The sequence below is a fragment of the Narcine bancroftii genome, chromosome 1 (assembly GCF_036971445.1).
Source record: "Narcine bancroftii isolate sNarBan1 chromosome 1, sNarBan1.hap1, whole genome shotgun sequence".
NCBI classification, from domain to species: Eukaryota; Metazoa; Chordata; class Chondrichthyes; order Torpediniformes; family Narcinidae; genus Narcine; species Narcine bancroftii.
In genome coordinates this window covers 160,109,439-160,253,617 of record NC_091469.1, presented here as the reverse complement: position 1 = coordinate 160,253,617, position 144,179 = coordinate 160,109,439, and the positions used below count along the sequence as shown (strand labels likewise).

Genomic DNA, 144,179 nt, shown 5'->3' with positions numbered 1-144,179 from the left:
TAGTGAAAATATCCAGTTGGGGGAGATTTTAATTGTGTTTTGGACCCATTGATGGATAAATCCCCAAAATGTATTAGAAAATCAAAGATGGTGATACAAATTGGGGCTTTAATTAAAGACTTAAATTGGTAGGTATTTGGAGAAGGATTAACCCTACAGAGAAAGATTTTTCTTTTTATTCTTCTAGGCATGATTCTTTTTCTAGAATAGACATTTTTTTATATCGGCCCATTTACAGAGAAAGGTATTGCAGGCAGACTATAAGAGTAATATCCGATCATTCTTTATTATTTTTTTCTTATGAAAGTTCGGAGGTGATACGTCCATCTTATAGATGGAGCTTTAATACAATGTTGTTGAAAAAACCCGAGTTTGTTGCTTTTGTTAAGAAACAGATTGATTTTTTTCGTTACGGAAAATGTTAACTCTGCTCAAAGTAGATTTGTAGTATGGGATGCGTTAAAGGCTTATTTAAGAGGACAAATAATTAGTTACGCTACTAAAGTTAAGACAGGGTATATGGCTGAAAGTATTAAATTAGAAAAGCAGATTGATGAACTGGAGAAGGAATTTCAGAAGGGAGTGACAGAAGATCAGAAGATAGCTTTGACGAGATTGAAATTACGATATAATACGTTACAGACTTATCAATTTGAATGTTTACTTAATTGAACCAAACAACAATATTATGAGTGGGGTGAGAAGGCACATAAAGTATTTGTGTGGCAGTTAAAGAAGGAGCAGACTTCAAGCATTATTAATGCTGTTAAAAAGAATTCAACAGTTACTTATAAACCTCAGGAAATCAATGAACAGTTTTATTCATTTTATAAAAAAATATATACTTCTGAGGGGAAACAGGATAATGGATCTATTGATTCTTTTTTATCTACATTAAAGTTATCAGCATTAGATGAAGAGGATATTATAGATTTGGAAGCTCTGTTCACAGACCTAGAAATTAAGACTGGTATGATGGAAATGCCTAATGGTAAGTCACCAGGTGATGACGGGCTTTCGGTGGAATTTTATAAAGTTTTTTATGAAGATTTATCCTTGGTGTTTAGGGAGGTATTACAACAAGAGACTATGAATTACCAGAATCTTGTTCTAGTGCTTTAATTACTGTAATTCTAAAGAAAGATGGAGATCCATTAAAAGTGTCTTCTTAAAGACCTATTTCTTTATTGAATGTGGACTATAAAATAATAGCTAATTTTTTAGCAAATCGGCTTGCTAAATATTTACCTAAATTGACACATGTAGATCAAACAGGTTTTATTAAAAATAGACATGCTTCAGATAACATTCTTCGATTGATTAGTTTGACCAATGCATACCGACTGCAGCCCAACCAGCCCAAGTGGTTGCACTTGATGCGGAAAAAGCTTTTGATAGGGTCGAATAGAATTTTTTATTTAAGGTCTTGGAAAACTTTAAATTTGGCCCCTTTTTTATTGGCTGGGTTAAAGCTTTATATACAAACCTGACGCTAAGCTGATGACAAATGGACAGGTTTAGTCATCATTTAAATTAACACGTTCTACTCAACAGGGTTGTCCATTGTCACCACTCTGTTTGCATTGGTCATTGAACCGTTAGCTCAATTAATACGGCAAAATGAGCAGATACAAAAGATGAGAGTTCTGGATGAAGGATACAAGATTGATTTATTTGAAGATGATGTTTTTATATATGTAACAAATCTGGAACAATCTTTGCCGCATTTACGGGAATGTTTATTACAGTATGGATCATTATCTTGGTATAAAGTTAATTGGGATAAAAGTGAAATTTTACTGGTAGGTGAAGGAGATTATTCATTTTATAAAAATGTTATTAATTTGAAATGGATGGATAAAATTAAAAATATTTAGGAATAATTGTGAATACTGAATATTAATCTTTATATAAATTAAATTATGTATCATTGTTGAAAAAGATAAAAGCAGACTTAATTAAGTGGAAAGACCTTCTGTTAACTTTAATTGGCCGGGTTAATTGTATTAAAATGAATATTTTTCCACATATCCAGTATTTGTTTCAATCAATACCATGTTTTCTTACAAGGAATTTTTTCCAGGATTTAAATAAAGTCACTAGGGAATTTCTATGGAAAGGTAAATTACCAAGGGTAGCATTAAATAAGCTTACTTGGAAGTATGCATTAGGTGGATTGCAATTACTTAATTTTCAGAATTATTATGAAGCAGCCCAACTTAAATTTATTAGTGGTTTGATGGATTAGGATCGACCTCCAAGTTGGGCTAAAGTTGAGATGGCATGAATTTCTAAAACTGCAATACATCAATTTATATTTTGGTGGAATATAGATTCATTACGGGAGTATAATGTGCCAATATTAAAACATCTATTGATGTTATGGACAAAAATAGAATAAGATTATAGGATCAAAAGGTAAATTATCTATTTTAACGTCATTATATAATAATAAGCTTATTCCATTTTCATTATTTAATAGTCATTTAAAGAATTGGGACTTTAAGGGTATAAAAATATTGCAGGATTGTTTTGTAGAAGGTCATTTTCTTTCTTTTACTCAATTGAAAGAGTGTTTTGATATTGGTGAAGCTTCTTTATTTGTTTACTATCAACTTCGGTCGCTGGTAAAAAAAAAATGTATGGTAGAGAGATGATTTTACCCGTATTGTCGGAGTTTTGAGTTTTTGATTTCTTCCCTGCCTAAAAAGGGTTATATTTCTGTTATGTATCAAATATTACAAGATAATGTGGACAAGTCAGAATGGGAGAAATCTAAGCTTAAATGGGAAAATGATTTAACTTTTGTTTGTCCTGAAGACTACTGGATGGATATGTGTCATGAAAGTGTTACTAGATGCACGATACAGAATGGTTAATTATAATTTTTTGCATCAGTTGTATTTAACTCCTGAGAAATTGAAAAAAAATATGGCTTTAGTAATTCAGATTCCTGTTTTAGATGTGGTACATGTGTTGGAACTTTTTTACATGCTGTTTGGTCCTGTATGTATGTAGAACCATTTTGGGAAGAAATTAAGTCAATTTTGGAAAAATTGTATAAGTTTAAGTTACCATTAGATCTCACTGTTACCATTAGATCCATCTGTTTTTTTTTAATTGGGTTATGTGATTCCTTTAAAGGGATTGGGGTTGGATAAATTTCAAAGTGCAGTTGTATATTTAGCATTGTCCATAGCTCGAAAATGTATAGCAAGTACATGGAAGGATAATACAGTGATTAATATAATGAGATCGCATAATGAAATGAAAGCTTGTGTTGTTATGGATAAAATTACCTATGTTTTGCATGATAATTATTCTTTTTTTGTTAATAAGTGGTCATTATATTTGGAACATATGCATTTAGATGTACTTTTATTTATTTTTTAAAGTTTTTTTATATATTTCTTTGGCTCTCCTTAAGTGAGCTGGCTGAAGGGGTGGGAGGGGGGTGGGGTTTCTTTCCTTTTTATATTTTTATTTTTTTCCTTTATTTTCAATTTATATATATAAGAAATCTTGTTGTGGAGTTTATTCTGTATGTTTTATGTTTACCAATCATTTTTCAAATAAATAAAGTTTAAAAAAAAAGGATCTGCCGAGAAGACCATTCCTGTTACGCGACTCTGTTCTTGCTGGATGCGTCCAGCAAGGATCCGCATCATGGAAGGACGTGCTGCAGGTCAACCCCGAGGCCGTAAAGCAGCTGGAAGCTCCCCTGCCTGACTGGCACCCTCCGCTGGCTACAGAGAGGTAAGTTTCCAGGGACTGGATGGGCTGATGAATGAATTCCTCACCGCTTTCTGGGACATCCTGGGTGTTTACTTTTCCAGGGTCCCGGAGGATAACCTGGCAGTGGGGAGATGCCCCTCTCTTGGCGCAGGGCAGTCGTAGTCCTTTTGCCGAAGAAGGGAGATTCCTGATGCCTGAGGAAATGGGTGTCCAATTTCTCTCTCTCCTCAGCACCCAGTATAAGATCTTTACCTAGGAGATGGCCAATCACCTGCACTGGCCCAAGGGATCTGCCCCAACCCATCCTACACAATCCCTGGCCAGTCCATTCAGGACAACATCCCTCTGGTCTGGGACCTGGTCCAAATTTCCCGGGGCTGGTCCGTCTTGACCAGGAGAAGGCGTTCGACAGGGTGGAGTGCGTTACCTTCTTGGGACCCTACTCGTGTTCCTACTGGGGTTGTGCTTCATGGCCCACGTCCGCCTGTTGTGCACCACGGCAGAGTGCCTCAGCGAAGTTAACGGGTCCTTAATGGTGCTGTACTTCGTCTATGTAGAGCCGTTCCTGTGCCTTCTCAGGAAGAGGCTGACGGGTCTGTTTCTACGTGAGGCAGTGATGTAAATTGTCCTCTTGGCCTGTGCTAATGACGTCCTCCTCTTCATGGAGAGGTGTCACTTTGTGTGTAGCACCATGCATATCCTGTACTCAAGGGTCTACCTGAGTGCCACTGGAGAGTTCTAGGTGGAGAACTGGTGGGACCTGGAGGCGAAGGCCTCTGAGCGTTTGGGCTGCTGGTCGGTCTCCTCTGTGTCACCTTGTACTGGGGTGGGGTGTTGGTCATCAACCAGCTGGTGGCCTTGACTCTGTGGTACCAGCTGGTCACCATGTTCCCACCCATGGCTTTTATTGCCAAGACCCAGTGGGAGCTGGTGGACTTCTTTTGGGGTAACAGGAAGCACTGGGTCCCTGCCGTGGTATTGAGTCTATCAAGCACAGAGAGCAGTCTGCATCTAGACGCAGCTGACAGTCCACTACCTCTGGGCCCTGCAGAGACATATGCACGCCGGGCAGCCTCCATGGTGGCACACACTGGCCACCTACTTCCTTCACCAGGGACGCTGCCTAAAGGAGGGTTCATGCCTCCCAGTGGTGAAAGTCGGGTGTGCTGCTGTGGTGAAGCCGCCTGTGTTCTATCGGGAGCTCATGCGGGTCTGGGGGAAAGGCCTCTGCCAGAGAGATTGGACCCCGTTCTGTGGTGATGGGTAACAGAATGGGGGGGGTGGGTCGGATCAGGGAGGAATTGAGCAATCCCGGCTGTGCTGACACCCAATCAGCGGGGGGTGCTGGTTGGGCCCAAAGCACGATGAGTTTTTGCAGGAGCCAGTCCTGTATACTTTCTATTTCCTCGCCCTTGTCAGCCATCTGGACACACCATTTTACCGCCCGGTGGTGAGGGGCACCTGCAGTGAAGGTTTCCATATGGGGGAGTCCGCCCCCTTTTACTTTGGGGACCAGAGGTGGAGCGTGCTGCACAGAGCAGCGCTGAGTACCTGCTTCTTGAGTCAATTCACTGACACCCTGGCTGCTGGTCACATCAGCGGCCGGGAGGGGACGGTGTCCCGCATCATTTTGGAATCTGTAAGGTTGCAGCCCCCCTTCGCCTACCTTCAGTCCCACGCTCCTGATCCACGGTTACCCAATGTGGAGGGGTGCCGAGATCTCGTAGGACCTCCTTGTGGGGTTGTTGTTGGGCCTGGCCAAGCTGGCTATTCAAAACCAGGATCAGAAATTATTGTCATGAACAAGTCATGAAATTTGTTTTGTGGCAGCTTCACAGGGCAAACATTCATATAAACCACCTTACAGCAATAAATAAAAATAGTGCATGAAAAGGCCATGTCTGTGGTTCATCGATCATTTAGAAATCTAATGGTGGAGGGGAAGAAGCTGTCCTTGTGCCACTGAGCACTCATCTTTAGGCTCCTGTACCTTTTTCCCGATGGTAGCAGAGTGATGGCCTGGGTGGTGGGGGTCTTTGAGGATAGAGGTTGCTTTTTTAATACACCGCCTCATGTCGATGTCCTCGTTGGAGTGAAGACTGGGGCCCGTGATTGCATAGGCCGAGTTAACAACCCTCTGGAGTTTATTCTTGTCCTGAGCATTGGCACCTCCACACCAGGCAGTGATGCAACCAGTCTGAATGCTCTCCACGGAACACCTGTAGAAGTTTTCAAGAGTCTTCGGTGACGTACTGAACAAAGTGCAGCTGCTGGCGGGCCTTCTTCATGATTGCATCAACATGGAGGCTCCAGGACAGATCTTCGGAGATGCTGGCATGTAGGAATTCAGAGTTCTCAACCTTCTCCATGGCTGGGCCCCCGATGAGATCTGGGTCGTGTTCCCCTGACTTCCTCCTGAGGTCCACAATCTTCTCTTTGGCTTTGTTAAAGTTCAGTGTAAGGTTGCTCACGGTTCGAGGCGGTGAGCAGTCGAGGGTTCTGGGCTGGCTGACTGCCTGCCTCTCTGACGGGGTTACGTCCAGGCCCATGAGTCATTAGAGGAGGAGCATGTGATATCCGGGAGGAATGGTATCCAAGTTCCAGGAACGGTGGGCCCCACAGGGTCATAAATAAGAATAATGGGATTTTAATTTGAAATGTAAAGTGCGTGTATTAGATGGGTGATATTGATTTCCCACCTATCACAAATATTTTTTTTGCAGTAATCTAAGAGGTTTATTAGATATAGTTCTGTGCATTGTTTATGTGTTTAAATTTAAATTTAGACAGTATCAGGCCATTTTAGCCCACCAACATGTACTGCCCAATTTACACCCCATTAATCTACGCCCCTGGTACATTTCGAATGGTGGGAGGAAACCGGAGCCCTCCCGAGGAAAACCCACACAGTCACGGAGAGAACATCTAAACTCCTCACAGACAGCATGGGATTCGAACCCTGGTCTCGATCGCTGGCGCCGTAAAGGCGTCACACTAACTGCTACGCCAATCGGGCCACCATCATGTTGTTGTAGCAATACATGATTTGCTAAGCAAAAAGGGGGCAGAACTGAGGGAGTGGTTCAGCGAGCACGCGACCACCTGAGCTGGAACCTGTCCTCCAATCCCATGAACTTTTGCTTGTGGCATCTTGGGGTGCATTAGTCGGCTTTGTGTTTGGTCAAGAGAAAGAAGTGGGCATCCAAGAAGGGGATTAATGCTGGTTCAGGAGGGATTGTGGAGTGAACCTCAGAAACATAAGCAGGGTTCATCCGTCCGGCCCATCGAGCTTGCTCCGCCGTTCAATAAGATCTCGGCGGATCCAGCTCTTTAACTTTGCCTTAAATGAGGCAGGTTCCACCACTTCTCTGGGCAGTGAATTCCACGGGCTCCACTCTCTGGGAGACACGCTTCCTCCATATCCCAGTCCTAAATCTGCTCCCCCCCCCCCGAATCTTGAGATTCTGGCCCCGTTCCAGTTTCCCCACCACTAGAAACAAGTAAAACATGAAATTCTGCAGACACCGCAGTTGAAGTAAAAACACACAACGCTGGAAAAACTCAGGTGTCCTTTATGTGGCGAAGGTAAAAGTACATCGCTGACTTTTTGGGCTTGAGCCCCTTCATTAAGGTGCGTTGCAAAATCACAAGATTAAGGAACAGAAGCAGGCCACTTGGTCCATTGTTCTGCGACTCTCCCCTAAGCTGATCTATTCTCACACCTAGTTCCAATTGCCAGCCTTTTCCGCATATCCCTTGATGCCTCGACAAATAAGATACTTTTCCATCTCCTGCTTAAATTCTCCCAGTGATCTGGCCTGCACCGCTGTATGCGACAGTGAGTTCCACAGATCCATGACCTTCTGACTAAAGAAGTTCTTCCTCCTCTCATTTCTAATCGGATAACTTCTGATTTTAAGACTATGACCCCTTGTTCTCGATTCACCCATCAATGGAAACAACTTATCCGCATTCACTCTGTCAAAACCCTTCAATATTTAAAATCCCTCTACAAGATTCCCCCCTCATTCTCCTATGCTCCAATGAATACAACCCAAGAGCTGCCAAATGCTCCTCGTACGTTAGCCCCTGCATTCCAGGAATCATCCTAGTAAATCTCCTCTGCACCCTCTCCAACAACATCACATCCTTTCTAAGATAGGGGGCCCAAAACTGCACACAGTTCTCCAAATGAGGTCTCATCAGTGCCCCATGGAGCCTCATCAACACCTCTTTACTCTTGTACACTATTCTTCTTGAAATGAAGGCCAACATAGCATTCGCCTTCTTCACTACCAATCCCACCTGGTCATTAACGCTTTATGTTTCCCTGCATAAGTATGCCCAGGTCCCTTTGCCACGAGAGCGAGAGGTCGGTCACAGGGAAAACTATCAGTAGTGAAGAGAATCTTTATTTTATCTAGCCTACAGAGAAAGATTGAGTAGACTGGGTCTTTATTCATTGGAGCGTAGAAGGTTAAGGGGGATTTGATATTTAAAATTATGAGGGGGATGGATAGAGTAGATATGAATAGGCTCTTCCCCTTGAGGGTAGGGGAGATTGGAATGAGGGGTCATAAGTTAAGGGTCAGGGGGCAAAAGTTTAAAAGTGACATGAGAGGGAGCTTCTTCACTCAGAGTGTGGTGGCTGAGTGGAATGACCTTCCGGAAGAGGTGGTTGCGGCAGGGTCACTTTTGTCATTTAAGGGAAGGTTGGATGAGTGCATGGATGTGGAGGGTTATGGGCGGGGAATGGGTAGGTGAGACTAGAGGAGATCACTTAAATCGGTGTGGACTAGAAGTTTCTGTACTGTAATTGTTATATGGTTATATAAGTTGTAAAGGCTAAGGTCAGGTAGGGGAACTACTGCACAGGCGTATGATGTATATGATCAAGGAACTGTGTTTTCGTCTTTGGGAACAACCTCACCGCTTCTCTCTGATCTGCTCCTTTCATAATTTGATGAGATGTCCCCTCCTCCTGCGGAGTTCTGTACCACCTCTTCTCCTGGCAACCTTCGGGCAGAAGGTACAGAAGCCTGAAGTCTGGTATGATCAAGAACCTGGGTACATCAGCCCCAAAGAGAAGCTACTGCACGTCTGACTACATCACTGAAATGTTATTTTCTTTTCTTGCACTAACCGCAAATGGGTCTCTTTTTACCAAGACGAGGGTACAAGTTATTCTCTTGTAGACGGTGTATCTTATGTACATGTGTGGTTGCAGCAAGTAAGATTTTCAATTGTATGTACAGTATTCTTACTTATAGGACAATATATTCAATATATTGATCATTCAACTCCAGTGAGGCCACTCAATCTCTCCTCAGACACACAGGAGCAGAAACAGGCCATTCAGCCCATCGAGCCCCACCATTTGATCATGAGCCGATCCATTTTCCCCACTCTGCCCCATTGCCCAGCCCTCTCCCCATAACCTCTGATGCTCTGACTAGTAAAGATCCTATCAGTCACTGCCTTAAATACACCCAATGACCCAGCCTCCACAACTACCTGTGATTCGTCACCCTCTGGCTGAAGAAATTCCTCCGCGTCTCTGTTCTCAGTGCACACCCTTCAATCCTGAAGTTGTGCCCTCTTGTCCTAGACTCTCCTACCATAGGAAACAACCTTTCTACATCTACTCTGTCCACGACTTTCAACATTCAAAACATTTGAATGAGATCCCCACCCCCCCCCCCCCCCCCCCCCGCATTCTCCTAAATTCAAACAAATACAGACCAAGAACAGTCAAATCCTCCTCATGTGATAACCCTTTCATTTCCGGAATAATCCTTGTGAACCTCCATTGAATCCTCTCCTCGTCAGCACATCCTTTCTCAATGAGGAGCCCAAAACTGCTCACAATACTCCAAGTGAGGCCTCACCAGGGCCTTATGAAGCCTCAACATCACATCCCTGCTCTTGTATTCGATTCCTCTTGAAATGAACGCAGCACCACCGCCTCAACCTGCAAGTTCACCTTCAAGCTATCCTGCACGAGGGAGTTTCAATTTTCTCCCCATTGAAAAAACAGTCTTCGCATTTATTTTTTTTCTCTACTAAATAACACCTTCATTTCCGGAATCAACCTGGTGAACCTGCTCCAAAGCCAGTGAATCCTTTCTCAAGCACGGAGGCCGGAGCAGCCTGGAGTTCAGGATTGAAACCAACACACAGCAGGAGAATCAAACACCATCTTACTGAATGACAGAAGTGACTTGATAGGCCGAAGGGCCTCCGCTCGCTGCTGATGCCCTGCCACCTCGTGTTCGCAAATGATGCCCTGAGCATTTCCAAAAAGATGTCTCCCGAAAATCTTCACCGAGTCCCACTTTAAGGCCCGAGGGGTGCGTTCCCTGACCAGGCTCAGCCGTACCCCAGCACCAGGTCACTGACCTGAATCATGAACTGCTTCTCTCTCCCCACCTGCTGCCTGGCTTGCTGCGAATTTTCAGGAATTTCTGCATTTGCATCTGGTCTGTTATTCCAAGTTAGTGCATTAAGATCTATCCATTTATCTCTAACCTATATTGCTCAGACGGCAAAGTCCTCCTCAGCGACAAGATCTCCATCCTCAACTCCTCACAGACAGCATGGTCAGAACACTTCCAATCTCTTTTCAGTGCCAACCGCTCAGTCCAAGATTCCGCCCTGCTCCAGCTCCCTCAACAGCTCCTAAGGCTAGAGCTGGATGAGGTCCTCACCCAGGATGAGACATATAAGGCAATCGAACAACTGAAAAGTGGCAAAACAGCAGGTATGGATGGAATCCCCCCCAGAGGTCTGGAAGTCTGGTGGCAAAACTCTGCATGTCAAACTGCATGAGTTTTTCAAGCTTTGTTGGGACCAAGGAAAACTGCCTCAGGACCTTCGTGATGCCACCATCATCACCCTGTATAAAAACAAAGGCGAGAAATCAGACTGCTCAAACTACAGGGGAATCACGCTGCTCTCCATTGCAGGCAAAATCTTTGCTAGGATTCTCCTAAATAGAATAATACCTAGTGTCGCCGAGAATATTCTCCCAGAATCACAGTGCGGCTTTCGCGCAAACAGAGGAACTACTGACATGGTCTTTGCCCTCAGACAGCTCCAAGAAAAGTGCAGAGAACAAAACAAAGGACTCTACATCACCTTTGTTGACCTCACCAAAGCCTTCGACACCGTGAGCAGGAAAGGGCTTTGGCAAATACTAGAGCGCATCGGATGCCCCCCAAAGTTCCTCAACATGATTATCCAACTTCACGAAAACCAACAAGGTCGGGTCAGATACAGCAATGAGCTCTCTGAACCCTTCTCCATTAACAATGGCGTGAAGCAAGGCTGTGTTCTCGCACCAACCCTCTTTTCAATCTTCTTCAGCATGATGCTGAACCAAGCCATGAAAGACCTCAACAATGAAGACGCTGTTTACATCCGGTACCGCACGGATGGCAGTCTCTTCAATCTGAGGCGCCTGCAAGCTCACACTAAGACACAAGAGAAACTTGTCCGTGAACTACTCTTTGCAGACGATGCTGCTTTAGTTGCCCATTCAGAGCCAGCTCTTCAGCACTTGACGTCCTGTTTTGCGGAAACTGCCAAAATGTTTGGCATGGAAGTCAGCCTGAAGAAAACTGAGGTCCTCCATCAGCCAGCTCCCCACCATGACTACCAGCACCCCCACAACGCCATCGGGCACACAAAACTCAAAATGGTCATCCAGTTTACCTATCTCGGCTGCACCATTTCATCAGATGCAAGGATCGACAATGAGATAGACAACAGACTTGCCAAGGCAAATAGCACCTTTGGAAGACTACACAAAAGAGTCTGGAGAAACAATCAACTGAAATACCTCACAAAGATAAGCGTATACAGAGTCATTGTCATACCCATGCTCCTGTTCGGCTCCGAATCATGGGTCCTCTACCGGCATCACCTACGGCTCCTAGAACGCTTCCACCAGCGTTGTCTCCGCTCCATCCTCAACATTCATTGGAGCGCTTTCATCCCTAACGTCGAAGTACTCGAGATGGCAGAGGTCGACAGCATCGAGTCCACGCTGCTGAAGATCCAGCTGCGCTGGGTGGGTCACGTCTCCAGAATGGAGGACCATCGCCTTCCCAAGATCATGTTATATGGCGAGCTCTCCACTGGCCACCGTGTCAGAGGTGCACCAAAGAAAAGGTACAAGGACTGCCTAAAGAAATCTCTTGGTGCCTGCCCCATTGACCACCGCCAGTGGGCTGATATCGCCTCAAACCGTGCATCTTGGTGCCTCACAGTTTGGCGGGCAGCAACCTCCTTTGAAGAAGACCACAGAGCCCACCTCACTGACAAAAGGCAAAGGAGGAAAAACCCAACACCCAACCCCAACCAACCAATTTTCCCCTGCAACCGCTGCAACCGTGTCTGCCTGTCCCGCATCGGACTTGTCAGCCACAAAAGAGCCTGCAGCTGACGTGGACTTTTTACCCCCTCCATAAATCTTCGTCCGCGAAGCCAAGCCAAAGATATTGCTATTGATCTGTTTCTGTCTGTCTCTTAATCAATTTTCCCAGATCTCTAGCCACCCCTTTCCACATTCACCTCTATTCACTTTGTTCTTCCGCCTGCCAATCAAGGCACCTGTCAGTCCATACCTAACGACCGTCGATGAGGAAATTAAATTGCACTCGCTATAATGAACCAGATCAGAAGCCCAGGTCCTGCAATTAGACTTTGCTGTTTGTCCTTTGAAACTACTCCAGAATCGAACTGTTTCCCAGTGAAATGCATCCCAGAATGCAGAGCGAAATGGCGGAACTTGTAGTGGATGCATTTGTGATAATAAGACAATAGTCATTTCAGTCCATCGTGTCTGCCCCGGCCTTGGTCGAGACACTTCCTCCCACAACAACACAAATGACCATTCCATAGAATCACAGAGCATTACAGCACAGAAACAGGCTCTTTGGCCCTTCTCCTGAATGCTCATCCAGTTATCTGTCTCGTCTCACTGACCTGCACCCCTCCATACCCCTCCCCTCCATGTACCTAAATGTTAATGTTGAGCCCACATTCACTACCTCAGCTGGCCGCTCATTCCACACCCCCACCACTCTGTGTGAAGAAATTTCCTCTAAACTTTTCCCCTTTCACCCTTAACCCATGTCCTCTGGTTTGTATCTCACCGACCCTCAGTGGGAAAAGCCCATCTACATTTACTCTGTCTGTCCCCCTCATAATTTTAAACACCTCTATCAAATCTCCCCTCATTCTTCTACACTCCAGGAAATAAAGTCCTAACCTGTTTAACCTTTCCCTGGAACTCAGTTCCTGAAGTCCAGGCAACATCCTAGTAAATTTTCTCGGCCCTCTTTCTATCTTATTGAGATCTTTCCTGTAGTTTGGTGACCAAAACTGCACACAATCCTCCAAATTTGGCCTCAACAATGTTTTATACAACTTTATCATAACATCCCAACTCTTGTACTCAATACTTTGATTTATGAAGGCCATTATGCCAAAAGCTCTCTACAACCCTACCCACCTGTGACACCATGTTCAGGGAATTATGTATCTGTGTTCCTAGATCCCTCTGTTCTACTGCACTCCTCAGTACCCGACCATTTACCGTGTACGTCCTTTCTTGGTTTGTCCTTCCAAAATACAACACCTTGCACTTGTCTGAATTAAATTCCACCCGGGATTTTTCCATCTGTCCAAATCCCTCTGCAAACTTTGAAAACCTTCTTCGCTGTCCAATCTTAGTGTCAGAAAGACACACTCAGATCACATTGAGGCCACGTCGCCTCCGCTTAATGTTAAACATCAAGGGGGCAAGCTGTTTGTAAAACATGGAGAGGTTCGGAGTTACTCAGTGACTCAAATCCTGACCAAGAATGGGCATTCCTCCTTCATCAAATGAACAGATGCGATTTGTCAGTTCTCACAGTCAATTAGCATTAATGGATGCAGGTCATTGATTCAAGCAACGACCAAGACTGAGGTTCTTCCGCAGAGGTGCTTCGAGGAAACTCCTCAGATCGCTCATAGAACACAGAACGTTACAGCACAGTCCGGGCCCTTCAGCCCACAATGTTGTGCTGACCCATGTAATCCTACTCCACAACAATCTAATCCTTCCTGGAGTGAGCTTTCTAAATGTCTCCATTACACCAGCCTCCGCCGCCACCCCTGACAATGCATTCCAGGCACCCACTACTCTGTGCGTAAAGAACCTACCTCTGGTGTCTTCCCTAGACTTTCCTCCAATCACCTTGTTGCAGATGTCCTCTGGTATTAGACTATAGACCACAAGGTATAGGAGCAGGGGCATTCCAAGGGGCAGTGAGAACATGGAACTGCTCACTCTAACCCTTCGAGACAAGAAACAATATTTATTTATTTGTATAGATTAAATACCTGTCCTGCATATGTATTGTTTGTTTGTATGTGTGTTATGTCTGGTTGTGCGTCTGTGTGTTTTGCACCGAGGACCGTAAAATGCATTTTCATCAGGTATTAGATGACAGTAAAACTAGATGACTTGACAATACCAGCATATCCTTCCTTAAATGCTCTTTCTTCTATTGTTGCCCTGGGGAAAAGGTTGGTGGAGAAACCCTCAGAAAGTATGGAGTGTGGCACCATACTCCTGAGGTGCCCTGTCGATGTGGGGGAGAGAGCTGAGGGTCACTTCCCTTGGACTTTCACCCTCTCGCCCGCTTGTGTACCCACCACCCATATGTGTCTGATCTGGTTGAAACCGAATTCAGGACCCTTTATTGGTGAAACCAAATCTGCAGGTGTCATTCATTGGGGGGGTGAATTCATTTGGAGCCAGCCATTTGGTCAGCCAAGAATCTTGTTCCCAGGCACTCCCCAGCACCAGCAAGGCTGCTGTCTGCTCAGCTCCACAGACAGGGGCAATGTGTGTCTGCATCAACCAATCACAGCCATTTCATCATGAGCCTGCCTCAATTATGATTGGGCACCCTTACTGGGCAACTCATAGAACAGATACCCAATCATACTCCAGTGTTTATATTGGGCAGTTTATCAGGCCTTATCCCAATCCCATTGGAAGGTCTGCATGACCATCCCCAATTCTCACTGGTCAGTCTGCGTGGCCTTCTCCCCATTCCCATTGGACAATCTGCATGGCCTTCTCCCCATTCCCATTGGTCAGTTTTACATGACCATCCCCCATTCCTATTGGACAGTCTGCATGGCCTTCCCCATTACCATTGGACAGTATTACATGACTTTCCCCCATTCCCATTGGACATTTTACATGACCTTCCCCCATTCCCATTGGACAGTCTGCATGGCCTTCCCCCATTCCCATTGGTCAGTTTTACATGGCCTTCCCCCATTCCCATTAGAAAGTTTTACATGACCTTCCCCCATTCCCATTGGACTGTATGCATGGCCTTCCCCCATTCCCATTGGACAGTTTTACATGACCTTCCCCCATTCCCATTGGACAGTCTGCATGGCCTTCCCCCATTCCCATTGGACAGTTTTACATGACCTTCCCCCATTCCCATTGGACAGTGTGCATGACCTTCCTCATTCTCATGGGACAGTTTTACGTGGTATTCCCCTATTCCCACTCTCCAACACTCCCACTGGCACTTTTCCCTTCTTGCCCCAGGACCCTGTTCCTTTCCCTCCCCATTCAGATCCAACATTCCTCCAAACTGGTCCTTTGCCCACTGTGCATGGCATTTGAGAGGACGATCCCCTCTCCTACACACACCTGTTCTGCAGCAAGCGAATGGTCTTAAGGCTCTCTCTGCTTTGAAGTAAACTGCTCAGTAGGTGCACGGTACTGCAGCGCTGAATCTTGCAGAGCTTCCTAAATTCACCCTCAGCATCTCGCTGAAATCAAGTGCATGTGATATGTGTTTACCATCTGGTCTTCACGTCTGCAATGAATTAATGGATAAATTATTAAGAGCCTGCAGGATAGAAGTTGTCCCTTTCTACATATTGGCTTTAGAAATATTGATGCAGCTTCAAGCCGGATCTAAGGGAAGACTTATGTTGAGAGATGCTCCAAAATCTTGTCACAATTTAGTTGTGCATTCAAAATCGACCCTGATCATCTCCTCCACTGGCAGAGAATTGTGTCTAGAACTATAAAACCTCTTTGCTCTTGAAGCAAACACTTGTCAACAGCAGGTCCAGAGAGAAATTCCAGTTGTGTTGCTCTGTTCACCACCCACTCGAGTGAACGAGCAGTTGAATGTAATCACTACAGCGAGAACTCAATCAATACTAGGGCTGGTGCATTTACTACAGAAAGGCAAATATTACGCTGATGAGACATTGTGGAGAGATCCACTTTGGGGGGGGGGGGGTTAAAGACTGAACGAGCACCAATATTACAGGAATAAATCCACTCCATTATCAAGGACACACTCATGGTTGCAATATGGAGAAGTTAACACAGATTACAATAATAAATGCTCAACAACAATGATTCATAGTGTGCTGGGATATTGAACCAACCTCAGCAGGATTACAGATGAAAATCAACAATTATAATTAGATGTTTAAATTTAATACAAGAGTTAAAAAAAAATCTACTCCAGGAAATGTAGAAATGCATACTGCCCCAAGAGTGTGTGATGGAGAGGAGTGGAGGGAGCTTCACTCGTGTCTGACCCCAGGAGTGTGCGATGGGACAATGCGGAGGGAGCTTCACTCTGTGTCTGACCCCGGGAGTGTGTGATGGGACAATGCGGAGGGAGCTTCACTCTGTGTCTGACCCCAGGAGACTGTGATGGGATGGTGTGGAGGGAGCTTCACTCTGTGTCTGACCCTGGGACTGTGTGATGGGACAGTGTGGAGGGAGATTCACTCTGTGTCTGACCCCGGGAGAGTGTGATGGGACGGTGTGGAGGGAGCTTCACTCTGTGTCTGACTCCGGGAGTGTGTGATGGGACGGTGTGGAGGGAGCTTCACTCTTTGTCTGACTCCGGGAGTGTGTGATGGGACGGTGTGGAGGGAGCTTCACTCTGTGCCTGACCCCGGGAGAGTGTGATGGGACGGTGTGGAGGGAGCTTCACTCAGTGCCTGACCCCGGGAGAGTGTGATGGGACGGCGTGGAGGGAGATTCACTCTGTGTCTGACCCCGGGAGAGTGTGATGGGACGGTGTGGAGGGAGCTTCACTCTGTGTCTGACTCCGTGAGTGTGTGATGGGACGGTGTGGAGGGAGCTCCACTCTTTGTCTGACTCCGGGAGTGTGTGATGGGACGGTGTGGAGGGAGCTTCACTCTGTGCCTGACCCTGGGAGAGTGTGATGGGACAGTGTGGAGGGAGCTTCACTCTGTGTCTGACCCCGGGAGACTGTGATGGGATGGTGTGGAGGGAGCTTCACTCTGTGTCTGACCCTGGGACTGTGTGATGGGACAGTGTGGAGGGAGATTCACTCTGTGTCTGACCCCGGGAGAGTGTGATGGGACGGTGTGGAGGGAGCTTCACTCTGTGTCTGACTCCGGGAGTGTGTGATGGGACGGTGTGGAGGGAGCTTCACTCTTTGTCTGACTCCGGGAGTGTGTGATGGGACGGTGTGGAGGGAGCTTCACTCTGTGCCTGACCCCGGGAGAGTGTGATGGGACGGTGTGGAGGGAGTTTCACTCTGTGTCTGACCCCGGGAGAGTGTGATGGGACGGTGTGGAGGGAGCTTCACTCTGTGTCTGACTCCGGGAGAGTGTGTTGGGACGGTGTGGAGGGAGATTCACTCTGTGTCGGACCCCGGGAGAGTGTGATGGGACAGTGTGGAGGGAGCTTTACTCAGTGCCTGACCCCGGGAGAGTGTGATGGGGCGGTGTGGAGGGAGATTCACTCTGTGTCTGACCCTGGGAATGTGTGATGGGATGGTGTGGAGTGAGATTCACTCTGTGTCTGACCCCGGGAGAGTGTGATGGGACGGTGTGGAGGCAGCTTCACTCTGTGTCTGACCCTGGGAGAGTGTGATGGGACGGTGTGGAGGGAGCTTCACTCAGTGCTTGACCCCGGGAGAGTGTGATGGGACGGCGTGGAGGGAGATTCACTCTGTGTCTGACCCCGTGAGAGTGTGATGGGACGGTGTGGAGGGAGCTTCACTCTTTGTCTGACTCCGGGAGTGTGTGATGGGACGGTGAGGAGGGAGATTCACTCTGTGTCTGACCCCGGGAGAGTGTGTTGGGACGGTGTGGAGGGAGATTCACTCTGTGTCTGACCCTGGGAGTGTGTGATGGGACGGTGTGGAGGGAGATTCACTCTGTGTCTGACCCCGGGAAAGTGTGATGGGACGGTGTGGAGGGAGCTTCACTCTGTGTCGGACCTCGGGAGAGTGTGATGGGACAATGTGGAGGGAGCTTTACTCAGTGCCTGACCCCGGGAGAGTGTGATGGGGCAGTGTGGAGGGAGATTCACTCTGTGTCTGACCCTGGGAATGTGTGATGGGACGGTGTGGAGGGAGCTTCACTCTGTGTCGGACCCCGGGAGAGTGTGATGGGACAGTGTGGAGGGAGCTTTACTCAGTGCCTGACCCCGGGAGAGTGTGATGGGGCGGTGTGGAGGGAGATTCACTCTGTGTCTGACCCTGGGAATGTGTGATGGGATGGTGTGGAGCGAGATTCACTCTGTGTCTGACCCCGGGAGAGTGTGATGGGACGGTGTGGAGGGAGATTCACTCTGTGTCTGACCCCGGGAGAGTGTGATGGGACGGTGTGGAGGCAGCTTCACTCTGTTTCTGACCCTGGGAGAGTGTGATGGGACGGTGTGGAGGGAGCTTCACTCAGTGCTTGACCCCGGGAGAGTGTGATGAGACGGCGTGGAGGGAGATTCACTCTGTGTCTGACCCCGGGAGAGTGTGATTTGACGGTGTGGAGGGAGATTCACTCTGTGTCTGACCCCGGGAGAGTGTGATGGGACGGTGTGGAGGGAGCTTCACTCTGTGTCTGACTCCGGGAGTGTGTGATGGGACGGTGTGGAGAGAGCTTCACTCTGTGCCTGACCCCGGGAGAGTGTGATGGGACGGCGTGGAGGGAGATTCACTCTGTGTCTGACCCCGGGAGAGTGTGATGGGACGGTGTGGTGGGAGCTTCACTCTGTGTCTGACTCCGGGAGTGTGTGATGGGACGGTGTGGAGAGAGCTTCACTCTGTGCCTGACCCCGGGAGAGTGTGATGGGACGGCGTGGAGGGAGATTCACTCTGTGTCTGACCCCGGGAGAGTGTGATGGGACGGTGTGGAGGGAGCTTCACTCTGTGTCTGACTCCGGGAGTGTGTGATGGGACGGTGTGGAGAGAGCTTCACTCTGTGCCTGACCCCGGGAGACTGTGATGGGACGGTGTGGAGGGAGCTTCACTCTGTGCCTTACTCCTTTTTTTAAAAGAAAGTTTTTATTCATCAAAACCAAAAAGTACAGTTTCAACTACATTTCTAGTCCAACTATGCACATTACATCTATGTCCACAATACCATCAAGCCCATCTTTCACAGAAACCCTCCAAGGTGCCTGTAAGCACTGAGTGCTCCTTCTCCAAGGACAATTGAGCATGCAGGTATCCTCGGAAGAGGGGCAAGCAGTCAGCCTGTGCTGAACCCTCGATTGCCCATTGCCTGGACCAATGGAAGGGCATCTTGGCCAGGCCCAGAACCGGACTGATCCCTCAGCTGACCATTCCCTTCCATACTGGGTGCCCAAATATCAAGTACGTGTACAGGGGCTGCAACCTTACATGGTCCATATATATGTGAAACACAGTCTCATTTAAGCCTAGGAAAGAACAGGCGGCTGGTGAGTCTGTGAATCAAAAACTGATTACAAACTACAGCTTCATGTAACACCCTCCACCCTAAGTCCCTAATGTAAAGTGGGAGGACTCCCATATATAAAGACTTCCAGTGGGGACCCTCCTCACTACCAAGGGGTAGGACAGACCACCATAGTGTATCTGGCTAGCAGACAAGGGCGAGGGAGTGGCTGGTGTTTAGGAGAAGTCAATATATAACCACCTCCCCGCATCCCGGAACAACACAAAGGGAATCTCCTCGAGACAACTCATGCAGTGTGGGATTGATTACCAAGAGGTAACTCGGGGCCTGGGCCCGATCAGTAATTCCAGCTGTGCAGGGGTTAGCAGGGTCAGGACAACTCCACGAGCATCTCCAACACCGAGAGGGGCAGGTTGGACATCAGCCTCTTCCATGACCAGAATATTGTCCTCCTGCCACACAGGAGGATTTGGAGCGGAGGCCACTGTTCTCCACACTCGGAACAGGTCTTGATAAAACACAGGCAGCTCCACACAGAGCCATACCTCTGATGTTTGTTGCCAGGAGCAACACTTCCTCCTGGAGGCAACGTGCTTGGTGCAGAAAATACTTCACCAGCACGTGCCATCATAGAGGCTGCTCGGCGTACAGGTGTCTCCGCAGGGTCCAAAGACAGAATGTCGCCAACTTGATACGCACACACACACCAGGGACTGACCACCTTCCCCAATGGGAAGACTCAGGATAGCAGTGAATTCCCAAGGTCTCCTGTTATCCCAGAAGGCGTCTATCAGCTTCCTCTGGATCCTTGTAGCAAAGATAGGGTGTGGGATCACCGTGACCAACTGGTACAACAACATGGAGGTGACCAGTTGGTCGATAACCAGGACCCTGCCCCGATAGGAAAGTGCTCTGAGCAGAACCAGACAAAATTAAAAATGACAAAATTGCTCGGTGGAGGATCGAACTCTCCACCTACAACTATGACACAGTCTACCGACCTGGTTCCCTCAATGAGCCTCCAGATGCCCTGTCTAGAGGAAGCTGTGCCTCTGCGCACACTGGCCAGTTGCGGTCACTACACAATCACCCACGCCCCGAGGCCTCGGAACCACAGCAGAGTCAGGAAGCCCAGGGCCAGCGACACTGCCCCGCACCTCCAGACAGGCTGAACTTGTAAGTATTGTTAAATATTTGTTTGACTACTGTTGTTCTCTGTTCTCACTCATAGGCTTCATTCAAAAGGAAGGGGTGAATGTAGTGAAGTGGGAATTCACTACTGGTGCGACACTCTAAGGACTGGCTCCTCCCCCAACTCTGCTGCCCCCCTTCCCCCCAGCATAGTCTGATATAAACCCTGGCTCCCTGCCAAAACCCCAGTTTAGTCCACAGACCATGTGTGCTATTCTTACTGAATAAAAGCGTGTTGTCCTCTCTCTGGTCTTGAGTACTCTCAGTCGCGCTAGAGGGGACATGCACGTATCGTGATCTTGAAGGGCAGCTGAGATGAAGGGAGCAGGATCTGTGTTGAACAATATCACTGGGCTCCGAGAGACTTGGGACCAAGATGAAACATGCCAGCACACATAATGAAAGCCCAGGCAGGCAGCACTTCCACTCCAGAAGGAGTGAAACAGATATGTTGAACATGGAGGCTGTTGGGGCGGACAAGGGGAATCCTGTCCACTGAGCCCCTCGGCTCCGTCTGCCACAATAGCGTGGACCTCTCAGTGGCTGTCCATTTCAAATCTCCATCCCAGTCTGCTCGGCCAGACTGAGACCACCCGCAAATTGGAGGAACAACACCTCATCTTCCAACCAGATGGCATTAACATCAACTTCTCTCGTTTCCTTTAAGCACACTCCCCCCACATCTTCTCTGTCTCCTTCCTTCGAATTCTCTCTCTGTACTGACAATAACCACACCAGCAGTGCGAGTATAAGACAGCTTTAATAAACTAATATGTACACTAAGAGGTCTTGTCTCTCTACAAGACGAACCTGGAAGGCTAGACTGTAGCTCTGGATTGCTTTCTAGACAAGGTCACCGGGATGACCCCTGGTGGCCTAGTGGTGGAATTACATATCACCACAGCTGGTGTGGTTATTGTCAGTACAATTTAATAAACTAATATGTACACTAAGAGGTCTTGTCTCTCTGCAAGACAAACCCAGAAGGCTAAAATGTAGCTCTGGACTGCTTTATATACAAGGTCACTGGAATGTCCCCTGGTGACCTAGTGGTGTAATTACATATCACCACACTCTCTCTCTTTTTCTCTCCCCCCCTCTCTCTAAGGGTTCTCTCTCTCTCTCTCTCTCTCTCTCTCTCTCTCTCTCTCTCTCTCTCTCTCTCTCTCTCTCTCTCTCTCTATCTCTATCTCTCTCTCTCTCTCTCTCTCTCTCTCTCTCTCTCTCTCTCTCTCTCTCGCTCCCCCTTGCTCTTTCTCCCTCTCTCTCCCCTTTTTCCTCTGTCTCCTTTCATAGAGCCAATATCAATTCTCACCTGTCCTCTTATAATATCCAATTAACACCACGTGCCTGTTGCTCTGGACTCGTCCCCGTCTCATTCTCCCCCCTTCATCTCTCATCTCTAATTGGGACACCTGTCTGATTTTCCCTTGTCCCTTGAGGAAGGGCTCAGGCCTGAAATGTTGGTCATATATCGTTGCCTCCTATGCATTCTGGGAGACCGGCCGAGTTCCTCCGGTGTTTCTGTGTGATTGTACTTGCTCTCTCTGCTGAACCTGCAAAGCAGGCGAGGGAAACGCGGAGGGTGCAGATCCTGGAATCTTGAACAGAGAACTGCTGGGGGAGCTCCCTGGGTCAGAGGGCATCTGCGGGGAGAAATGGTCAGTCAGTGTTTCGTGTCTGCACCCTTTATCAAGATGGAGATGAAGTGACGGACATAAAGAGGCTGGGGGGGGGGGAATTGGGTGGGAGGAACCCAGAGGAGATGGACAGAACGTGGGTGATAGTGAGACAGGTTGATGGAGAAATTATTTGTAAGGGATGTGGAGGGGAAGAAAATGTAGAGAGAGAGAGAGAGAGAGAGAGAGAGAGAGAGAGAGAGAGAGAGAGAGAGAGAAATAAATATAGGAGCAGGTAGAGACAGGTAATAGTGGAATCAGATGGGGGGTGGGGGTTTCCTTAAATTAGAGAAATTGATGTTCATGCCATTAGGTTGAAGGGTGTCCAGGAGGATTATGATGTGTTGTTTGCATAGAGCCCGACACTGGGGGAGGCTGACGGCAAATTTCCTCGGAAGATAGAGATATTGGTGAAGTTTCTTGACCCTATTCTAATGACTTTTTAATCTTTACCCTCAACATTTAATAATTTATAGTATGGAAACAGGCCATATTGGCCCCTCTAGGCATTCAAAGTCCCAACACTCTCTGTGTTAAAAAACAAGTACCCCTGTAATTTCCCTAAATCTTCCTCTTCTCAACTTAAACAAACTTCCCCTAGTATTTGCTGTTGTCGCCCTGGGAAACAGGTGCTGGCCGCCCACCCTGTCTATGCCTCTCATCAACCTGTAGACCTCTATTAAGTATCCTCCCATCGTCCATCACTCCAAGAGAAAACTCCCAGAAGCCCTATTCTCCAATCGAGGTAACTTCCTCTGCACTCTCTCCGTTGCTTCCTCATTCTTCCTGTAATGAGGCGACCAGACTGAGCGCAATACCCCAAGTGTGGCCTCTCCCCCAAGATTTGTGGAGCTGCAACCTGACCTCACGGCTCGTGAACTCAATCCCACGACCATTAATGAAGGCCAGCGCATCACGCACCTTCTTAGCCAATCCATTGACTTGTGGGTCAACCTGGACCCCAAGGCCCCTCTGTCCCTTCACAATGTGCAGGTGAGTGGAGGATTGGTAGGGATGTGGGGAGACTAGATGGCAGGGAAGGCTCGTGGGGAGATTGTGTTAAAACCTACAAGCCCCCAGACAGTATACTCACGAGCCTGTTGCAAGTAATCATTGCCATGTATTAATGCTCTTAACTCTCAAATGATAAACATCACTGGATCCATTAAGGCCTTTTGTTTCAGCTATCGACATCGGAACTGGGAATCCTGCCAGCTTCTCCTGGTGAAAATGTGTCAGGAGAGATTTATTGAAAGAGTGGGGGGGTGGGGTGTTGAAGCACTAAGTTCCTTGGGGTTCACTTAACTAGTGACCTATCGTGGACACTGAACATCTCCTCACTTGTTAGGAAGGTGCAACAGCGAATGCACTTTTTGAGAAGATTGAAGCGGGCAAGGCTACCGGCCACCGTCACGTCAACCTTCTATTTCGATAGGAGATGGGAGGTCAATCTGCAGGAGTATTAGAGTGGCTACAAGGATCACTGGAATCTCCCTCCCTCCCATCAACATGATGGACTGGGATTGTTGCCCGAAGAGGGTGCGCAAAATCACCGAGGGCCCCTTCCACACCCGCACACAGCATCTTTCTGCTGCTCCCGTCGGGGAAGAGATCCAGGAGGATCAGAGCCAGCGCCACCAGGCTGAGGGACAGCTTCTTCCCACGGGCAGAGAGAATGCTGAACGACCAAAGGAACTGATCACGCTGAACCTCTGAGACTGTTTACTAAAAAATATTTTATATATATATATATATATATATATATATATATAAATATGTATATCTGTCCTGCATGTACATAGTTTGTCTGTATGTGTGTTGCATCTAGTTGTGTGTCTGCGCGTTTTGGACCGAGGATCAGAAAACGCTGTTTTGTTAGCTTGTACTTGTACAATCAGATGACAGTAAATTTGAACTTGAACCTGAAACAGTGGGTTTAACCAACAAAGGGTGTCTGGGATCCAGTGCAGACCTTCTCCTGAAGCAGCATATCTGTGTTACAGAAAGACAGAAATCTGCAGCATGGAAACAGGCCATTTGGTCCATCTAGACCATGTCAGACCATTTGCCGCACTGGCCTGCACCATGCATCTCCCATCCATGAACCTAAACAATTTTCTCTTAAATGTCAAAATTGAACGCACATTCGACAGTTCAGCTGGCACCTCGTTCCACACTCTCAACGTGTGAAGAAGTTCCCCCGAACTGACTGTGAAATACTGGAAGAACAAAAAGAAAATCAATAAAGTCCCTGATTGAATTTGTCATTGAGGAGTCTGATGGTGGAGGGGGAGCAGCTGTTCCTGAACCCGGTGGTGCGAGTCTTGTGGCACCACTACCTCTTTCCTGATAACTGCCTTATCGTTACCTCCCCTTTGTCTACATCGTATCATGTCTTGACATTAACGTCTTCCATCGGGAGTTGCCCTACAGTTAGGATGGAGGGGGATCTGCTTAGAACAGAGATGCGGAGAAACATCTTCAGACAGAGGGTGACGAATCTGTGGAATTTGTTGCTATAGGCGGCTCTGGAGGCCAGGTCATTGGGGGTATTTAAGGCAGAGACGGATAAGCTCTTGTTTAGGCAGGGCCTCAAAGGTTTCGAGGAGAAGGCCGGGCAGTGGGGCTGGGTGGGAGAATAGAACATCGAACATCACACCACAGTACAGGCCCTTCAACTCACAATGTCGTGCTGGCCTCCCCCAAAAACTATTAAACCTTTTAACCTGGTAGGAGTAAAATATAAAAGTCTGCAGGCACAGTGATTTAAGTAAATGCTGGAGAAACTCAGCTGGTCAAACACTGATGAAGAGCTCATGCCCGAGACGTTGGTTTATGTTCCTTTATTTTTGTGACATAAAATAGAGTCTTTGACCAGCATTAAATCTGTATTTTTCTTTCATCTGTGTGTCTGTCTGGAGAGGTGCATAGATGGAAGGGGTATGGAGGGCATGGTCTGAACACAGGGCAACGGAACTGGGGGGATTAACAGTTCAACACATATAACCATATAACATTACAGTAAGGAAACAGGCCATCTCAGTCCCTCTAGTCCGCACCGATTTAAGTGATCTCCTCTAGTCCCACCTACCCGCTCCCTGTCCATAACCCTCCAATCCCCTCACATCCATGCACTCATCCAACCTTCTCTTAAATGACAGAATTGACCCTGCCGCAACCACCTCTTCTGGAAGGTCATTCCACTCAGCCACCACTCTCTGAGTGAAGTTTCCCCTCATGTTGCTTCTAAAGTTTTTCCCCCTAACCCTTAACTTATGACCCCTCGTTCCAATCTCCCCTACCCTCAAGGGGAAGAGCCTATTCACATCTACTCTATCTATCCCCCTCATAATCTTAAACACCTCTATCAAATCCCCCCTCAACCTTCTACGCTCCAAGAAATAAAGACCCAGTCTACTCAATCTTTCTTTGTATTGTCAATACTGCAATCCTGGCAACATTTTAGTAAATCTTCTCTGCACCTTCTCTACCTTATTGATATCCTTCCTATAATTTGGGGGTCAGAAGTGCACAAAGTATTCCAAATTTGAATAGCCTTGAACATTCTCAACATCACCTCCCAGCTCCTATATTCTATTTATAAAGGCCAGCACACCAAAAGCTTCTAAACCACCCTATCCACATGAGAATCCACTTTTCCAAGATCTCTCTGTTCCTCTGCATTCCTCAATGCCCTCCCCTTCACTGCATATGTCCTGCTTTGATTATTCTTCCCAAAATCTTGATCTAGACGGGCTGAAGGGCCTGCTTCTGCACTGCAGAGTTCCGTGGTTCCACGGAGCACTTTGACCGCTGGGCAAGCGATCTTTGGCCCAACTGCCGGCGTTTGCCTGGAGCAGTATTTGTGTGCACAAGCACGTTGTCTGGACTCTGCTCTGAAAGGGGACAACAGGCCTGGCCTGATGCGACAGGACGCGAGGCAGAACACAAGGATGTTGTACTCTGCAGGCCAGGAACACGGGGAGGCTGCAGATGGTTTGAAATCATTTCCCATAAAGCAAGCCTGATTGCTCCCAAGGTTCGACAGAATGAGAATACAAAATGAGGCTTCCAATTGAATGGAAAATTCCAACTATTTTGCTTCTAATGGAAGTATAAATCTTGCCACCTCCCAGTTGGGAAATCGATTACAGCAACTGGGCTTGTTGTAATTTTATTCATTCATGAGATGAGGGCTTCAAAGGCTGAGCCAGGATTAAATTGCCCGTCCCTAACAGCCTTTGGAAGGAGATAACAGCTGCTCGCCGGACCCCGCTGAAGTGTATCTGTAGCCTCGATGGTGTTTGGGAGGGAGTTCTAGGATTTAAACTTTAAACCTTTAACCCGTTTCCTCTCACTCAAACTTAGTGGGGAAAAAAAGTCCACTTGCATTTGGATCTGAACCACAGAACACAATAGGAGAGGAAGACAGGCCATTCGGTGCCTCTAGTCTGTACTGACCATCATCCCCCTAGCCCCACTGATCTGGTCCCATTCCATCACCTTTCAGGCCTCTCCAATTTATTCTTAAAACATGATCGAGCCCATGTTCACTACATCTGGTGGCCACTCATTCCACACTCCCACTCCTCTTTGGGTGAAGAACTCCCCCCTAATGCTCCCCCTAAGTCTCTCCCCCTTACTGGCATGTCGGTTTTTTTTTCCAAAAATATACTTCACCATAAATTAGTTACAAAATAAAACCTTAAACATTCATCATGTCAGTCATATCGATACGTTGGCATCAATGTACATTTTATGTTGTTCCCTCAATACACTGTGACCAGAAATATGGCAACTTGCATTTCGACGCATACCTTTCCTAGAAAAAAATTATTTACAGACAAGAAAAAAAATTTAGACACACTGCACAGTAACATGCCCTTTTGCCCCACAAATCCATGCCATCCAATTAATATCCAATTAACCTACAGCCCCGGTACGTTTTGAACGGTGGGTGGAAATCGGACACCCCGGGGAAACTGGGATTCGAACCCCAGTCTTGATCGCTGGCGCAGTAAAGGCGTAGTGCTAACCGCTATGCCAATCGCGCCACCCAAGTCTTCAACTCCAAAGAGTTCTAGCCTTTTTACACTTGAAATGTCAGTCATATTCATACATTCTCATCAATGTGCATTGTTACATTCTTACATTTATTGTCAAGTAATGAAACAGAAATGTGTGGCGACCTGCCGCAGCAGCGCTCGAGCCGGCACTCCAGGCGGCAGGCGCAACCAAAGGCCAGTAGTCCGCGCAGAGGCCCTGGCCCCAGCAAGTGAACCGGCGGGCGGACAGCAAGGGTTGCCTGAAGGCCAGCAACCCCAAAATAGCGCTGGCCTTGCTGCACAGCCAACAGACGGGGACAGCGTGGGGGGAAGAGGGGTATTATTAGGGAGGAAAGTAGCCACGTGCGGGAAACCTGCTTTGGTTGTGATGTCAGCCAAGGGGGGGAGGGGGAGATCCATGGCGGGAATAGTGCAAGTATAAAAGTCGGGCCTTTACCCTCATAAAACTCAGAGGTTAACCTGATGTGTGTGTATCTTCTGTTGAGTAGCGCGCGGTTACAAATGTAATATGACACAAGATTGCTTTTAGTCTGCCTTATGGCATTTGCATTGCCCGGCGCCCCTCACTATCAGAGAAAGACAAGCAAATGAGAGAGGCCCAGAGCTTACCCATTGATACTTATTTTTGTAAGGTGGTTTATATGAATATTTATGCTGTGACGCTGCCGCAAAACAACAAAACAATTGTTCATGACAATAAATTCTGATTCTGATTCTATGGCATCACATACAACCCTGAGATTCTTTTTCCTGTGGGCCAGGTAGAATTGGTATGACACAGAAACCCTGGCAAATTTCTACAGAGGGTGTGGTGAAAAGTGTGCTGACCAGCTGCATCACAGTCTGGTGCGGGGTCACCAATACCCACGAGCGTAAAGCCCTGCAAAACATAGTGGGCAGAGCCCAGGACACCACAGGCAAAACCCTCCCCACCATCGAGAATATCTACGGGGAACGCTGCCGTCGTAGAACAGCAGCGATCATCAAGGGTTCACACCACCCAGCACATGCAGCACATGCTCTGTTCTCGCTGCGGCCATCAGGAAAGAGGTGTTGGGGCCACAAGACTTGCACCCCCAGGTTCAGGAACACCTCCTCCCCCTCCACCATCAGACTCCTCAACTACAAACTCAATCAGGGACTCATTCATGGACTCTGATGTGCACTTTATTGATTTTCTTATTATTCTCCCGGTATTGCACAGTCAGTTTGTTTATATTTGTTATCTGTTTACATTTGTTTACATGTCTACATTGCATCCAATTTTTTTTGCACTACCAATTAGTGGTAATTCTGCCTGGCCCTCAGGAAAAGGAATCTCACAGGGTTGTATGTGATATCACGTACGTACTCTGACAATAAATCTGAAATCTGAATAATCTGAAATCTGGGGATGGTGGTGGAGGTTGAAATGTTAGGGGCATTTAAGTTACTCTTAGGCACATAGATGAAAGAAATATAGAGGGTTACGAGGTAGGAAGGGCTTGGTAGGAATGTATGGGTCAGCACAACATCAAGGGCTGAAGAGCCTGTACTGTGCTATGTTCTATGTAACAGAGGAGCCAGGCCCGAGAGTTACTGACACTAGTATTTCCCTGAGAGTTGTTAATTTTCTCCATCAGAGTGTTCAGCTTTGATCTCTTTTGACTGCTACCAGCACTCTGGGTGTCCTGAGCCAATGCAGTGTGTAACCTTGGATGTAATTCAGTGCGTCAAGGAGCACAACCCTGGCAGAGCCACAGTATCGATGTGAAATGGAGATCTGATTGGATTTTAACAACCTCCTGGCAGCACTTCACCCCCCCGTCACCTTCACTGGCCTGACCTGAGATGAGCATGTGTACAGGACGGTCAAGACAGCACCAACTTTTTATCAGAAGCAAGTTCAGAATCCCTGAATCGATTGTCGTGAACATGCCATGTTTTGCGACAGCATCGCAGGAACAAATATTGCTATGAATTACATTTTAAAAATAAATAGTGGAAAAGAAGAGAAAGTGAGGTAGTGTCTGTGGGTCAGAAACCTGATGGCAGAGGTAAAGAAGCTGTTTTTGTGCCATTGGGTGCTCGTCTTCAGGCTCCTGCCCCTCCTTCCTGATGGTAGCAGAGTGAAAAGGGCATGGCCTGGGTGGTGGGGGGTCCTTGAGGATAGAGGCTGCTTTCTTAAGACAGCCTCTTGTAGATGTCCTCGATGGAGTTGAGAGATGATGGGCTTTTTCAGAAGATGGAAGGAAGTTTGATGTTTGACTGGATAGACTAGGGCACTGGTTCTCAACCTTTCTCTTCCCACTCACATCCCAACTTAAGTAATCCCTGTGCCATCAGTGCTCTGTGATTAGTAAGGGATGTGAGTGGAAAGAAAAAGGTTGAAAACCAATGTTTTAATTGTACCTCATTGACTCATTATGTGCAGGGTTTCAGAACTCCAAAGGAAATGACAATTTTTCTCAAGCAAAATATTTCAGTAGCAATTGGGTCTACAGCAGTGGTTCTCAACCTTCCCTTCCCACCCACAAAGGTCTTGTGGACAGATAAGACCAAGATGAACCTGTATCAGAGTAATGGCCAAGAGCAAAGTGTAGAGGCATAAAGTAACTGCCCAAGATCCAAACCATACTACCTCAACTGTGAAACGTGGTGGTGGGCGTGCTATCATCTGGGCATGTACGGCTGCCACAGGTTCTGGCGCACTTATCTTCATTGATAATATAATTGTTGATGGCAGTAGCAAAATGAATTCTGAGGTGTACATAAACAGATTTGAGCAAAGTCATCAGACGGTCCTTCATTTTACAGCAAGACAATGATCCCAAATATACTGCTCAAGCAACAAAGAAGTTTTTCTAAACTAAAAACTAGGAAGTTTTTGAATGGCCAAGTCATTCACCCGATCTTAATTCAATTGAGCACGGCCTTCCCTATCCTGAAGAGAAAACATAAGGGGACAAGCCCGCAAAACAAGCAGGAACTGAAGATGGCTGCAGTAGAGGCCTGGCAGAGCAACACCGGAGAAGATGCTCAGCACCCGTTGATGTCTTTGAATCACAGATTCAAGCAGTAATTTCATACAAGGATATAGGCAATGAAGTACTAAACATGACTACTTTAAAGTATGTATCATTGCTATGTCCCAGATATTATGGTGCCCTGATATGAGGGGACTATGTTTAAAAAAGGTGCTATAATTTCTACATGGTCAAACCAAAATATATACAAACAACCTTGAATAAAATCTGGGATGTACACTTTAATCACATGTGAATTGTTTAATTACAAATTTAAAACTGTGGAGCACGGGAGCAAATAAAGGGACAAATTGTCTTTGACCGTACTGTAATTGTTATAGGGTTATATAGAGATATTTAAAATTATGAGGGGGATAGAGTAGATGTGAATAGGCTCTTCCCCTTGATGGGAGGTGAGATTGGAACGAGGGGTCACAAGTTAAGGGTTCGGGGGCAAAAGTTTAGAAGTAACATGAGGGGAAACTGCTTCACTCAGAGTGGTGGCTGAGAGGAATGACCTTCCAGAAGAGGTGGTTGCGGCAGGGTCTTTCCTGTCATTTCAGAGAAGGTTGGATAAGTGCATGGATGTGAGGGGGTTGGAGGGTTATGGACAGGGAGTAGGTAGGTGGGACTAGTGGAGTTCACTTAAATTGGTGCGGACTAGAGGGGCCGAGATGGCCTGTTTCTGTACTGTAGTTGTTATATGGTTATATGGTTATTATGGAAGGCACTGCAATACTTCCCTCTCTCTGAGTGTCTCTTTTTGTTCCCAAAGGATAGTCAAATTCATCGTCATCCAATTGCACAAGTACAACCCGACAAAACAGAGTTCTCCGGTCCTCGGTGCAAAACACTCAGATACACAATCAGACATCACACACGTACAGATGAACTATACACATGCAGGATATATATATTTATTGTTTCATGAATATGAGAGTCTTGAATGGTCAGTTCCTTTGGTCGTTCAGCCTGTAGGAAGAAGCTGATCCTCAGCCTGGTGGTACTGGCTGTGATCCTCCTGGATCTCTTCCCCGACGGGAGCAGCTGGAAGCTGCTGCGTGCGGGGTGGGAGGGGTCTGCAATGATTTTGTGCACCCTCTTCAGGTGACGATCCTGGTAGAGGTGGGGGGAGGGGGGGTGTGGGGCAGAGGGATAATAGCACAGACACCCTCTCCCCAATGGCATTACAGGATCCATTCGACCTTCCGACTGAGACAACGTGAGGACAAGGGTTCGGTGTTGTCGTAACGATCATTCTCCGCTCAGCGTCTGGCTTTCCAAACTGCCCAGTAGCTTGAGACACAAGGGAGTTCAATGTTTACATAGCTTTGGCATGGTGAAACCGTGATGTATTTTTAATTTAAATTAAATTTCCACCTAAAAGTGCCAGCATGCACATTATGTGTTCTACCAAATGCTTCCTCAGTAAAGATTGTGTGTGTCTCTTTCAGAGATATTAATCAATAAATCTTTTCAACCTGCTAAATACAGCACTGAGGATGGAATTTGCAGTGCAAGGATCAATCAGACACAGAAGGCCAGGGTATTGTGACTTGACGACCATCCGGAGGGGGGCAAGGGTTCGATTCCCGCGGGTGTCGGTGCTGGCCTCTCCTGTGTGGTGTGTAGTGGTGGAGTCGCCACCTTGCAGATATGGTGAAGCGGGGTCGGTCGCAATCTCTCCATGGAGTTTTCACGCTCCACACACGCCCCACCCCCCCTCCCAACGTGCCTTCCTGGGCTCCTCTCCCAAGGAGGTGCAGGAGACGTCGGCTGTGATTCAGATGGGATCACGGACTCAATGGACCAAATGGTCCTGCCCCTGCGTCTTATGGGTTGGTTAATTGAGTTATGCAAAGATTGAAAGGTTCAGGTGCTCAGTATTCATGATGAGGTAGAGGCCAGAGAGTGGTAAGCAAAACACGAATGTCTGCAGATATTGTGGTTGAAGTTAAAACACAAAATGCTGGAGAAACTCAGTGTCCTTTCTGTAGCAAAAATAAAGATATATAACCCATGTTTCAGGCTCAAGCCCTTCATCAATATATTAATGATTGCTTCTTGGACTGGAGGCCTGTGACTAGTGGTGTGCTGGGTCCATTGTTATTTATCATCTATATCAATGATCTGGGTGGTAATTTGAAATGATAGAGTGCTAGTGATCATCCTGACCACCAGAGGGAGTCAAAAACAAGTTTGTTGCAGCTAGGAGTAGATTCAAAATGGATGCCTCCGCAAGGTCATGAGTACTGTAGCTAACGAAGTATGATTGTTATAAATGAACCCGGTTCTTTAGTACAATAAAAGCAACATCACATGGTACCAAGAGTGGGAGAAATGCCAGGAGTGTGCAGAATGTGTATCAGTCGATATCAGCAGAAAATACGGAGAGTGTGGAGAATCCTGATGCTGTAACTTGGACTGGAAATGTCAACCATGAGTGGAGGTTGTCCAAACAATGATTCATGCTGTACCTGCAAGCCATTGGACTCAATAGCAAACCTGATACATGGAAGATTGCACTGGTACTTACTGTGGAAGGACCTCAAGCACGAGAGATTTTCAACATGTTTATTTTTGCTGAGGCAGCTGACCAGGGCAAGTTTGACAAGGTTATCGAGATGTTTGATGTACGTTGTTCAACAAAGAAAAATGAAAGGCTCCAGAGGTTTCACTCATGCAGGGGGAGAGCTTGGATACTTTCTTTTACAGACTTGAAATTTGTGGTGGAACACGGAATTGCAGGCATGACCTTGTTGGTCTGGGCAGGCTGGTCCGCCTTCCGTCCTTGTAGCTCCTCCCCATAATTCCTTAATAAAGGCTGAGAGCCCTCGACTCCTCCCTCCATACCTGCCTTGGACATGAGCCAGCAGCATGTAGAGACGTGCCGAGGTTTTCTGGTAAATAAAGCCTTTGACTGCTTGCTTCGTGTCTGCCAGTGGTCATTCATTGTGCTACAAAATTAAAAGCAAGGACACAAAACTTTGAGTCATTGCGAAATCTAATGATCCATGATCAAATTGTTTTCTGGATTATTTATAAGAAAGTCCACAAGTTACAGGAGCAGAAGCAGGCCATTAGGCCCATCGAGTCTACACTAAGCTGAAATATGCTCACACCTAGTTCTAATTTCCAGCCTTTTCCCCATATACCTTGATACCCTCACTAATGAGATACTTCTCCATTTCCTGTTGAAATACTCCCAGTGATCTGGCCTCCACTCCTTTGTGCAAAAGTGAGTTCCTCAGATCCACGACCTTCTGACTAAAGAAGTTCTTCCTCCTCTCTGTTTTAATTAGATAGATTCTGATTTTAAGACTGTGACCCCTTGTCCTCGATTCACCCACCAAGGGAAACATCTTATCCACATTTACTCTGTCAAAACCTTTCAATATTCAAAATGTCTCTGACATCCCCTCTCATTCTCCTATACACCAATGAATACAACCCAAGAGCTGTCAAACGCTCCCCATAAGCCAGCCCTTGTATTCCAGGAATCATTCTGGTAAATCTCCTCTGCACCCTCTCCAACAATATCACATCCTTTCGAAGATAGGGGGCCCAAAACTGTACACAATACTCTAAATGAGTCTTACCAGTGCCCCATGGAGTCTCATTAATACCTCTCTACTCTTATACACTATTCCTCTTGAAATGAATACCAACATAACATTCGTCTTCTTCACGACCAATCCCACCTAGGCATTAACTTTGAGATTTCCCTGCAGGAGGTCGCCCAGGTCTCTTTGCACCTCTGAGGATTGAATTTTCTCCCATCCAGATAGTCCTCAGCCTGTTTATTTCCACTGCCAAAATGTAGAACCGAACACTTCTCAACATTGTATTTCATCTGCCCTATCCCAATCTGTCTACATCCCTCTGCAATTTTACTGTTTCCTCAACAGTTCCTGCTCCACCAATTATCTTTATGTCATTTACAAATTTGGCAACAAAACCATTAATTCTGCAATCCAAATTGTAAAGAGCAGCGGCCCCAAGACTGACCCCTGCGAAACGCTACTTGTTACAGGCAGCCATCCTGAATGGGATCCCTTAATTTCAACACTTTGCTTTCTGCCCATCAGCCAATTTTCTATCCAGTCTAATATCATCCCTGTAATTCCATGGACCTTCATCTTATTTATCAGCCTAACATGTGGCACCTTATCGAAAGCCTTTTGAAAATCTAAATATACAATATCCACAGCCTCCCCTTTGTCTCTCCTACCTGAGATTTCTTCAAAAACTCTAATAGGTTAGTCAGGCATGATCTACCCTTTAAAACAATATGCTGACTAGGACCAATCCTGTCATGGATTTCCAGGAATTTCATAACTTCATCCTTGAGGATTGACTCCAATATCTTCCCAACCACCGACGTCAGACTTGTAGGTCTATAGTTTCCTTTTTTTCTGTTTCCCACCTTTCCTGTACAATGCAACCACATTTGCAATCTTCCAATCCCCTGGAACCACACCAGAGACTAGTGATTTCTGGAAGATTGTCACCAACGGATCCACAATCTCCAAAACCACCTCTTTCAAAACCCACGGGTGTACCTTGTCTGGTTCGGGAGATTTATCTGTCTTTAATCCATTCAATTTACCTAGCACAATTTCTCTAGTAATCTTAACTGTATCCAACTCTACTCCCTGAAGCCTCTGTCTGTCAGGGATATTGCTAATGTCTTCCATGGTGAATACAGATGTAAAATATTGATTTAATTCTGCCATATCTTTGTAACCTATTATAATTTCCCAAGCATTGTTTTATATCGGTTATATGTCAACACGTATCTCTCTTTTAACCTTTATATATTTTAAAAACTCAGCATCTTTTTTTCTATATTGTTTGCCAATCTCCTTTCACAACTCATCTTTCCTTGGGACTTTTTTTGTCTCTTTCTGTAGGTTTCTAAAGAATTTAGAGTCCTCTCATTCCCCACTCGTGTGCGCTTCCTTCTATGCCCTCCCCTTCACCTCTTTTGTCAGCCACATTGGTACCATCTTTCCGTTGACTAATTTCCTTTTCCTTGGAATAGATCTACCCTACAGACCTTTTATTATTTGGAAAAAGATCTTCCAATCCTGCTCTGTTCCTCCGACTCGTTTGCTTTTCCAGTCGACCTGATCTAGTACTTTCCTCAACCACCATAATTTCCTTTATTCCACTGAAAAATTGATCTATCTGATAACATTTTTCCCTTTTCACATTTGAAATTGAATTCAACCATGTTATGGTCACTGCTTCCTAGAGGTCCTAAGACCTTTAACTCCCTAACGACCTCAGGTTCATTGCACATGACCCAATCGAGAACTATGGATCCCCTGGTGGGCTTCTCAACAAGCTGTTTAAAGAATCGATCTCTTAGGTTCTATGCAAACTCACTCTCCTGTGATCCAGTAAATTCCTGTCCTTCCCAATCCCCTGCTATGTTAAAATCTCCCACAATTATTTTGATATTATCTTTGCAACATGCCCTTTGTATTTCTGTCTGTATCTCATAGTCCACCTCCCGGCTGGTGTTTGTGGGCCTGTATATAATTGCTAATATAATCTTTTTGCCCTTGGCATTTCTTAATACTAATTCTATCACTTTAGACCCCATGTCCCTCTTTCTAATGATTTAATGTCATTACTGATCATCAAACCCCCCCCCCCCCCCCCACCTCCACCTCTACCCTCCTGTCCATCTTTCCTATAGACTGTCTATCCTTGGATATTGAGCTCCCAATCACACGTCTCATTGAGCCATGTTTCAGCATCGGCCACAATGTCATATCCTTTCAGTTGAATCTGAGCGGCCAGATCATCTACTTTGTGCATTTAAGTATAGTGCCCGTAAGCCTGTTATCAATGTCATTTGTGCTGTATTCCTGTTGAACAGCTCTTTCTCCCATCTGTTCACCTGCCTTTCCTTTATGTCGTTATAGACTACCTCTTTACTATTAATTTCTACCTCTGTGGTAACTCCCTGTCTCACTGCTAACCTATTCTCTTTGCTCTCATTTTGATTTCCCTCCCCCTGCATAGCTAGTTCAAACCCTCCCCATTGCCTCTAGCAAATCCTCCTGCCAGGATTTTGGTCCTTTTCCAGTTTAGGGGCAGCCCATCCCTTTTATAGAGAGAAAGAGGTTGCTGCAAGAGACAGGGCTTACCTCAGCTGGAGCTGTGAATCTAAGCCACACCAGTGAATTAGCTCTGTGGCACAGGAAAAGGTTTGGTGATAGTCTTACAGGCCCAGAGAACCCCAAAACCTAGCTGCAATAGATATTCACCAAGATAAATGGTTACTTAAACAAAAGTTGCTTTTAATTATCCTTAAACATCACCATTAACAACTAACCTAGCAACCCCCTTCTAATTCTAAGCGCACATGTGTGGAATGTATGTGTAAATTCAGAAAAGGTCCATGGTTCACAGTCCAATCTCACGTCTCACTCCTCCAAGTTCACTGGCTGCAGGCAATTCTTAAACTGTGCAGAGAATTTAACCTTCATAAAGTTCACCAGGCTTTGGTGCTTGAAAGGTAAATGGTTACTGCTCAGGAAGGTTCTTGCCGGTTTTCAGAGAGAGATTTATTCCTTTTGAATCAGCCACTTCAATATCTTGCTGACAAAACTTGCCCCTTCAGGGTTTTCCAGATGATAACCTCTTTCTTTCAGGTCACCACAGCGTTCCTTTCTGTTTCTCCTATTCCAAGTGAAACATTAGACAGCCAGTCCTCTCCTCTTGCATAAATTGAAAGGGCTTTGACCAGGCCATCTTCCAAACAGGGCTTTCCACAAGCTTGCCAGCTTGTCCTATTCCAGTCCCAGCTGCTTCTGCTGGCTGTAACACTTTAGAAGTGATCTCTCTCTCTCTCACTCTCTCCCTCTCTCTGTCTCTCTCTGAGAGAAAGTCTGTTTGACTCTCTCTGCTCGCAAAACCATATGACCCTCTTACGATGACAAGTTCCCTTCCAGACAGTTTGAAGCTCCAACAAGATCTTTCATCCGTTGCCTTTTGTAAACAAACAATCCATTACTGAAGTCTCTTGAGCACTCTTCAAAGCTCTTGCAAAAGCCGTGGAGCCGATATGTCTAGCATGGGAAGAGCTCCGGTATTTCAAATAAGATCCATTTTAAAGTGTTTGTATGTGACCTACACTAACAAACCTTTACCAATTTATCTCCCCAAAACCTATCTATATACTCTGTCAGAATAGCGCAAAAGCCAGTGAAAATGAAGGTGTAGCCATAGCCACAGTTTATGTCCATGAGATATAGGCAACAGCAAAAAGATAGCAAGACATCCAATTGTAAACAATGTTCACTAAACATGCACCAAAACCATGCCCAGCTTATGGAAAAGTTGGGAATAACTGCAAATGGCTGAATTACTAAGCAAAGTTTTTCCAAAGGTAAACAAAACAGAAGTGAAAATGTACACACTATAGAAGAAGCCCCAGTAATACACCTTCCATTGGCATGGTAGTCCAGAAAGATTTTAAATCAACAGACACTGAACAGCCAAACGTGAACTGAGTTGAGCAGGGGAAGTAGACACTGCATACAAAAGGAACAAATATTCCTTTCCAGCTGGACACAGGGGAAAAGGTCAATTTGATCTGTAAGTGCAACATCCGGGCAATGAAGATAAAGCCATACATCCATGCATATCCTGTACAGCTCAAGGCCTACAATGGACAGAGCATCGGCACGAAAGTTACATGTAAACTCGAGGACCACCAGCTCAGGCTCACAGTAGTTCCAGATGGACATGAATCACTGCTTGGTGACAAAGCATGTAAAAACTTAAGCCTAGTCAAGAGTGTGTATCGCATTAACAGCATGTGATGCGTGTCGAAAGAACCAAAGACTTGTTGATCCAAACAAAGGCTTTTATTAACTAAAAGACTGGAGCGTATCACAAGTAAGTCGACCAATCCAGAATGACCTGGTCTGGCTAGGAGCAATCTTTTAAGATCTGCCAGTAGGTGTGGCTGCACTCTCAGCCAATCACAGTCATCCTACATGACCATCTGTACATATGTACATATACACATTGGTGATAGAATCTGTACTATCACACAGCAACTATGCACTGAACAGTCTAGAGGAAATACAGGATCAATTTCCCGACATCTTCCAGGGGTTTGGAGTTCTACCATTTACCTATAAGATCCAGTTAAAGAAGATTTCACAGCCAGTAGCGCAGGTCCCGAGGTAGGTTCCAGAGCCATTAAAAGAAAAGCTCAAGTAGGTGCTTGACCAAATGATGGCAGTAGGGGATCATAAAGAAATGGGAAGAGCCCACAGGTTGGGTGAATCCAATGGTGTCAAAGAGAAGAGCGGTGACCTATATATGTGCATGGGCCCAAAAGACTTGACTGTCAATACAAAGATGGAAGTTGGAAAATTCTAACCAGGGATGGAATTACAAGTGAAATGGCCCATGCAAAGTTTTTCACTAAATTGAATGCATCCCCGGGCTTCTGGCAAATAAAACTGCATGATGACAGCACAAAATCCTATACATTTAATACACCGTTTGGCCGATACTCCTGTCTGAGGAGGGCTTTTGTAATTTCAACTCCAGAAATGTTCCACAGGACAATGGAGCACATAGAAGGCATAAATGGGGAACGTGTGTACATGGATGACATGAACCTATGGGGATCCGCACAGGAACAACACATCCAGATGTATGGATTAAAGTTAAACAGAGAAAAATGTCAGTTTGGCGTGAAGGAAATCACCTTTCTGGGAGATGACCTGTCAGAGGCAGATGTGGAATCACAAAAGAGCAGGAGATGCCCTGACCTACTGACAAAAAAGGCAAAGCGAGAGCACTGGGAATGATTAATGTCATTGGTAAATTCATACAAACCCATCCCTCAAAACAATGTACCTAAGGAAGTTGTTCCAGGACAAATGTGAATTCAAGTGGACAGGCAACCACGAGGAAGAATGGGGATGACTGAAGACCATTCTAACTACAGAACCAGTGCTTTGGACGTTCTTTTACGCATCCAGGATGAAAATATCTATGGACGCTTCTAAAGATGGAATAGGTGCCATAATACTTCAGGCTTTGGGAGAAGATTGGAGGCCAGTAGCAAACACATCAAGGACGATGACCACGTCTGAATATCGAAATGTACCGATTGAGAAAGAGCTTCTCGGCCTCATCTATGGATGTGAGAAATCAAGGTCTACCAACATTCGTGACAGAGGCAGACCACAAGCCATTAATAGCTATAATCAGGAAAAATCTCAATCAGATGTCGCTGTGAATCCAAAGTATAATGATGAAGCTACAATGCCAAAGGGGCCTGTTTCTGTGAGGTGGTTGATCTATGAGAATGGTTGCGAATTGGTGAGAGAAGGTGCAAGGAAATGAGGCCAACTGGACAGCTGAAAGCAGATATCTGATGGGCCGAATGCCCTTTCATACTGCCAACATTGCACTCACAAGTTGCCTGAAGCTGTTTAGTTTAGCAATATCCATGGTGCTAAATGTGGACGCAGGAGAGGGCAGCCATTGGAGTCTGCAGCAAGCAATACTCAGCAGGTCGGGCAGCGTCCATGAGGGGGAAACTGACTGTCGATGCTTCGCATCACAGCCTTTTATTGAATCATAATTTCTCATGGGCACAGTTTCTCCAGGCTGATCCACCTGCATCAGTCTGTTGGGCTGCTGCTATGACAGATTATATTGTGTTTGTATTGGATATAGATCTGTTTTTGGGAGATAGAGTGGGGCAGGGTTTTTAGTTTAGGTCACATACAAACACTTCAAAACAGATCTTATTTAAAATACTGGAGCTCTGCTCAAGCCAGACAGGCCGGCCCCAGAGCCTTTGCAAAAGCTTTGGAGAGTGCCCAAGAGACTTCACTAATGGATTGTTGTTTACAAAAAGGCAACAGATGAAAGAACTTGTCGGAGATGCAGATTGCCTGGAATTGAACTTGCTGTTCTAAGAGGGTCATGTGGTTTTGCAAGCAGAGAGAGTAAAACAGGCTTTCTCTCAGAGAGAGAGACAGAGACAGAGCTCAGTTCTGCAGTTTTACAGTCAGCAGCAACAGCTGGAACTAGAACAGGACAAGCTGGAAAGCTTGTGGAAAACCCCATTTGGAAGATGGGCTGGTCAAAGCCCTTGTGGTTCATGCAAGAGGAGAGGACTGGCTGCCCAATGTTTCATGAAATAAGGGAAACCAAAAGGCACTCTGTGGTGACCTGAAAGAAAGAGGTTATTATCTGGAGAACCCTGATGGGGCAAGTTTCTTCAGCAAGACATTGAAGTGGCTGATAAGAAGGAATCAGTTGTGCGTGTCCAACGAACAACAAACCTCTCTCTGAAAACCAACAAGAACCTTCCTGAGCAGAAACCATTTACCTTTCAAGCACCAATGCCTGGTGAACTTTATAAACATTAAATTTTGTGCACAGTCTGAATTGCCTGCAACTAGTGAACTTGGAGGAATGAGAAGTGAGATTGGACTGTGAATCAATGAATTTTTCTGAACTTACTCACACATTATATACACGTGCGCTTAGGATTAGAAGGGGGTTAAGTTAGGTTAGTTAAGTCAATAGTGATAAGTTAAAGTGTGACCCTGTTTTCTTGTTTAAAGATAATTCAAAGTGACTTTTGTTTAAGTAACCATTTGTCTTGGTGAATATCTATTGCTGCTAGGTTTATGGGTCCTCTGGGACTTGAGATGAGGAACCCACGCAGGCTGCAAGCTGCTGGCAACTACAGTCAAGGGATCCACACTGGGCTGCTGACTGCTGGAGACTGGCCCAAGACCGGCTGCAGGGGTAGCAGGTGTCAGAACCAGGACGTGAGAGGGTGCCTGATCATGTCGGCGGGTCGGATCTAGAGCTCGGGCTGCTGATGGTTTGGACCGTGCGGCTGCGGAGGCTGAGGGAATACTGTAGGTGAATCCGCGGATCACTCTTTTGCTTCTCCTTCTCTGCCTGTAAGAGGCCCTTCAGGCAATTCCTGCCAATGGCAAATCTGTCTCCCTTACAGCAGGTGGAAACAAAAATTTATTGTAATTTTGCACGGTCTTTATTACATGACAATAAATTGAATCTTGAATCTTGAGGCCCAGTTGCCCACACCAGGCCCATTTCCCTCCAATCCCCTCCCGCCCTTGGAGTTATCCAAGAGGTTCTTAAAGGAAGCTCCCACCCCTGCTTCCACCACTGTGTCTGGCAGCTTGTTTCATGTGCCCACCTCCTCCTGAGTTTTTTCACCCTGTTTCTACACCCCTCAGCTACTTAGACATAGCAACATACAACATAGTAATAGTCCCTTTTGCCCAATGAGCCCATGGCTTCCAATTACCCCTAATTAACCTACAACCCTGTGTGCTTTGAAGAGTGAGAGGAAACTGGAGCACCAGGAGGAAACCCACGCAGACACGGGGAGAGTGTGCAAATGCCTTACAGACAACACCGCATTTTATCGACTTCAATAAGGTCACTTTTCAACCACCTACAATCTTAGAAAAACAGGTCTAATTTTTCCAGTCCTTAATGATAATGCAACTTCCCTAATCCTTGCAACATCTCCTTAAACCTCTTCTTTTCATCTGGGAATGGTGTGTGGAATTAAAATGGGCGGCAACGGGGAGGTCCCTGTTATTGCAGCGGGCAGAGCTGAGGCACTCAACAAAATAGTGTACCCGTCTGCGCCCAGACTCCCCGATGTAGAAGAGGCCACATCGTTAACATCGAACGCAGTAGGCGACCCCTGCAAATTCACTTGTGGCCGTCCACCTTAAATCCACACATGATTCTCACACCAACGTGCCTGTCCATGACATCGTGCGCCGTCGGACTGAGCTTAGTCCCGCTTGCCATCATCGGTCTGAAGAGGGCGCGCAAAATCATTCCCCTTCCGCCCCCGCGCGCTGCATCTTTCAGCTGCTCCTGTCGGGGAAGAGATACAGAAGGATCAGAGCCACCGCCACCAGGCTGAGGATCAGCTTCTTCCCACAGGTAGTGAGAACACTGAATGACCAAAAGGAATTGCTCGAGACCACCCGAGATTCTTAAGTTCATGAAAAAATATTTCTTTATTTTTATATACGAATACTTGTCCTGCGTGTGCATAGTTCGTCTGTATGTGTGTGATGTCTGGTTGTGTGTCTGCATGTTTTGCACTGAGGACCAGAGAACGCTGTTTCGTCGAGTTGTACTTGTACGATCAGATGACAATAAACCTGACCGACACATTCCCCTCAAATCCCCTCGGGTCCGTGAAGTTATCCAAGTGTTTCTAAAAAGAGGCCAATGTCCCTGCCTCCACTGGTTTGTGGGACAGCTCGTTCCATGCGCCATTCTCTCTCTGAGAGAAGAACCGTCCCTTCAAAACCCCACACCCCTGACCTTGTACATAGTTCTTCCCCCTCATCATACATTCTCCCACTCAAGAAACAGACTGTCACTATTCACCCTATCGAAGACCCTCAGGATTTTAAGGACCTCTCTCAACCTCCTGCGCTCTAAGGAAAACAGGATTAGTTTATCCAGTCCTCTAAGATAACTCCTAGCAACAGCTTCGTAAACATCTTCTGTACGCTTTCCAACTTTATAATATCCTTCCTACAGTTAGATAAACAAAATTGTACACAATATTCCATGTGTGGCCTCATCGACGTCTTGTATAACTTCAACATGACATAGAACCATGGAAAACTACAGCACAGAAAACAGGCCGTTTGGCCCTTCTAGTTGTGCCAAAGCATCATTCCTCTAGTCCCACTGATCTGCACCCTCAAGACCTCTCCCTTACAGTCAGAGAGGCAAAAGAGAGTCCCCACCCCCGAGTCACCAAGCATTTGCCTCCAGCGCTCCCACCGCCCCCACAGCCGCAGAGGGTCCAGTCTGAACCATCAGCGGCCCGAGCTCCAGATCTGAACCTCCGGCACGGTCAGGGACCCTCCGGCACCATTGGCACCCTGCCTCATCCCAGTTCTGATACCTGGTACCTGCGCCAGCCTGTTTTGAGCCAGGCTCCGGCAATCCTCAGCCTGGTGTGGATCCTTCGACCGCAGTCACCAGCGGCCCACAGCCCGCGATGGGTCCTCACCTCGAGTCGCCTGCAGCCCAAGAGAATGAGGGATCCCAGCATTTGTGTTCTACCAAGGAAGGCCAGTGTCCCAAATGCCCTCTTCACTACAACGCATAAACGGGCTGCAAATCACACTGCGTCCACGGGAAGTAAAGGGTAACCGTCGTTTTGCGCCTGGGGACTTTGTCAAGATATGAGCGGAAAGCAGGCAGGGGTCTGAATAAAAAGGCAGGGGGGCAAGAGGAGAGGAGGGAGGAAGGAGCAGGAGGAGGAGCCCAGGCCAATAGGCAAGAGGACTTAGGTGGATACACATGAGAGAGAAAAAACACTGGGAAGGTGTTAACTCTCTGGATGGGGCTGGGGAGGTGGAAGAAAGGAGAGAGAGGGATAAGGAAAGAGAGCGATTTGGAGAAGGGGGTAACGCATACGGAGAAGTCCATGTTAGCGCCACCTGGTTGGAGAGTTCTCAGATGAAATATAAGGCGCTGCTCCTCCAATTTGCGGATAGCCTCAGCTTGGCCATGGACAGCCATGTTGCTGTGGGAATGGTGTGTGGAATTAAAATGGTTGTCCACCTGTGAATCTGTAGGGGGGTCATCTTAATTCCACATACCGACCCGTGCTTGTGCACGGTCAAAGCAAAGCTACCCTCAGATTGGAAGAACAACACCTGATATTCTGCCTGGGCACTTTCCAGCCAGATGGCATTAACATCGACTTCTCCTGTTTGTGTTACCCCCTCCCCTGCTTATCTCTCTCTTTACCTCTCCCTTTCTCCTCCAGCTCACTGTCCCCTTCCCCCTCCATTCGGAGAGCTACCCTTTCCCCCTACCACCTCAGCTTTTATTTCTCTTCTACCCTCCCACCTGGGTCGAACTCTTACCTTGGGCCTGAGCTCCTCCCCCCTACCTCAATCCTCTACACCCACCCCCACCTTTTTATACACGCACCTGCCTGCTTTTGGCTCGTACCTTGATGAAGGACCCAGGCCCCAACCGTTTGCCACCCTTTTACCTCCCACAGGTGCTGCGTGACCTGCTGAGATTATCCAGCACCTTTATGCGCACTGCACTCCCAATCCCAGCATCTGCAGACTTTCCTGTTTAACTCTCTCCATTGCTCTGTCCACCTGGCATCTTCAGAGACCTTTAAAAACCTACGCAGAGAGCAAAGTTACCAGGAAAGATTAGAGAGAACAAGAGCAAAGGCTTTTAATCCAGTTTTCAGAGATCACCAATTAGCTCACTTACTCCCCTGTCCCCGATTTCCCGAACTGGTTTTATACCCGACCACCTGCTGGTTTCTCCTGATGTACTTTACCCATGGTGCCAGTCCAGAGTATATATTATGAAAGGTTAAAAATGGCCAGAGTCCAAAGGGTTAAAAGTGTGATTTTTGACTTCAGGAAGGGAAAGCCAGATGTGTATGATCCAGTGATTATTGGGGGATCAGAGGTGGAGAGGGTGCGCAAATGGAAGTTCTTGGGAGTCACTATCTCGGAGGATCTTTCCTGGACCCAACACACCAATGGCATCGTGAAGAAAACACGTCAGCTCCTTGACTTCCTCAGGAGTTTGTGGAGGTTTGGTATGACACCAGAAACCCTGGCAAATTTCTACAGAGGTGTGGTGGAAAGTTTGCTGACCGGCTGCATCACGGTCTGGTATGGAGATATCAATACCCCTGAGCGTAAATGCCCTGCAAAAGGTAGTGGACACAGTCCAGGACACTGCAGGCAAAACCTTCCCCACCATCGAGAACATCTACGGGGAACGCTGCCGTCGGAGAGCAGCAGCAATCATCAGGGATCCGCACCACCCAGCACCCGCTCTGTTCTCGCTGCTGGCATCAGGAAAAAGGTCTCGGTGCCACAAGACTCACACCAGCAGGTTCAGGGAAAGCTGCTCCCCCTCCACCATCAGACCCCTCAACGACGAACTCAATCAGGGACTCTTAAGGACTCTGACTTGTGCATTTTATTGATTTTCTGTATCGCACAGTCAGTTTGTTTCCATTCATTATCGGTTTACAATTCTTTATTTGTTTAATGTTTCTGCCACGTACAGTTTTTTTTTTGCACGACCAATAAGTGGGAATTCTGCCCGCAGGAGAAAGGAATCTCAGGGCTGTATGTGATGTCATGTATCTACTCTGAGAATAAATCTGAAATCTTCTCAATCCCACCCTCCTGGTGGACCGACAGCACGGCAACAGCACGACCATGCGTCCGTGCCTCCCAATTACGACCAATTAATCCCCAACCTCCCCGCCCGGCACGTTTTGAACGGTGGCGGGAAACCAGACCAACCCAGAGGGAGCCCACGTGCACACCGGGAGGGGGGGATCGCGCAAGCTGCTTAGAGTGTCCGGTTCGAACCCCGGGCCGCTGGGTGCCGTAAGCGCGCGGCGCTAACCGTGCAGGGTCTCCCTTGGGTGCCACCAGTCAGCGGCCTCGCTGGCCAGGGGAGGGTGGGGATCTCAGGGTTGTAGGTGATGTCATGTATGCATTCTGACAATAAATCCGAGGGGCAATGGGGCTGGTGTGAATGGAGGTGGGTGGGAGATTTCTCTTGGGGGTGGGGGTGGGGATAAAAGGATCGGGGTGGGATCCCATCCGCCCACAGCTTGAATTGGCAGGATGGAGGAGGCTGGATCGCAGCCAGGGCTCAGCGTCCGCGGGTTTCGCCGGGGCGGGCGCCGCCTTCACCGAATGGATGTGTCGGGGCTGGGGGGGCTGAGAAATGCGATCTTCCCTGGGCGGTGTCACGGAGCCGCAGTCGGAAAGGGTCGGTCCGCAGCCTCTGTGTGTGTCGGGCTGGAGCGGGGAGGAGGGGGAGCGCTGGCACCTCCTTGGTGCAGAGACAAGCTCAGTTCGCGATTCAGATCAAATCTGGGCTCGGATCGCGGCGTCTGCACCTTGGACGCGGAACCCGACCCTCATCGGAGGGGAAGGGGGTGCAGGGGAGAGGGAGAGACTCGATGAACCATCCGAGTGAGTGGATAGGACTTGATTTGATTGGGATTTCTGAATCCAGGAGTGAGACGCGGTGAGGAATTCCTCCACCCCAGGGGGGCTGGGGGGCTGGGGGTGGGTGGGGGTTGCTAGCAACGTTATTTGCAACTTTAGAGGCTTTGAAGGTGGGGGGCTTTGCCATAAGTCCAGGGCTGTGGATTAGCCCGGGAGGGTTGCCTGGTCCAGCAGTAAGGCGTGTGGGACTTTCTCCTGGCAGAGGGTGCTTGGGCTCGTTGGAGGGGGTTTGGGGGTGGAAGGGGGGGGGGCAATGAGGTGAGGGTTAAATGTGGTTGAAACTCAGCTGGTCTTTCTAGAGCAGTGGTTCTCAACCTTTTTCTTTCCACTCACATCCCACTTTAAGTCATCCCTCTGCCATTGGTGCTCTGTGATCAGTAAGGGTGGGATGTGGGTGGGAAGGTTGAGAATCTCTGCTCTAGACCCAATTGTTACCGAAATATTTTGCTTGAGAAAAATGGTCATTGGCCCATTTCCTTCGGAGCTCTGAAACCCTGCACATAACGAGTCAATTGGGTACAATCAAAACAGTGGTTTTCAGGCTTTTTCTTCCCACCCACATCCCACCTGAAGCAATCCCCTACTGATCACAGAGCACCGATGGCAGAGGGATGACTTAAAGTGGGATGTGAAGGGAAAGAAAAAGGTTGAGAACCGCTGTAATCTGGAGCAAAGATGACGTTTCGGGCTTGAGACTCTATGAGGAAATTGTCGGTGGGTGCCCGAATAAAAATGGGTTTAAGTGCACTGAGAGGGTGCAGAGGAAGTTCGGGGGGGAGGGGATTTTTTATAATGTGGACATTCAGCACGGTGACAGGGCATTTCAGCCCCACAAGGCCGTGCCGCCCAATTAGCCCATGCCCTCGGTATGTTTAGAAAGGTGGGAGGAAACCAGAGCCCACTCCCCCGGGAAAAAGCCCCACACAGACGCGGGGAGAAGGTGCTTGCAGACAGCGTGGGATTTGAACCCCAGTCCTGGTCGCCAGCACTGTGAAGGTGTGGTGCTGACCACCCACTGGAATGGAAGGGTTATCGCAAGAGGAGCACTTGATGCCCTCTGGGACTGTACTCGCTGGGTGGGGGAGGGGGAGTCTCTGAAATCTATCTGTTCTGGATAGTGAGTGTATGTGGAGAGGATGGGTCCTACAGTGGGAGGGGGGGGGTGGGAGTGAGTCTGGGACCAGAGGGCACTGCCTCAGGACACACAAATGTCCCTTAAGAACAGAGATGAGGAGGAATTTCTTCACCCAAAGTGTGGCGAGCCTGTGGACTTCATTGGCACAGACGGCTTTGGGGACCATGTCATTGGGTAAGATTTCTGGAGGAGGTTGGCACGTTCTTGATCAGGAATGGGGGTCAAGGGTAACGATGAGAAGGCAGGAGAAGGGGATTGAAAGGAATAGTAAATCTGCCGTGATGGGATGGCGGGGCAGACTCGATGGGCCAAATGGTGCTCCAATGTCTTGTGGTCAATTTCCAGCAACCAGGCTGGGGAGTTGAGTGGGGGGGGTGACCTACAATTCTGGCCAAAGTGGTAAAGATGGGGGGGGAGGGGGGTGTGTGATCAGGAGAAGGGAGGAGGGGGGGGTGAAGGGGAAAGGGGTGATGGGAAGAGTGAGGGGTAGAAAAAGGGGATATGACATAGGTGCTCTGTGGTTAGTGGGGGATTACTTAAGGTGGTATGTGAGTGGGAAAATAGAGGGTTGAGAACCATTGGCTTAGAGAGAAGGAAAGATGAGTGAGGGAGAGTGAAACAAAGGAAGAGAATTGAGAAAATGAGGGTGGGAAGGGGTGATGGATGTGGAATTAACAGACCAAAAGACCATAAGATAGAGGAGCAGAAATAGGCCATTCAGCCCATCAAGTTATCCCCACCATACAATCATAAGCTGATCCATTTCCCCACTCAGCCCCACTGCCCGGCCTCTCCCCATAGCCTTTGATGCCCTGGCCAATCAAGAACCTATCAATCTCGGTCTTAACTTGGCCTGCACAACCGCCTGTGGCAACAGATTTACCACCCTCTGGCTGACAAAATTCTTCTGCATCTCTATTCTAAGTGGACACCCTTCAATCCTAAAATTGTGCCCTCTTGTCCTAGACTCTCCCACCGTAGGGAAACAACCTTTCTACATTGACTCTGTCCTTGCCTTTCAACATTCAAAATGTTACAATGCGATTTGACCCCCCCCCCCCCTCCATTCTCTTAACTTCCAACAAGTAAAGGCCAAGAACCGTCAAAAGAACCTCATAGGTAACCCTTTCATTTCCGGAATCATCCTTGTGAACCTCAACTCCAGCATCAGTGTGGTGGAACCATATATTACAGTCATTGTACTGGTTGACCCGCCTCCCGATACTGTAACTCCTCCCCCTCCAGCACCCACAATAAAGGTGGTATCGCCCAATCCCTCTCCCTCAGTACTGCCTTGGAATCGGGGCCAACAGCATGTAAGCTATGCCTGTAAGTATGTAGCAATTAAATCCATTTCTGCTCTGTCGGGTCTAATTGGTAGAGCTACAGTTAGCACTTCTGTTCTTAAAATGAGGAGCTCAAAACTGCCCTGCCTTCTCCCCATAACACTTGATGCCCTGGCTAATCAAGAACCTCTCGATCTCTGCCTTAAACATGCCCAGTGACCTGGCTTCCACAACCGCCGGTGGCAACAGATTCACCACCCCCTGGCTGAAGAAATTCCCCTGTTCTAAAAATGACAAAAGTGCAGTTAGAATCAGACTCCAGAGTACTCAGCGCCTGTCCCATCACTGGTAGCTGCCTTCCAGGGATGCTTTGAATAACCTGCATCTGAGCTCATTGGAGTAAGAGAGGAGGAATCTAGATACGTATAAAATGGCTTGGGGACAGGTAAAGTAGAAGCAGGGAGGTCCTTTCCACAGGCAGGCAGGGTTAGAACTAAGGGCCACTGCCTCTTGCTTTGGGGGAGCAGATTTAGGTCGGAGAGGAGGAGGAAGTGCTTCTCCCAGAGATGGTGAGTCTGTGGAATTCTCTGACCAAGAAAGCGGTGAAGGCTGCCTCATTAGATGCATTCGACACTCAGGGTCTCTGGACTGCAGGCGTGTCACGGCATGATCAAGGAATTTTGCCACTGCACGGGCAGTATTAAAAGGAAAGTGCGGGCATTAGAATGTCATTAGATATGGGGATAGTGCCGGAGGATTGGCCCATTGCGCATGTGGTTCCGTTATTTAAAAAGGGTTCAAGGAGGAAGCCTGGCAACTATCGGCCTGTAAGTTTGACGTCTGTGGTAGGTAAATTAATGGAGAAAATTCTTAGAGATAGTACTTATAAACATCTGGATAGACAGGGTCTGATCAGGAGCACTCAACATGGATTTGTGGGAGGAAGGTCATGTTTGACCAATCTGATTGAATTTTTTGAAGAGGTGACTAGCAATGTGGATGAGGGTAGCGCAGTGGATGTTGTCTATATGGATTTCAGTAAGGCCTTCGATAAGGTACCACATGGAAGGTTAGTTAGGAAGGTGCATTCTTTAGGTATAAATTTTGAGATAGTCAAATGGATTGAACATTGGCTGAAAGGGAGAGGCCAGAGAGTGGTAGTGGATAATTGTCTGTCAGGTTGGAGGCCGGTGACCAGTGGTGTGCCTCAAGGATCTGTATTTGGCCCATTGTTGTTCGTTATATACATTAATGATCTAGATGATGGGGTGGTGAATTGGATTAGTAAATATGCAGACGATACTAAGATAGGTGGAATAGTGGATAATGAAGAAGGTTTTCAAGGATTCCAGAGGGATTTGGGCTGCTTAGAAAAGTGGGCTGAAAAATGGCAGATGGAATTTAATGCTGATAAGTGTGAGGTGCTTCATTTTGGTAAGAAGAATCAGAATAGGACATACGTAGTAAATGGGAGAGCATTGATGAATACAGAAGAGCAGAAAGATTTAGGAGTGACGGTACATCGTTCCCTGAAGGTAGAAACTCACGTGAATAGGGTGGTGAAGAAGGCTTTTAGTATGCTGGCCTTTATCAATCATTGCATGGAATATAGGAGTTGGGAGGTGATGTTGAGATTGTATAAGACGTTGGTGCGGCCTAATTTGGAGTTCTGTGTGCAGTTCTGGTCGCCTAATTATAGGAAGGATATAAACAGAGTGGAGAGAGTGCAGAGAAGGTTTACCAGAATGTTGCCTGGGTTTAAGCATCTGGAGTATGGGGAGAGATTGGACAGATTGGGTCTTTATTCTTTGGAGCGTAGAAGGTTGAGAGGGGATTTGATAGAAGTATTTAAGATTATGAAAGGGATAGACAGAGTGGATGTGGATAGACTATTTCCGTTAAGAGGAGGAAAGATTAAAACAAGAGGACATGAGTTAAGAATTAAGGGGCAGAGGTTTAGAGGTAACATGAGGGGGAACTTCTTTACTCAGAGAGTGGTAGCTGTGTGGAATGATCTTCCGGGAGAAATAGTGGCGGCGGAGTCAATTGTATTATTTAAGAAAAGGTTGGACAGGTATATGGATGAGAGGAAGATGGAGGGTTATGGGCATTGTGCAGGGAGGTGGGATTAGAAAGGGGTGTTTGGTTCGGTGCGGACTAGAAGGGCCTAATGGCCTGTTTCCGTGCTGTAATTGTTATGTTATTGTTATGTTATTTGGAGTCGATTCCTGTCCCGCGATTTATCCTGCAGGACCCCCTGCCACTTTTCGGGGTGGGGGGGGGTGAATGGGTGGAACCTGCAGCGTAAATCGCACCGCAAAACTCGCCAAATGAATCTGGTGTCCAGCTGATGACTCAGGCCAGGTAAAAGGGCCGGGACTAACGCGCACAGGAACTTAAGGCGCGCAGTGTAAACGACCACACGGTGAGAGATTATGTTAAATTTTCCCCAGATTTTTCGGACATTGCTGTCTAAAAAAACACTATTGATGGACTTTGGAAGAATCAGGGAAGTTAAGGATAAAACAAAAAATTCTGTAGACTCTGTGGTTGAAGTTAAAACACAAAATGCTGGAGAAGCTCGGCAGGTCAAGCAGATGAAGATACAGAACTGATGTTTTGGGCTTGACAAAATGCCGGCAAGCATCCGAACAAAAAGGTGAGGGGGGGAGGGGGAGTGGCAGGGCAGGAGATGATAGGTGGAGAAGGGAGGGAGGGGACAGCAGCACTGAGGAGGAGGGCTGGGTGGGTGAAAGAACCGGAAGGGCAGGAAAAGGGAGAGGGGAAAGAACAGGCGAGCAGGTTTAGTGGAAAGCAGTAAAGTTGATGTTCAAGCCATCTGTCTGGAGAGGGCCCAGACGGAAAATAAGGTGTTGTTCCTCCAATCTGCGGGTGGTCAGGGTGGGACAGAACATAAAGCCATGGACAGACATGTGAGCGCGGGAATGTGACTCAGAATTTGATTGGCCACTGGGAGGTCGCAGTGGTTGCAAAAGGAGTGGAGGTGCTGAGCGAAGAGATCTCCCAGTCTGCGACCAGTCTCTCTGATGTAGAGAATGCCACAAAGGGTGCACCAGATGCAGTAACTAAGTCCTCTGGGTGTACAAGAAGTGTTACTTCACATGAAAGGCCTGTTTGGGGCCCTGGACCGTGGTGAGGAGGAGGTGTGGATGCAAGTGTGGCACATCCTCTGGGCACAGGGGAAGGTGCTGGGGGTGTGATGAGTGGGGAGGGATGAGTGTGCAAGGGACTCACGGAGGGAACGGTCCCTGTGGAAGGCCGAGAGGGGAGGGAAAAATGTGTCTGATGGTGGGATCCTGTAGTAAGTGCTGGAAATTCCGGCAGATGATGTGTTGGATGCGAAGGCTGGTGTGGTGGTAGGTGAGGATGAGGGGGATTCTATGACTGTTGCATCTGGGGGTAGAGGGGGCCAGGGCAATGACCCGGAAATGGAGATGTGGGTGAGGGCTGAGTTGATGGTGGTGGAGGGTCAGCCACATTTGTGCAAGAAGGCAGATATCTTGGAAGGGGAATGAAGGGCAATGGGGAACGTGCTAATGTGCTGGAGAGTGTCAGTGTTGTGACCCCCGCCCCTCCCCCCACCCGGGGATGATAGATGACAAAAATCGTATTTTAATTTGACGTGTAATACTGTGCAATAGAGAAGTGGTCGTAATTACTGCCTCTCACGTTACGATGGTTTTGGTTTTCGCTGAAGCTCTCTGTGTTTTGTGTTTGTGATGTTGCAGTTGAATAAAGTTTGTACATATATAATAAAAAGTGTGCCAATGTTGAGAAAGAGAAAATAAATTCAAGATTCGATTTATTGTCACGTAATTAAGACAGTCATAGTACACAGAATTCCCTTTTGCCTGCTGTAAGGCAGATAAATTTGCCATCGGCAGAAATTGCCTGAAGCACCTCTTACAGACAGAGAAAGAGAAGCAAAGGAGAGTCCCCCCCCCCAGAGTCACCAGGTGTCTGTGGATTCACCTCTAGCGCTCCCACCGCCCCCGCATTCACAGAGTCCAGTCCAAACCATCGGCAACTCGAGCTCCAGATCCGAACCTCCATCACGATTAGGAACCCTTCAGCGCCCTCAGCACAGTCTCACATCCTGGTTCCGATACCTGGTTCCCCTTCAGCCAGTCTCGAGCCAGTTTCCAGCAGCCTGGACCATCCCTTGACCATGATCTACAGCAGCTTGGACCGAGTCCCTTGATCACAGTCTCCAGCAGCCCGCAGCCTGGTGCGAGTCCCTTGACCGCGGTCTCCTGCAGCCTGCATGGGTTCCTCGCCTCGAGTCTCCAGCAGTCCCACCGCCTGGGAGTTTCTTCAGTCACAGAACACGTCTCCGGTCACCACCCCATGGGTCGTCTCTTCCGCTTCTCTTTCTCAGACAGAGGGATTGGGGGTGATGGGGGTGGGGGGGGTTTGGTCTTCCTGTTTTCTGGTGCCCTGCGCCAGTCCTCAGAGGCTGCAACCCCTTGTGGCTGCTGCTGGTCATCGGTGCCACCATCTTGGGTGCAGATCCTGTGGTCGAAATATTTTTAAATAAAACTGCTGTCAGCTTTATTTACAGGCCGCTTAAAGCCTGTACGCAGCCAATGGCAGTCTGACTGGGCGGATGGACCCAGCAGGGCGGCGCTGTGTCTCTGCTCCCCACTCTCTGCCGGCCCTTGCCAGCGGCAGTGCTGCCGTCATAGCACTTCTGGCAGCGCCGCCATCTTGACAAAGTACTGGATATTCCTAAAAATATTCAGACAGATATGTCCCCAGGACCAGATGAGATAGACCCCAGGTTACTACAGGAAGCAAGGGAAGAGATTACTGAGGTGTTGGCCATGATCTTTACGTTCTTCCTGGCCACAAAGGAGGTATCGGAGGATTGGAAAATAGCAAATGTAGTCCCCTTGTTTAAGAGAGAATCCTGAGAATTATTGGCCAGTTTGTCTTACCTCAGTGGTAGGCAAACTATTGGAGTGGGCTTTTAAACACAGGATTAATGAGTATTTCGAGAAGCATAGTCTTACGGAGAAGGGTGAGGTGATGCATTTTGGAAGTACAAACCAGAAAGCTGAGTACAGGGTTAATGGTCGATTAATTAAGAGTGTGGATGAACCTTGGGTCCAAATCCATAAATCCCTCAAGGTCGCCACACAGATTAATAGGATGCTTAAGAAGGCCTATGGGATGCTGGGCTTCATTAATAGGAGGATCAAGTTCAGGAGTTGAGAGGTCATGGTGCAACTCTACAAATCTCTGGTGAGACCACACTTGGAACATTGTGTTCAGTTCTGGTCACCTCATTACAGGAAGGATGTGGAAGCTATGGAGAGGGTACATAGTAGATTCATCAGGATGTTGCCTGGATTAGGAATCGATTCTTATGAGGCAAGGTGAGCAGAGCTAGGATTTTGTTGCTTTGGAGCGTGGAAGGATGAGAGGAGACTTAATAGAGGTCTACAAGATTATGAGAGGCATAGATAGGGTGGTTAGCCAGCACCTGTTTCCCAGGGCCAGAGTAGCAGAGAGGACATGTGTACAAAGTGAAGGGTGAGGGGTAAGGCATGTGAGGGCCTGGATTGCCTTACTGGGGTGGTGGAGGCTGGAACATTAGGGGAATTTAAGATACTCTTAGACAGCCATATTGATGGAAGAAAAATAGAGGGTAGCGAGGGTTTAGTATTTTTCAAGGAATATATGGGTGGGCACAATGTTGAGGGGCAAAGGGCCTGTACTGTGCTGTAGTGTTCTATATGTTCTAAGTTCTCTGGGATAGTCAACATGGTTTTGTGGGAGACAGGTCATACCTCATGAACCTAACTGAGCTTTCTGACGAGGTAACAGATGAAATTGATGAAGGCAGGGCAATGGATGGGGTGTATACAGATTTCACCAAGGTGTATGACAAGGCTCTCTATGGTAGGCTCATTCAGAAAGTCACAAGGCGTGAGATCCGTGGAACCCTGCCTGTGTGGATTTATAATTGGCTTGCCTGCAGAAAGATGGAGCATATTCTGCCTGGAGGTCCCCTCCCCCTGCCCTTTGCCATTTTTATAAATGACCCGGATGAAGAAGTAGGGTCAGTAAGTTTGCAGGCGATACAAGGGTTTAGTGGCTTGGTGCTTCGTGCAGAAGGATGTTGTAGATTCCAACAGGGCATAGGCAGAATGCAGGGTGGGGCGGAGAAGTGACAGATGGAGTTCGGTGTGGTGATGCATTTTGGAAGGTCAAACTTGCGGGCTGAATACATGGTTAATGTCAGGATTTTTAAGCAGGTTGAGCTCAGTTCCAAGATCCCTCAGGGGTTTGCTGCACAGATCGAATTTTTAAATTTAAGCTTAGACATGCAACACATTTTGACCCACGAGCCCGTGCTGTCCAATTAACCTAGAACTCCCAGTACGATTTTCAATGGTGGGAGACCCCAGAGGAAGCCCACTAAGGCATGGGGAGAATGTAAAAACTCATTAAAGACAGCATGGGATTTGAACCCTGGTCCTGATCGTAGGACAACGCTAACCGCACAGTCCCTGATAGGACAGTTAAAAAGGCTTATGGTATTCTGGCCTTCATAAGTTGGGGGTGTGGGGTGGGGGTGGGGTTGAGTTCAAGAGCTGTTAGGTCATGTTGCAGCTATATAAAACTCTGGTTAGACCACACCAGAAATATCGGGTTCAGTTCTGATCGCCTCAGTACAGGAAGGATGGAAATGCTTTAGAGAGGGACGTGGAGGGAGGTTGTTGCCCAGATTGGAAACCCTGTCGTATGAAGCAAGGTTGGCAGAGCTGGGGGCTCTTCTCGTTCGAGCAACGAAGAGGTAATTCAGTAGAGGGAAATGAGATTATGAGGGGCATAGATCAGATGGACAGCCAGCAGCAATTTTTCCCCAGGGTGACAATAGCCAATGGCAGAGGACATCTGTTCAAGGGAGGTGGGGGAAAAAATTAGGGGTAAGTTTTTTTCACATAGAGGGTAGTGCAGTGCCAGGGGTGGTGGTGGAGGCTGGAACAATAGGGAGATTTAACAGAGACTTAAATAGGCATGTGGATGGAAGGAAAACAGAGGGTGCGAAGGGAGGGAAGTGTTTGGTTGTGACGGAGCAACATTGTGGGCTGAAGGGCCTGTACTGTGCTGGAATGTTCTATCACTGGGGGCCATGGCTTAGTTTTTAACCAGTGCCCTCCTTAGACCATAAGACAATAAAATGTAGAAGGAGAATTAAGCCATTCAGCCCATCAAGTCTCCTGCTTTCAAATCATGGCCTGCGTCTTTTTATCCCCGTCACAACATCCTTCTTCTGCCTTCTCCCTGTAACCTTTGGCACTCTTATGAGCCAAGAATCTACCAACCTGTCCTTTAAATTCGCCCAATGGGGCAACCAATTCCACAGAATTCTCTCCCAAACGAAGCAATCTCTCCACCTCTGTCGTATCGAAACCCATCCCCCCCATCACTCCCCCACCACCGCCCCCCCAGTCGAGTCTACCTTGCTTGATTCATAGGCCTGGAGCTGAAGTACTCTTTAGCCCTGGAAGCGCACGGTTAGCGTAGATGCCGTTACAGCGTCAGCGACCTGGGTTCGAATCCGGCTCTGTCCGCGAGGGGTTTGTACGTTCTGGATGTGTCTGCGTGGATTTCCTCCAGGTGCTCCGGTTTCCTCCTACCCTCCAAAAAAAGCGGGCGGGCTTAAGCGGGTTAATCGGGAGTGGTTGGGCGGCATGGGTTTCGTGGGCCAGAAAGACCTTTCCTCTCTCTTGTCCTCTCACCATGTCCAATCAACACCTTTTGTCTGCTGTCCTGTACTCCTTCCCCTTCCACTCTCCCCTTTCCACCAGCCTTTTAATTCAGGCGCCCGCCTGCTCTCGGCTCACGTCTTGAAGAAGGGCTCAGCCCCGAAACGTCAGTGATATATCTTCACTACCTCCAGACAGGTGTATCATTAAAATATTAAAATCTTCCCAGATCCGTTGCGGATGAATGTTCCAATGTATTGTCAGAGTACGTACAGTACATAACATCATGTGCAGCCCTGAGATTCTTCATCCTGTGGGCCAGGCAGAATTTCTACTTAATGGGTGGCACGGCTGGTGTAGCGGTCAGCGCAACACCGTTACAGCGACCGGGACCCGGGGTTCGAATCCCGCGCTGCCTGTTGGTATGTTCCGCGTGGGCTTTCCCCAGGGGCCTCCGGTTTCCTCCCACTGTTCAAAAACGTACTGGGGGGGTGGGGGTGGGTTGTAGGTTAATGGGGTGTAAATTGGGCGGCAGGGGCATGAGGGCCGAAATGGCCTGTCACTGAGCTGTATGTCTAAATTTTAAAAAATTTAAATTAAATTATCGGTGACTGTCAACTATGTTCAAGTAGAAAGGTGTGTTGAAAAGAGAGAAATGTAAACAAACTGTGCAAAAAGTAATGTTCAGTGATAAATATTGTGCACGTGTCGGAGTCCTTAAATGGGTCCCTGATTGAGTTTGTCATTGAGGAGTCCGATGGTGGAGGGGGAGCAGCTATTCTTGAACCTGGTGGAGTGAGTTTTGTAGCCCCGATACCTCTTTCCTGATGGCCATGATGTTTGGAAACTGCCATGTTTCCGTTACGAGTGTTGGGCAGAAGACCTGAATCCCTGTGCAGCCAATAAGGTGTTGACTTGAACCTGCTCTCCATCAGCACAACGGTAAAGCCAATCCAACCACTGCCACTTCCCACTGGGGGCCCAGGTTCGATCCCTAACTCGGGCTCTTTTTGTGTTGGAGTCCGCGTGCTCTTTCAGTAACCTCATGCGCTGGCGGCATTGACGGAGGTGCTGCAACCTGCCACTGGCGTGGACCAGCGGGGAGACAGCACTGCCCCACGGGGTCCTACTGCCCAGTCCATCTACTGACGGCTTCACACAGGCTTTAAATGGCCGGTTAAAGGAGCTGACAGTGGGGCATTTTAACATCCTACATCCACTGTGCTCTGCAGCAGCCTCGAGTGGTCACAGACTCCATGGAAGCAAAGGACTGGTGCAGGGCACCAGAAACCGGAGACCTCACCCCCACAGTTTGAGAAGGAAGAGCAGAGAAGACGACCCTGAAGGACGGTGACTATGGCGGCAGACCAGTGATGGGCTCAATGAAGAACACACAGACAGTGGGCAATTGGTGACTTGAGACAAGGAACCCGCACAGGCTGCGGGCTGCTGGAGATTGCGATCTGTGGGATTCACACCAGGCTGCGGGCTGCTGGACACTGGCATGGGACTGGCAGAAAGGGGGTACCAGGTATCGGAACCAGAACGCAAGAGGGTGTCGAGGGCGCTGACCGTGTTGGGGCTTTGGATCTGGAGCTCGGGTTGCCGACAGTTTGGACTAAAGTCTGTGCCAGCTGCAGAGGGTGTGGGAGCACTGGAAGTAAATCCACGGACACCCGGTGACTCTGAGGGGAGACTCTCTTTCTCCGACTGTAATGGATGTCAGGCTGATGGCGAAAATAAGTCTGCCTTACAGCAGGCTGAAGAAACTTTCATGTAATATTACATCTGTTTTATTACATGACAATGAATCTTCTCTCAGTCTCTCCAGTGGCCTCTCACCTCCCAAAGATGTGTGGGGTCAGAGTGTCAATTGTCTGTTGTGAATCGCTCCCTATGCGCGGGCAAGGGGCAAGCGGATTGGAGGCGATTTCTCCCCCCGAGAGAGGCTGGGGGGGGGGGGTTGCTCTGACTCGCTCTTCCTGCAGCCCCTCGAGCTCCTTTGGTCTCCGTACTTGCCCCGGCGAAGGACCTTGGACAGGACAACGTTGACTCGCCTTCACTTCCCGCAGATGCTGCCAGACGTGCTGGGTGTTTCCAGCGTTTTAATTTTAGATTCCCGGTGACTTTCAATGAGAGGGGAACCCAGAGGCCTCGTGCCTGACTAAGTGGCAAGGGAGGGAGGGGGTGGTTTTGGGATTCCAGTTATTGGAACTGGCATGCGCAGGATGGGTTGAATGGCCTGGTGTGCTGTTGGATGTCAAAGTCAGCTGAAGATCCTGCGCAAAGATATGTATTTGCATTTTCAAGCACTTTGGTCGAGCAAATAAAAGGGCAGACTATTTATTTTTAGTCTTACAGCATGGTAACAGCCCATTTCAGCCCACGAGCCCAATTAAATGACAACTCCCAGGTACTTTTCGAACAGTGGAAGGAAAATGGAAGCCCCCCCTCCCCCTGGTGGAGAGTGGGGTGGGGAAACCAAGCCAGACATGGGGAGAAAGTGCAAATGCCCTGCAGACAGCGTGGGATTCGAACCCCGGTCCCAGTCGCTGGCGCGGTAACGCCATTGTGCTGACCGCTACGCCCACCCGGCCACCCTGTTATTTGGATGGGGAGAAAATGTTAGAATTGGGAGGCGTCAAGGGACTTGGGGGTCCTCGTGCAGGATCCCCTGAAGGTTGAGGCGGTGGTGAAGAAGGCGAATGCGATGTTGGCGTTCATATCTAGAGGAACAGGATACAAGAGCAGGGATGTGGGGTTGAGGCTTTATAAGGCACTGGTGAGGCCTCACTTGGAGTACGGGACAGTTTTGGGCTCCTTATTGAAGAAAGGATGTGCTGACGTTGGAGAGGGTTGAAAGAAGATTTACAAGAATAACTCCTGGAATGAAGGGATAGGCATGTGGGGAACACTTGACGGCTCTTGGATCCTCCTCCTTGGTACAGGAGCCTGAGGACGAACACCGAACAGTACAGAAACAGCTCCTTCCCCTCGGCCATCAGGTTTCTGAACGGACAATGACCACAGACATGGCCTCACTTTCTCTTCTTTTTTGCGCTGATTTATTTACTTTGTAAGTGTAATTTACAGCAATATTTGCACCTTTAAAGCTGCCTCAAAACCATTTCATGACACGTTCATGACAATAAATTCTGAAAAATCCTAAATCATTGGAATGATCAGAGGTGGAGAGGGTGAGAAAATTTAAATTTATGGGATTCATTATTTCAGAGAATGTTTCCCGGACCCAACGCACCAATGTCACTGTGAAGAAATCAGGTTGGCTCCTTTACTTTGTCAGGAGTTTGCGGGGGTTCGGCCTGGCGTGGCAAACTTCGACAGGTGCGCAGTGGAGAGTGTGCTGACCGGCTGCACCACGGCCTGGTATGGTACCTTTGTGTGGAAAGGCCTGCAAAAAGCAGTGCTAGCACAGGCAAAACTCTCCCCACCATCGAGAACATCTGCGGGGAACACTGCTGTCGGAGAGGAGCAGCAGCGATCATCAGGGATCCACACCACCCAGCACACGCTCTGTTCTTGCTGCTGCCATCAGGAAAGAGGTCTCGGTGCCACAAGCCTCGCACCCACCAGGTTCAGGAACAGCTGCTCCCCCTCCACCCTCTGACTCCTCAACCATAAACTCAATCAGAGGAGTAAAACATGAAAGTGCAGTGATAGTACAGATCTAACACCAATGTATAAAGTGTATATAGTTACAGTATCTAGACTGTGCTTACAGCGATTGGCTGAGAGCTAAGCCACACCTATTGTCTGGGCCTTAAAGGGTTGTGTCCCTAGCCAGGTCGGATCATTCCGGACTGGTCGGCCACCTGTGAAGAGCTCCTGTCTTTTGCTAATAAAAGCCTTGGTTTGGATCAACAAGTCTTTGGTTCTTTCGACGAGCTCTACTTCTTTTTGTCTTTCTAATTTCCCTCAAGGTTCTTTCTACAATCTATGTATCATCCATACATCTCATCAATCCTTTGCTTCTTGTATTTAACGTAGGCCTCCCTCTTATCCCGAACCATCTTCCTAATCTCTCTAGAAAACAATGGCTTCCTTGAACATTTGGCCTTGCCTTTTGTCCTGACAGGAACATAAAGATTCTGCACTCTCAAGTGCTCCCCAATTCTCTTCAACATGCTTTACAGAAAAAAAAATCATCTCAAACTAACCCCTGCAAATCCTTTCTCATCTCCTCAAATCTGGCTTTCCCCCACTCAAAGACCATCATCAGACCAGACCAATCCCTTTCCATAATTCAGCTGAAACTAATGGTGCTATGATCACTGGATCCAAAGTGCTCCCCAACACACACCTCTGTCACCCGCCCTATTCCATTCCCCAACAGTAGAACTAACACTGCTCCCTCTCTAGTGGACACCTCAACATATTGATGCAATAAGCAATCCTGCACACATTTTACAAGCTCTGAGCCATCCAGCCCACTCACTGACTGCGTCTCCCAATCTATGTTAGGAAAGTTAAAATCCCCAACTAACACCACCCTGTGCTGACTGCACATCTCAGCTATTTCCCTACACATTTACTCTTCTAGTTCCCCCTCCCCATTTGGTGGTGTATAATAAACCCCTATAATTGTAACCTCACCTCTTTTATTTTTTAATTCCACCCACACTGCCTCCCTTGACGAGCCCTCCAATCTATTACGCCTCAGTACCGCTGTAATACCTTCCTTGACAAGTAATGTCACAACCCCCCTTACCCCTCCCATTCTGTCACACCTAAAGCAGCGAAATCCCAGAATATTCAACTGCCAGTCACAACAGTCCTTCAACCATGTCTCACTAATCGCAACTACATCATGCTGCCAAGTGTCTATCCACACCTTTAGCTCGTCCACCTTCCTTACAAACCTCCTTGCATTGAAGTAAATGCATTGAAGAGACGTCCTGCATCTTACCTTCTGCCTAATCCCCTCTCTGCCATCCACACTATTATTTGTCACCGTCCTCCCTCCCCCATCATAGCATCTATCCCTTTCCTCCTCAATCAACTGCTGTTCCACCCCAAATTTTGTGAATAAGTCTTTTCCTTTCACCTACAATACCTCTCTCTGATGTACTTCCTTACATGGACCCCTTCCCCAACCATACTAGTTTAAAGCCCCCCGGTAGCCCTAGCAAATGCCCCCACCAGGAAATTGGCTCCTCTGGGATTCAGATGTAACCCGTCCATTTGGTACAGGTCCCACTTCCCCCAAAAAAGGTCCCAGTGATCCAAGAACTTGAATCCGTGACTTCTACTCCACCCCTTTAGCCACACATTCAGCCTCCACCTGATTCTATTTCTGCCCTCACTGTCACGAGGCACAGGAAGTAATCCAGAGATTATTCCCTTTACAGTCCTTCTTCTGAGCTCCCTACCTAACTCCCTATATTTTTCCTTTCGGACCATTCCTCTTTCCTCCCTATGTCGTTGGTACAGACGTGTCCCACGACCTCTGGTTTCTTACCCTTCCCTTTCAGGATGTCTTGGACACGCGTAGTTATACCCTGGACCCTGGCACCAGGGAGCCAAACCACCATCAGGTTTTCTCTATCGTGTCCGCAAAATCCTCTATCAGTCCTCCTGACCATCGAATCCCCTACAACTATACCCCTCCTCTTCCTTTTCCTACCCTTCTGGGCTGCAGAGGCTGACCCTGCGCCAGAGATATATCCACTGCTGCCTTCCTTAGCCTGACTGTCCCACCCCAATAGTACTCAAGGAGGAGTGCCGATTGTTGAGGGCTATAAGCTCAGGTGCTCTCTCTTGAACCTGACTCCTCCCTTTCCTCCTCCCTTTCCACCTCCAAACAGTAACCCATCGCCTCTCCTCCTGTGGCCCTGGTGAGACCATCTGACTATAACTCTTGTCTATTATTTTGAATTTATCAGGGAGATGTATCATTAATTTGCTTATTAGCTCACAGGGCTTTCAATTCGTTAGGCAACAGTTGACTGGACTTCTCTCAATGAATATAAAATTGGCCTTTAGTTCTTAAAATCAATGTGGCTGGTACGCCACTGTGAGTGAAACATAGAAACATAGAAACATAGAAGATAGGAGCAGGAGTAGGTCATTCGACCCTTCGAGCCTGCTCCGCCATTCAACGAGATCATGGCTGATCTTAAAGTTCAGTACCCCGTCCCCGCCTTCTCTCCGTAACCTTTAATACCCTTATACTGAAGAAATAGATCTAATTCCCTCTTAAATAGATTTAATGAACCTGCCTTTACTGCCCTCTGTGGCACTGAATTCCACAGATTCACCACCCTCTGGGTCAAGAAATCCCTCCTCATCTCGGTCCTAAAGGATTTGCCTATTATCCTCAAACCATGGCCCCAGGTTCTGGATTTTCCCATCCTTGGAAACATCCCATCTGCATCCATTCTGTCCAGTCCTGCCAGAATTTTATAGGTCTCTATGAGATCCCCTCTCAATCTTCTAAACTCCAGCGAGTACAATCCCAATTTGCGCAATCTTTCCTCCTAAGTCATTCCTGCCATTCCAGGTATCAGCCTGGTGAATCGCCTCTGCACTCCCTCCATTGCAAGAACATCCTTCCTTAGATAAGGTGACCAAAACTGCACACAATACTCCAGGTGGGGTCTCACCAAGGCCCTGTACAGCTGCAGTAAGGTATCCTTGTTCCTATACTCAAACCCTCTTGATATGAAGGCCAACATACCATTTGACTTTTTAACCACCTGTTGTACCTGCATGCTCGCCTTCAGAGACTGGTGTACAAGTACCCCTAGGTCTCTCTGCACTTCCCTATCTCTTAATCTATTGCCATTCAAATAGTAATCTGTCCTCCGGTTTGTATTACCAAAGTGGATCACCTCACATTGATCCACATTGTAGTGCATTTGCCATGGATCTGCCCAGTCCCCCAATTTATCCAAATCACACTGGAGCTTCCTGACCCCCTCTTCCGTGCACATAACCCCTCCTAGCTTAGTCTCATCTGCAAATTTGGAGATATTACATCCAATCCCCTCATCCAGATCATTAATGTAAATTGTGAACAGCTGGGGTCCCAGTACAGATCCCTTTGGCACCCCACTGGTCACCTCCTGCCACTCAGAAAACGAGCCATTTATCCCAACTCTCTGCCAGCCAGTTCTCAATCCACATCAATACTTTTCCCCCAATCCCATGAGCCTTGATTTTGGAAGCCAGTCGTTTATGTGAAAGAAACACGCTGATTCGTGCTGAGTTTCGGTTCAACTGATTTACTAATGCAAAATCACGCACTTAAGAGGACCCCACCTCCCAGCGACCCTTGCGCCCTGCGCGGCGGAAGTGACGTTGGCTTCCAGGCCGAGGCTTTGACATGCACTGAGAGTCCCCGCGTGGATGCCGCTGGCTGTGGGCCCGCCCGCCACTGCTGGAGCCGATTCGCTTGCCGCAGGGTGGGGGGTGCGAGCTGCCACGCGTTGTTCAATCAGGTGTGTAGAAAGAAGGTCAAATTTAGATTTTAGTTCAGTTCTTCTGAAGTCTCTATTTTGGGCAAGGTTTAAGTCAATTTGCTTAATCTGATTAATCAATTCTAATCTTTCTTCCCAAACTTTTTTGTTTTTATTGGCTGAATAAGAAATTATTTGGCCACATAAGTAAGCTTTGGTAGTATCCCAGACCAAGAAATTTGAAACATCTGGGGTTGAGTTAACATCAAAGAAAAATTGAATTTGGTTTCCTAAAAGAGTCAAAAACTCTATGATTAAATAATAGGGTGTTAAGCCAGCATTGTTTTTAATACTTGGAGTATTTGGGAATTCCATACTTAAACAGACCCTTGTGTGATCTGAGATGATTGTACAAAAGCTTTATTTTAGCATGAAGTGAAACATTCTGGTAAATTTGATTGGAGTGAAATAAATAATGCTAAATAACTTTCCATCATTAAAATGAGAGTTATCTATTCTTAATAAATCCATTTTGATCTTTAGAGATAATTTTAGGCAAGATAGTCTCAAGTTTTTATTGGCCAAAATCTTTGGAAGAATTTTAAAATCTACATTTAATAATGAGATCAGCCCACAAGAGGTACATTTAGACTGATCCTAATCTCTTTTGGGAATCAATGAAATTGAAGCCTCGTAAAAAGTTTTAGGCAAAGTTCTAGAAGAGAAAATGCTCTTATTTATTACTGAATATTTACTTTTGTACACACAACTTTTCTCGAGTACAGTTTTTTTTTGCACTACCGACAAGTGGAAATCCTGCCAGGCTCGCAGGAAATTGAATCTCAGAGTTGTACGTGATGTCATGTGTGTGCTCTGACAATAAATTTGAACCTTGAGACAGGGCTCCTACCCTTCCCTCCCCCACCAACCACGGGCGCTGCCCTTCTCACTGAACCCCCTCCAGTAGACTGTGTTGGGCTCCAGTTTCCAGCAGCTTCAGTCTCCTCGGTGTGGCGAGCTGGCTCGGATCTTTTCCAGTGAGTTGAACTTCATCCACTGCACTCAGACCTGGAGAGAAACTGGTGCACTCAGTGGCAGAATGGTGAGGCCCGGGGGCCTAGCAGCCAGTCAGACGCTGAAGGGCCTGTACAATGCAATACTGCTCTGTGATCTGCATACACTTAGTCAAGTCAAGTTTAATGCCATCTGATCGTACAAGTCCAACCCGGCAAAACAACGTTCTCCGGTCCTCGGTGGAAAACACGCAGACAAACAGCCAGACATTACGCAGATACAGACAAAGAATACACATGCAGGACAAATATTTCTCCTACACAAATAGCCCCTCGATGGTGAAACGACCCATATATTCCTTAAAATGAAAGTTCTAATCCCTCCCTACCCCATAACCCTCTATTTTCCTTCCATCCATGGGCCTGTCTAGGATTCTCTCAAATGCCCCTAATGCTCCAGCCTCCACCACCATCCCTGGCAAGGCATTCCAGGCCCCCACAACTCCCTGTGTTAAAAAAAATCTTACCCCTGATGTCTCCCCTAAATATCCCCCCCTTCACTTTGTACAGATACCCTCTGGTGTTCACTGATCTTGCCCTGGGAAACAGGTGTTGGCCGTCCACCCTATCCATACCTTTCAGAATCTTGCAGGCCTCCATCAAGTCTCCTCTCATCCTTCTACATTCCAAAGCAAAAGAAGTCCCAGCTCTGTTGACCTTGCCACATAAGACTTCTTTTTTAATCCAGCCAACATCTTGGTGAATCTCCTCTGCTCCCTCTCCACAGCTTCCACATCCTTCCTGTAATGAGGGGACTAGAACTGAACACAGTGTTGTCTCACCAGAGAGAACATGACCTCTCGACTCCTGAACTCAATCCCCCTATTAATGAAGCCCAGCATCCCATAGGCCTTCTTAACTACCCTATCAACCTGTGGGGTGACCTTGAGGGATGGATGGGTTTGGACCCCAAATATTCTTTAAAGAACAGGAGAGTCTCGGATAGTTAGTGTGAGAAGTCCTTTTGGTTTTGTATGTAACAGTGTTATCCTTTCCTTTCATACTCATCGTAATTGCCCATCTCTATTTGCCCCTTGGCTCCTGGACCCCCTTCTCCATTCAATCTGATCCTGGCTGCTCCACATTGACCTCAGCTTCCCCACATGGTTGGGCCACCCTCTCTGTCAAGCCATCAAGTCCTGGAGGGTTAGAATGTGGAAAAAGGCCTTTTGGTCCAATTCAAGTTCATTGTCATGTGTGCCGAGGTGCAGTGAGAACGTTTGTTTTGCCAGCCGTCCAGCTAATCAACCATGCATAGGATGGCAAGAAGGGTGTAATCCAGAGTGCAGAGTTACTGAGATCAGTTAGAATAGAGCAAAGGTAACACTGGCTTCTCATCAATGCCAACCAAGTTGTCTACCTGAGCTGGTCTCATTTGCCTGACCATATAGAACCACAAAATGCCACAGCACAGACCCATCTAGACCACACCAAACTATTATTCTGCCCAGTCCAATCGACATGAATCTCGACTGTAATCCTCCCATCCATGCACCTGCCCAATCTTCTCTCAAGTATCAAAATTAAACCTGAATTCACCGTTTCATCTGGCAGCTCGTTTCATACCTCCACCGCTCTCTATGTGACAAGGTTTCCCCCTCATGTTCCCCCTTCACCCTTACCCCATGTCCTCTGACTTGTAATCTCACCTACTCTCAGTGGAAAAATACCTACTTGTTTTTACTCTATCTATCCCCCTCATAACTTTGTACACCTCCATCAAATCTCCCTTCATTCTTCTACACTCCAGGGAATAAAGTCCTAACCTGTTTAACCATCCCGAAAAGCCAGTTCCTAAAATATCGTACCTGTAGTTCGGTGACCAAAACTGCACATAATCCTCCAAATTTGCTCTCACCAACGTCTTATACAACTTTACCTAACATCCCAAATCCTGGACTCAATACTTTGAGTTATGAAGCCAAGATGCCAAAAGCTCCCTTTACAACCCTGTCCACCTGTGACGCTACTTTTAGGGAATTATATATCTATATTTCCAGATCCCTCTGTTCTACCACACTCCTCAGTGTCCTACTGTGTATCATGTCATTCCATGATTGGTCCTTCCATAGAACAACACCTCACATTTGTCTGCATTAAGTTCCATCTGCCATTTTGCAGCTCATTTTTCCAGCTGGCCTGGATCCCTCCGCAAGCTTTGAAAGTTTCTTCACTGTCCACCGCACATCTAATCTTCGTGTCAAACCAGGCTCCATACGGGTAAATTCACCCCATTACAGGAAGGATGTGGAAGCTATGGAGAAAGTGCACAGGAGATTGACCAGCACGTGGCCTGGATTGGAAAATAAGTCTTTTTGTTATGGGGGATGTAAGATGATTATGGATAAATATGTCTTTAAAAGAGAGAGATTGTGTAGGTCACTTCACAAACAGTAACACATCACAAAAGACATCTCATTTAAAATGCAAGAGCTTTGCTGAAGCTAGATGTTGAGGCTTCAGTTGACTTTGCAGAAACAATGAAGATGCTGATCTATTGTGTACGGGTGATAAGATCTTTCGACTATTGGGTTTGGAGCTGTGGAAGAGGTCATGTGGTTTTTGCAGGCTGTGAGAGAATAAACAGACGTGATTTCTCTTTGTGTGTGTGTGTGAGAGAGAGAGAGAGAGAGAGAGAGAGAGAGATCAGTTCTACAGTAGCAGTTGAGGCTGCAAAATGGCAAGCTGGCGGCTTGTTGGAAAACTCCATTTTGAAGATGGGTTGTGAGTTCTGAGTTCAGCCTGTTCAAAACCCTTGAAGTCCTTACAAGAGGAAATGGCTGGCTAGAGTTTCACCTGAAATAAGGAAAACAAGAGGAACCCTGTGGTGACCTGGAAGAAGAGGTTATTATTTGGAAAACCCAAGATAGGGCAAGTTTCTTCGGCAAGACAATGAAGTGGTTGATCAGAGTAAATCAGTTTGTGTGTGTCGAACGAGCAACAAATCTCTCTCTGAAACCAACAAGAACCTTCCTGAGCAGTAGCCATTTAACTTTAAGCACCGGAGCCTGGTGAAGATTCATAAATGTTAAATTCTGTGCACAGTATAAGAATTACCTGATACCAGTGAACTTGGAGAAGTGAGAAGTGAGATTGGACTGTGAATCCGTGCGCTTAGAATTAGAAGGGGGTTAAGTTAGGTTAAGTTAATAGTAATAAGTTAAAGTTTGATCCTGTTTTCATGTTTAAAGATAATTAAAAGCAACTTTTGTTTAAGTAACCATTGACTTAGGTGAATTTCTATTGCTGCTGGGTTTTGGGGTCCTCTGGGCTCGTAACACTATGAGGCAAGATTAAGAGAGCTGGGACTTTTCTCATTATCTTGTTTCAATTTGAAAACAAAAGATATTTTTTAAACTTAGGTTAGGCACAGCATGACTTAATAGAGGCCTATAAGATTATGAGAGGCATCGCGCCTGTTTCCCAGGGCAGGAATAGCAGACATCAGAGGGCATCAGTACAAAGTGAAGGGAGGGCAGTTTAGGGGAGATGTCAGGGTTTTTTACACAGATAGTGGTGGGTGCCTGGAATGCCCTGCCAAGGATGGTGATGAAGGGCAGCACGGTTGGCGTAGCAGTTAGCGCAACGCCTTTACAGCACCAGCGACTGGCTCCGGGGTTTGAATCCTGTGCTGTCTGTAAGAAGTATGTACGTTCTCCTCATATCTGCATGGGTGGGTTTTCCCTGACGGCTACGGTTTCCTCCCACTGTTCGAAATGCACCAGGGTGTAGGTTTTTTGGGTGTAAATTAGGTGGCACGGACTCATGGACTGAAAGGTCCTGTTACCACGCTGTACGTCTAAATTTAAAAAAAAATCACATTAGGGGTAGTTAAGAGACTCTTAGACAGACACATATGGCGAGCTCTCCACTGGCCACCGTGACAGAGGTGCACCAAAGAAAAGGTACAAGGACTGCCTAAAGAAATCTCTTGGTGCCTGCCACATTGACCACCGCCAGTGGGCTGATCTCGCCTCAAACCGTGCATCTTGGCGCCTCACAGTTTGGCGGGCAGCAACCTCCTTTGAAGAAGACCGCAGAGCCCACCTCACTGACAAAAGGCAAAGGAGGAAAAACCCAACACCCAACCCCAACCAACCAATTTTCCCCTGCAACCGCTGCAACCGTGTCTGCCTGTCCCGCATCGGACTTGTCAGCCACAAACGAGCCTGCAGCTGACGTGGATATTTACCCCCTCCATAAATCTTCGTCCGTGAAGCCAAGCCAAAGAAGAAAAGACAGACACATGGATGGAGGGAAAAATGGAGGGTTGTGAGGAAGGGAGGGTTTTTTTTTAGTAATATATAAGATGACACGCTAGGGGCAGCAGTCAATGTAACCCCTTTACAGCACCAGCGATCGGGTCCAGGGTTTGAATTCTGTGCTCTCTGTAAGGAGTTTGTACGTTTTCCTGTGTCTGTGTGGATTTTCCCCGGGGGCTCTGGTTTCCTCCCACCCTTAGAAACGTACCGGGGTGGGGGTGGGTGTAGGTTAATAGGGTATAAATTGGGTGGCATCGACTCGTGGGCCGAAATGGCCTGTTACCGTGCTGTATGTCTAAAACATCTGAAATAAATTTAAAAAATTTAAGACAGAATGTTGTGCGCTGTGGGGCCTGCTCTCCAAAGCACCTGCATATGACTGCCTTGTGAATAAATTTAATTAAAGTTTAACTGCCCATTTTTTGTAATGTTATTCATTGCAATGAGACTAACTCCACGAACCATGTTTTAAACAGGTTCCTAAAATTATTGTCTCCTTTCAGTTACCACTGGATTCAGTCGGTTCCAGCCAATCCACTAAAGGGTTCCCTGGAGTGAGCTACAGAGTTGAAGGGAAGGTTTGTGTCGAGTTCTGAGGATTGTGCTCACACAGACGGAGGCCCGATGGGGGTACTGATGTCCAGGAAGCAGTCGGTGGAGCAGGTACAGAAGGCCAGCGTGGTGGTGTCGGCCTTCAAGGACGGGTTGAGGGAGAAGCGGGCTGCCCAGAGCAGGCCTGAACCCCCTCTGGGCAAGCTTAAGGTGGAGGAGCCGAGCCAGGAGGCGGACAAGGAGGCGGCCGGAAGAGCCTCACCCTGTACCGGGGAGGCCAGGAGGAACCAGGCGGCTTGGGAGAGGCTGAGGGACGGCAAAGGGGTGGAACCCGAAGAGCTGGAGTGGAGCAGCCTGGCAACCCCGCCGGCCTACATCAGGCCCAAGAGGCAGCTCGGGGACGACCAGTCTCTGGATATCAAACTGCAGGACGGAGAGGAGGTAGGGCTGAGCAGAAATCCCTCTTCCCTCAGGGGACCCTCGAAAGTCACGGTGAGATGGGAATGAGAGCATCCTCGGCGGCATCGAGTGCCTGCAGATCCCACCACCCCTCCCTGTGCCCACGTAAGCTCAGTAATCGGCCTCCTGTCCAATCCAGTGCCGAACCTGAGCACCAGGCATCTGAGACGCCCACCTCCGCCCTGGGTTCCAAAGCCTACTTCCCAAAGCTTTAGAAAGTGGTCAGCAGCCAAGGCCCTTCAGGAACCCTGTTCACCGTCCGTAAGTCTATGGGACCCAGAATCAGAATCAGGCTTTTTTTTGAAAAGAACATGTCATGATATTCGTTTTTATGCAGAATAAGGTATAACATTCCAATAAATTACAATTCCGTAAATACAAGATTAAAATATATATATATTCATTCGTGCTAAAGGAGAAAAAAATGTGAGGCTGTGTCTGGGGTTCAGTGTCCGTTCAGAATTCTGATGGCGGAGGGGAACAAGCCATCCTTGTACCGCTGGGTGTTCACCTTCAGGCTCCTGTACCTCCTTCCTGAGGGTAGCAGTGTGAAGAGGGCACGGCCCAGGTGGTGGGGGGGGAGGGGTTCTTGAGGATAGAGGCTGCTTTCTCGAGCCACCGCCTTCTGTAGAGGTCCTCGATGGAGGGGAACCTGCGCAAGTCATGCGGAGAACTCCTTATAGACAGTGCCAGATGTGAACTTGGGTCGCTGGCGTTGTAATAGCGTGGCGCTGACTGCTCCGCGAATGTCCCATTGGATTCCTCGAAACCTTCTGAGCTCCCCCAGCAGCCTGTGCCTTGCTCCAGTCTCCAGCATCTGCGTTCTTCCTCTCTCTCTCTCTCTCTCTCTCACTCTCTCTCTCTCTCTCTCTCTCTCTCTCTCTCTCTCATTTGTCACACCTGCTAATCTTTCCCGCTTCACTTACAAAAGCTCCAGTCCTCCTTTTTGACATTTCTGTTCTGACATTCTATCTTGAAGTTATCACCGTCTCCATCCGCCTTTGTCAAGCCAAAGTGCAGGCCCCCCCTCAGGCTTGCTGCTATTTCCAGAAACTTATGTAAACCCTTTCCTCAGATTTCACGTGATCTTTAATTTCCATCGGTGTCCATGGATGACAAAATCTTTTTGGATTTTTGCAGCCTCAGGGAAACTTGTGTATGATTTCTTTTAAAAACTAACAATTTCTTGCCCATTATCTGTGTGCTTTCCCCATCGGTTATAGCACCACTCTCTCCTGCCTCAGTGGTAGATCAGCTGGATACAGATTAAGGCATCATATGGACGTCAAACCAGCAAGAGTCCACAGCAGAGATTCATTCCCAGTTCCTGGCACTGAATTCTGAGTAAATCAGATTTTGTTCCATCCCTGACATTTAGGCTGGCACATGGGCATGTTTTGGGATCACCAGAGAGAACCGCTTCTGTTTGATGGAATTACCCCAACCACCCCCCCCCAAAAAAAACTGGAGGTGGCGCAGAAGATGGACCCGCTGCCTCCCACACTAGAAATCAGGGTCTGATTCCCACCTTGGGTGCTGCATGTTCTCTCTGTGACTGCGGGGCTGCTCTGGTGTCCTGCCAGGACTAGGCCCTCTGGGTGAGCTCAGTTTCAGGGGTCCGATCCCTGGGGGTTAACTCAGTGACAGGGGTCCGAACCCTGGGGGTGAGCTCAGTGACAGGGGTTCAACCCCTGGGGGTGAACTCAGTGACAGGGGTCCGAACCCTGGGGGTGAGCTCAGTGACAGGGGTTCGACTCCTGGGGGTGAACTCAGTGACAGGGGTCCGATCCCTGGTGGTGAACTCAGTGACAGGGGTCCGATTCCTGGGGGTGAACTCAGTGTCTGGAGGATCGTGCTTGAAATGTAAATCCTTTGCACAGTCCCCTGCAGAATCAGGCCCTTCAGCCCTTCTAGTCTGTGCCAAACTATTTCTCTGCCCAGTTCCACCGATTTAGAATTGGAATTTATTGTCATGCACGTCTCGAAATTTGTTGTTTGGCAGCTGTGTTACAAATGCAAAATTGCGGTAAAGTTTAATGAATTAGTGCAATGGAAGAGAAAGCCTGTAGTTAATTGCCCGTCCAGGAATCTGATGGTGGAGCGGAAGAAGATGTCCTTGTGCCGCTGGATGCTCGTCTTCAGGCTCCTGGACCTCCTTCCTGATCAGTGTGACGAGATCATGGGCTGGGTGATGGGGGTCCTTGAATATAGAGGTTGTTTTCCTAAGACACCGCCCCATGTTGATGTCTTTGATGGAGTGGTCTGGTGCTCATGATGGCGCTGGCCGAGTTCACAACTCTCTGTAACCTTTTCCTGTCCTGTGCATTGGCACTTCCGCACCAACCAGTGATGTAGCCAGTCAGAATGCTCTCCTAGAAATTTGCAAGTGTCTTTGGTGATCCACCGAATCTTCTTGAGCATCTCACAAAGTATAGCTGCCGGCGATCCTTCTTCGTGATTGCATCAACGTGGAATCCCCAGGGGAGATTTTCAGAGGTGTTGAGATCCAGGAATTTGACTTCTCCACCCTTTCCACTGCTGAACCCTCAAGGAGGCCTAGTTCGTGTTTGACTTCACCTTCCCGAAGTCCACCGTCAGTTTCTTAATTTTGTCAACATTGAGTTGTGACCTCACTCAACTAGCTCAGTCCATACCCCCTCCCATCCATGGACCTGTCCAAATTCTTATTTTAATGTTAGAATTGAGCCCGCGTTCACCACCTCAGCTGGCAGCTCGTTCCACGCCCCCACTGCTCTCTGCGTGAAGAAGTTCTTCCTCATGTTCTCCGTAAACCTTTCCCCTTTAACCACGGTTTGTAGTTCACCTGCCCTCAGAAGGAAAAGCCTGCCTGCAGTTACTCTGTCTGTACTCCTCCTCATTTTGTAAACCTCTATCAAATCTCCCCTCATTCTTCTAGACTCTAGGAAACTTGAACAAATGAAGAGATTAATCTGGAGAAGTGACTCCATACAGTGATGTGACGTGAGAACGGGTGTGGGTTAGAGGTGGGGGGGGGTGGTGGGGTGCAGTGACCTTAGGGGAGATTTTGGAGCTGCGGTTGCTAGAGGCGCACCCAGGATGTGGGGGATGAGGTGTGACTCCCTTCACCTTGTGTATCTCCATGTGGGCGGTGATGACCACAGTGGCTCGCTGACCTCCTCAGGCCAGAGAGACCAGCCGAGTGGGCTTTCCCCCTCACGTTGATCTCTTCAGGCCAGAGAGACCAGCCGAGTGGGCTTTGCCCCCTCTTGTTGACCTCCTCAGACCAGAGAGACCAGCCGAGTGGGCTTTACCCCTCTCATTGACCTCCTCAGGCCAGAGAGACCAGTCGAGTGGAGTTTCCCCCTCTCGTTCAGAGAGAATAACTGTGATTTAATTTTCAATTCCAGCATCAAAAACATGACTCTTATCATTGGACTAATTTCATTTATCAGCTTGTGTTCATGAACTAAACATTGAAATGAGATTAAGTTTTGATTATTATGCACCAGTAACTCACAGAGGGTGTGAAAAATTATCCAATACTCCAACATAATCGTCAGTGCCATTACTGAGGCACTTGGTGGGAGAGAATTCTCAATACATCAGCTCAAAATTTCCACAGGCTTCATTATCACTCCCTCCCGGGGTCAGACACAGGGTGAAGCTCCCTCCACACCATCCCATCACACACTCCCAGGGTCAGGCACTGAGTGAAGTTCCCTCCACATCGTCCCATCACACAGTCCCAGGGTCAGACACAGAGTGAAGCTCCCTCCACACTATCCCATCACACACTCCCGGGGTCAGACACAAGGTGAAGCTCCCTCCACACCATCCCATCACACACTCCCGGTGTCAGACACAGAGTGAAGCTCCCTCCACACTGTCCCATCACACACTCCCGGGGTCAGACACAGAGTGAAGCTCCCTCCACACCATCCCATCACACACTCCCGGGGTCAGACACAGAGTGAAGCTTCCTCCACACCGTCCCATCACACACTCCCGGGGTCAGACACAGAGTGAAGCTCCCTCCACACCGTCCCATCACACACTCCCGGTGTCAGACACAGAGTGAAGCTCCCTCCACACCGTCCCATCACACAGTCCCAGGGTCAGACACAGAGTGAAGCTCCCTCCACACCATCCCATCACACACTCCCGGTGTCAGACACAGAGTGAAGCTCCCTCCACACTGTCCCATCACACACTCCCGGGGTCAGACACAGAGTGAAGCTCCCTCCACACCATCCCATCACACACTCCCGGTGTCAGACACAGAGTGAAGCTTCCTCCACACCGTCCCATCACACACTCCCGGGGTCAGACACAGAGTGAAGCTCCCTCCACACCGTCCCATCACACACTCCCGGTGTCAGACACAGAGTGAAGCTCCCTCCACACCGTCCCATCACACACTCCCGGTGTCAGACACAGAGTGAAGCTCCCTCCACACTGTCCCATCACACACTCCCGGGGTCAAACACAGAATGAAGCTCCCTCCACACTGTCCCATCTCACACTCCTGGGGTCAGACACAGAGTGAAACTCCCACCGCATCATCCCAGCTCACACTCCAGGGGTCAGACACAGAGTGAAGCTCCCTCCAACTCGTCCCATCATACACTCCTGGGGTCAGACAGAGTGAAGCTCCCTCCACACTGTCCCATCACACACTTCCAGGGTCAGACTCAGAATGAAGCCCCCTCCATCTCATCTCCCTGGTCTGCTCCTGGGCCTGGCCAAGGTGATCGTTTACAGGTCCGGACAGCAAGCTGTAGAGGATCCACCACCTTTCTTCTGAGCATAGATCCATGCCCCAGAGTTCCAGATGAAGGAACATGTGGCTCTCTGGAAGCCTTCTGGGACCAGAATCTAGAGTACATCCTGGACGAGGATTATCTTGTTTCAATTTGAAAACAAAAGATACTTTTTAAACTTAGGTTAGGCACAGCATGAACCTCTCTCAGGTGTTGAACGATGGGAGGCTTGATGGGTCTTGTTCCTGATTCTTTTATCAATGAACTGAGTTACAGGGAAAGGTTCAACAGATTAGGACTTTATTCCTTGGAGCGTAGAAGAATGAGGGGAGATTTGATAGAAGTTTACAAGATTATGAGTGGGACAGACAGAGTAAATGTAAGGTGGGTGAGATACAAACCAGAGGAAATGGGTTAAAGATGAAGGGGGAAAGTTGAGGGGGAACATGAGGGTGAACCTCTTCATTCATGGAGTGGTGGGGGTGTGGTATAAGCTGAAGTGGTGAATGGGGACTCAATTTTAATATTTAAGAAGAATTTGGACAGTGAACTCTCGGTAAATAACTCGAGAGTCTGAGACTGAGTCACTGATCTACAGGCTTATATTCACAATGGACAGGGACCTCACCCTGGCCGTGACCCAGCCTTTCTGGGGAAGGGTAAAGGTGTTAGAGGCTTCATACAAGGTCAAAAGAGGGAGTGGCCACTGAACAGGGCGGAGCCGGGTAATCAGGAATACAGCTACATGGATGGTGGAGGTACGGAGGGCTGCGGACTGGGTGCAGGTCAGTGGGGCTGGGCAAAAAGAAAATGGTTCAGCATAAACTAGAAGGGCCGAATGGCCCTGTTTTCTTTGCTGTAGAGTTCTATGGTTCTGTTCCCTCTACTTTCCCACCATGAAATCCCAGGACATAGCCCGTAGGCATTGGATGAGGGGCAGATTTCCCTGTACATTGGCCTATTGCACAGTCCCGGACATAGCTCGCCAGGCATGGTCCTAAGGACAAAAAAACACCTAGGGTGTGTTGGGGGCGGCACGGTCGGCTGTTACAGTGCCAGCGATCAGGTCAATGGTTCGAATTCCGCACCATCTGTAAGGAGTTTGTACGTTTTCCCCGTGCCTGCGTGGGCGCTCCCCGGGGGCTCCAGTTTCCTCCCACCATTCAAAGACGTACCGGGGGTGTAGGTCAATTGGGTGTAAATTTGGCGGCACAGGCTCATGAGCCGAAAGGCCTGTTACTGCGCTGTACGACTAAATTAAATTTAAATATTTAAATAAAGGACAGGTTGGATATAAATGAAATATGAATAGGAGAACCCGTCCTCCTTGCAACTACGTTATTAAAAATCTGAAGGCTGCAGCATATTAAAGCAAACATTTAATGTGCTAACTTTTCACTGCATTAATCACCTTCGCAATTAAGTCATGGGCGCTGAGCACCAAGAATCATTCATTACCTGTGATAGTATGGTTACCCCTCAGCTCCAGAGACCCAGGTTCAATCCCAACTTTGGGCGCTGAGGGTCCATGACTTCATTGCGGTAACAGGCCATTTCGGCCCACGAGCATGTGCCGCCCAGTTTATACCCCATTAACCTACATTTCCCCCCCCCCCACCGTATGTTTTGAATGGTGGGAGGAAACCGGAGCCCCCATGGAAAACCCATCCAGATGTGGGGGAGAATATACAAACTCCTTACAGCCGGCGCTGGATTCAAAAACAGGGTCTTTTGATCAAAATAAATTCTCTGGTAGTGTCCAGAGAAGCACTGTGCGGAAAGAGGTCAAGTATATAAAAGGTAGATATTAAATATTCTCGATTACCGTAGTGTTTCTATACTGCTGTGCTGGAGTAGTTTATGGTCAGTGTGGGGCAGTTCAAGAGCCTGATAGGTGTTAGAGAGTAAAAGCAGGGAAATGTTGGGGAAACTCACCCAGTCTCGCACCGTCCATTGAAGGTGAAGATGTATCTCTGACATTTCAGGCCTGAGCCCTTCAAGGTGCAAGTTAAAAGCAGGCGGGGGCTTGAATTAAAAGAAAGAGCAGGGGTATAAGTTCAGACCAACAGAAAAAGGGTGTTCATTGGAGATTGAGAGGAGGCCAGGAGAGGGGAAAGGTGAGATTGATTGGGAGAAGTTGAGTGAAAGGAGAGAGGAGAGAGAGAGATAGAGAAAGGAGACATAGGGATGGGGGGGGGGGGTGGTGGGCTAACAGAAACTGATGTTAATGTCATCTGGCTGGAAGGTGCCCAGATCGAATTCGGTGTGTTGCTCCTCCAATTAGTCTCAGTCTGGCAGTGCATGAGATATCGGCAAGGGAATAGGACGGGGAATTGAAATGTGTGGCCTCTGGGAGACCCACGCTGTTGTGGCAGAGAGGACCTAGACGCTCAGTGAAGCAATCTCCCAGTCCACGCCTGGTCTCTCCGACACAGAGGAGACCACGAGGATGCAGTAGGCCACCCCTTGCAGGTTCTCCACACTCAGATGTTGGAGAGAAACTGTTCTCGAGCATCACCTTGTTGGTGTTCAGGCTTCTGTACCTTCTGCCAGAAGGGGAGCAGTGACTTAGGAGATGGGGGATGGGAGGGGGGTGAGTTGGGGTGGAATCCTTTATGACATTGGCTGACTAGGTAATGGTTGGGATATGATAACACTGGACAACAATTATTTTTCAAATGGTTTGCTTCCTGAAAAAAAATTGGAGATCATGATAGACATTTTCAAGATGACACAAAGATAATTTCAGACTTTTTGTATCACATAAGAAGATGAACTTTTATTGAATTTAATCACATCCTGATGCTGACACATTGGTGAGGCCAAGTTTGGAATATTCTGTGCAGTTCTGGTTCCCAAATTATAGGAAGGATATCAATAAGGTAGAGAAGGTGCAGAGAAGATTTACTAAAATGTAGCCGGGATTGCAGTATCTAGAATACGGAGAAAGATTGAGTAGACTGGGTCTTTATTCCTTGGAGCGTAGAAGGTTGAGGGGGGATTTGATAGAGGTATTTAACATTATGAGGGGGATGAATAGAGTAGATGCGAATAGGCTCTTCCCCTTGAGGGTAGGGGAGATTAGAATGAGAGGTCATAAGTTAAGAGTTAGGGGGAAAAAGTTTAGAAGTAACATGAGAGAGGGCTTCTTCACTCAGACAGTGGTGGCTGAGTGGAATGACCTTCTGGAAGAGGTGGTTGCAGCAGGGTCAATTTTGTCATTTAAGGGGAGGTTGGATGATTGGATGGATGTGAAGGGATTGGAGGGTTATGGACAGGGAGCAGGTAGGTGGAACTAATGGAGTTCACTTAAATTGGTGTTGTCAAGAAGAGCCATTATGGCCTGTTTCCATACTGTAATTGTTATATGATTATATTGCGTTAGTTCAACCAACCTAAAAATATTTTGCCGCTGGTTTTCGTTTTTACTCGGCATCTGATGCCTCTCATGTTAGCATTCAATAGTCAGCCAGCATTGATGGATTCAGTTGCCCTGATGCTGCTTTTCCATGGCCACAATGTCCTGGTGAAACCTTTCACCATGTTTGTCACTGACGGCACCAAGATCAACAGGGAAGACGTCCATGTGTGAATGCAGAAAGTGAATTTTCAATGACACGTCGGACTTCGTGGTTTTATCTGCTTGAAGTAGACTTAAAATGTGTCCGGAATTCAGGAGAATAAGGTATTGTTACTCGGAAGAAAGACACAGAAACGAGTGTAGTTGAGCATAGCCCTGCTTTATTGGGGGCTCAAGCCTGACTTTTAGATGGTTCACGTTCCCGCTGTTATTGATGCAGTGGCCCACGTAACAAAAGCGGGTTTCCTGTGTGCGGTACGTACATTCCTACATAGCAATCCCTTCTTCCCCACGTGCTGTCTCTGTGCGTTAGCTGTGTGGTGGGACCAGCACCACTTTGGGGCCGCTGGCCTTTTGGACTGCCCTCGCCGCTCATCTGCCAGCTCGCTTGTTGGGGCCAGCGCTGCTGTGCGGACTCTTGACTCTGGGTTGCCCTCACCACCCAGAGCTCTGGCCCGGTTGCCGTGATGGCAGGCCGCTACAGTTTAGCTTAAATAAATATCCATGAGGGGAAAATTTTAAGGTGATTTTCGTGATCAGCAGACTGAAATCCATAAAATGCCCTTCCAGCCCAAATACCCCAATTAACCTGCAACCACCATACACTTCAAAAGGTGGGAAGAAACCCGATCCCCGGAGGAAACCCATGCAGACAGCGCAGGATTCGAGTCCCCAGTCGCTTTTTCCTTTTGATTTTCATTACATTGGTGGGACGTAGTTTTTTATTTGCCTCTGGCAGACACAGAGGCTGTTGCAGTGAAACACGAAAGTCTGCAGATGCTGTGATTGTAGTTGTGGTGCGCTGTCGGTCAGAAGCAAACACACAAAACCAAAAGACTGTGCAACAGGCTTTATTTGACATAAACTTCCACAGAGCCAGCTGTGAGGAGAGGTGCTGTAAATTCTGAGAATGTCTTTGAAGGGCCGGCGCAGGCTGAAATCCTGGAGGGTGATTGACACCCGACCAGGTGGGGCTTAGTCCATTCAGGTTGGCCGATGGACAGCCGGCCAGGTGTTGTCTTGTCCCCATGCTCTTCTGCAGGTACAGAGGTTGCCCCCTGCAGTAGGCCAGTGGTGGACCACCACAGTCGTCAAAGTGCAGAAATGCTGGATGAGCTCAGCTAGTCTCGTGTTGTCCATCAGAGGTAAAGACACCGCAACTGAAATTTCAGGCCTTCACAGTAGGCCCGATACGTTGCCCTAGCCCATGTGGGCCCCTTCTACCTATTCCCGGAGGAAACTTTCCTGTACACATTTGACAAATTCTACCCCGGTCCAAACCTTTCACATTATGACTTTCCCAATCCATGTTTGGAAAGTTAAACTCCCCATTATGATGACCATATGATGGCAGCAAACTCCTGGCATTGTTTGCTCCTTGAATTTCTGCTGACTATATTTGGGGGGGCTTAAGCGCCAGTTGATGAAGTAGACAAAGACGATGTGGTCAAACGATAATCATGGCTTTTATTAGCAGAAACTCATGGTACAATAATGAAAGACAATAGGTGCATCTACAGTTATATCCAAGGGGAGTGTCCTTAACAGAAGAGATAATGCACAGCCAATGTTAGTACAGCAAGGCTCACCAGAGGGGAGACAGGCAGCTTGGCAGACATTCACCACAATCTCCCCCCGGCAAAAGAAGGATTAAAATCAAAAGGACAGCTGCTAGGAAAGACTGAAGCAAGCGATACATGTTTGGCCTTGAGATACTCTAACAGCCAAAATACACCAGTATCTAGCAAGCAATCGAAATATAATGAGATGTTTTATGAATATGTCGGCCTATCAGGTTGTTTACGAATTCTGGAGCTTTGTCTCAAAACAGGTGGCTTCTTTGCAACCTTGGGAACTGGTACAGGTCCTGGGTCTGTAGTGTAGGAAGGAGTGGCTTCTGGACCCGCTCCAGAATCGCCAGCATGAGGCAGTGGAGCCTCAGCATGGCCATCTGACAGCTGACTAGGGGTCACAGGCTGGGGGGGTGAGTCCAACCTCTCAGGCTCACTCTGAGTAGGGGTGCGATGAAGGAGCGAACCAGGCGAGGCCAGATCTCTTAGGGGTACAGTGTCAGTAATCCCGTCTGGGAATTTAACATGAGCATAATTGGGGTTAGTATGCAGTAGCTGAACTGGTTGGACTAGGGGGTCTGTTTTACGCGCCCGAGCGTGGCTCTTCAGCAGCTCGGTTCCAGGCTCAGATAAACAGGCTGGCCAGTCCATCACAGATCCTGATTTCCTAGGAAAGGCAAACATTCGTTCATGAGGGGTTTGATTTGTTGCAGTACACAATAAAGACCGAATAGAATGTAGTGCCTCAGGCAGCACCTGAGTAACAGGGTAACAGGGTAACCATGTGTTTTTAAAGCAAGATTAACAGTCTTCCAGACTGTAGCATTAGCCCTTTCAACCTGCCCACTGCCCTGCGGGTTGTAGCTCGTGGTACGGCTGGTGGCAATCCATTTCCGTAGCAGGGCTCGCCGCAGTTCAGCGCTCATGAATGCTGAGCCTCTATCGGTACGAATGTAATTGGGAAAACCAAAAATGCTGAAAATTCTGTCAAGTGACTTAATGACAGACGCTGACGAGACATCAGGGCAGGGTTTCGCAAAGGGAAACCTGGAATATTCGTCAATTACAGTAAGGAAATATACATTTTTGTTGTTGGAAGGTAACGGTCTTTTAAAATCTAAGCTAATCCTCTCAAGAGGTCAGGTTGCCTTGTTCCGGAGCTTTGAACTATTGCGGTTTGCATTCTGCGCAAACAGAACGGCTTTTAGTCAGTTTCCTGACTTCTTCCAGAGAGTAAGGAAGGTTGTTAGCCCTTATGTAGTGGAAGAATCTCGTGACTCCTGGGTGGCACAGTCTGCTATGGATCTCTTTAAGCCCCTCCAGCTGAGCACCGGCAGCAGATCGTGACAATGCGTCAGAAGGATCATTTAACCTGCCCGGTCTGTACTGGATCTCATAATTATAAGTTGAGAGTTCTATTCCCCAGCGTGCCATCTTATCATTCTTGATTTTACTTTTGTGTTTAGTACTGAACATGTAGGCTACAGATTTCTGATCAGTGACAAGAGTAAATTTTCTGCCTGCTAGAAAGTGTCTCCAGTAGCGAACAGCTTCAATAATAGCCTGGGCTTCTTTTTCAATAACAGGATGTATTGTGCGGGAGAAGGTCTGTCCTTTTGATTAAGGGTTCCTGCCAAGGCACAATCTGAGACATAATTTTCCACTTGGAATGGGACGTCTTTGTCAATGGTTGAGAGTGCAGCTTTGGCAATATCAGCTTTAATTCTCTCGAAAGCCTTCAAGGACATTGGAAATAGAGGAAAAGATTTAGTGTCAAACAGAGTGCATACCTTTGTGGCGTAGTCCCGAACCCATTTGCAGTCGTAGGAAAAGAATCCCATACACCTTTTAAGGGCTTTTGCTGAGTCTTGGGGTGGTAACTTCTTAAGGGGGGCCATTCTTTCTGGGTCTGGGCGGATTTCGCCCTTGTGGACAATGTAGCCCATATGGGTAGCTCTGTCACGTTGAACACACATTTGCCCTCGTTAAATGTAAGGTTGAGATCTTTATCTGTTGCTAAAAATTTCTTTAAGTTGTTGCCGTGATCAGCCTGTGTTTTCCCATAGATAGTGATGTTATCCAGATAGGGAAACGTACCCTGAAACTCATACGTCCTAACAATCTTATCCATTTTCCTCTGAAACATGGGCACACCATTAGTGACCCCAAAAGGTACCCTTTTAAACTGGTATAACCCCCCATCAGTCTTAAGGGCTGTATAGGGTCATTCCCTTTTTTTAATGGGGATTTGGTGGTAAGCTGCTTTGAGTTCGATAGTGGATGCGTGGCAGGGGGTAGGCATCCAGGTTAGTGTAAGGGTTGATTGTCTGGCTGTAGTCAATAGCCAGTTGTCTCTTAGTTTGATTTTTCACAACTACCACCTGGGCCCGCCACGGACTCTTACTGGGTTCAATTACTCCCACTTTAAGCAATCTCTGGGTCTCAGCTTTGATAAACTCACGATCCTCTTTGCTGTAAGAACGGCTCTGAGTGGCAATCGACTGTCACTTGGGGGATAAATCACTGAAAAGGGAGGGAGCTTCGATCTTTAATGTGGACAGACCGCAGTAACTAGCGCGGGGAGGATGGTAAGTGTGGGTAGTGGCCCACCGAAATTTAACACTACACTGTTCATCTGAGATTGAATATCTAACCCCAGTACCACAGGGGCGCAGAGCTCCGGCATAATAAAGAGCCACACATCAGCTAGGCAATGTCCCTGCAAATTTAAAGTAACTTTACACTTGTCCCATACAGTTTTTATAAGTTCACTACAAGCCATCGATATCTTTCGGTTCGCTGGATATCTCCGCAAATTTAAGGCTCTGGCAACTCTCTCATGGATGTAGCTGTCAGCACTCCCTGAGTCTATTAGACAATCAAGAGTCTCACCACTCACCTTCCCCTTCATAGTCGACCATTCCAGTCTGTAACATCCCCCAAGCTTTAGAGCTATCACAGGGGATCCCACCTTGCCGTCACTTGAAGTCGATTCAGCCTGCTCGTCTGAAGATTCCCCCTTTTCACAGTTGTCTTCCATTCCTGCAGCTCCAGGCTGCATTTTCTTGGTGCTTCTCTTCTTCTTCTTATCAGTGGGAGTACTTTATGCCTTACATGCTCTAGCGAAGTGGCCAAGTTTCCCACAATAGCTGCAGGTAGCAAATCGAGCCGGGCACTTCTGTCTGGGGTGCCAGCACTTATCATAGAAGTAGTATTTTTCAGGAATTCGCCTTTTTCTTTCCTTTGGGGTTCCAGCACTCCTGGATGTTTCCTTTTCGGTTTCTAGCATTTCACTGGACCGCATGGCACTTCTCAGTGTTTTGGCTAGAGTGACTGCCCAGTCATTGGTTAAGGGCTCCTTCTCCAGCAGCTTCTGTCGGATGTAACTGGAGTCAATCCCGTTGATTAAAGCATCCAGCTTCAAGGCATTGCGGTGTTGTTGCACATCGACTGCCCTGATATCACATTCATTTGCCAGTGAGTCGAGAGCCAGTACATAGGCAGCATCACTTTCCCTGGGTTTCTGGCGTCTAGTCAGCAACTGGCGTTGAGCAAGCACCACATTCCGTGGCGCTGCCTAGTAAGAAGTCAGACGTTCCCGGGCTATAGCCAGAGTGGTAGCTCCTTGCGTTACGGCGAAAGGGACCTCACCCAGCAGAGAGTTCAGGTGGCCCTACTGTATCGCCTCATCGATCACATTGTTTTGAGCCATGTAGTAATTGAAACAAGCAATCCAGTAGTTGAAAATTTCTCTGGCCCTCAGGGCAGACTGGTCGATTATCAGCCACTCTAGCTTAAGGGCTGCATCGATTTCTGCCAATAAAGCCAACCCATCTGTAATGTCATCTCTGACCACTGTCCTGACATCCTTCTTGGCCGAAAACGCAGCATCCCCTCCTATTTTACCCCCAGCTCTGTCCCTCCTCTTGAGCTGTCAGTCCTGCCCCTCTCTTAACCACATCCCAGTACCCTAAGTTACCTGACAAGCTTCTCATATTAAAAAAGGCACCATTTAAACTAACTGGCCTCCCCTGATGCAGGCCTCAGGCCCAAAACATTAGTTCTCTTTCTTTACTTCCTATGCACGTTGCAAGACTGGCTGAGTTCCTCCAACATTTCTGTGTTCAGACAGATGTTGATACCGCCAGGCTCTGTCAGGATGGCGTCAATCGTTCCCCACTGTGTGAAGTGGAGGGTGGCTGGCATGTGGAGCAGCGTCCCGTGACGCCCATTGCCTGATGTACTAATTAACCGGCGTCTCCCACAGCTCCCTGCTGGCAGAGGCCTGATTAATGGTTCCCGAGTGTACTGACCATAACCACACCAGCAGTGTGAGTATAAGACAGCTTTAATAAACTAATACGTACACTAAGAGGGTCTTGTCTCTCTGCAAGACGAACCTGGAAGGCGAGACTGTAGCTCTGGACTGCTTTATAGACAAGGTCACCGGGGCGACCCCTGGTGGCCTAGTGGTGTAATTACATATCACCATAGCTGGTGTGGTAATTGTCAGTACAATTTAATAAACTAATATGTACACTAAGAGGGTCTTGTCTCTCTGCAAGACAAACCCGGAAGGCTAGACTGTAGCTCTGGACTGCTTTATAGACAAGGTCACCGGGATGACCCCTGGTGGCCTAGTGGTGGAATTACATATCACCACACCGATGAAGTGAGAGCATCGATCCATCTGCCTGTCCTGGCGCCCCTGCTTTCCCACCCCTGCCTAGCCCTCGTGTCACTCTCTCCTGTCTGTCGGCTGCCCCCTCCGAGGAGAGTTTAACATGGGAGCAGCACAGTCTGGTTGTCTCTGCACTGCTGTGGGGAGGAAGGAATGTGGTTGGAGGGTAATTGTGGTGGCTGTGGAGAAAAGATTCACCAGAGAGACAGTCAGTCACTGTGGAGAGTTTTGGAGAAGTTACCAGAAGAATTCCAAAATTAACATTCAAGTTCAACTTTATTTAACATCCAATTGTACCAGTACAACCCGACAAAAGAGCGTTCTCTGGTCCACGGTACAGAACAATGCCAGCATAGGTACAGACAAGCAGCGCATATACACACTCCATATGTACATATATTAAAATAAATATTATTATTAAATGGTTGTCATGGGGATGCTGTTCATCCAACATTCAGCGATCTCACAGCCCGGGGGGGAAGAAGCTGATCCTCAGCCTGGTGGCTGACGGGAGAAGCTGAAAGATGCCGTGTGCTGGGTGAAAGGGATCTTCAGTGATTTTGCTTGCCCTCTTTTTTTTTCCCCAAATTTTATTTAAAAGATAACAAAAACATAACACACAGTATAGAAATAATCAAAGAAAATTTTACATTAACACCCATTCCACCCTCCCACCCCTACAGCCAATTCCCTTAAGGGGAGCAAAAAAAAAGATTATATTGATAAAAAAATATTGTAAATGTTAATAACATTTCAAAGTATATCTAAATGCATAACCTTCAAATACAGAGACCACTTACTGACAAAGAAAGAATAATTAACATGTAAATTATACATAATTTTATCCATAACCACACATACTTTCAATTCATTATGCCAACGTGCTATATTAATCTCAGTATCATCTTTCCAGGTACTAGCAACACATTTACGAGCTACTGATAACACCAAATGTACAAAGGCAATTTGAATTTTATCCAATCCTATTCCCCTTAACGAATACAAATTTTCCAACAAGAAAGGTCGGACTCGGGGTCGGAGGAGGCAGTGAGTCAATGCCTGGTGTCGTGTGAGAGGAGTTAATTGGGGTTAATTGGTAAGGGCTAATAAAAGGAGTAGAAAGGGAGGGAGCGGCCAGCGAGTGAGTGGCCCAGTGAAGGAGTGGGGACTTGGGACTTTGGCTCGAGGGACTTCAGTGAGCAGGGGCTAAGAAGGAGCTCCTTGTGTGAAAAGGTATCTTTGAAATAACATATTTATAATAAGAAAGGAGGAAATGGAGTCAGTTGGGGTAGTTAAGTGCTTCAGTTGTGGGATGTGGTAAGTCGGAGACAGCACAGCTGTTCCTAATGACTACACCTGCAAAAGGTGCATCCAATTGCATGTAATGAGTGACCGTGTTAGGGAGCTTGAGCTGCAGTTGGATGAACTGAGGGAAGCAGAGGCAGTGATAGAGAAGAGTTACAGGGAGACAGTCACCCCTAGAAGGCAGGAGTCAGGGAATTGGGTGACTGTGAGGAAAGGAGGGAGAGCGCCAGTGCAGAGTACCCCTGTGGAAGTGCCCCTCAGCAACATGTATTCGGCATTGGATACTGCTGGGGGGAACAGCCTAACGGGGACGAGTCGTGGGGGTCAGGTCTCTGGCACAGGGGCTGCCCCTGAGGCTCAGAAGGGAAGGAAGGATAAGAACAGGATACTTGTAGTTGGGGACTCATTAGTCAGAGGGACAGATAGAAGGTTTGTGGGACGAGATCGGGGATCCAGGTTGGTCTGTTGCCTCCCTGGTGCCAGGGTCAGGGATATCTCTGATCGAGTTCATAGCATTCTGCAAGGGGAAGGAGAACAGCCAGAAGTCGTGGTCTATGTGGGGACCAATGACTTAGTTAGAAGTGGGAATGAGGTCCTGAAACAGGATTATGGAGAATTAGGTAGGAAGTTTAAAAACAGGACCTCCAAGGTAGTAATCTCTGGATTGCTGCCTGTGCCACGAGCTAGTGAGGGTAGAAATAGGAGGATGTGGAGGATGAATGCTTGGCTAAAGAGATGGTGCAGGGGGCAAGGGATAAGATTTCTGGATCATTGGGATCTCTTCTGGAGAAGGTCGGACCTGTACAAAAGGGACGGACTCCACTTGAACTGGAGGGGGACCAATGTGCTGGCAAGCAGATTTGCTAGAGCTGTGGGGGAAGGTTTAAACTAGTTTGGCAGAGGGGTGGGGAACAGAGTGTGAGAGCAGTGTCAAGGGAGCATGGCCACCTAGCTAGGAATAATAATGATAACAAAGGTAGGATGGAGATTAGGGTAAAAGGTAGAAAAGAGAATATAGGTGAGGGTCATTCTCTGAGATGCATATATTTTAATGCAAGAAGCATAGTGAACAAGGTAGATGAGCTTAGAGCATGGACAGATACTTGGGGTCATGATATTGTGGCAATTAGTGAGACTAGGCTACAAGAGGGGCAGGACTGGCAACTTAATATTCCAGGATACATTTCTTTTAGATGTGATAGATCAGGGGGTAAAAAAGGGGGAGGAGTTGCTCTGCTTGTTAAGGAGGACATTACTGCCGTGAGGTGGCAAGATGGTCTGGAGGGATCATCTAGTGAGGCTGTTTGGGTGGAATTGAGGGGTGAAGGAGGAATGAGGGTGCTAATAGGGGTATATTACAGACCAGCAAATGGCTCAAGAAAATTAGAGGAACAAATTTGTAGGGAGATAATGTATATGTGTGAAAATCATAAGGTAGTGATCATGGGAGATTTTAACTTCCCACATTGATTGGGATACCCATACGGTTAGAGGGCTGGATGGGCTCGAGTTCGTTAAATGTGTTCAAGATTGTTTTCTAAATCAATTAGTAGAAGAACCGACTCGGGATGGTGTAATACTGGATCTCCTGTTAGGGAACGAGCTAGGTCAGGTATTAGACATTAATGTTGGAGAACAAATTGGGTCTAGTGTTCATAACTTTTAGTTTTCGGGTAGTTTTAGGGAAGAGCAAGGAGGGGCCTAAAGTTGAGGTTCTGGATTGGAGAAGAGCAAATTTCAAAGGAATAAGAAGGGATTTGGGGAGTATTGAGTGGGACAAGATATTTTCAGGTAAGGATGTAAATGAAAAATGGAGGATATTCAAAAAAGAAATTTTGAGGGTACAGAGTAGATATGTCCCAGTGAGGATCAAAGGAAAGGCTGGAAGTGATAGGGAGGCTTGGTTTTTGAGGAATATTGGAAATTTGGTTAGGAGAAAAAGGGAGCTATACAAGAGGTATAAAGAGCAGGGAGCTGAGAGTTTGAAGGAGGACTACAAGGAGTGTAGAAGGAATCTTAAGAAAGAAATTAGAAAGGCCAAAAAAAGGCACGAAGAGGCTTTGGCAGACAGAGTAAAAATAAATCCAAAGGGTTTCTATAGGTACATTAAAAGTAAAAGATTAGTGAGGGATAAAATTGGACCCCTTGTAGATAGCGAGGATAGCTGAGTGAGAAGTCTGAGGAAATGGGGGAAATTTTGAATGATTTCTTTGCCTCGGTATTCACTAGGGAAAAAAATATTGAACCAGTTGAAGTAAAGAAAAATAGTGCGGAGGTCATGAAGCATATAAGGATAACCGAGTAGGTAGTGATGGCTGTGTTGAAAAAGATAAAGGTGGATAAATCTCCTGGACCGAACAAAATATTCCCAAGAACACTCAGGGAGGCTAGTGGACAGATAGTGGAGCCATTAACAGAGATATTTAGGACGTCACTGGCCACGGGGGTAGTGCCAAAGGATTGGAGGGTGGCGCATGTGGTTCCTCTGTTTAAGAAAGGGTCCAAATGTAAACCTGGGAATTATAGGCCCGTGAGTCTGACGTCTGTGGTGGGCAAGTTGATGGAAAGTGTTCTGAGGGATGGTATTTACAAATATTTGGAGGTACAGGGATTGCTAGGGAGTAATCAGCATGGTTTTGTCAGGGGTAGATCATGCTTGACAAACCTGATTGAGTTTTTCGAGGGGGTTACAAAAAAGGTTGATGAAGGGAAAGCTGTGGATGTTGCCTATTTGGACTTTAGTAAAGCTTTTGACAAAGTTCCCCACAGGAGGTTAGGAAAAAAGGTGGAGGTATTAGGTATAAATAAGGAGGTAGTGAAATGGATTCAGCAATGGTTGGATGGGAGGTGTCAGAGAGTAGTGGTAGAAAATTGTTTGTCCAATTGGAGGCCGTTGACTAGTGGAGTTCCTCAGGGATCGGTCCTGGGTCCACTATTGTTTGTTATATATATTAACGATCTGGAAGAAGGGGTGGTGAATTGGATAAGCAAGTTTGCAGATGATACAAAGATTGGTGGTGTTGTGGACAGTGAGGAAGATTACCATAGATTGGAGGTGTGGGCTGAGAAATGGCTGATGGAATTTAATACAGATAAGTGTGAGGTGCTACATTTTGGAAAGGCAAATCTAAATAGGTCATATGCATTAAATGGTCGGCTATTGAGGAGTGCAGAGCAACAAAGGGATTTAGGAGTTGTGGTAAATGGTACCCTCAAGGCTGATACTCAGGTAGATGGTGTGGTGAAGAAGGCATTTGGAGTGTTGGCCTTCATAAATCGGAGTATTGATTTCAAGAGTAGGGAGGTTATGATGAAATTGTACAAGGCATTGGTGAGGCCAAATTTGGAGTACTGTGTACAGTTTTGCTCACCAAATTATAGGAAAGATATAAACAAAATAGAGAGAGTGCAGAGAAGGTTCACGAGAATGTTGACAGGATTTCAAGGTCTGAGTTACAGGGAAAGGTTTTTTCTCTGGAGCGTAGAAGATTGAGGGGGGACTTGATAGAGGTGCTTAAGATTTTAAAAGTGACAGAGAGTAAATATGGATAGGCTTTTTCAATTAAGAAAAGGGGAGATTCAAACTAGAGGGCATGGTTTAAGATTGAAGGGGAAAATTATAAGGGGATGACGGTTATGAATGAAGAATATAAAATTAATTTATTTGCGGACGATGTGTTGGGATATTTGACGGAACTGGAACGGTCGTTGAAACAATTGCAAGATGGATTAAAGTAGATTTGATTAAGTGGGGAAATTTGATTATGAGGGGAAATTTCTTTGCGCAAAGGGTGATAGGGATGTGGAATGAGCTTCCGGCAGACATGGTTGAGGCAGGATCATTGGTTACATTTAAGGAAAGACTGGATCGTTACATGGATAGGAGAGGACTGGAGGGGTATGGACCGGGTGCTGGTCAGTGGGACTAGGAGGGTGAGAATTTGTTACGGCATGGACTAGTAGGGCCGAACTGGCCTGTTCTGTGCTGTAAGTGGTTATATGGTTATATGTTAAAATTATTGGATCTAACAGTAGCATAAAATTATATAATTTCTCCGAAACTAGTTTAATTCCTTGCTAAAATGGTTGAACTTTAACACAATTCCATACAGCATGTAGAAAAGTTCCAATACATGAACCACATCTAAAACAAGAATCCGAATTACTAAACCCATATTTTTTAAAACTTTTCTGGGGTCAAATATAATTGATGTAAAAATTTATAATTAACCATTCCATGTCGCACATTAGTCAATTTAATTACATTGTCCTGACACATATTCGCCCAATCTTCTTTGGGAAAAATAAATAATAAATCACTTTCCCATTTAAGTTTAGATTTCTCCCAATCTGCTTTATCCATACTCTCTTGTAACAAATTATACATAACTGAAATATAACCCTTTTTATGTATAAAGGAAATAAAAGATTCAAATCTCAACAAAGTAGGTAAAATCATCTCTCTACCATAATTATCTTTTATCAAAGCTCTAAGTTGATACTACACGAACAAAAAATTTACAGGTATATCTAATCTTTCTCTCGATTGATTAAAAGAAAGAAATTTCCCCTCTACAAAACAATCTTGTATTACCTTTATACCTTTTGAGTCCCAAATCTTTAAATGATTATTAAACATTGAAAAAGGAATAAACTGATTGTGACACAATGGAGGTAAATGTATAATTTATCTTTCGACCTTAACACCCTATTTTTTTAACTAAATCTTTAACAAATGCTTCAATATCAGCATATCATATTGCTGTAACAAAATCAGATTCCAACAAAATATAAATTCATATATTTCAACCCTAGGAATACACGCCATCTCCACTTTGGCTCAGCTAGGAGGCTGATCTAAATCCATCAATCTACTAATAAACTTCAACTGGGCCGCTTCATAATAATTTTGATAATGTGGTAATTGTAGACCGCCCAATATACACTTCCATGTAAGTCTATGCCATGCCATTTGAGCTAGTTTACCTTTCCATAAAATCTCTCACACTGCTTTATTCAAATCTTTAAAAAAGCCCTTAGAAAGTAAACAAGGTAGTGACTGAAATAAATATTGAATTTGAGAAAAAATATTCATTTTAATACAATTAACCTGACCAATCAAAGTTAATAGATGATCTTTCCACTTAATCAAATCTGCTTTAATCCATCTTAATATAGGTACATAATTTAATTGATATAATGATTGATAGTTTGTATCCATAAACACACGTAAAGATTTAATTTTACTTGTCCACCTTAATTTTGTAATAGTTTTAAATTCAGAATAATCTCCCACTCCAACTGGTAAAATTTCACTTTTATCCAAATTAACTTTATATCCCGATAATTCTCCTAATTTCAACGCACTCTTGCAATTGTTTCAATGACCATTCCAGTTCCGTCAAATATACCAACACATCGTCCACAAATAAATTAATTTTATATTCTTCATTCTTAACCGTCATCCTTCTAATTTCTTAATTTTGTCTAATAGCTTGAGCTAACAGTTCAATAACCAATGCAAATAAGGCTGGTGACAATGGGCAGCCCTGTCGAGTTGAATGAGTCAATTTAAATGGTGAATAAATCTGTCCATTTCTCACCAACCTAGCAATCAGGTTCATATATAAAGCCTTAACCCAACCAATTAAAAAAAGGGCCAAATTTAAATTTCTCTAACACTTTAAATAAAAAATCCTACTCAAGCATATCAAAAGCTTTTTCTGCATCTAATGCAACCACTATAGGATGGTTAGGTTGCTTTCGATATGCGTTGACCAAAGTAATTAATCAAAATATATTGTCTGACACATTTCTATTCTTAATAAAACCTGTTTAATCAATGTGTACCAATTTAGGCAAATATTTAGCAAGTCTATTAGTTAATACTTTCGCTATAATTTTATAATCTACATTTAATAAAGAGGTAGGTCTATATGAAGACACTTTTAATGGAACTCTATCTTTTTTTGGAATTGCAGTTATTAAAGCACTTGAACATGATTCTGGTAAGTTCTGATCTTCAGTAACTTGATTCAACACTTCTCCAAATTTGTTAGAAAAATCATCATAAAAAAGTTTATAAAATTCCACAGGAAATCCATCATCCCCTGGATCCATTAGACTTTTCCTGAATAGCTTCCTTAATTTCAAAATCCATAAATGGAGATTCCAATTCCTGAACATCATTTCCATCTAATACTGGTAACTTTAATTTAGATAAGTGAGAATCAATAGAACCATTATCTGTTTCCCCTCAAAAGTATATAATTTCAAATAAAATGAATAAAACTGGTCATTGATTTCCTGAGGTTTGTAAGTAACTTTTAAATTCTTCTTAACAGCATTAATAGTCCGAGATATCTGTTCAGCTTTCAACTGCCAAGCAAGTACCTTATGAGCTCTTTCCCCTAACGCATAATAACGTTGTTTAGATCAATTAATTAAGCACTCAAACTGATAAGTTTGTAAAGTATTATAACATAATTTCAACTTTGCTAATGCAACTTTTTTATATCTTCTATTACACCTTTCAGAAAATCATTTTCTAACTCAGCAATATTATTTTCTAACTCTAAACTTTCTGCCATATATTTTTTCTTAACTTTCATAGAATAACTAATGATCTGCACCCACAAATAAACTTTTAAAGCGTCCCGTATTACAACATGACTATCCACAGAATTAACATTTCAGGCAAAAATAAAGAAATCTGCTCTTTAACAAAAGTAACAAACTCTGTTTTTTTCAATAACATTGCATTAAACCTCCATCTAAATGACGGATGTACCACTTATGAACTTTCACAGGAAAAAAGTAATAAAGAATGATCTGATATAACTCTACTTTTATATTCAATGAATAATACTCTACTTTGTAAATGTGCTGATACCAAAAATAAATCAATTCTAGAAAACGAATCATGTCTTGAAGAATAAAAAGAGAAATCTTTCTCTGTAGGATTAACTTTTCTCCAAATATCCACCAAATTTAAATCTTTCATTAACGCATTAATTTGTGTTGCCATCTTTGATTTCCTTATAACCATATAACCATATAACCATATAACCACTTACAACACAGAACAGGCCAGTTCGGCCCTACTAGTCCATGCCATAACAAATCCCCACCCTCCTAGTCCCACTGACCAGCACCCGGTCCATACCCCTCCAGTCCTCTCCTATCCATGTAACTATCTAGTCTTTCCTTAAATGTAACCAATGATCCCGCCTCAACCATGTCTGTCGAAAGCTCATTCCACATCCCCACCACCCTTTGCGTAAAGAAATGTCCCCTCATGTTCCCCATATAATTTTACCCCTTCAATCTTAAACCATGTCCTCTAGTTTGAATCTCCCCCACTCTTAATTGAAAAAGCCTATCCACATTTACTCTGTCTGTCCCTTTTAAAATCTTAAACACCTCTATCAAGTCCCCTCTCAATCTTCTACGCTCCAGAGAAAAAAGCCCCAGTCTGCACAACCTTTCCCTGTAACTCAAACTTTGAAATCCTGTCAACATTCTCGTGAACCTTCCCTGCACTCTCTCTATTTTGTTTATATCTTTCCTATAATTTGGTGACCAAAACTGTACACAGTACTCCAAATTTGGCCTCACCAATGCCTTGTACAATTTCATCATAACCTCCCTACTCTTGAATTCAATACTCCGATTTATGAAGGCCAACATTCCAAATGCCTTCTTCACCACACCATCTACCTGAGTATCAGCCTTGAGGGTACTATTTACAACTCCTAAATCATTTAGTTGCTCTGCACATCTCAATAGCCTACCATTTAATGCATATGACCTATTTAGATTTGCCTTTCCAAAATGTAACACCTCACACTTATCTGTATTAAATTCCATCAGCCATTTCTCAGCCCACACCTCCAGCCTTCCTAAATCACCTTTTAATCTACGGTAATCTTCCTCACTGTCCACAACACCCCCAATCTTTGTATCATCCGCAAACTTGCTTATCCAATTCTCCACCCCTACTTCCAGATCGTTAATATATATAACAAATAATAGTGGACCCAGGACCGATCCTTGAGGAACTCCACTAGTCACCGGCCTCCAATTGGACAAACAATTTTCTACCACTACTCTTTGATACCTCCCATCCAACCATTGCTGAATCCATTTCACTACCTCCTCATTTAAATCTAATGCCTCCACCTTTTTTCCTAACCTCCTGTGGGGAACTTTGCCAAAAGCTTTACTAAAGTCTAAATAGACAACATTCACAGCTTTCCCTTCATCAACCTTTTTTGTAACCCCCTCGAAAAACTCAATCAGATTTGTCAAGCATGATCTACCCCTGACAAAACCATGCTGATTACTCCCTATCAATCCCTGTACCTCCAAATATTTGTAAATACCATCCCTCAGAACACTTTCCATCAACTTGCCCACCACAGACGTCAGACTCACGGGCCTATAATTCCCAGGTTTACATTTAGACCCTTTCTTAAACAGCGGAACCACATGCGCCACCCTCCAGTCCTTTGGCACTACCCCCATGGCCAGTGACATCCTAAATATCTCTGTTAATGGCCCCACTATCTGTCCACTAGCCTCCCTGAGTGTCCTTGGGAATATTTTGTCCGGTCCCGGAGATTTATCCACCTTTATCTTTTTCAACACAGCCATCACTACCTCCTCGGTTATCCTTATATGCTTCATGACCTCCGCACTATTTTTCTTTACCTCAACTGGTTCAACATTTTTTTCCCTAGTGAATACCGAGGCAAAGAAATCATTTAAAATTTCCCCCATTTCCTCAGACTTCTCACTCAGCTACCCTCGCTATCTACAAGGGGTCCAATTTCATCCCTCACTAATCTTCTACTTTTAATGTACTTATAGAAACCCTTTGGATTTATTTTTACTCTGTCTGCCAAAGCCTCTTCGTGCCTTTTTTTGGCCTTTCTAATTTCTTTCTTAAGATTCCTTCTACACTCCTTGTAGTCTTCCTTCAAACTCTCAGCTCCCTGCTCTTTATACCTCTTGTATAGCTCCATTTTTCTCCTAACCAAATTTCCAATATTCCTCGAAAACCAAGCCTCCCTATCACTTCCAGCCTTTCCTTTGATCCTCACTGGGACATATCTACTCTGTACCCTCAAAATTTCTTTTTTGAATATCCTCCATTTTTCATTTACATCCTTACCTGAAAATATCCTGTCACACTCAATACTCCCCAAATCCCTTCTTATTCCTTTGAAATTTCCTCTTCTCCAATCCGGAACCTCAACTTTAGGCCCCTCCTTGCTCCTCCCTAAAACTACCCGAAAACTAACAGAGTTATGATCACTAGACCCAATTTGTTCTCCAACATTAATGTCCAATACCTGACCTAGCTCATTCCCTAACAGGAGATCTAGTATTACACTGTACCGAGTCGGTTCTTCTACTAATTGATTTAGAAAACAATCTTGAACACATTTAATGAACTCGAGCCCATCCAGCCCTCTAACCGTATGGGTATCCCAATCAATGTGAGGGAAGTTAAAATCTCCCATGATCACTACCTTATGATTCTCACACATATACGTTATCTCTCTACACATTTGTTCCTCTAGTTTTCTTGATCCATTTGGTGGTCTGTAATACACCCCTATTAGCACCCTCATGTCTTCTTCACCCCTGAATTCCACCCAAACAGCCTCACTGGACGATCCCTCTTGACCATCTTGCCACCTCACGGCAGTAATGTCCTCCTTAACAAGCAGAGCAACTCCTCCCCCTTTTTTACCTCCTGATCTATCACATCTAAAACAAATATATCCTGGAACATTAAGTTGCCAGTCCTGCCCCTCCTGTAGCCAGGTCTCACTAATTGCCACAATATCGTGACCCCAAGTATCTGTCCATGCTCTAAGCTCATCTACCTTGTTCACTATGCTTCTTGCATTAAAGTACATGCATTTCAGAGAATGACCCTCACATATATTCTCTTTTCTACCTTCTACCCTAATCTCCATCCTACCTTTGTTATCTTTTTTATTCCTAGCTAGGTGGCCATACTCCCTTGACACTGCTCTCACCCTCTGTTCCCCACCCCCCTGCCAAACTAGTTTAATCCTTCCCCCACAGCTCTAGCAAATCTACTTGCCAGCACATTGGTCCCCCTCCAGTTCAAGTGGAGTCCGTCCCTCTTGTACAGGTCCGACCTTCCCCAGAAGAGATCCCAATGATCCAGAAATCTTATCCTTTGCCCCCTGCACCAGCTCTTTAGCCACGCATTCTTTTTGGATTTCTGACCAGTAAAGGGTCGAGAACACAATTAAAATCACCACCAACTAAAACATTTTCATTAGTTTGAGTTAACAATAAAAAAGCTTCTGAAATAAACTTCTCATCATCTACATTAGGGGCATAAAGATTCAGCAAAAATTTTACAGTTCACTTTTAATACTGTGTCGTCATATCCTCTGAAGATTCCAATTCAAAGGGTAAATTTTTATGAATCAAAATTGCTACAGCTCTTGCCTTAGAATTAAACGAAGAAGAGAAAACATGACCAACCCAATCTCTTTTCAATTTCAGATGTTCTTTCTCAGTCAAATGTGTTTCTTGTAAAAAAAGCAATATCAATTTTCATTTTTTTAATATAAGCCAATATTCTCTTTCTCTTAATTGGATTATTTAACCCCTGAACATTAAAAGTTGCAAAATTCAATTTAGACATCTTTTTAAACTACTAATATTTTACACATTATAAAATAATGCTCCCCTCTATAATTCTTCCAAAGAAAACCCCCTCAAATAAATAACAAAAAAATACAAAACAAACCACCCAAAGATAGTAAAACCCTAAAAATCTGGGTGTGATGAACCCACTAGCGGCAGATGATTATCAAAGTTTTCAGTGTCATCCACCCCCCCCCCAACCAGATACATATTTATTATCTAATCAGACACAATCGAATATAGTCCATATATTCAGCCCAAGCCCAACGACTGCTCTGGATCTTCAACATCAAGAAGACTTTGTGTCAACTCTTCTTTCTTTCCATCCTTTCCATTCCCATGTCCATTCCCATTTACTCTCCTCTTAGGAGATAATGGAGGAGAACACCCATTTATTTGCAATTCCGGCAAAGAATTAGCAAAACCCAAGGCATCGTGATCATTCTCAAAAAAATTGAGATTGAAAATTTCCATAGAAAACCTTCAAAATTGCAAGATAATGAAAAGCAAACTTGTAGCCTTTTCGCCACAAAACATCTTTAGCTGTATTGATTTCTCATTGTCTTCTAATAACCTCTTGACTCAAATCTGCATAAAAAAACACTCTAAAGTGTTGAACCATTAATGGAGGTCGATTCTGCCTTGCGTTCTGCACTGCCCATAAGTAAAATCATTCCTCGATCTTGATACTTTAAACAACGAATCAAGTCTGCTCTCAGTGTTTGTCCTGGAAGTGGTCTTCTTCTCAGAGCTCCGTGAGCCCTATCCAATTCCAAACCTTCAGGGAAAAGCTCTTTACTCAGCACATCTGGGATCCAGTTCTTAAAATTTTTTATACGGTCAGCGCCTTCCATATCCTCTGGACATTATTCCTTCGACTTTGATTTTCCAAAGAATCAATCTTCTTCATTAAATCTCTTTTCTGAATTCCCCAATCTACAAAAGAACCTTCCACTTTTCCCATTTTTTCTCTATTACGTTCTACACTCAGAGAAAGCTGTTTCAATTTTCTTTAAATTATCTTGCACAGTATCAACTGATTTTATACATTTATTAACATCACTTTTAATGACAGCCATTTCCTGTTTCACACTTGACATTTCATCACACAAGGTATTCATTTTTATTTTCATCTCAATAAATCCTTGATTCATTTGAGTTGATAATTGTTTTGACATATTATGCATTTAACAAGCTATCCCTTCCAAAACAGTGAACACTGAATCCAGTCCAGATTCCACTTCCATTTTTTGAGATCCACCTTCTTTAACTGCAAGCTCCTCCTCCTCCTGGACGAATTCCAATAAGGTAAGTTCCTCTTCTTCCTCAGTCATCGTAGGTCCCTTGGCTGAACGGTTGCGGGTCTGGACACCTGATGCCGGCACCCCGACCTCTTCGGGACGCCAGCGTTCGGGCTTCCCCACAGCCCACACTATCTCCAGCAGTTCTCGGACACACGATGCCCCATGCAGGCCAGGCAAAGCCGTCGGATGCGCCGGAGTGTCCTCCGATGCTACACTGTGCACCACTGGGCTGCCCAGCGAGGTCGCAGGTCCCCTTATCGGCTTCACATGAATGCGGGTCGGCAACGGGCGAGCTCACCGATGTGCCGGCGCCATTTTGCGGATGCAGGATCGGCAGCGGAGTCAGACTCGAACGGGCTGGAGTCCTCTGAGGCTTGGAGACACCCAGCGACGATTCCGTGGATTCAGCTCTGCAGGTAGGCCTCAATTCTTCCGCACTTTTATATGGTAGTTTTTTCTGAACCTAAACTTTAAATTTTTTCACATTGCTTGCCATCATAAAGCATTGTTATTTAAATCACTGTAAATCTTATTTTTAACCCCTTTTATGCTTTTTAAAAATCAGGTATTTAACGATCCAGTTGGGGAAAGGTGGAATAGATGTCTTTCTTCTACGCCATCTTGCCACACCCACCCCCCCCCCCCGCTTGCCCTCATTAAACAATGATCCTGGTTAATCACATCGATGAGGTTGGGGGGAGTGGGGGAAGACCCAAGAGATTCTCCCTTCCACTTTTATAGTACACTCCACTCCATCAAGGACATCTACATGATGGGGTGTCTTAAGAAAGCAGCCTCTATCCTCAAAGACCTCCACCACCCAGGCAGTGCCCTCTTCACTCTGCTACCATTGGGGAATGGTCCAGGAGCCTGAAGACGAGCACCCAGTGGCACAAGGACGGCTTCTTCCCCGCTGCCATCAGATTCCTGAATGATCAATGAATCAAGACACGGCCTCACTTTGACTTTTCGTGCTCTGTTTTTACTTATTGCTGAGCAGGGTGGTTAGAATATGAATGTTCGCCCTGCGACGCTGCTGCAAAACAGCAAATTTTATGACAATAAATCCTGATTCTGGATTTATCTTAAACTAATTTAAAATTTAGACAAACAGCATCTAACAGCCTGAATATGGCTGGGATTGTCTGATCTCGGTAGCTAAGCTGGCTCAGGCCTGGTCAGTTCTTGGAGGAGAGACCGCCTGGGAAGACCAGGTGCTGCAGATTTCTGTGAGGGGCGCCGGACAAAGAGGCGACTCTCCGTCTGCCTTACGGTAGACAAAAGTCAAAGAATTTAATGTATGTTACATTCTAAATATAATGTTACATGACATTTATGGAACCTCTACCTAGAAGAGGGAGAGATGGAGGGGGGGTGGGGTTTGAACAGGAACCGGAGAAGCTGATGTTAATGGGATGGAGGGGGCCCAGATGGAAGATGAGGCATTGTTCATCCAATTGTGGGTGGTCTCAGGGCAGCAGTGCATGAGGACGTGAACAGACGTGACAGTGAGGGACTGGGACGGGGATTTGAAATTGGCGGTGTTACGAGCCTAGAGGACACCAAAACCCAGCAGCAATAGATATCCACCACGATAAAAAGTTACTAAAACAAAAGTTGCTTTTAATTATCTTTAAACATGAAAACAAAATCACACTTTAACTTATCACTATTGACTTAACTAACCTAACTTAACCCCCTTCTAATTCTAAGTGCATGTGTATGTAATGTGTATGTAAGTTCAGAAAAGTTATTTGGTTCACAGTCAAATCTCACTCCTCATTCCTCCAAGTTCACTGGTTGCAGAAGAAATTTGCCTCCTAAGGGTTCTCCAGATGATAACCTCTTTCTTTCAGGTCACCACAGAGTGCCTTCTTGCTTCTTATTCCAAGTGAAACATTAGGCAGCCAGTCCTCTCCTTTTGCATAAGCCACAAAAGTTTTGACCAGGCTGAACTAAGCCCTCACAATCAGCCTCAGAAAAAAAAGACGTCCCTTGAGGACAGAGAAGTTTCTTCATGCAGAGGTTGGTGAATCTATGGAATTTGTTGCCACAGACAACTGTGGAGGCCGAGACATTGGGAAGACTTAGAGCAGAGGTTGATAGATTTTTGATCACTAAGGTTATAGGGTTGAGAGGATCTTCCGGGAGAAATAGTGGCGGTGGAGTCAATTGTATTATTTAAGAAAAGGTTGGACAGGTATATGGATGAGAAGAAGATGGAGGGTTATGGGCATTGTGCAGGGAGGTGGGGCTAGAAAGGGGTGTTTGGTTCGGTGCAGACTAGAAGGGCCTAATGGCCTGTTTCCGTGCTGTAATTGTTATATATGTTTTTTTTAAAAAAATACCTCAGCCATGATTTGAATGACAGAATTGACTCGATGGGACAAATGGCCTAATTCTGCTCCAAGTCTCTTGAACATAATATTACAGCACAGAAAGAGGCTCTTCAGCCTCTTTCTTCTGTGCTGAACCATTTTTCTGCCTCGTTCCACTGACCTGCACCCAGTCCATAGCCCTCCATCCCTCTCCCAACCATGAACTTCTCCAAATGTTACTCAATGTTAAATCTGAGCCCGCATTCACCACTTCAGCTGGCAGCTTGTTCCACACTCCCACCACTCTCTGTGTGAAGAAGTTCCCCATCATGTTCCCCTAAACTTTTCCCCTTTAACCCATGTCCTCTGGTTTGTATCTCACCCATCCTCAGTAGAAAAAGTCGACCTTCATTTATTCTGTCAAAACCCCTCATAATTTTGTAACCGCCTCTTGGTCATGACTGTGGAATGGTTGCTGGTTGAGGCTGAAATTCCTGATTTGATTGAGTGTGGAACCATAGAATACTGTAGCACAGAAACAGCCCCTTCAGCCCTTCTAGTCTGGGCTGAACCATTATTCTGCCTAACTCTGCTGATCCGATCCCAGACCATATCCTACCACGCACACCTCCCATCCATACACCTGTCCAAATTTTTCTGAGCCCATTCTCTCCCTGTTTTCTCGGAGCAGGTGACCAACGATGAGATGTGCGATGTTTGCGAGGTGTGGACGGCCAACGAGCTCTACCCCTGCCGTGTCTGCACGCGGGTCTTCCACGATGGCTGCCTGCGGCGCATGGCTCAGCTCAGCCCCAGCGGCATCCAGGAGCTGAAGGAGATGGCGCACACTGCCGTGGGCTGGAGCTGCCAGTACTGCGTGAGTGTCCTCTGTGGGGAGATGGGAACCATGATGTGTTTATTGTCATATACACTGTACAATGTATGTGTACCTGGAAATTCTGACCTCCTGCACCTGAACAGGTACATCGAACACTACAGGAACAGGCCCTTCTAATCTGTGCTGAACTATTATTCTGTACAGTCCACTGACCTGCACCCAGCCCCTAGCCCTCCGTGCCCCTCCCATCCATCTACGTGTCCAAATTCTTCTTAAATGTTAAAACTGAGCCTGCATTCCCCACCTCAGCTGAAAGCTCATTCCACACTCCCACCACTCTCTGTGTGAAGAAGTTCCCTCTCACGTTCACCCTAAACTTTTCCCCTTTCACCCTTAAACTCTGGTTTGTATCTCACCCACCCTCAACAGAAAATATGGTCTGTCTATAGCCATCTTAATTTTGTATACCTCTATCAAATCTCCCCTTCTTCTACATTCCAGGGAATAATCTATTTAACCTTTCCCTGTAACCCAGTTCTTCAAGTTCTGGCAACATCCCCATTAAATCTTCTCTGCACTCTTTCTATCGGATTGAAATTAAATTTCTTTACAACGCGGTAAATTCCAGCCATTTAAACCCATACCTTCCAATTACACCCGTATTAGACAAGACCAGTACATTTTGGAGGGTGGGAAGAAACTGGAGGACTGAGCGAACACCCCCTCAGACACGGAGAGAAACTCGCTATAGACAGCACTGGATTCAATACCTGGTCATTGGCGCTATAACAGAGTCACGCTTAACTGCCTCTCTGGTTTCACGGCTGCTGGTATTAATCCTGTAGTTAGGCCACCAAAACTCCACCCAATAATGTTGGAACATGAACTGTCACGCACTTTGGGTAGAAAAAAAAATTAAACGGGCAGACTATTTTTCAAATGGGGAGAAAATTGAAATGCCCCAGATGCAAAGGGACCTGGAAGTCCTCGTGCAGGATGGCCTGAAGGTGAACTTGCAGGTTGAGGCGATGGTGAAGAAGGCAAATGCAATGCTGGCGTTCTTTTCAAGAAGAATGGAATCTAAGAGCAGGCCCTGGTGAGAACTCACTTGGAGTATTGTGAGCAGTTTTGGGCACCTCATTTAAGAAAAGATGCACTGACATCGGAGGAAGTTCAAAGGAGGTTCACAAGAATGATTCCGGGAATGAAAGGGTTATCATATGAGGAGCGTTTTGACAGCTCTTGGCCTGTACTCGTTGGAAATTAGGAGAATGGGCTGACCCGCTGCATCACGGTCTGGTATGGGGGCACCAATACCCCTGAGCGTAAAGCCTTGTAAAAGGTAGTGGACATAGCCCAGGCCATCACAGGCAAAAGCCTCTCCACCATCTACGGGGAACGTTGTCGTTGGAGAGCGGCAGCAATTGTCAAGGACCCACACCACCCAGCACATGCTCTGTTCTCGCTGCTGCCATCAGGAAAGAGGTATCGGTACCACAAGATTCGCACCAGGTTCAGGAACAGCTGTTCCCCCTCCACTGTCAGACTCCTCAACAACAATCAGAGACTCATTTAAGGATTCTGACTTGTTCACTTTATCGATTTTTAAAAATTCTCTCTGTATTGCACAGTCAGTTTGTTTGCATTCATTATCTGTTTACAGTTCTTTTTATTTCTTTACATGTGTACATTGTGTACAGTTTCAAATGTTGGAAGGTGTGGACAGAGAAGATGTAGAACGGTTATTTCACACGGTGGCAGAACTTCAGGACTGAAGGGTGTCCACTTAGAACAGAGATGAGGTGGAATCTCTTTAGCCAGAAGGCAGTGAATCTGTGGAATTGGTTGAGATCGATAGGTTCTTGATTAGCCAGGGCATCAAAGGTTATGGGGAGAAAGCCAGGCAGTGGGGCTGGAAGGGGAAATGGATCAGCTCATGATTAAATGGTGGAGAGACGGCAGACTCGATGGGCTGAATGGCTTATTTCTTCTCCTATATCTTGAGGACTTATGGTCAATACTCAAAATTTAGCTTCACTAATGTCTTATATCACTTCAACATAACATCCCAACTCCTATACTCAGTACTTTGATTTATGAAAGCCAACATGCCAAAAGCTCTCTTTATAATCTTATCCACTTGTGACACCACTTTCAGGGAATTATGTATCTATCCCCAGATCCCTCTGTTCTACCGCACTCCTCAGTGCTCGACCATTTACCGTGTGCGTCCTTTCTTGGTTGGTCCTTCCAAAATGCAACACCTCACACTTGTCTGCATTAAACTCCATCAGCCATTTTTCAGCCCATTTTTACAGCTGGTCCAGATCCCTCTGCCAGCTTTGAAAACCATCCTCGCTGTCCACAACACCTCCAATCTTAGTGTCAGCAAATTTGCTGATCCATTTTACCGCATTATCATCCAGATCATTGATCTAGATGACAAACAACAATGGTCCCAGCACCGATCCCTGAGGCACCTCTAGTCACAGGCCTCCAGTCTGAGAAGCAATCGTCCACCACTACTCTCTGGCTTCTCCCGTTCAGCCATCGTCGAATCCAGTTCACTACTTCACCATGAATACTGAGCATCTGAACCTTCCCGACGAACCTCCCATGTGGGATCTTGTCAAAGGCCTTACTAAATCTATGTAAACAACATCTAGAGCCTTTCTTACATAAACATTCCTGGTAACCTCCCCAAAAAACTCTATTATATTGGTTAAACATGACCCACCATGCTCAAAGCTATGTTGACTATTCCTAATCAGTTCCTGACTAACCAAATGTCCATTCTTTTATAACCCCGTACCAATATCTTTCCTACGACTGAAGTCAGGCTCATCAGTCTATAATTTCTCAGATTATTTTGGAGTCTTTTTTATACAATGGATCACCGTGAGCTACCTTCCAACTCTCTGACACCTCACCTATGGTTGATGGCAATGTTTAATATATCTACCAGGGCCCCTGCAATTTCTACACTAGCACTCCTTCAAGGTCCAAGGAAAAACTTTGTCAGGCCCTGGGGATTTATCCACCCATATTTACCTTAAGACAGCAAGCACTTCCTCCTCTTTAATTTGTACAGCAGTGATTCTCATCCTTTTTCTTCCCACTCGCATCCCACTTTAAGTCATCCCCATGCCATCGGTGCTCCGTGATTAGTTATGGGTTGCTTAAGGTAGGGTGTGAGTGGGCAGGGAATGTTGAGAATCACTGCTCTAGACCCAATTGTTTCTGAAATATTTTGCTTGAGAAAAATGGCCATTGGCCCATTTCCTTTGGAGTTCTGAAACCCTGCACATAACGAGTCCATTAGGGACGATTAAAACAGTGGTTTTCAAACTTATTCTTCCCACTCATATCCCATCTTAATCACAGAGCACCGATGGCATAGGGATTACTTAAAGTGGAAAGATAAAGGTTGAGAACCACTGCTGTATCAGTCCCATCACCTCACCGCATGTTTGGATCACTTCCTACGACTCTGTACCAGTTTCCTGGGTGAATACTGGTGCAAAAAAATACATTTAAGATCTCCCCATCTCTTCTGGCTCCAGACAATGCCGACCACTCTGAACGACAAGGGGACCAATTTTGTCCCTTACTTTCCTTTTTCTCTTGATAATCCTGTAGGAACCCTGAGGATTTTCCTTCGCATCATCTGTCAAAGCAACCTCGTGTCTTCTGGCCTTTCTGAGTTCCTTCTGAAATTTTTTTCTTGCATTTTGTATACACCTCAAGTTCCTCATTTGCTCCTTGTTCTCTATATCCGCTGCCCACCTTCTCTTTTTGAATATGTTATAGAGGCGTAAAATTCAAACAGACCATTATAATCTTTTTTTTTAAACGTTCATATAACATACAGAGTCTGTATTTATCCCCCACCCTCGAACAACTGAGAATAGAGTCAATTAAATTACATCGAGACAAATTCCGGGGGGGGGGGGGGGGGTGGGGGTCAAAACCCCGACAGAACCCTAGGAGAAAATCCTGGGGAGAAAAAAAACAATCCGAAAGGCTCAGTAACAAAGGGTAAGAAATTAAAAAGAATTTAAATTAACATAAATTAAATAAAAAAGAAACTGAAGGAACCCGTCACCCGTGCCATGTCCCACTTCCTCGATCATTTCCCCGCTGGGACGGATTGTTACAGTACCCCTATTTTGAAGGGGTGGAGGGTCTGTGTGTCAATTTATTTCAAGTGAGGTTGTCCCCACTCTACCAAACGTACCGTGTTTCTTCCTTAGATCGTACGTGATTTTCTCTGGGGTGGGGAATGCAACTCTGCATTTCCACATTCCATCGTCTGGTTCTCTTCTTAACCAGATCTCCAATATCCCATGAAAACCGAGGATGTTAACTTTGCCTTTCATCCTGATGGGAACGTGCAAGCTCTGAACTCTCAAGACTTCAGCTTTGAAGGCCTTTCACTTCCCGAGCACGTTCTTGCCAGATGTATAAAAAGAAAGTAAACTACATTAAATTTAAAGAGTCAATTTATCCGTAAGACAGATCATAAATGTTCAGTTACTTTGGTGCATAACCTAGTGGTATTATTACAGAGCAGACTCTCCTTTTGTGGTTCATTGTTGTCAAAACACACCGAGATGCCGGAGGAAGTCAGCCGGTCTTTTCAGCGTCTATAGGAGACAAAGATACATTGCGGATGTTTCGGGCCTGAGACCTTCTTCGAGGAAGAAGCCAGAACGAGCCCGAAGTAGGACATCTCAGAAAGTGGAGCAAGGGGAGGTCCAAGAGCCTGATAGCTATTGGAAAGAATCCTTTCTGATGCTGGCGGCCTTCTTGAGGCATCGCCTCACGTAAATGTCTGCAGTGGACAGGAGGTCAGAGTCTGTGATGGACCTGGCTGTTCGTTCCCTTCTGTAGTCATCAACATTCCTGGGTACTCTACTTCCCCAATCAGGCTGTGATTCAAGATTCAATTTATTTTCATGTCATAAGAACAGTGTCATAGTCCACAAAATTGCCTTTTACCTGCTGTAAGGAAGACAGATTCTCCATTGCCTGAATCGCCTCTTACGGACAGAGAAAGAAAAGCAAAGGAGAGGAACCTCCCAGAGTTGCCGAGTGTCCGTGGATTCACTTCCAGCACACCCGCCGTCCCGCCAAGTCCAGCCCGAACCGTTGGCAGCCCGAGCTCCAGATCCGAACCCCCGACACGACCGGGAACCCCCCCTCCACCCCAGCACCTCCTCACATCCCGGTCAGTGTACCCAGTGGAGCGGGTGTGAAAGGGATGGTGCTGGGGAGGAATTGAGGAGCAGAGGGACTTGGGGGTGCAGGCCCATTAGTCCCCTGAAAGTGGTGACACAGGGTGGTGAGGAAGATGTTCATCAGTCGCCAGCACCTCAGGGGTACCGATGCGTCGAGAGGATGTGGTCTGTGCCACCCAAGTGGATCTGGTAGGAAAGAAGGCCTACATACAGACTACATGCCTTCATTGGTCAGGGAATGGGCAGAAAAGGCATGTTACAACTGCATTAAAACTTTGTTTTAGCCACATGTGGAGTATTGTGGTCACCATTGAACAGGAAGGGTGTGGGGGTCTTGGAGAGGGTGCAGAGAATATTGCCCAGTATGAGCTACAAGAACATTTCAGCACCATACAGGCCCTTCAGACCGTGATTCCACCGAAGAAAAATTAAACCCTCCCATCGTCGTAACACTCTATTTTTCTTTCATCCGTCTGCCTGTCTCTTAAACCTCTCTGTAACTGGATCCTGGGCCTCGTAATGGAAAGACCACAGTCTGGCCCACGACTGCATCACCAGATCCAGCTCTGACAGTACCATCGTTTGTAGATGACACGACAGTCGTCGGCCTCATCAGCAACAACGACGAGTCGCACTACAGAGAAGAGGTGGAAAATCTCGTGACGTGGTGCGAGAGGAACAACCTCAGTCTCAATGTGGACAAGACAAAGGAGATGATCGTGGACTTCAGGAGGACCAGGAACAACCACCCTCCACTACACATCAATAACTCTGTAGTGGAGAGAGTGGAGCCACCAAGTTCCTTGGAGTTCACTTAACTAGTGACCTATCATGGACACTCAACATCTCTTCATGTATTCAGGAAGACACAACAGTGCCTGAGAAGACTGAAGTGGGCAAGGCTACTGGCCACCATTATGTCAACCTTCTATAGGGGCTCCATCGAGGGCATCCTAGCCGGCTGCATCAATGGGGTACGGTGGCTGCAGAGAAATGGATCGGAGGTCAATCCACAGGATCGTAAGAATGGCAGAGAGGATCAGTGGAGTCTCATCTCCCCCCACCCCCCCCCCCCCCCACCACCACCACCCCATCGGCGTGATCCACCGGGATTGTTGTCTGAAAAGGGTGCATGAAATCTTTCAGCTGCTCCTGTTAGGGAAGAGATACAGGAGGATCAGACCCAGCTCCACCAGGCTGAGGAACAGCTTCTTCCCACGGGAGGTGAGATCGCTGAACGACCAAAGGAACTGCTCACACTCACCCTCCAAGACTCTCATATTCATGAAACAACATTTATTTATTTTTAGATATGAATTCTTGTCCTGTATACATATTGTTTATCTGTATGTGTGTTATGTCTCGCTGTTTTGCACGGAGGACCGGAGAACACTGTTTTGTCAGAGGGCACTGATTTAACCTGAGAGGGGGAAATTCCACAGGAAATTTATGACACAGAGAGAGATGGTTACCTAGTTCAAGGAGGAGGTGGAACCAGATACTTTAGTCCGACGGATGAACAGGAAGGGAGTGGGGAGATAAGGACCATGTCAAGGGAGATGGGATTGTTTTCATCTGGTATCATGGCCGTCACAGCCACATTGGGCTGAAGGGCCTATTCCTGTGCACCACTGTTCTCTGTTCCATTGAGATGGTGAGGGAGTCGAGGGATGTGGGCTTCATGCAGGAAACTGGTCCTGGCTGGGCGGCATGGTTGGTGTGGTGGTCAGTGCAATGCCGTTACAGTGCCGGCGACCTGGGTTCAAATCCCGTGCTGCCTGTACAGAGCTTGACGGTTCTCCCCGTGTCTGCGTGGGTTTCCTCCGGGCACTCTGGTTTCCTCCCCCCCTCCAACATGAACGGAGGTTGGGTGTAATTGGGCGACACGGGGCTTGTGGGCTGAAAGGGCCTATTACTGTGATGTGTGACTAAATTTAAAAAAATAAATAATCGCCCATGCACCGATGGTGGATCAAGGCGCCCATGGAATACCCACTCAATTTTCGGAGCACCTGATTGATTTTGGGCTTGTGTCGGAACAGGTAAGTGTCAGAGTGCAATTCCATAGAACAGTGTTGGATGGGCTGAGTGGCCTCATCGATACACTTTTGTGTCTCCTCTCTCATCACCTACATTCTTCAAAGTCTTGACACTCTCCCTCCCTCCCCCTCCCTCTTTTTCACTCCCTCCCTCTCTTTCCTTCACATTCCCTCTTCACACCTGCTCTCTCTCTCTATCGCTCCCTCTCACTCTCCTGCCCATTCTCTCACCCTCCCTCCCTCCCCTCTCTCTCGCTCAGGACAACGTGAACCTCCTGCTCACTGAGGAAGAGATGTTCAGCCTGAAGGAGGTCCTCCGACAGTGTAGGATCATCCCAGGTCAGTCCGCGTCCTCGGATTGCCCTGACCTTGACCCTGCACCCCGCCCCCCACACCCCACCTCACCCCCGATGGGTTTTCCTGAATTCTTGGATGTTGGGACCAGAGCGAGATAACATGGGAGCTTGTTCACCCAATCACTTGACTCATCCATGGCTATATAACTGCAGGGTGGAAGGATGGGGCTGAGCTCACAGGGCCAATTAAGGATAGGCTAATAAATGCTGGCATTGCCAGGGGCGCCGGGATCCTGAGAAAAATTTTTAAAAGAACCCTCCTGCTGGAATATATAACGAGCAGATGGAATGAATCAGTAGGTTTCGGGTCTGGAGCTAAGATCCCAGATTCAATTTATTCTCATTTCAATAAAATTAGTGTCAGATTAAACGAAATTTGCTTTTTCCAGCTGTAAGTTGGACAATTGCCTGAAGCGCCTCTTACCAGACAGAGAAAGAGAAACAAAGGAGGGGACCCCCCCACCCCCAGAGTCACCGAATGTCCGTGGATTCGCCTCCAGCGCTCCCGCTCCCCCCTCAGAATCACCTAGTGTCCGTGGATTCACCTCCAGCGCCCACCCCCCTGAGTGTCCGTGGATTCGCCTCCAGCGCTCCCGCCCCCCCGAGTCACCGAGTGTCCGTGGATTCACCTCCAGCGCCCACCCCCCCCGAGTGTCCGTGGATTTGTCTCCAGCACTCCTGCACCCCCCCGAGTTACCGAGTGTCCGTGGATTCGCCTCCAGCGCTCCCGCCCCCCCCAACAGCTCCGAACCGAACTGGCAGCCCGAGCTCCAGATCTGAACCTCCGGCACGGTCAGTAACCCCACCCTCTCGCATTCTGGGTCTGATAGCTGGTAGCGGCGGAGGGTGAGAAAGAGTGATCTCCCGTTCTCTAGTGCCCTGCGCCCTTCTCCCTCCACGTCCCCCCTCCCACCCCCCCCCCACCCCCGTTCACCCTTTGGGATTTACTCATGCTTCAGCGGTTGGTGCAGAATTCCTGATGGGATTTGTCAGGGAGACTCTGACCACCCTCCTACCCAAAAATCATCGCCCTGAGGGAGCTCCCTCTCCCAGAGCGGACACCCCCTGAACACCCCCTCCCCCCCGCCAGACCTCTCCACAAGCGAGGATACCACTTTCACTGAGCAGAGACCCCCCTTTGTGGAAGCAGGTATCTGGAAATCTCTCTCACCCTGAGGGAGAGGGTCAGGCCTGGGGAGCTCCCTCACCCTGAGGGAGCAGGTCAGGCCTGGGGAGCTCCCTCACTCTGAGGGAGCAAGTCAGCCCTGGGGAACTCCCTCGCTCTGAGCTCTTGCCCCCTTCCAGACCTCCCGCGACCTGTGTCCCTCCTCCTGACTCTCTCCTCACTGCCCTTTGCTTTTCCAGAATCATGTCTGACCTCCGACGACTTCCTCCATTACAAGCACGTTGTTCACAAGCAGCTGTTTGATGAGCAGATGAATGAGGAGATGGAGGAGGCCGTGTTGTCCCAGTTCTCCGCCTTGGATGGGGAGAGGAAGGGCCAGATGGAGTGGACCGACTTCCTGTACCACGAGTCCCTACTGGTGCTGCAGAAGTTCCGCTCACAGGTGGGTGGCCGCGGCAAACCTCGGTACCTCATGAGGAGGGGGCAGGGTTAAAGAGGAAACGGGAATGGGAGAGAGGGAGACGTGGAGAGAGGAGTGAGGTAGAGGGAGAGGGCGAGAAGGAGGAAAGAGAGAATGAGAGAGAGGGAAGAGGGAGGTAGAGAGGGGGGAGAGAGAGAGGAGTGAGTAGAGGGAGAGGGCGAGAAGGAGGAAAGAGAATGAGAGAGAGGGAAGAGGGAGGTAGAGAGGGGGAGAGAGAGGGGAGTGAGTAGAGGGAGAGGGCGAGTAGGAGGAAAGAGAGAATGAGAGAGAGAGGGAAGAGGGAGGTAGAGAGGGGGAGAGAGAGGAGTGAGTAGAGACAGAGGGCGAGAAGGAGGAAAGAGAGAATGAGAGAGAGAGGGAAGAGGGAGGTAGAGAGGGGGAGAGAGAGGAGTGAGTAGAGGGAGAGGGCGAGAAGGAGGAAAGAGAGAATGAGAGAGAGAGGGAAGAGGGAGGTAGAGAGGGGGAGAGAGAGGAGTGAGTAGAGGGAGAGGGCGAGAAGGAGGAGAGAAAGAGAGAGGGAAGAGGGAGGTAGAGAGGGGGGAGAGAGAGGAGTGAGTAGAGGGAGAGGGCGAGAAGGAGGAAAGAGAGAATGAGAGAGAGGGAAGAGGTAGGTAGAGAGGGGGGAGAGAGAGAGGAGTGAGTAGAGGGAGAGGGCGAGAAGGAGGAAAGAGAGAATGAGAGAGAGGGAAGAGGGAGGTAGAGAGGGGGGAGAGAGAGAGGAGTGAGTAGAGGGAGAGGGCGAGAAGGAGGAAAGAGAGAATGAGAGAGAGAGGGAAGAGGGAGGTAGAGAGGGGGAGAGAGAGAGGAGTGAGTAGAGGGAGAGGGCGAAGAGGAAAGAGAATGAGAGAGAGAGGGAAGAGGGAGGTAGAAAGGGGGGAGAGAGAGAGGAGTGAGTAGAGGGAGAGGGCGAGAAGGAGGAAAGAGAGAATGAGAGAGAGAGGGAAGAGGGAGGTAGAAAGGGGGGAGGGAGAGAGGAGTGAGTAGAGGGAGAGGGCGAGAAGGAGGAAAGAGAGAATGAGAGAGAGAGGGAAGAGGGAGGTTGAGAGGGGGGAGAGAGAGAGGAGTGAGTAGAGGGAGAGGGCGAAGAGGAAAGAGAGAATGAGAGAGAGAGGGAAGAGGGAGGTAGAGAGGGGGGAGAGAGAGAGAGAGGAGTGAGTAGAGGGAGAGGGCAAGGAGGAAAGAGAGAATGAGAGAGAGAGGGAAGAGGGAGGTAGAGAGGGGGAGAGAGAGAGGTGTGAGTAGAGGGAGAGGGCAAGAAGGAGGAAAGAGAGAATGGGAGAGAGAGGGAAGAGGGAGGTAGAAAGGGGGGAGAGAGAGAGGAGTGAGTAGAGGGAGAGGGCGAGAAGGAGGAAAGAGAGAATGAGAGAGAGAGGGGAGGTAGAGAGGGGGGAGAGAGAGGAGTGAGTAGAGGTAGAGGGTGAGAAGGAGGAAAGAGAGAATGAGAGAGAGAGGGAAGAGGGAGGTAGAGAGGGGGAGAGAGAGAGGAGTGAGTAGAGACAGAGGGCGAGAAGGAGGAAAGAGAGAATGAGAGAGAGAGGGGAGGTAGAGAGGGGGGAGAGAGAGGAGTGAGTAGAGGGAGAGGGTGAGAAGGAGGAAAGAGAGAATGAGAGAGAGAGGGAAGAGGGAGGTAGAGAGGGGAGAGAGAGAGAGAGAGAGGAGTGAGTAGAGGGAGAGGGCGAGGAGGAAAGAGAGAATGAGAGAGAGGGGGAAGAGGAAGGTAGAGAGGGGAGAGAGAGAGAGAGAGGAGTGAGTAGAGAGAGAGAGAGGGCGAGAAGGAGGAAAGAGAATGAGAGAGGGAAGAGGGAGGTAGAGAGGGGAGAGAGAGAGGAGTGAGTAGAGACAGAGGGTGTGAAGGAGGAGAGAAAGAGAGAGGGAAGAGGGAGGTAGAGAGGGGAGAGGAGTGAGTAGAGAGCAAGGGGAAGAGAGAGTGTGAGAGTATGATGGAGAGAGGGAATGAGAGAGAAAGAATGGGAGAGAGCGAGAGAGAAAGGAGAAAGAGGGAGGAGGGAGTTAGAGAGGTGAGGTAGAGACCAATTGGAAGAGAGAGGGTGAGAGTGTGATGGAGAGAGAGAGGGAGTGAAAGGGAGAGAATGAGAGAAAGGTGTAGAGAGGGGAGAGAGAGAGGAGTGAGGTAGAGAGTGATGGGGTGAGAGTATGAAAGAGTGAAAATGAGAGAGAGATCAGTAAGAAAGAAAGAGGGAGAAAGCATGTGAATGAGGGAGAGAGGGAGAGAGAGAGAGTGGGAGATGGAGACGCCCTTCAAACCCTGCTACGATGTGGAGGTGCACTGGAGGGGTCAAATTATGATTGGGTTAGCTTGGACTTTTGCCCAGGATGGAAGTAGGATGGGGGGGGGGGCCTCTAAGAGTACCATAAGGTGAATAGTCAATCTTTTTCACAGGATAGCGGTGCCTAAACTTAGAGGCCACGGGTTGAAGGTGAGAGGGGAAGGATATAAAAGAAACCTGAGGGGGCTACATTCTCACATCGAGAGAGGGAGGCGGGTGTGTAGAACCAAGAGGTAAGGTTGGGGGTAATTACAATGCTTGGAAGACACATAGGCAGGTGGATAGAAAGGGAGAGTTCTGTGGGATATAGGCCAAACGTAAGCACGGTAGACCCCCTTGGATGTTGGGTTGAAGGGCCTCGTTCTGTCCTGTGTAAAGTTTCACAGGTTCCTTTTATTGCTGCGTAATAATACATAAAAATGGAATATATGGGATATACTTCTGCCCACTGTAAGGCAAACATAGTGTCGCTGTAAACCTTGCCCGGCCCCCGAACAATCAGATTCTCCCTTCAAAGCCACCGAGTGTCCGTGGATTAGCCGTCAGCACCTCCCATGGCCTCCGCAGCCACACAGACTCCCCATCGGCCGCCCGAGCTCCAGGCCCCAGCCCCCAACCCAATCGAGAGGGCCTTCAGTGCCTGAGGGCCCCTTCGGGAGCCCCTCCCGGCACTCAGCCCCCTCTCAAATCCCGGCTCTGATACCTGGTTCCCATGAGTCCGTGTCCAGCAGCCCCTTCAGCCACTGAGCCTCTCACCCAAACTCCTTACAGACAGCACCAGATTTCAACCCCGGTCGCTGCACCAGTAACCATGCCACCCTATAACCTATGTATTTGGCCCTCTGTTCTTCCGCAAATTGGGCCTGAGTCCTTCTTCTCGAATCATCTCTAGCTCCTATGGACCTGAGTTCTTCCTGCATCTCCTTGCTTTTACCACAATCACAGCACTTGGAGACACTCGTGTTTCATTCTACACCTGAACTCCCAGCCTTGTCTTCCACTTTGACCCCTGCTCCCTGCCCTTGTGGTTACACTGAACGCACTCCTAATTCTGGCATTCTCTACAGAACCTTGTTGGCACTTCCTTTTTTTTCCTTAATCTTGTCCGCTCCCAGAATTCTCTGCTGCGCCTCCTGACGCCCAAGGAGCTCAAGAAGGCCAGGGACATCTTCCTCAGCTTGGACCAGAATCAAGACGGACAGATCACCGCTGGCGAGTGCAAGAGGGCCCAACATTCCTGGTTCCTCAAAAGCACCAAGGAGTCACAGTCGTGCAGTGTCAGGTGAGAACAAGAGAGCATAAGAACGTTGGATGAAGGCACACAGCCAACATTTCGGGCTTGAGCCCTTCATCCAGGTACGAGCAAAAATGTGTGCAGGCGCCCTCTCCTCACCTCTCCGCCTTCCGTAGGGCCTGCTCCCTCTGTGACTTCCTCGGTTACTCATCCTTGCCATAGGAAGTGCTGTCCTGGCGCCCCACACAGCCGTTCGGGGCCCAAAACCAGCCCTTCCAAGTGAAGCAAAGCTTGTGTAGCTGCCAGGGTTTATCCACTGGATCTGGTGCTCCCGTCGCTACGTCGGAGAGACTGGGCGCAGACTGGGCACCTTCACTCTGTTCGCGTCAGTGACAGGGACCTCCCAGTGGCCAACCAGCTCAGTTCTGCTCCCCACTCCCACACCGACATGTCTTGTCCATGGCCTCATGTGCTGCCAAACCAAGACCACCCACAAATTGGGGGAAACGACACCTAATATTTCTGTCTTGGCATTCACCTACCATGGTCTTCTCCAATTTCCATCAACCCTCTCCCCTGGTCTCTGTCCCTATCCCTCTGTCTTACTGCTCCCCACCTCCTTCCCCTCCCTCTCATATCAGAAAGCTGCCCCCTCTCCACATCAGCTTTTTTCTCTTCTACCCCCCACCTGTTAGCAAGAGGCATCAGATGCCGAGTACAAATGAAAATCAGTGGCAAAACATTTTTAGGTCCTCCCCCAGCCTCTTCCTTCCTCCTCCCACCTCTCCTCTCCTCCTTCCCCTCCATTTTTTTTCCACGTTCCTGATGAAGGGCCCAGGCCTGGAATGTTTTACCTCCTCGGGATGTCGCTTGACTTGCTGCGTTTCTCTGATCCTTTTGCATGCTCCAACCTGGATAAGCCTGGACTTGGTTCAAAGAGCCCTGGTAACTGAGAATGCACTCCTCGTGCTGGAATGTGACCAGAGTTCAACTGGGTGGACTGAGCCAACGATCTGGTCATTGCCTGAATGGATGTTAGCACAGGTTCGAGGAACTGAATGGCCTCTGTGCCAGTGTTAGCAGTAGAATGATCAAGTTCAAGTTTATTGTCACATCAACCAAGGAAATTAAATGTTTATTGACATAAGCATTGTGCAATGTACACTCCATATATATGCATATAATAATCCTATTTTTGACCCTACCCATCTGAGCTCCCAATGCCCCTCTGTGGATCCTCCCCTGGCCTCCCCCTTTGAGCTCCCGACGCCCTGACTACGGATCCTCATCCTGGCTACCTGCCCATCTGAGCTCCTGAGTACGCTGAATGTGGACGTACGACTCGGTCCCGGTCCCAACCATTCAAGGTCCCGACACCTTGAACAATGCAGGTACTTACCACGGTCAAAAGTATGAACCGTGTAAAAGTCGACCCCCTCTAAATTTGACCTGAAAGATGGGTTCAAAAACTCAACTATTACATTGGTGCTGTTAATACTCGTCAACAGTTTTTTTCAAATGATATGTTTCCTGGAAACAAAATGGAGATTATGATAGATAACTTCAAGCTGAACATAAAGATAATTTCAGATTTGCTGTATTATGTAGGAAGATGGAGAAACATTAATTTAACCTTTATTGAGTTTAACATTTTTAATTGAATAATGATGCTGACACATTGCATTAGTTCATCTGAACTAAAAATGTTTTGCCGCTGATTTTTGTTTGTACTAGGCATCTGATGCCTCTCACGTTAGTGCCCAACAATAGTCAACCAGCATTGATGGATTCCAGTTGCCATGATACGGCTGGTCCATGGCCGCAATGTCCTGGTGAAACCTTTCACCGTGTCCGTCACTGACTGCACCAAGATTAGCAGGGAAGACGTCCAAAGGCAAATGGAGAAAATTAATTTTTAATGACGCGTCACACTTCCTGGTTTTGTATGCCTGAAGCATGTTGTTGGTCAGCTGAATGTAGTTTCCTTTTTTTGTCTCTCTTTTTGCAGGCCAAATAGGACCCCAAAACCCAGCAGCAATAGAAATTCACCCAGGCAACTGGTTACTTAAACAAAAGTTGATTTTAATTCTCTTTCAACATTAAAACAGGATCAAACTTTAACTTATTACTATTAACTTAACTTGACTTAACCCCCTTCTAATTCTAAATGCACATAACTATAATGTGTGTGTACGTTCAGAAAAGTTCTTTAATTCACAGTTCAATCTCACTTGTCATTCCTCCAAGTTCACTGGTTGCGGGCAATTCTTATACTGTGCACAGAATTTAACATTTATGAATTTTCACCAAGCTCTGGTGCTTGAAGGTAAATCGTTACTGGTCAGGAAGGTTCTTGTTGGTTTCAGTGAGAGATTCATTGCTCATTGGATACACAAAAAAACTGATTTACTTCCATCAGTTGCTTCAGTGTCTTGCCGAAGAAACTTTCCCCATCATGGATTTTTCCAAATGATAACCTCTTCTTCTAGGTCACCACAGAGTTCTTCTTGTTTCCCTTATTTCAGGTGAAACACTCTGGCCAGCCATTTCCTCTTGTAAGGACTACAAGGGTTTGTCATCAGGCTAAATTCAGAACTCACAACCCATCTTCAAAATAGGGTTTTCAACCAAGCTTGCCTGCTTGCCATGCTAAAGACTCAAAAGCCACTGCAGAACTGAATTCGCTCTCACTCTCCCTCTCTCTCTCTCTCTCTCTCTCTCTCTCTCTCTCTCTCTCTCTCTCCAAAGAATCACGATTTTTTTCTCTTTCTCTGTTTGTAAAACCACATGACTCCGCTTAGGCTCCAGACCTAGTCTTTGAATAATCTTATCAGCTTCTTGAGGTCAGTCTCTTCCATTTGCACCTGCTTTTGAAGTTCCTTCCACAAGAGTCCCATTGTCTTTTGCAAAGCCACTGGTGCCTGCATATATGGGCTTCAGCAAAGCTCCTGCATTTTAAATGAGAGGTGGTGTTAATGTGTTTGTGAAGTGACTTACCCTAAACCCCCCACAATCTATCCCTTTTAAAGACATTAATATATAATATAAACCGTCACGCTTTCAATATTTTTATTACATTTTTATCTAAGAATCCAACAGAAAAAGAGATTGAGGCATAACAATGATACAGCTGTAATAAAGTAAGCAAACTCACTGAAATAAGAAAAAAATTACATTACGCAGCACTACAAATTCCAAGATAAAGTGGAAAAGAGAAGAATTAAAAATAACCAAACATATTAAAAATAATTTTATAATCCAAACCCCCAAACCATTCCAAAGTTGCATGGCTAATATAAAGAGAAAGTTCCAATACTAGTAAAAGAAACAAGAAATGCAAATCCATGAGAATTACAGACTATTTAGTTATCACCATCATTAAAAGGTCATGAAAATAATTCAAAAAGGAGCCCAAAGATTTGAAAGATTTAAATTTAAAGCATTGTTGAACATCTAATTTTCATCAATATTAAAGATGACATCAACTCATATAAGCCATTGATGATGAGTGGGCAGGTCAGCGTCTTTCCACATCAGAAGAACTCGTCTTCCAATAAGAGCAGTGAAGGCTAATACATGATGTCGAGATGAAGGACAAGTTCACTACCTTCTGATCAACCATCCCAAAAAAGGCCATTAAAGGATCTGGTGCTAGGTTGACATTAATAATTATTGATAAAGTGCGGAAGACCTCTTCCCAATATTTGACAAGGGTCGAATATGACCAGAACATAGGAATTAGTGAACTGTCCTCATTCCTGTCAAAATAAGAGCCAATAATTAGGATAAATATAAGCTCATTTAACTTTTGATATACAAGTTCTATGCACAACTTTTAATTGTAGTAATGAGTGACGGGCACATAAGGATGATGTGTTAACCAATTTTAAAATAGAGATCAAAGAATCTTCAGGAATTGAAGTATGGTGATCCTGCTCTCATGTCTTTTTAACTTTATCCAAAGAAGCTTGCCTCAATTTCAGCAAAGTATCATCTACAGAAGGTATGAATTTTTTCTGAGATGGTTGTAGATTGTAAATTGTTTCTATCGAATTTATAACAGGTGCTTGAAAGAGGTTTGATAGCTGAGAATGGAGAAAATTCCTAATCTGCAAATATCTAGAAAAAAACTGAAAATTTGGTACATTAAATTTAGTAGAGAGTTGCTTAAATGTAGCAAGTTTATTATCGATAAATAAATCATAAAAATGTTTAACATCTAATCTGGGCCATTCCTGAAAGACAAAGTCCATCTAAGAAGGTTGAAAAAAAGTAATTCGATAGAATCAGGCTAACAAAAAGAAACCTTTGAAGTCCAAAAAGTTTTCTAAACTGGAACCAAATCCTCATCATATGTTTGACCGCTAGATTATCAATCAGGGGTTTACCAATGGGAAAAGGCAAGAAGGCTCCAAGTAAAGAAAGAATAGAAAAGTTCTGAGCCGAATTCAACTCAAAATCAACCCAAACTGGGCCTTTATTATCATAATCTTACCAAAATATAACATGATGAATATTAACAGCCCAATAATAGAATCTAAGGTTAGGTCAAGCCAAACCTCCATTCCTTTTGAGATTTTGGAGATTTTCTTAGGCTTGGCTTCGCCGACGAAGATTTATGGAGGGGGGTAAAAAGTCCTCGTCAGCTGCAGGCTCGTTTGTGGCTGAGAAGTCCGACGCGGGACAGGCAGACACGGTTGCAGCGGTTGCAGGGGAAAATTGGTTGGTTGGGGTTGGGTGTTGGGTTTTTCCTCCTTTGCCTTTTGTCAGTGAGGTGGGCTCTGCGGTCTTCTTCAAAGGAGGTTGCTGCCCGCCAAACTGTGAGGCGCCAAGATGCACGGTTTGAGGCGTTATCAGCCTACTGGCGGTGGTCAATGTGGCAGGCACCAAGAGATTTCTTTAGGCAGTCCTTGTACCTTTTCTTTGGTGCACCTCTGTCACGGTGGCCAGTGGAGAGCTCGCCATATAACACGATCTTGGGAAGGCGATGGTCCTCCATTCTGGAGACGTGACCCATCCAGCGCAGCTGGATCTTCAGCAGCGTGGACTCGACGCTGTCGACCTCTGCCATCTCGAGTACTTCGACGTTAGGGATGAAAGCGCTCCAATGGATGTTGAGGATGGAGCGGAGACAACGCTGGTGGAAGCGTTCTAGGAGCCGTAGGTGGTGCCGGTAGAGGACCCATGATTCGGAGCCGAACAGGAGTGTGGGTATGACAACGGCTCTGTATACGCTTATCTTTGTGAGGTTTTTCAGTTGGTTGTTTTTCCAGACTCTTTTGTGTAGTCTTCCAAAGGCGCTATTTGCCTTGGCGAGTCTGTTGTCTATCTCATTGTCGATCCTTGCATCTGATGAAATGGTGCAGCCGAGATAGGTAAACTGGTTGACCGTTTTGAGTTTTGTGTGCCCGATGGAGATGTGGGGGGGCTGGTAGTCATGGTGGGGAGCTGGCTGATGGAGGACCTCAGTTTTCTTCAGGCTGACTTCCGGGCCAAACATTTTGGCAGTTTCCGCAAAGCAGGACGTCAAGTGCTGAAGAGCTGGCTCTGAATGGGCAACTAAAGCGGCATCGTCTGCAAAGAGTAGTTCACGGACAAGTTGCTCTTGTGTCTTGGTGTGAGCTTGCAGGCGCCTCAGATTGAAGAGACTGCCATCCGTGCGGTACCGGATGTAAACAGCGTCTTCATTGTTGGATTTTGGAGATAAACCTTATTTAAACGAGGAAATATATTTTTCCAAATATATGATGATGTAATAGAATCAATGGGGTTAAAAAAATATTTGGGGACAAAAACCGGAACAACTTGAAAATTTTAAAAAATTTGGTAAAACATCTTGATGACGTTGTGACAGATTGTTATATTTTATATGGATATGTTTTAAAGGAGATAAATTGTGGGTTTTTTTTAGTGCAGTCACAAAACATACTTCACAATGTAGACCTCATTTAAAATGCCAGAGCTCTGCTCAAGCCAGACAGTCCAGGCTCCGAGTGCTTTTGCACAAACTTTGAAGAATGGCTATAGAGACTTCACAAGTAGGTGATAATTGGACCTGCTGTGGAGTAATGGATTATTTGTTTTGGAAAGCAATAGATGAACGAACTCCAGAAGACTGAGTCCCGGAGCCGCAGTCTATCTGAGTGCAGTTGGCTGTTCTAAGAGGGCCGTATGGTTTTCACTGAGAGAGAGAGAGAGAGAGAGAGAGAGAGAGAGAGAGAGAGAGAGAGAGAGAGAGAGAGAGAGAGAATTCAGTTCTACAGTTCAACAGCAGCTGGGACTAGAACAGGACAAGCTGGCAAGCTTGTGGAAATACCCCATTTGGAAGACGGGTTGTGAGTTCTGAGTTCATAGACCTTATGGTCCATACAAGAGGAGAGGACTGGCTGTATTATGTTTCACTTGAAATAAGGGAAACAAAAAGGAACTCTGTGATAACCTGAAAGAAAGAGATTATCATCTGAAAAACCCTGATGGAGCAATTTTCTCCAGCAAGACACTGACATGGCTGATAGGAAGGAATCAGTTTGTGTTCAACAAGCAACAAATCACTCTCAAAACTGACAAGAACATTTCTGAGTGGTAACCATTTACCTTTCAAGCACCAAAGCCTGGTGAAGATTCATAAATGTTAAATTCTGTGCACAGTCTAAGAATTGCCTACTGGTGAACTTGGAGGAGTGAGAAGTGAGATTGGACTGTGAATTAAAGAACTTTCCTGAACTTACACACACTTTACATACAGGTGCACTTAGAATTAGAAGGGGGTTAAGTTAGGTTAGTTAAGTCAATAGTAATACATTAAAGTTTGATTCTGTTTTCATTTTTAAAGATAATTAAAAGCAATTTTTGTTTAAGTAAACATTTGTCTTGGTGAATTTCTATTGCTGCTGGGTTTTGGGGTTCTCTGGGCCCGTCACAACATTATTTTGTGTGATTAAGGACATTGAAAAAGGAGATACAGATTTCATCACCTCTTTTAACAGAGGTAAACAAAAATACTTAAACAAATTTTTGTGATTTTTTTTTAGTAATTGTTTCTCCAAGGTCTGTAAATCGGCTTTTAGCCATCTTAGAATCAAAAGCAGGGTCTGAAGTGTTCATTATTTTTTTTATGCTTGAAGCATGTTGTCAATCATCTGGATGTTATTTGTAAAGGTTATAAACAGGTTACATCGAAGAAACAGCGTGTAATAGGAAAATTTGATTTCCGTGATCAAAATCCATAAAATCTACTGAATTGCTGGAAATGCTCTTGAAATAAACTTTCTCGCTTTTCTCGGTACATTACACAAATATTTTGCTTCCTGAACACTTTTGGGTGTATTTTATGGACTGAAGGGGAAGGAGTGTCTTAAATAGTAACAGTATCAATATTGTGTTGCATCAATTTTGCGTCGTTTTAAATTTGTGTCACATTAAATTATGCGTCGCATTAAGTTTCAACCCACGAGTCAGTGCCCCCCATTAATCTGCTGCCCCGGTACATTTTTGAATGGTGGGCGGAAACCGGAACCTCCATGGAAAACCCATCCAGACGCAGGGAGAACGTACAAATTCCTTGCCAACAGCGCGGGATTCAAACCCCAGTCCCCATCGCTGGTGCTGTAAAGGCGTTGCGCTAACCGCTATGCCAACAGCGCCGGCCCACTTGTGGGTGGAGCAAGGGTGGAAGAGGATGGGGGGGGGAATGAAAGGGGGTGGGGAACTCCCCATGGCACAGTTCCAATGATTGTCCTCCGTCTGTCTCACAGCATCAGCCACGTTGGGCCCATGTCAGAGAGCAGCCCGGCTTGCCGAGGTCGCGGGAGGCTTCAGGACAGGTCTTTGCTCTGCAAGGATCAGGAGGAGAGCAGGTGAGTGTAGTCTCACCACAACTACAAGCCACCCGCACCTCGCCCCACCCCCGAGTCCCCTCTCGGAAGGACCGCGCCCTCTGCAAATCCCTTCACTTCTCCTTCCCCTCTAATCGCCCCGTTGGCACCTCCCCCTGTGACCACAGGAGATGCTCCACATGCGCCCACACCTCCTCCCTCAACGCCATTTGGGGCCCCAAACAGTCCTTCCAAGTGAAGCAACATTTGTGAATCTGCAGGGGTCGTCCACTGCATCCGGTCCTCCCACTGTGGTCTCCTCTACGTCGGAGACACTGGACGCAGACAGGAAGATTGCTTTGTTCAGCACCTCGACTCTGTCTGAAGCATATTTCAATATTCCGACACCTCCCGTGCCGACATGTCTCTCCACGGTCTCATGCACTGCCAGACTGAGACCACCTACAAATTGGAGGAACAACACCTCAACTTACCCTGTTTCTTTACCTCTAGTTCTCATTCTCTCTCATTCATTCCCTCTCTCTCCCCTCTCCCACACCCTATCTCCACCTTAACCTCTCTATCTATGCCCTCCGTCCCCATCTTTTTCCCTCTCGTCTTCCCTCCACCCCTTCATTTCTCGCATCCCCTCTTTATTTCCTGCTTGCCCCTGAGCTAATATGACTCAGTTCTCCTCTGTTCAAAACGTTGCCTTGGAAACTGATGTAGAGATTTCTGTGAACCGTCCATAACAAACTGATCATGCTTCCTCGGCAGGGTGCAGTTGCTCACTCCTTCTGCCTGGCCACAGCCCAGATCCTGACCTTCTCCCTCTTCTCCCTACAGGCTAATCTCCTGGAAAACCTTCCTGAAGGAAAGTGCCATCTACGTCCTGGCTGCACGTCCCAACAGCCCAGCCATTCACCTCCAGCCCTGCGCCTAATACAGGAGTGGGAGCCTCGCTTAGCCTGCTCTCCCAATGCCTTACCCCTCAACTCCTCTCCCTAGCACCTCCCCACAACACCTCTCCAACTCCTCCCCTCAACTCCTCAACCCTAATACCTCACCCCTCAACACCTCCCCAAACACTTCCCCCAACTCCTCCCCTCAACACCTCAACCCCCTACCTCACCCCTCAACACCTCCCCAACACCTCCCCAAACTCCGCCCCCAACACCTCGCCCCTCAGCTCATCTCCCCAATGCCTCACCTCTAAACACCTCCGCAACACCTTCCCCCAACTACTCAACCCCCAAAATCTCCCCCAACTTCTCACCCCCCAACATCTCACCCTAACACATCCCCAACTCCTCTCAACTCCTCGCCCTCAATACCTCACCCCCACCTCCCCAGCACCTCCCCAAAATCTCACCTCAACTCCTCGACCCTCAACATCTCACCCCAACACCTCCACAGCATCTTGCCCAACAATTCCCCCTCAACTCCTAGCCCTCAATACCTCACCCCAACACCTCTCCCTCAATATCTCATCCCAACACCTCCCCAGCACCTCCCCCTCAACTCCTCACTCCAACACCTCACCCCAACACCTCCCCAGCACCTCCCTCAACATCTCCCCTCAACTCCTCAGTTCTCAACTCCTCACTCTTCAACACTATCTCCTCTCTCAACATGTCCCCCTCCATCAATACCTCAACTCTTAACATGTCCCCTCCTCATCTTCTCTCCATCAACCCCCTCCCCTTCCTCAAACCTATCACTCCTTCAACACATCCCTGCTCAACACCTCCTATTCAAATCTTCCCTTTCCCTCAACACTTCACCTCTCTCAGCAACCCTCCCTCCTCAAACACCTCACTTCTCAACACCTCACCTGCCTAAATGCCTGCTCCCTTAATGCCTCCACTCAACACCTTGCCCTCCATCCTGCTTTCCCAACACCTTTCTGTCCCCCTCCCACCTCCCCACTGATGAGGAAGATGTTGGCGGACACCAACCCCCTCTCCAGTGGGACGCTGGCACTGAATTTCAGTCCCTCCAAACAATGCTGAATATTGATCCCTGAAATGTGGTGCTGTTTGAGGCAGGGTAGTTATGGGAGGGAGTGAGAAAGAGGTGGGTGAAGTGGGGAGGGGGTGGGATGAAGTGGGGGCAATAGGTGAAGTGGGATCACCTGTACAATGAGCTTCTGTGCCTTGATAAGTTGTTTATAGCATCAGCTCACTTGCTTCATCCAAGATCCTGTCATAGGTTAACCACATTCCTGGCCACTGCCCAGGGACACTCTCCCCCACGGACACTCTCCCCCACGGACACTCTCCCCCACGGACACTCTCCCCCACAGACACTCTCCCACACTGACTCTCTACCCCACCGACTCTCTCCCCGATGGTCCCTCTCCCTGACGGACCATCTACCCTACCGACACTCTCCATGACCAACACTCTCCCCCACCAACACTCTCCCCCACAGACACTCTCCCCTGCTGAAACCCTCCCCGATGGACACTCTCCCCCACTCACACTCTCCCCAACGGACACTGACACCCTCCCCCACCGACACTCACCCCCACCGACACAGTCCCCCACCGACATTCTCCCCGACGGACACTCTCCCCGACGGACACTATCTCCGACGGACACTATCCCCCATCGACAGTCTCTCCCATCGACAGTCTCCCCAACGGACATTCTCCCCCACGGACAATCTCCACCACAGACACTCTCCCCCCCATGGACTCTCTCCCCCACGGACTCTCTCCCCCACCGACTCTCCTCCCCATGGACTCTCTTCCCCACCGAATCTCCCCCCCACGGACACTCTCCCCACGGACACTCTCCTCCCAAGACACTTCTCCTCCCAAGACACTCCCCCACGGACACTCTCCCCACGGACACTCTCCCCACCGACACTCTCCCCCACCGACACTCTTCCCCCACCGACACTCTTCCCCACGGACACTCTCCTCCACGGACACTCTCGTCCCCCACGGACATTCTCCACGGACACTCTCCCCCACGGACACTCTCCCCACCGACACTCTCCCCCACCGACACTCTTCCCCCACCGACACTCTTCCCCCACCGACACTCTTCCCCACGGACACTCTCGTCCCCCACGGACATTCTCCACGGACACTCTCCTCCACGGACACTCTCCCCACGGACATTCTCCTCCATGGACATTCTTCCCCACGGACACTCACCCCATGGTAACCCTCATCTATGGACACTCTCCCCCATCACCTGCAGTGTGGGGGTAAGGGTAAGGGGCAGGGGCAGGGGTGGGGGTGCATTGCAGGACCGATTGTGGCACTTTGTTGTGGAAAGGGTTGTGTGCAGGTCGATAGATGGGAAGCTGATCCCTTTGGCATGAATTCCAAGATTCCCTCCCCCCACCCCCCCCGCTATGTGAATGTATGTTACTGACGTGTGATCTGTCTCAAGCCATACTTCCCCCTGAAGGGACTCAGACTCCAATAAAGATGTTGAACAGACGATGCACCTGGACTGTCCCAGCGTCTGACATTTCCAGTGTTGGACCCTTCCAACAGCACCCGCTGCCGGGACTCGCTCTCAGTCACCGACCGCCCCTGTGGCTGGGGTGAAACCGACGGAACAGCCGCGGAGACATGCTGCTCCGGGAGTGGATCGCTCTCTCCGGACAAGAGGCGCTGGCCATGCAATCTGCCCTCGCCCCGTTCCCAGGGTAATAATGTTGCCCACTCGAGGACACACATTTCGGGTGAGGGGTGCGGTTGTGTGGGGTAAGGGTTGGCTTTGCAGAGAGTGGTGGGGTCTGGGGCTGGAGGCCGGGGCGGTCGGGACATTGAAAGGGCTCCTGGATTCGGGGAAATGGAGAGGTTTTATTTGCCGAGGAGGTTGATGCGTGGTCCATGGGACAGAGGCTGAAGTCGCCGAGAGAGACAGACAGCATCCCCTGTGTGGGTGGCTCATACCGACCCAGGCTCAAACTGGGGGCATGACAGCCTCTCTGGGGTAAGGAGGAGAGGGGGGGGAAGCCAGTGAGGGTGAGGGCACATGTTTCCAGAGCCGACTGACTCTGCGGTGCTGGGGCCGCCAGGAATAGCAGGGGAAACCGATCCGATAGCAACTCCAGCAATCGGAACGGGGCTTCGGACCCCCTGCAGTCCGTTCTCTCTGTGTCTGTATGGGTTCACCTGAGGGCTCCACTCTCCTCCGGCCCTTCAAAATGTACAGGTTAAAATGGGAGGCATAGGATCATGGGCTGAAAAGGCCTGTTACCGTGCTGTACGTCTAAGTTTAAAAAAAAGTTTTTGCCGTTCAGTGCAGACATGTGGGTTGAAAGGCCTGTTCCTGGGCAGAACTGTTCTAACATCCTTTAGTTTTAAATTCCTCTCTGGGAGAAGGACAGTAACCGATCACCTTGTTGATGCTCCACCCTGTTCTGACAATAACCACACCAGCAGTGTGAGTATAATTTAATAAACTAATACATACACTAAGAAGGTCTTGTCTCACTGCAAGATGAACCTGGAAGGCTAGACTATAGCTCTGGACTGCTTTATAGACAAGGTCACTGGGATGACCCCTGGTGGCCTAGTGGTGTAATTACATATCACCACACACATGATCTTATAAATCTTTATGCAAGCTCCAGGGAGAAAAGTCAGTTAGTCGCCTGTGGCTCATGGCATTCCACAGGGGTCCGTGTTGGGGGCCACTTCTTTGCTCATTGAACACAAACAATTTGGGTCACAGAATGAATGGCTTTGTGGCCAAGTTTGCAGACCATATGGAGGTTGGTGGAGGAGCAGGTAGCTCTGAGGAAAGATGGAGGCTGCTGAAGGTCTTAGACAGACTCAGAGAATGGGCAGAGAAGAGGCGAACAAAATACAATGTCAGGAAGTGACCGGTCATGCACTATGGTCGAAAAAAGTGTGTCCGTGGTCGATTTTCTAAATGGGGAGAACATTGAAACTCCCCAGATCCAAAGGGACCTGGGAGTCCTCGCACAGGATGGCCTTAAGGTAAATGTGCGGGTGGTGAAGAAGACCAATGCGATGCTGACGTTCAAGAGGAATCGAATACAAGAGCAAGGATGTGATGTTGAGGCACTGGTGAGACCTTACGAAGAATTTGTGAGCAGTTTTGGGCTCCTCGTTTAAGGACAGATGTGCTGTTGTTAGAGAGGGTTCAAAAGAAGTTCACTAGGATGACATCGAGTCTGCCCTGCTGTTCAATCCATTTCCCCACTCAGCCCCACAGCCCGGCCTCCTCCCATAACCTTTAAAGCCCTGGCCAATCAAGAACCTATCAATCTCTACCTTAAATACACCTGGATTCCACAACTGCTTGTGGAAACAAATTCCACAGATTCATTACCCTCTGGCTGAAGAAATTCCTCCACATCCCTGTTCTAAATGATCACCCTTCAATCCTGAAATTGTGCCCTCTTGTCCTAGACTCTCCCACTGTGGGAAATAACCTGTCCATGTCTTTGAACATTCAAAATGTTTCAATGAGATTTCCCCCTCCCACCCCAGCATTCTTCGTAATTCTAACGAGTACAGGCCAAGAGCTATGAAATGTTCCTCAAATTATAACCCTTTCATTCCTAGAATCATCCTTGTTAACCTCCTCCTTTCTTAAACGAGGAGCCCAAATCTGCTCACAATTCTCCAAGTGAGGTCCTCCGGTGCCTTATAAACCTCAACATCACATTCCTGCTCTTCTACTCGATTCCTCTCGAAATGAACGTCAGCGTTGCATTGGCCTTCTTCACCACCACCTCAACCTGCAAGTTCACCTTCAGACTATCCTGCAAGAGGACTCTCAGTCTCTCTACATCTGGGAATTTTCAATTTTCTCCCCCTTTGAAAAATAGTTTGCTTGCTTTCTGCCAAAGAGCATGACCCTACACTTTCCGATGTGGTATATATATATATTCTTTTGGCTTGGCTTCGCGGACGAAGATTTATGGAGGGGGTAAAAAGTCCACATCAGCTGCAGGCTCGTTTGTGGCTGACAAGTCCGATGCGGGACAGGCAGACACGGTTGCAGCGGTTGCAGGGGAAAATTGGTTGGTTGGGGTTGGGTGTTGGGTTTTTCCTCCTTTGCCTTTTGTCAGTGAGGTGGGCTCTGCGGTCTTCTTCAAAGGAGGTTGCTGCCCGCCAAACTGTGAGGCGCCAAGATGCACGGTTTGAGGCGTTATCAGCCCACTGACGGTGGTCAATGTGGCAGGCACCAAGAGATTTCTTTAGGCAGTCCTTGTACCTTTTCTTTGGTGCACCTCTGTCACGGTGGCCAGTGGAGAGCTCGCCATATAACACGATCTTGGGAAGGCGATGGTCCTCCATTCTGGAGACGTGACCCATCCAGCGCAGCTGGATCTTCAGCAGCGTGGACTCGATGCTGTCGACCTCTGCCATCTCGAGTATATATATATATATATATATATAAAACCATTAACAGCACAGAAACAGGTCAGTTTGGCCCTACTAGTCGGTTCCGAACATCATCTCCCACCTAGTCCCACTAAGTCACATTTGGCCATAACCCTCCACACCTCTCCCGTTCATATACCCTATCCTTGAATATTAACATTGATCTCACTTCTACCACCATTCCATACCCCAATCACCTTCTGCGTGAACAAATTCCCGCCTTGTTTCCCTTAAACTTTTCCTCTTTTACTCTCAATCTCTGCCCTCTTGTTTGAATCTCCCCCACTCTCAGTGGAAAAAGCCTGTCCAGATTGATTCTATCCGTCCCCCTTATAATTTTGAATACCTCTATCAAATCACCCCTCAATCTTCTACACTCCAGAGAATAAAGTCCCAGCCTGCTCAACCTCATCCTGTAACTCAAACCCTGAAACCCCGGCAACATTCTCGTAAACCTCCTCCACACTCTCTCTATACTGCTTATATCCTTCCTGTAATTTGACAACCAAGACCGCACACAGTATTCAAATTTGGCCTCACCAATGCCTCATACAACTTCAACGTCACATCCCAACTACTGTGTTCTGTACTTTGATTTATGAAAGCCAACATACTAAATTCCTTCTTTGCCACTCCATCCATCTCGCTGTCCCCATACTGAAGTGCCATGCACTTACCAGAAGCACGACCAGAAGTGACAGGCCGAAGTCCAAATGACAAATGGGAGCAGCCTTCTGATGTTGATTGATCAACCCTGCCAGCGCCATCAGGCGGATGCTGCAGTCACAGAACGAGCAGTGGGATGCAAACCCTGTGCATTCCAGTCAATGCGCCCTAGCGATGTGTGGGCGCGAGCGCCGAAACTGCCGGAACCACCGGGTCGGCCGTTTTCCTGTTCAAGCCTCTGGTGGACGCAACCTAAGTAAGTTTGATTGGGTTCCCTGACTCCCTCTGAGGTAGGGTGGGGACCCGGTTGGATTTGGACCACACTGAGCAGGTCGGGCCCTTTCCAGCTGCCCCGTGAGTGAGGCATTGTCCTGGAAAAATGCCCTGTTAACCCTATTTTACATGGCAGCTTGAAAGGGCCCTAATGAGAAGGTCAGAGGGGTTTAACTGGTGGAGTTTGGGGAGCTAAAGAATGTGACGTTGTGTCTGGTGAATAATAAAAAGAAAGTCGACTTCATGGTGTGGCTGATGTGTTCTCTATTTGTTTGTAATTTATGTTAATGATTTGGATGAGGGGATTATAAATAACATGAGCAAATTTGCAGATGACCCTAAACTGGGTGGCGGTGTGGGGTGTGAGGAGGATGTAAGGAAAATGCAGAGGGACTTGGACAGGCTGGAGGAGTGGGCGGCTAAATGGAAGATGAATTTCAATGTGAACAAATGTGAGGTTATTCATTTTGGGGTAAGTAATAGGAAAGCTGAGTATTATTTAAATGGAGACAAGCTAGGGAGTGGGGAAGTGCAAATGGATCTGGGTGTACTTGTTCACCGGTCACTGAAGGCTAGCATGCAGGTTCAGAAAGCTGTGAAGAAGGCAAATGGAATGTTGGCTTTCATAAAGAGGAGATTGGAGTATAGGAACAGAGACGCCCTTCTGCAGTTATACAGGGCCCTGGTGAGACCCCACCTGGAGTATTGCGTCCAGTTCTGGTCTCCAAACTTGAGGAAGGACATACTAGCTATAGAGGGTGTGCAGCGCAGATTTACAAGGTTAGTTCCAGGGATGGCAGGGTTGTCATATGCAGCAAGGCTAGAAAAACTGGACTTGTATCCATTGGAGTTTAGAAGGATGAGGGGGGACATGATTGAGGTATACAAAATCATCAGGGGGGTAGACAAGGTGAAGTCTGATTACTTGTTCCCAATGATGGGGGAGACGAGGACTAGAGGGCATAGTTTAAGAATACAGGGTAGGCCCTTTAGGACGGAGATGAGAAAGCATTTTTTTACCCAGAGAAGTGTGAATCTGTGGAATGCTCTGCCACAGAGGGTGGTAGAGGCGGATACGCTGATTATGTTCAAAAGAGAGTTAGATAAGACTCTTGTGGGTAACGGAGTTAAGGGTTATGGGGATAAGACTGGAAAGGGGTACTGATGGTAATGATCAGCCATGATCTAAAATGGCGGTGCTGGCCCGATGGGCCAAATGGCCTACTCCAGCTCCTATTGTCTATTGTCTATTGTCTATTGTCTATTGTAAGCTGTGGTAAATCAATGCCATTACAGCAGATTAAAACACCTCATAATTGCTGCCACAACAATACTAAGGTGACCTATGCAGGATGTGGATCAATCTTTCCTGCCTGTCCCGGGTTTATTCCTCTCGACTGGGTGGCGCTGCTCTGCCAAATCCCCTACTACCAGATGCCTGTGTTTGTGATGAGGTAGAACCTCGCAGAAAGATGGACAGAGTGGACCATGGACCCACACTTCCCTCACCTCACTCTCGGATATGATGGAGAGAAAGTCTGCACTGATTTGTCCTCAAGCTGAATATTGTTCCTGCAAATAGGCCACCAGCAGGCGGCGCCATTCCACCACAGACTCCACCAACAGGAGGCGCAATTCAGGAGCCAACCACCAGGGAATGTAGTTCTCCATAGAATCTGCCAACAGGGTCGCAATTCCAAAGAGAGACAACCACCAGGGGGCACAGTTATCCAGAGACTCCACCAACAAGGGGCTCTGTTCGCCATAGTGACCACCACCAGAGGGCGCTGTTCCCAAAAGGACACTGCCACAAGAGGAATGCTGTTCCCAGCAGACAGCCCCACCGAGGGGAGCGCTGGTCCCAACAGACAACGCCACTAGGGGTGCTGTCCCCAACAGAGTCAACCACCAGAGGGCGCAGACTTCACCAACAAGATGTGCTGTTCCCCACAGACTCCACCAATGGGAGGGGGGGGGTGCAATCCCACAGTGAGAAAAACACCAGGGGGCGCATCTATGCACAGACTCCGCCATTGTACCCCAGAGTGAAAACCATTAGGGGGCGATGTTCCCAACAGATACCACCACCCAGGGAGTGCTTTGCTGCAGAAGGCTTCTTCAGGTGCATTCTCTGCCAAGAATGCGCCTGCAGAAGCAGAAGTGGCCCTTTGAATTGCCGTTCAGGTGGCAGTGCTAAAAGGATAGCGCTGGCCACCTGAAGTGTCAGCTGCGCCGGATGCACCTCTGTGCACACTCCGGCTCCTGTCCCTTCGGGCTGTCAGGTTTGGGATGGCTGACTGTCAGAACTGGGACAGTTGGTGCAGGCTATCAGCGCGGGACGTCCCGCACGGGATGTCCCCAAACTGACATCGCTGCCCTCTCTCCCAACAGTCGAACACCAGCCCCCACACCCATCCCTAACAGCCCGACACGAGCCCCCACACCTGCTCCCCCAACAGCCTGACATGAGCCCCCACACCGCGGAGACGCCCCGCGCGGGACGTCCCCATACCGACAGCCGGTGCGGGCCGCCCCACAGTGCAGGGACCCACACCGGGCCACTGGGAGAGCAGGTGCGGAGACCTACGTCAGGCTTTTGGGAGAGTGGGGCAGCAACATCAGTGTAAGACATTCCCGTGCTGATAGCCCATGCCGGCTGTCCCTGCCCTGACGTCCTGCGCCGGGTGGGGTGAGGAGGCAGGGGAAGCTGGAAGGGGAGCTGTCAGGTGCTCGCCAGCTGACTCATCCTTTTAGCAGCCACTTTTAGGCGGCTGTCTTCATGTGCGGGGGTGGGGGGGGGGACACCTCAGTGCTCCGGCGTTTTTTCCTCCCGGAGGAAGGTTACAAAGTTTGCCTCGCAGGCGCCTCCTGCTCTTTCACGTGGCTTCCCGACAGCCACATATTTGCATAATATGTGGCTTTACAATCAGGAAATTTGGCCACCTGAAAGTGGATGAGGCAACCGTCAGAGAGTGCTGTTCTTCACAAATTCTACCACAAGAAGGTGCTGTTCCCCAATAGTGTTTGAGTAGATCGTAGGGTGTGGAGGAAGATAAAGGTCTTGTGATGACTTCGTGTATAGAGAGAAATAAAAGGTTTGTATGTGATAGAAAATGTTCACAGGTGTATTTATTTCAATGCGAGGAGTGGATTGGTACATATGATTATGATGTTATTGCTGTTAGTGAGATGGTTGCAGGAGGGGCAGGGCTGGCAGCTCAATGTTCCGGGGTTCCGTTGTTTCAGACGTGATAGAGGGGAAGGGATAAAAGGGGGAGAAGTGGTGTTGCTAGTCAGGGAAAATATCACAGCTGTGCTTAGACAGGACAGTCCAGAGGGCTCATCTACAGGTGGAGCTAAGGAACGGGAAAGGTGTGAACACACTAATAGGCTTGTATTTATACACCCCCCAATGGTTTGAGAGAATTGGAGGCACAAATCTGTCGGGAGCTGGCAGACCATTGTAAGAAACAAAGTTGTGGTAGCAGGAGATCTTAACTTTCCACATATTGAATGGGACTCCCATACTGCAAAAGGACTGGGTGGCTTGGAGTTTGTCCAATGTGTTCAGGAAAGTTTTCAAAATCAATATGTAGATGAACCAATACTTGATCTCCTATTAGGGAACCAGGCAGGTCAGGTGGCAGAAGTCTGTATCGGTGAGCATTTTGGCTCCAGTGACTATAATGCCATTAGATTCAAGTTAATTGTGGAGAAGGATCGGCCCGGTCCTTGAGTTGAGGTTCTACATTGGAGAAAGGCCATCTTTGTGGAAATGAGAAAAGATCTTGGAGGAGTGGGTTATGTAGGCGGGATCATGTGAACTATTTTGTAACCCTGTAAGAGTGCACCTTTCCCGCTACAGTTACGGTAATGCAATACCGTGGGGCGCATGTATATGTGTGAACAGTTTCCTTATGAAATCTCCCATCTCTAAGTTATTTAAGAAGTCGCCCAAGTAACTCAAGAGTTAACAAGATGGCAGCAGTAGAAAAGAACAAGGATAAAGCCACACAATCAATTGTAAGCCTGTAGAGCGCGTCAAAAGAATCAAATCCAAACCAAGGCTTTTATTAACTAGAAGACTGGAGCATATCACAAGTAGGTCGACCAGTCCAGAATGACCTGGTCTGGCTAGGAGCAATTCTTTAAGACCTGCCAGTAGGTGGTGCTACACTCTCAGCCAATCACAGTCAGCCTACACTTTTTTTTTCTCTTTGGCTTGGCTTCGCGGACGAAGATTTATGGAGGGATAATGTCCACGTCTGCTGCAGGCTCGTTGGTGACTGACAAGTCCGATGCGGGACAGGCAGGCGCGGTTGCAGCGGTTGCAAGGGAAAATTGGTTGGATGTACATATACACATTGGGGATAGAATCTGTACTATCACAAAGTCGCTGAAATACAAAGGGAAAAAAGAGAACAAAACATTACTGAAAAAAAAATGGCTGGAGCAACAGAGGTTCACCCAAACTGAAGTCTTTGTTTCATCGCTTAAAACGTTTCAGCGGAAGTGCAATTTAGCATTTCAAAGCTGTTTTAAAAATGCAACTGCGGAGGAGAAGGCCAGTTATCTACTTCTCTGGACAGGGGAGCGAGGCCTTGACTTATTTAATAGTTGGGAGTTTACAGAGGAGGAGATAAATGATCCAGAGCAGATATTTGCAAAGTTTACTTCTCACTTTGAACCCAGGTCTAATCATAGAATTAAACTCTATGAATTTCAAGGCTTAATGCAAGAGAATGATGAAACTGCTGATCACTTCCTCACTCGACTAAAATTTGTGGCGGCAAAATGAAGATTTATGGATATAGGTGAAAGATTTGTTGATCACATAATATGGGGGAGTGGCCATCCCGAAGTGATGGGGAAGGATAGCTTGAATCTGGACGAAGGCCAGAGCCCTCGAAACCACGAGGACACACATGAAATCCCTATCTATGGGGAGCCACCCACAGCAAAGAGAAGGAAGGGTTGATGCTCTAAAGAACACAATCAGAAAAGTGCAAACCCCCCCCCCCACCCGACTTGTAGGAAGTGCGGCAGACAACACCCCTTCGATGACCGAAACAAATTCCCCACGTACGGTTCTGAATGTAGAGTCCGTTGTAAAGCAAACCACTGGGCGAAGATGTGCAAGTCTGGGATGAAGAAAACAGTAATACCAGTGAAGAAAAGACAAGAAGAAGATCCAACACATAAAAGGAAACAACAATGAGGACTCCGACACCCAGATACTGGACATAGAATCCATATACCTTCACCAGATGTCGGGTGAGATGAAAGAAGGAAGTAAGTTGTACACAAGGATCCAAATACAGAGGCCAATCCTGAACAAGCCTATGATATTTAACCTAAAGGTGAAGCTGGATACTGGATCACAAAGCAACGTCCTTCCACTGCCAGATGTTCCCTGAGAACGTAATCAAAGGGGATCCAAAAACCAGTGCATTGGAAACAGCAAATGTCACATTAACAGTCTATAACCATATAACCATATGACCACTTACAGCACAGAACAGGCCAGTTCAGCCCTATTAGTCCATGCCGTAGCAAATCCCCACCCTCCTAGTCCCACTGACCAGCACCCGGTCCATACCCCTCCAGTCCTCTCCTATCCATGTAACGATCCAGTCTTTCCTTAAATGTAACCAATGATCCCGCCTCGACCACGTCTGCCGGAAGCTCATTCCACATCCCCACCACCCTCTGCGTAAAGAAATTTCCCCTCATGTTCCCCTTATACTTTTCCCCCTTCAATCTTAAACCATGCCCTCTAGTTTGAATCTCCCCCACTCTGAATTGAAAAAGCCTATCCACATTTACTCTGTCTGTCCCTTTTAAAATCTTAAACACCTCTATCAAGTCCCCTCTCAATCTTCTACGCTCCAGAGAAAAAAGCCCCAGTCTGCACAACCTTTCCCTGTAACTCAGACCCTGAAATCCTGTCAACATTCTCGTGAACCTTCTGGACCCATGATCCAGCAGCGAGTGAGAGCTAAGATCAATGGCTGCCATAAGGGAAAGAACATCCTCTGTACGATCCTCGTGGTAGATGCAGACGGAGCAGCATTTCTAGATCTGGATCGCCGCCGGGAGTTGCAGTTAATCTCTGTCAATTATGAATCCAGACAAAGAAGATAATCAAAAGTACAGAAACCTCTAACAAAAAGAGGAAATTATTTCCACAGAAGTACCTGCCAGGCCACGGCACACAGTCGGAGCAGACTAGTTCACCGAGAATCAAGAGTGGTGTCCAAAGAGTGAAAGACCTGAGAGAGTCAACTATCCCCTCAGAAATGAGTGCGCTCCTTCCTGAACAAGGAATACCTGAGCAAGTAATATGTGACAATGGAACATAGTTCACATCACAAGAATTCAGGAAGTTGGCTGCAAAGTATGAGTTTGTTGTGACTACATCATTCCCACACTACCCCAAAGGTCATGAATTCTTTGAAAGACAAGTACAAACTATGAAATGCACACTAGTTAAGTGTCACCAAACAAAGGAAGACCCATACGTAGCTCTTCTACCATTAAAAGCAACACCTTTAAGGGCTGACATGAAGTCCCTGGTAGAGCTTCTAAATGGCAGGAGATATAAAACAACTCAGCCAAGCAAGATACACCCTCCAGAAGACCAGAAGGAATCCAGAAGAAGACTGGCTGACACACAAGAAGAAGGACGCCAGCATTATAACAAACATCGCCAGAACTCTTCAGAGGACAGCACGTGCATATTCAAGGGCCGATATTGAAAACATGGACCCCAGGAAAGGTCATCAGAGAAGCTGAGACACCAAGATCATACACTGTTGAGACAGACTCTGGCGATCAGCTGAGGAGGAACAGAATTCACATCCAGCCGACACAAGATGTGATGAAGGAGAAAGCTTTAATGCCAGCAAAGCCTGCAACACCAATATCAAGTGAGGTATCAAGTGAAGAGACCACAACCACTAATACCGAAACATCAACACAGCAGTTGTCAGGTGAAGCACAAGTTACATCACCTACACATGTACCAGTAACACAGAACCCAATGGTCACAGCTAAATCCACAAGATGGTGAAGGAACGTACTGCCACCAGTGGGTATAGAGATAAGAACTATTTAAAAATAGTTGTGTAAATAAACTAGTGTACAAGTTCAGTTACTTAAGTTGCACTGGAAAGAAAGTGATAAAGGACACTAAATTTTTCTTTAACTGAGAAGAAGTGTTGTTATATTGTCAGAATAATGTGAACTATTTTGTAACCGCGAAAGAATACACCCTTCTCACTGCTGTGTGGCGCATGTATATGTATATGAGAGTGTGTGAACATTTTCCAAGAATAGTGGAAAGCATGAGTAAGTAAAGTCTTTTCTGGTAATGAAATCTCGCATCTCTAAGTTATTTAAGAAGCCTCCCAAGTAACTCAAGAGACATAACAGAGTAGAATGGGATAAGTTGTTTTTCTGGCAAGGGTGTGTTCAGTAAGTGGAAGGCCTTCAAAGGCGAAATTTTGAGAGCGCAGAGCTCGCACGTTCCAGTCAGGATTAAAGGCAAAGGATATTAGCAATCTGGTAAAAGGGAAGAGAGAGGTATAGAGCAGGTATAAGCAACAAGGAGCAAATGAGGTACTAGAAGAGTATAGAAAATGTAAGAAAATACTTAAGAAAGAAATCAGGAAGGCAAAAAGAAGACATGAGGTTGCTTTGGCAAATAATGTGAAGGTAAACCCAAAGGGTTTCCACAAGCATGTTAAGAGTAAAAGGAAAGTAATGGACAAAATTGGTTCCCTAGAAGATCTGAGTGATCATCTATCCGTGGAGGCTAACGGGATGCGGGAGATCCTGAACATATTTTTGCATCAGTATTTACTCAGGAAACGGATGGTGTACAGAGGAAAGGAAACAAGCAGTAGTGACATGGAACAAATGGAAATTAAAGAGTAGGAGGTGTTTGCTGTCTTATAGCGAATAAAGGTAGACAAATCCCCTGGGCCTGACATGATATTCCCTTGGACCTTGAGGGAGATTAGTGTAGAAATTACATGGGGCCCTGGAGAAATATTTAAAATGTCCTTAGCCTGAGGTGAGGTGCCAGAGGATTGGAGGGTAGCTCATGTTGTTCCACTGTTTAAAAAAAAGGCTCCAAAAGGAAACCAGGAAATTAGAGGCCGGTGAGCCTAATGTCAGTAAATTATTGGAGGATGTTCTGAGAGATTGGATATACAAGTATTTGGACAGCCAAGGGCTGATTAAGGATAGTCTGATTGGTAGGTGGTGTTTAACCAATCTTATAGAGTTTTTTGAGGAGGTTACCAAGAAAGTAGATGAAAGAAAGTCTGTGGATGTTGTCTACATGGACTTTAGTAAAGCCTTTGACAAAGTCCCACATGGGAGATTAGTTCAGAAGAATCAGACACTAGGTAGCTATGGAGAAGGTAGTAAATTGGATTTGAGATTAGCTGAATAGGAGAAGACAGAGTAGTGGTGGATGGTTGCTTCTCAGACTGGAGGCCTATTGTTATATACAGTGGAAACTTGGGACTATTTTATGCTGGAGCATGAACACTGCAAGACTGTAAGAGCCGCATCACACCTGAGTGGTGAGCATGCTCAGTGCGACGTTGTATTCATACCTGACCAGCAGCCTGAGATATGAGTAAAGGTTTGTGCTGTAAACTTACAAGCTTCTCAGAGTGTTTATTAAGACCTCCGATGATACATCCGAGGACATAACATGGTGGCAGCGGTGGGATTGACAGAAACCCACATCATATGGAAAAAAAAAGCCCTCTAAACCAAAATAAACGGAGAAGGAACAAAGGAAAAAAAAAGCAGCATGACCTGACGACCAGAGCTGGAGAAGAAAATGGCCACAGCAGCCACAACATTGCACCCAGTCATGGATGGGGAAGCCGACCACATCATAGAGGCTTTTAGAAAGTTCAAGCAGAAGTGAAACCTGGCTTTCAAAAGTCTCTTCAAGGGAATCACACCAGAGGAAAAGATTAGTTACATCCTTCTTTGGACGGGGGAGCGAGGACTAGACCTGTTTAATAGCTGGGAGCTAGCTGAAGGGGGAGAAAATAACCCAGAAAGGATATTAGAAAAATTTTCCTCTCATCTGGAACCGAAATCCAACCATAGAATAAAGCGAAATGAGTTCCAGGGATTAAAACAAAAGCCTGATGAGTCAATAAATAAAAACCTGGAGTCCAGCAAAGATTGTTAGAGAAGCTGAGATGCCAAGGTCATACACACATCATCGAGACAGAATCTGGCAGGCAGCGGAGACGAAACAGGACCCACATTCGCCCAACCCCAGATCTGACACGGAAAGGGCCAGAAGTACCAGCGGCTTCTAAAAATCCAACAATGTGAGGGAGTGCGAGGAGAAACCCCAACCAACAACACCGTAACAACTGAACAGCAGGCAACAGGAGAACCGAGGCAAACACCACCACCACCACCCACAACCGTACTAACACCACCGAACCAAACAGCCACAACAAGGTCTACAAGGTGGAGAAGCAACATCCTACCACTAGTGCGATTCCTCTGAGAAGAATATAGAACTGCAATTGTATAATTAAAATAATGAATTCATAATGGCAAGTGCAGGTAAAGAAACAGTAACAATTTATTTTTAAGAAATTTAAATCTTAATAAATCTTTTAATTTTTAGACTTTTTTTAAAGAAGGAGGGATGTTATACAGTGGAAACTTGGGACTATTTTATGCTGGAGTATGAACACTGCAAGACTGCAAGAGCCGCATCACACTGAGTGGTGAGCATGCTCAGTGCGACAGTGTATTCATACCTGACCAGCAGCCTGAGATGTGAGTAAAGGTTTGTGCTGTAAACTTACAAGCTTCTCTGAGTGTTTATTAAAACCTCTGATGGTAACACCTATGATTAGTGGTGTGCCTCAGGGATTAAACATAGAAACATAGAAACATAGAAGATAGGAGCAGGAGTAGGTCATTCGACCCTTCGAGCCTGCTCCGCCATTCAACGAGATCATGGCTGATCTTAAAGTTCAGTACCCCGTCCCGCCTTCTCTCCGTAACCTTTAATACCCTTATACTGAAGAAATAGATATAATTCCCTCTTAAATAGATTTAATGAGCCTGCCTCTACTGCCCTCTGTGGCAATGAATTCCATAAATTCACCACCCTCTGGGTCAAGAAATTCCTCCTCATCTCGGTCCTAAATGGTTTGCCTATTATCCTCAAACCATGGCCCAGGGTTCTGGATTTTCCCACCATTGAAACATCCCATCTGCATCCATTCTATCCAGACCTGCCAGAATTTTATAGGTCTCTATGAGATCCCCTCTCAATCTTCTAAACTCCAGGGAGTACAATCCGAATTTGCGCAATCTTTCCTCCTAAGTCATTCCTGCCATTCCAGGTATCAGCCTGGTGAATCGCCTCTGCTCTCCCTCCATTGCAAGAACATCCTTCCTTAGATAAGGTGACCAAAAATGCACACAATACTCCAGGTGGGGTCGTCTCACCAAGGCCCTGTACAGCTGCAGTAAGGTATCCTTGTTCCTATACTCGAACCCTCTTGATATGAAGGCCAACATGCCATTTGCCTTTTTAACCGCCTGCTGTACCTGAATGCTCGCCTTCAGAGACTGGTGTACAAGTACCCCTAGGTCTCTCTGCACTTCCCCATCTCTTAATCTATTGCCATTCAAATAGTAATCTGCTCTCCGGTTTGTATTACCAAAGTGGATAACCTCACATTGATCCACATTGTAGTGCATTTGCCATGGATCTGCCCAGACCCCCAATTTATCCAAATCACACTGGAGCTTCCTGACCCCCTCTTCCGTGCACACAATCCCTCCTAGCTTAGTGTCATCTGCAAATTTGGAGATATTACATCCAATCCCCTCATCCAGATCATTAATGTAAATTGTGAACAGCTAGGGTTCCAGTACAGATCCCTGTGGTACCCCACTGGTCATCGCCTGCCACTCAGAGAATGAACCATTTATCCCAACTCTCTGTCTTCTACCTGCCAGCCAGTTCTCAATCCACATCAATACTTTGCCCCCAATCCCATGAACCTTGATTTTGGAAGCCATTCGTTTATGTGGGACCTTATCGAAGGCCTTTTGGAAGTCCAGGTACACCACATCCACTGGCTCTCTCCCATCTATTTTACCTGTCACCATCTCAAAGAATTCCAATAGATTTGTCAAGCACGATTTACCTTTTGTAAATCCATGTTGACTCCGTCCGATCCCTTCTCTGCTAGTCATATGCTCCGCTATTACATCCTTAATAATGGATTCCATCATTTTGCCCACTACTGATGTAAGGCTCACCAGCCTATAATTCCCCGCTTTTTCTCTACCCCCCTTTTTAAATAGTGGGGTAACATTAGCTACCCTCCAATCCATGGGTACTGATCCTGAGTCTATCGAGTTCTGGAAAATAATTCTTAAAGCATCTGCTATCTGAATGGCCACTTCCTTGAGTACCCTAGGATGTAGATTATCAGGCCTTTGGGATTTATCTGCCTTCAATCCCTTCAATTTCCCCAAGACCATGTCCTTAGAGATACTGATTTCTTTCAGTTCCTCCCTTGCATTAGTCTCTATGTTTCCCAACATCCTTGGGAGGATATTTGTATCCTCTCTTGTGAAAACTGAACTAAAGTAAGAATTTAATTGGTCTGCCATTTCCTTATTCCCCATTATATATTCCCCTGATTCCGACTGCAAAGGACCTACTCTGGATTTCACCAATCTTTTCCTCTTGACATATTTATAAAAGCTTTTGTAGTCGGTTTTTATATTTGCCGCAAGCTTACTTTCGTAATTTATTTTTGCTCTCTTGATTAATCCCTTTGTCCTCCTTTGGTGCATCTTGAACTGCTCCCAGTCTTCGGTTGCGGTACTTTTTTTGGCCAATTGATATGGTCTCTCTTTGGACCTAATGCTGTCTCTAATTTCCCTTGTTATCCACGGTTGAATCACCTTTTTTGGTTTATTTTTATGCCAAACCGGTATAAACGATTTTTGCAATTTCTCCATTAGATCTGTGAATGCTTTCCATTGTCTCTCCACCATCAACTCCCCCATAAACACCACCCAATCAATCTTACTCAACTCCCGTCTCATACCATCATAATTCCCTTTATTTAAATTCAGGACCTTAGTCTCGGTTTTAATTTCATCACTCTCCATGTCGAGTGAGAATTCGATCATATTGTGATCGCTCCTACCCAAAGGGCCTCGCACAACAAGATTGTTGATTAGCCCCTTATCATTGCATAATACCCAGTCTAAAATGGCCTGCTCCCGAGTTGGTTCCTCGACATATTGGTCTTGATAACCGTCCCGTAAACATTCAAGGAATTCCTCCTCATCTGTATTTTTACCAATTTGACTAGTCCAATCTATATGCAAATTAAAGTCTCCCATGATGACGGCTGTTCCCTTATTGCACGCTTTTCTAATTTCTCTTTTAATGCCTTCCCTCACCTCTACACTATTTGGAGGCCTATATACCACCCCCACTAACGTTTTCCGCCCCTTGCTATTCCTCAGTTCTACCCATATAGATTCCGCATCTTCTGAGTTAATATCCTTCCTGTCAATCGTGTCGGTCCCTTCTCTCACCATCAATACTACCCCACCCCCTTTTCTTTCTTGCCGATCCCTCCTAAATATCGTATACCCCGGGATGTTAAGTTCCCAGGCTTGCCCACCTTGCAGCCATGTTTCTGTAATCCCAATCAAATCATATTTGTTTATCTCAATTTCCACAGCCAATTCATCTACCTTGTTCCGAATGCTTCTTGCATTAAGATATAAAGCCTTCAGATTTGCTTTTTTAATCCTCCTTGCTCTTTCTGATTTTTTACTTTCGCTGCCTAACCTAACTTTTCCTGTTTTATCTTTTCTGTCCTTTGCCCTATCATACAGGTTCCAACCCCCCTGCCAAATTAGTTTACACCCGACGGCTGTACCAAACCTAGCTGCCAATATATTGACCCCTTTTGGGTTTAGGTGTAACCCATCCTTCTTGTAGAGGTCATGCCTTCCCCAAAAGAGATCCCAATGATCCAAGAAGCCAAAACCCTGTCCTTTACACCAACCCCTCAGCCACACATTCATTTTTCTTAACCTTCCATTTTTGTCCTCAGTCGCTGGGACCATTTTTTTTCTGGTCTATATCAATGATCTGGATGATAATGGAAACTGGATCAGCCAGTTTGCAGATGACACTAAGATTGGAGGTGTGGTCAGCGATGAAGGCTTTCAAAGCTTGCAGAAGGATCTGAACCAACTGGAAGTAAATCCAAAAAAATCACTGCTGGAGAAGCTCAGCAGGTCAGTGTCTTTATGAGGCAAAGGTGAAGATACAGAACGACATTTTGGGCTCGAGCCCTTCAACAAAGTAGGAGAAAATGATGGCAAGTGTCCGAACGAAAGGATAGGGGGGGAGGGGAGTGGCAAAGGCAGGAGATGATAGGTGGAGAAAGGAGGGAGGGAGAGAGGGGGAGGGAGAGGGAGAGGGAGAAGGAGAGAAAAGGAGAGAGGGATAGAGAAAGGGAGAGGAGAGGGAGAGAGAGGGAAAGGGAGAGGGAGAGAGAGGGAAAGAAGGAGGGGGAGGGGAGAGGGAGAGGGGGAGAAAGGGAGAGAGAGTGAGTAGCCCATTTCACTCTTGCAGCCCACTTAATCAGCCATTTAGTGTCCTGGGATAGGAATGGGGATTTGGCTTTTCACACTTGACCACTCCTAACTGGGACACTGAACCCTTTCACACTTGCAAGGAGCCGTCCCCGGGGTGTAGACGTTAAAACCTTGTGTTTTTGATTTATGGTTGTTGTGGAGCTATGGCTGTATGTACAGGCTGGGCTTGATTCTTCCCATGTGACCCCTGGTCATAAAGGTCGAGTCCCCTCTCCTTCCCGCTTATTTTCCTAGCCTGGACCCGGGCCAGCAGTCTCTTGCTTAATAAAGCCTATCGTTCCCCTCAGTCTTGTGTCTGTGTCATTATTGGGGTGACCGATAGCGCCCAACAATTTATTGAGCAAGATTTTGGAAAATTGCTTTGCCCCGAACGTCTGTAAGTAGACCCCCAAGTCCCGGGTGCATTGGTACTCTTCGAGCAGTGGGTGATCTGTTTCAATAATTTCTTCGACGCTGCTGCGGAGGTGGTCGATTTGGACGAGAAGAAGTTCAAGATTCTTCAAGCATAAGTCGGCCAGAAGCCCTACCTGACCATCCTAGACTGCGCGACCTACACCAAGGCGATGGCTGAGCTGCGGGCACTCTATAAACCCAAGGTGAACTCAGTTTACTTCCGTTACCTCCTGGCGACCCAGAAACAACAGCCTGGTGAGTCTGCCGATGAGTTTGTCCGGTCCTTGGTCACACTAGGAAAAGACTGTTTGGGGGATCTCACGGGCCCGGGCACAATATCACTGAACCAGTGCATGGAAGAACTGATCAGAGACACCTGAGTGTCAGGGTTGAGGTCGAACTGCATTTGGCAAAGACTCCTCGAGGAAGACCCACTCCATCTCAAAAAGGCTAGCGAACTGGTCAGAACTCTGGACTCAGCCCAGCGCCAGCCAGTGTCGATCGCAAGCAGAAGTGGGCCAACCATGTACGGACCACGTGGTCCGCAGATGTGCATAGGCGCCACTGTCTTGGGGACAGCCATCGGCATTAGTAGCGGGAAGTAGGACCCTGTGGAGCAGCACTGTGTCTCCACTCCCCACTCTCCCTGGGTCTTCACCAGCCGCAGTATAGCAGCTGTGGCAGGCCGCC

General features: G+C 47.0%; 1 protein-coding gene across 1 annotated transcript; it reads left to right on the top strand.

Moving 5' to 3' along the window:
* The first annotated feature begins 46,361 nt into the window (after positions 1-46,361).
* Positions 46,362-123,253, top strand: phf24 (PHD finger protein 24). Its single transcript, XM_069904421.1, has 8 exons — positions 46,362-46,539; positions 69,937-70,426; positions 101,335-101,520; positions 109,021-109,099; positions 110,482-110,684; positions 114,127-114,293; positions 122,000-122,101; positions 122,906-123,253. The coding sequence occupies exons 2-8, from the start codon at positions 70,058-70,060 to the stop codon at positions 123,000-123,002; spliced, it is 1,203 nt and encodes a 400-aa protein (XP_069760522.1). The 5' UTR covers positions 46,362-46,539; positions 69,937-70,057; the 3' UTR covers positions 123,003-123,253.
* Positions 123,254-144,179: the final 20,926 nt, after the last annotated feature.

Coding starts and splice junctions, on each gene's coding strand:
- phf24 (XM_069904421.1), top strand. CDS start 70,058: ATGGGGGTACTGATGTCCAGGAAGCAGTCGGTGGAGCAGGTACAGAAG. Junction 70,427..101,334: donor AACTGCAGGACGGAGAGGAG/GTAGGGCTGAGC, acceptor TTCTCGGAGCAG/GTGACCAACGATGAGATGTG. Junction 122,102..122,905: donor AAGGATCAGGAGGAGAGCAG/GTGAGTGTAGTC, acceptor TTCTCCCTACAG/GCTAATCTCCTGGAAAACCT.